The 122552-nt window shown below is 50.0% G+C and overlaps 6 protein-coding genes and 2 long non-coding RNA genes across 13 annotated transcripts in view; 5 read left to right on the forward strand and 3 right to left on the reverse strand.

Annotated features, from left to right (window-relative positions):
- The window catches only part of GORAB (golgin, RAB6 interacting), a 10511-nt gene extending 2494 nt beyond the window's left edge, over window positions 1-8017 (forward strand). Inside the window, exons 3-5 of one of the 3 annotated variants that reach the window (XM_068141524.1) lie at window positions 1309-1413; window positions 3315-3455; window positions 6288-8017. In XM_068141524.1, the coding sequence (XP_067997625.1) occupies window positions 1309-1413; window positions 3315-3455; window positions 6288-6756 (715 nt within the window). In that variant the 3' untranslated portion in view covers window positions 6757-8017. Of the gene's footprint in view, window positions 1-1308; window positions 1414-3314; window positions 3460-6287 lie in introns of those variants that run through there. The other 2 variants (XM_068141523.1, XM_068141525.1) reach the window with 2 other exon arrangements.
- Window positions 8018-33954: 25937 nt separating this feature from the next.
- PRRX1 (paired related homeobox 1) lies at window positions 33955-75391 on the forward strand. Its single transcript, XM_068141526.1, has 4 exons — window positions 33955-34523; window positions 68169-68344; window positions 68944-69125; window positions 75136-75391. The coding sequence occupies exons 1-4, from the start codon at window positions 34283-34285 to the stop codon at window positions 75272-75274; spliced, it is 738 nt and encodes a 245-aa protein (XP_067997627.1). The 5' UTR covers window positions 33955-34282; the 3' UTR covers window positions 75275-75391.
- LOC137442582 (uncharacterized) lies at window positions 73913-75157 on the reverse strand. The gene is made up of 2 exons (XR_010987712.1): window positions 75043-75157; window positions 73913-74861 (listed from the first exon to the last, which is right to left on the reverse strand). It is a non-coding gene; the product is annotated as an uncharacterized lncRNA (long non-coding RNA).
- A 218-nt stretch (window positions 75392-75609) lies between the features above and the next one.
- LOC137442581 (uncharacterized) lies at window positions 75610-81997 on the reverse strand. Of its 3 annotated transcripts, XR_010987710.1 has the most exons (7): window positions 81750-81997; window positions 81293-81471; window positions 80089-80235; window positions 79619-79728; window positions 79129-79222; window positions 77404-77493; window positions 75610-76562 (listed from the first exon to the last, which is right to left on the reverse strand). It is a non-coding gene; the product is annotated as an uncharacterized lncRNA (long non-coding RNA). The 3 variants fall into 3 exon arrangements; XR_010987709.1 differs by having other exon boundaries at window positions 79129-79728; XR_010987711.1 differs by having other exon boundaries at window positions 79129-79728; window positions 81934-81992.
- A 3538-nt stretch (window positions 81998-85535) lies between these two features.
- Window positions 85536-90132, reverse strand: CUNH1orf210 (chromosome unknown C1orf210 homolog). The gene is made up of 4 exons (XM_068141529.1): window positions 89852-90132; window positions 87600-88107; window positions 86787-86933; window positions 85536-86337 (listed from the first exon to the last, which is right to left on the reverse strand). The coding sequence occupies exons 1-4, from the start codon at window positions 89936-89938 to the stop codon at window positions 85973-85975; spliced, it is 1107 nt and encodes a 368-aa protein (XP_067997630.1). The 5' UTR covers window positions 89939-90132; the 3' UTR covers window positions 85536-85972.
- A 2906-nt stretch (window positions 90133-93038) lies between these two features.
- TIE1 (tyrosine kinase with immunoglobulin like and EGF like domains 1) lies at window positions 93039-106096 on the forward strand. 2 transcript variants are annotated; one of them, XM_068141527.1, is made up of 23 exons: window positions 93039-93614; window positions 94096-94383; window positions 97562-97672; window positions 97781-97936; window positions 98035-98166; window positions 98462-98602; window positions 98810-98938; window positions 99298-99443; window positions 99602-99746; window positions 100004-100162; window positions 100351-100488; window positions 100618-100908; window positions 101893-102183; window positions 102701-103014; window positions 103116-103326; window positions 103480-103590; window positions 103700-103890; window positions 104013-104126; window positions 104278-104348; window positions 104583-104623; window positions 104747-104843; window positions 105102-105201; window positions 105472-106096. In XM_068141527.1, exons 1-23 carry the CDS (start codon window positions 93569-93571, stop codon window positions 105541-105543), a joined length of 3495 nt encoding a protein of 1164 aa, XP_067997628.1. In that variant the 5' UTR covers window positions 93039-93568; the 3' UTR covers window positions 105544-106096. The 2 variants fall into 2 exon arrangements, with proteins under 2 accessions (XP_067997628.1, XP_067997629.1); XM_068141528.1 differs by having other exon boundaries at window positions 102701-102894.
- Window positions 106097-107858: 1762 nt separating this feature from the next.
- MPL (MPL proto-oncogene, thrombopoietin receptor) lies at window positions 107859-113828 on the forward strand. The gene is made up of 12 exons (XM_068141532.1): window positions 107859-108170; window positions 110213-110345; window positions 110690-110862; window positions 111086-111351; window positions 111427-111583; window positions 111742-111871; window positions 112170-112342; window positions 112430-112572; window positions 112700-112859; window positions 113028-113118; window positions 113244-113331; window positions 113430-113828. Exons 1-12 carry the CDS (start codon window positions 108068-108070, stop codon window positions 113613-113615), a joined length of 1803 nt encoding a protein of 600 aa, XP_067997633.1. The 5' UTR covers window positions 107859-108067; the 3' UTR covers window positions 113616-113828.
- A 42-nt stretch (window positions 113829-113870) lies between these two features.
- Window positions 113871-119374, forward strand: CDC20 (cell division cycle 20). Its single transcript, XM_068141530.1, has 11 exons — window positions 113871-113968; window positions 114540-114742; window positions 115275-115420; window positions 116071-116167; window positions 116688-116816; window positions 117161-117357; window positions 117708-117802; window positions 118074-118305; window positions 118410-118535; window positions 118694-118811; window positions 119110-119374. The coding sequence occupies exons 1-11, from the start codon at window positions 113895-113897 to the stop codon at window positions 119286-119288; spliced, it is 1596 nt and encodes a 531-aa protein (XP_067997631.1). The 5' UTR covers window positions 113871-113894; the 3' UTR covers window positions 119289-119374.
- Window positions 119375-122552: the final 3178 nt, after the last annotated feature.

A 122552-nucleotide genomic window follows, 5' to 3' on the forward strand; every position in this document is an offset into this window, starting at 1 on the left:
GAGGGGATTAAAGGTGCTTCCCACTGGAGAGGCAGGACTGTGGCAATCAGCAGCACCTGGCTTCTCTTCAATCCAAAACTCAAAAGGATCCATGAGGTTATGTTTTGGTGAGATGTGTCTTGAGAGGCTGCAGCTGCTGGATGTGCTGCCTGCCATTTACTGGCCCAGCTCTGCAGATAGTTGTCCCTTCACCAGAACAGTAGCACTTTCTAGAGCAGTACCAAATTCTTTGTGTGGGCCCAGCTCACCAGTAGTGATGGCTGTTCAGCTTCTTCCTGGTGGTGAAAAATACAGACCCTGTTTGACTGGGGAGAAGACAACTGAAGCTTTGCAGAGCTTTTAACTCTGTGGGAAGTGAATGACATTTAGCTGCAACAACCCCCCACCCTGAATCTACTGAATTCATCTCAGCTGGTGGATTTGAATTTAGATCTGACTAAAAATACTTCTCTCCATGATGTTTTAGGAATGGGACAATGAGGAGAAGCCTGAAGAGATAGCCTTCTGCAGAAATGGCTGTTAACATAACCAAAGTTACTTGGGTATTTTTAAGCTAAGCTATTTTTAAGCTGAGACTTCTTGAGAGAGGGTATGAAAAGCTCAACAGGGTGGAAAAGCAGCAAAGCAGTTTTTGTTTCTCCTTAGTCCTGCCCAGTTGTATTGATATAGTTTGTCCCCTCTCACCTGAGGCTGGTTGTGTCTAGGAAATGGTAGCCTAGGAAATGGAATCCAAAGAACTGTTTCTCTGGTGGCAAAAGTGGATTCTTGTTCTTCCCTGTTGCTTTTTTTCATTGTAACTTTTGCCAGCCTTTCCTTTGTATCAGTTTAATGATTTAATTACTGCATGCATTGTAAAGCAAACCTGTGAAAGGATCTGTTTCATGGGGGGGAAAAAAAATGTCCAAAAAAAGAGGCTGTGCTGGCAGACTAAACAGATGGTGGCTTGTAGCAGCCGGTAAGAAACTTGAAACTGCTTCTACCTAGTGGGGAAGCACATCATTTAAATGAAAAATTCCATCCATATCTGAAAAAGTGCTGTAAGCTCCTTCTGCCAGCAAAGCTGAATTAACCAGCAGCTTACTTGCTTCGGAAGGCTTTTGTTCTGATCATTAGATTTCATTTGGAAATGTTTCCTTGGTCTAACTGGCTTCTCGCAGATGATTCTGCTTTCCTCAGGGCTGAAACTTGTTTACTGTTCCTTTGACATTTTTCAATTGCTGGGGGAAATACAAAGGTGAATATTTGTTTCACTTGGGGGACAGGGAGAGAAAGGAACTTTCTGTTAATTTTGATCTTCTGGTCAATGAGCAGGCAGGAAAAATCACGATGGGAAATCCTCCAGCAGGAGCAGCGGCTGATAGAAGAGAAGAATAAACGCAAGAAGGCACTCCTGGCCAAAGCCATTGCTGAGAGGTAAGGGGCTGTGCTGCAGCATGCCCAAGGGAGGGATTGCTTTTTATCTGTAACCAGTTGCACATCTTCTGTTTAAATCTACTTTTTCCTCCTCTCTGTGCTCTGTATGTGCTGCTCTACAAGTAAGCGGCTGTGACTGACGTTTCCCTTTGATGACAAGTGCTGGCTAAGAAGCTGTGCTGAAGCTTTTCACACTTCCAAAGCTGCAGCTCTGTGCACAGATGGAAAAGTTATTACACAGTTCAAGAATTAGCTTAAAGTCCTTCTGCCTGTTAGTAAAGGCATATTTGGAAGTTGGGGTGCTCAGATGGCCGTCCCTGTTCTGTTCCTAGTTTGTTTTCACTGGAATTAAGGAGAGTTTATTTGATTCCTAACCCATGAATGGAAACTATCGTAGACTTGTAGAATGCCAGGTTGGAAGGGACTTCAAAGATCACCTAGTCCAACCTTTCTAGGTAACAGTGTAGTTCAAGTGGAATGGCCCAGCACCCTAACAACTATAGCTGGTTCTGTTTGGGCTTTTGACTCTTTCACTTATGTGATAAGTGTTGAGAGAGAAGACAGTCAGCTTTAGGAAGGTATCATTGTACCACTGGTGGATTAGGAGTTAGAAATATGCAGATGTTCACACAGTTGTTAGCTCTTGGTCTTCGGGTGACTCAGCTTTACACATTCTGCAATGTTGTCCACTGAGCTCGTTTAAGACTAGAGGGAAGGCAAGGTCTGTAAGGAAGGATATGGAAGCATTTTGGTAACACTGTATCAGGGAAGGAGATGTGAAGCTTTCGGGGTCACAGTGTCCTCCCAGACATGATGCATTCTGCCCATAAAATCTCTTGGGTAGCACAGGTGAAAATAGCCACTACTGTGCAGAATATTCTCTTTGGGGTTGTGCAGATTTTGTTTGCCAAGCAAAGGTAAAACACAGGTACGTTTCTTCTGAGTCACTGTAGGGCGGCAAACGTGGGCATGATCACCAGGCTAGGTTCTTTCTCCTGGAAGCAGAGCATGAGAAGAGAAGCACTTGGAAGGTGACAGCTAGAGAGTTACATCTGGTATTCAGGGGCCTTCTTAAGGCTCCATTCAATACTGCAGGATGTCTGTTTCTCTCCACCTGCATCAGGTGGTCTGAAGAGAGATGGTGTCACTGCCTGCATACCTAGTCTTGCTTTCAAGTACGTGCTTTGAGGTGTAAAGCAGTCACTGAAGAGCATGGATTTGCTGGTGGTGATGAATGACAGCAAAGTGACTTGGTATAAAAGCTTGTTAGTTTACTTAGGAGGGAAATCCATCAAAGCCTCCTGCCCTTAGCAATGTTTAGTTTTCAGAATTTAGGAACAAATAGGCCAAGTTGAAAAAGGTTACATAAGGCTTGATTGAAATCCTTTGTGTTTGATGTAAAGTTTTCCATTGACTTCATTGGGATCTGAGTAGGCCTTTGGGGAATAATTGTACAAAATGGAAATCAAGCTTAGGTTAGGTGACTTTTTGGCCCCTACTAACTGTGTTTCTTTGAAAGGGGATATTTGCAGGGCTAAATACCCTTCCCCCCTCTCTCTCCCCCCTCCAAGCCATTTCCTGTTTCCTTACTCTGAGAACTACTTAGATACAGCAGCTTCTTGTGTGTTTCCACAGTAAAGAAACACAATCCATTTTGGGCACTTTGATTATAGTCATTACGTAATTTTGCTGTAGTCCTTTAATAGTAGGCATTTTAGATCCCTGTGGATATTAACAAAAAAAGATCTAAAGTCTTAAACCATAAAGGAAAAACCCTCTGAACAGCTCTTAAAGAAGTTAGTTGCTCTGCAAATGAAATGGGACCCATTATGTCAAGAAGAGAAGCTTGAAGAGAAAAGGGGAGGGGAAAAAAAAACCCAACAGGCCTCTTCCTTTTGCAGATCCAAAAGAACTCAAGCTGAAACAGTGAAACTCAAAAGGATTCAGAAGGAGTTGCAAGCTCTGGATGACATGGTGTCTGCTGACATTGGCATCCTGCGGAACCGCATTGATCAGGCCAGCTTGGACTACTCCTATGCCCGGTAAGTGCCAGACAAGGAGCAGGGAACAGCCTGGCCTGAGTGGAGGGAGAAAACCCTGGTTTCTGTCACCAAAGCAGTAATGGAGTTGTGCCATTGTAATAATGTGTAGTTAAAGCAGTCACAGTCTGGGGGGCTCTCAAATCTTGAGGTAAAAGTGTGCTTTTTACATCCTAATTTTTCCCTTGGACTCTGCAAACTGAAGTAGGCTTTCTGACTGCAGGCTGTGCTTTCCAGCTTCGTGCTGTCACGAGACATACTCACTGCTTTAACTGTGCAGATGTCCATAAGCCCTTCTTTATTGTTTCAAGGTTGTTTATTTCTTCTCAGGGGGGAAAGAGGGGTTGGGTTTCTTTTTTTCAAATCCTAAAGTGAAAGTCCTTTTCAGGGAAACTTGCTTGTTGATGACAGCTCTGGTCCTGTTGGAATCAATGGGACCAATTAAGCTTAAAACATAAAATGTTGCTGAAGTGCTCTTGGAAGTGGCACCAAAAATTGAAGGGAAAAAAAAGCAAGCTTTCACCCTTCACAATGTGCCTTTAATCACCCTGGTCCTGATGAGTTCCCTAAATGCAAGAATTTAATCGGAACACCCTATTAGCTGTGGGTGAACCACAACATCAGTAGATAAACATCAGCATGTTTGTGTAGCCATTTAATAAAATGGAAATGTTTGGTTGTGGTTTTGCTTCACGATTCAGTGTGTGAAACGTGTATTTCTCCTCGTGGCTTCTGCTCTACATTGACCACAGGCCAATAAACGTGGTAATTAGCCTTAAAAAAAAACCCAGCAGCAGCTAAAAAATAAGGATTCCTTTTGTGCAATTATCAGTTGAAATATCTCAGGATTCACCACAGCTTCAGCAGCTGAGTGCATGTGGATCCAGAGTTTCATATCCTCAAGAGGAAAAAACATTTCAGGGGATTGTAGGTTTAAGTCTGGTTTCTAAAACCATTCAGTGCTCCCAGAAATTTTCCTTCCCAAAATTTGATAATGATCACAGTATCACAGTATAGCCAAGGTTGGAAGAGACTTCGAGGATCATCAAGTCCAACCTGTCACCACAGACCCATGACTAGACCATGGCAGCAAGTGCCATGTCCAGTCCCCTCTTGAACACCTCGAGGGATGGTGACTCCACCACCTCCCTGGGCAGCCCATTCCAATGACGAATGACTCTCGCGGTGAAGAACTTTCTCCTCACCCCAAGCCTAAACTTCCCCTGGTGCAGCTTGAGACTGTGTTGTGTCTTTTTGACATGCTTAATGGTGGAAGAACACATAACAGAAGCAGCTCTTAACCTTTGGAAAGCAGTTTATAATGAATATAACAAAAGAGGATGCTGCTAGGCCTTTACAAAATGCTGAAGGACTTCTATGACCTTTGTAAGTCTTTGGAGTTTGTGAGAAAGGGATCTGGAAATGCAAGTTAGATACTTTCAGTGTTGTAGTTTTTTTTTGTGCACTGAGGCCCAAAGCTGATTTACTTCAAAGTGATGCCTTTTTAAGCATATTTTTAGTTCTTGCCTTGTTTAAAATAGTTTCAGTGAGTCAAAAGCTACAATATTAAGTAGTCCTGAGCACATACATAGTTAGGGCCATTTGACAGTTGCTGTAGAATGGAACTTTGGTAAATATCAGGGGATGAAGGTGTGTGAATTCAGCCCAAATATTTAACTGTACAGAAAGTTCCAGCACAGCATTAGTTTTTTTTTCCACTTCAGATAGCAGACCAGGGAAATCATGACTTTTTGTGAGGCAAATGTAAACAGGCATCTTCTGCCCACTGCAGACAAAGTTTTGTGATTATTATATAAAAGAATATATTTGGGAATGCTTTTCTATGTCTCATTTCCTTCTGCTTCCCGAAGCAAAGCATCTCTCCTGTCTTTCTGTTGCTTTGTTTAACCAGATACTTGAATCTGCTTTTATAAACCAGCTGGAATCTTTATTCAACCACCTCACTAATACTAGTTTTATGAGTTCTCTGTAAGGTATGTTACGTAGTCATTCTGCAAAAGCCTTTGCATGTTCCCTTTCCTGAAGATCAAGATTGCATCTGTCTTCATAGTAAATCAGAATTACTATACAGATTCCCTGAATGCAGTGGAAGATGCATCACTAATGTGCATACCAGCCATTGAAGTGCTGGGTATCCCAGATGTGTTAACCTCAATAAATATTTGGAATGTTTTCTTTTCACTGTGTTTGTCATGACAGGAAGTGCAAATTGGCAGGAGGTGTGTGTCAGGGGGATGGTTACAATACAGCTCTGCATCTGTTGCCACACCGCAGTTGTGTTCGCTATTGATGTCATATGCTGTGTCAGTCTGGGCTGCTCATGGTTTTCTGAACATAGCTACGGGTGGCCAGAAGAGAACGCTTCTAAAGCAGATCCAAGTGTAAATGTGTCTTAGCACCATTGTAGCCTCTCTATCAGTTGGGTGGGTGGATGGTTGGATTAGAAGAAGCACAAACCTGGTTTGCAGTGTTTCAGCTCACTGGACAGGTGTGCATTCAATGTGTGAAAACAGTGCAAGTTCTGATTCTGCTGCACCCAATCAAAATGTTTGTCTGTGATTCCATCTGTAGATTTCAAATGAGTAAATGAACTCTTGGAATGCAGCAGCAGTGGAGGCTAAAGTGTCAGGAGGAGGAGGGTTGATCAATTGACTCTTATTTGCTTCCCTCTCACTAATGTAGCAGCATGTCATGACTAGCTGGCATAGTGCGTTGCAGGGCACGCTGCGTTTCAGGGACGCTCATAGCTGTCTGTGTGTGAGATTGTGAAATGCAGTGAGAATTAACCCACCAGGAATGCTGATGGTTTTGCAGGAAGCGGTATGATAAGGCTGAGTCGGAGTACGTGGCAGCCAAGCTGGACCTCCAGCACAAGACTGAGATTAAGGAGCACCTGACGGAGCACCTGTGCACCATCATACAGCAGAATGAACTCCGCAAGGCCAGGAAGCTGGAGGAGTTAATGCAGCAGCTGGAAGTGGAGGCAGATGAGGAAAATCTGGAACTTGAGATAGAGGTGGAGCGGATGCTGCAGCAGCAGGAGGCAGAAGCAGGGAGACAAGCCAGCCGGTCACACAGTCACGCTGGGACAGCTAAGGAAAGCCCCACTCCCAGCGTTGCAGCGCAGGAGAGTGAGCATGCCAACCATGATGTCACTTCTGCTACATCTGAACAGTTGGTTCAGTCTCAAAACTCTGGTACCAAATCCCACTCCAGTGTGGACAGCCAAACTCAAGCAGTAAAAGTGCCCCCCGGAAGCTCTCCAGCTTGTTCTGCTACATGACTACCAGGCTCAGATAAGCCAGCTGGTTACAGATTAAACGCTGTCTGTGGGCTTGTGCGCTGTATGTTTGTTATATCTGGTCTTCTGCAGTGCCTGTAATATGCACTTAATAACTATCTTTTCCTTTAATGTTGTTTTTAAGTGTTAAAAGCTTTTTTTTTCCAAGGTTCCCATTTGGGGGTTCGCCATCTGTCATCATCATTCTGGTTTAAGTTCATCCAGCTCTTCTCAGGGCTTTGTGCCTTCCCGAAACAAGATATTTGAAAGCCAACAGTAGAGGTTTTTTCCAAGGGCTTTCAGTATATCAATATCACAGATACCTGGTCCAAGCAGTGATGGGTATCTACAGGAGAAAACATCACAACTTGGTCTGCTTCTGAACGTATTCTCTCCTCTGACAGCTGCAGTAGGATGTTTGCCTGATTTGTATCCATAAGGGATTTAGTTTCCAACGGTTCCAAGTGCTTACTGTAATTGTCTTTGTAGCTGATTCTTTTTCCTCTACCTGCTGTAAAGGAAATTTGCATATTGAGGCAAATTTCAAAATCAGTTGTGCTATTTCATATTTCTCACTTTGCCTCTTTCTTTCAGCTGATGCCAGATCACACAAAGCTCTATGTTGATAATGTTACTATCTGAGATACCACAGCAGCTATGATTTAACAAAAATGTAGTTTAATATGCTGCAGGATGTATGATGCTAATGTAGAAACACACAAAAGAGAGTGTGTTATAATCAAAGCCATTACATTACAAACATTTCTTTTGTCTGCCTCAAAGTTCCAATAATTAGCTAGGGATATTGTTAATACTGTAATCCCCACACTATATATTGGAGGTGAGCTCATTTTTGTATCATACTCAGTGCATTTTCTTGCCCAAAGAGCAGGTTTGTAGCCCACAAGAAGTCTGGATGGTTTGCTGTGCTGCTGTTGAAAGGCTTTAAAGGCTATTCCAGGTGGAGAGAGTCTCAGGAATTAAAAGAGAACATAGGAAAACCTCCCATAGACCAGCTGCAGCTGCGGACCGTGGGGACTGCATTCACAGTTATCTGCTCTGTAACAGAGGAAGGCTGCTTCCATCGTGGAGAGGGTGTCTGCAGTACCTGACCTGGACCTGTCAGGCACAGTTTATGAATGAGTTACTGAATGACACCAGCAAGTCTATAAATGGGATGCTGATTGTCCCTGTGGCTTTAGTAGTGGAAAACCATGTCACTACATTTCATTTTTATTCTATTAATAAATCAGTGCATCTTCCACACAGTGTTTACTCTCAGTTGCGATACCTGATACTGACACACGTGTCCAAGGCTGTTTTTTCCACAGGAGGTGATAAATGACAAGAGTCAGATATGTCTTCTGGCAGCTTTCCACCGTGTGAAAGCAAATCCTCAAAAAAGCCTGTTCCAAAATGCAGGCAGGGACGAAGCAAAGACACAACAGGATACAGCCTGGGAGGAACCTTTTCAACTAGCCATGGCCCAAGGCAGCAGTGGAAATTCCCTACCAATGCCTCCCGTAGACAGGAGAATGAGGGATAAATTTGTTTCCCAGAGAAGCTGCTCACAGTCAGGACTGATTGAAATTAGAGGACTTACAAAGTAGCATTGGAGATAGGTATGAATTGTTGCTCTGTTGCCAGTATGCTGCAGTCCTGGTCATTTTGCTGGAAGATCTGGCCAATGGCATCCTGGCCTGTATCAGGAACAGTGTGGCCAGCAGGAGCAGGGAGGTCATTCTGCCCCGGTGTTTAGCACTGGCTAGGCCACACCTTGAGTACTGTGTCCAGTTCTGGACCCCTCAGTTTAGGAAAGATGTTGACTTGCTGGAACATGTCCAGAGGAGGACAACAAAGCTGGTGAGGGGTTTGGAGCACAAGCCCTATGAAGAGAGGCTGAGGGAGCTGGGGTTGCTTAGCCTGGAGAAGAGGAGGCTCAGGGGAGACCTTATTGCTCTCTACAACTACCTGAAGGGAGGTGGTAGCCAGGTGGGGGTTGGTCTCTTCTCCCAGGCAACCAGCACCAGAAGAAGAGGACACAGTCTCAAGCTGCACCAGGGAAGCTTTAGGCTGGATGTGAGGAAGAAATTCTTCATAGAGGGAGTGGTTGGCCATTGGAATGGGCTGCCCAGGAAGGTGGTGGAGTCGCCATCCCTGGAGGTGTTTAGGAGGAGACTTGATGGGGTGCTTGGTGCCATGGTTTAGTTGATTAGATAGTGTTGGATGATAGGTTGGACTTGATGATGTGAAAGGTCTCTTCCAACCCAGTCCTATTCTATTCTAGTCTAGTCTAGTCTAGTCTAGTCTATTCTGTTCTATTATATTCTAGCTGAAGATGTGAATGTGTTGTGAGAACATGGGGGCTGACTTCCTTTGCTCTGTCTGCAGTTGCAGAACAGCTTGTTGCAACCTGATTATGGTTTCCAAAACTCAATACCAGTAAGTGCAATAATAATTTAATTGTACCATTCTTGTTTCTGTCCTCTGCAGCTGTCCCTGGTTGCTCCTCAAGAGATTCTAAGTCCTTGTGCATAGGTCTGTTCTTCATTACAGTTGCATTCAGCTCATCAGGGGACATGCAGGAGAGTGTCTGACAGAGGACTGGAATTGTAATGGTATTTACAGGAAGCACATGTATACCCTTTTGCATGTAATTTGTGGTTCTTTAGTAGGCTAAAATAGTCCTACTGATTGCACCTTGTTGTCACAGGCAAGGTTATTGTTTGAACTCCTCAAACAAACAAAAAAAAAAAAGCAAAAAAATTAAGTCCAAAGTTCTTTTTGACAACTCCTTAAGAATTTGAGTTTCCAGAAGGGAGTAAGTTTATATCCACAAACTACTTAAAATTACTTCAAAGGGGAGAAATTCACATCTGCAAACCTGATAGTCCTGATGCTGCTTCTGCCTGACAGGGAAAATGCTGTTGTTAGAATCAGCAGTTTCTGTTCTCTTACAGGTCCCTCATCGAAGTTCTGGCCAGTTCTGTCTGTCTTTAACTTCTGAGCTTGCAAAGTGAAGTGAGCTGGCTGGAAGCCACATGAAACAACCATGTGAAATACCAATGAGTGGCCTAGCATTGGTTCTCTCTCTCTCTCTAGGCAGGGAGCTGAGGAGTTAACTTGTTTGATGTGAGTTATGAAGCCTTTCTGTGACGTGTGACATAAACCACTACCACGGTGTCAGTTCCACTTTGGAAGTTCACGAATGTTTTGATGGGTGCCAGTGTGCTGGTTTAGCATTCCCCCTATGCCGGAGCCAAGCAGTCCAGTCGTAATTGTAACAACATGTGTGCTGGTCAGAAATGCCAGGAGATGATTTTGGTGCAACAAAAGACTTGGGGTTTGGGGTTTTTTTCCCTTGTTTTTGCTTGAAGGAGAAAAAGCTCAGTTGAAATGGAGGCTCTTCAGGCAAAAGGCATTTCTCCCTTCCTAGCAGCTGGTAGGTCTTGCGGCGCTGGGCTCTGCTGTCGCTGGAGCGCGTTGAAGGCAGGCGTGCTGCCTGCGGGTTGTGTCTCTTCAGAGAAAAGGAAAAACGACAAGTTCGGCGTAGCTCGGGAATGGGTGGTCAGCTTTTTAAGTGAGAGCCTCTTGAAAACAGAGGTAGAAATCTGAATGTGAAGTGTGCTGGGGTGGAGGAGCCATGGCAGGGAAAGTAGAGCAATGTGCGATGCCTGACAGTCACACTGCAGGGCTCATCACGGGGAACTTGGGTTCTCCTGTGGCAACGTAGCCATTTCTGTGTTGGACCACCACACCACCAGTATGGGGAGAAGTAGAAGACACTGGTGTATACCACTGTGAGAATGTTACAAAGCATAATATAATTGCCCATGCTGCAGTTTGGTCAGGATGTTGGGACTAACCCTCTCCCTCCTCTGTCAAGAAATGTTTAAGTGAGCACAGATGGTCATGGCTCAGCCCAGGGTTCCCATGGATGTCTAGAGTATGGTGTAAAACACTTGGACAGTCCCCAATCTGATTGTGTATCCAGCCAGATGAAGTTGGGCTCTCAAGAGGTTTCAGCTTAAGGTAGTTCTCTGGGGAGAGACTGAAGTTGTCCATGAGCCATTCTTCTTTCTCATGCCTTCTGCAATGCAATGGGGTCTTCCCTTTGAGCCTGCATCCCATCAAAACCAAATGAGGAAAAACTTGTAAGAGTGAGAAGTAGTGACTGGCCCAGTGGTTGGAGGTCCTGTGTTTCCTGACCATCTGTATTAGAAACATGCTAGAAAGGAGTCTTATGGGACATTATCCTATTCTGGGAAGTTCTGGAGTCAAAGGAGCAGAGCTCTATCAAATTGCCTCCCATGATGGGATTCCCTCCATTCTGCATTTTCTGCTTAGGACAGGAGGATCTACAGACTTCCTGTTCTTAATACCTCTTTGTCAAGGTTCAAACTTGGATCAAACCCCCTTTAATATGGATTGCCCTAGCCTGAGGCCTAGTCCTTTACCATATGCCCTTTGTATTAGCATCTTTGAGTATCTGTGAGTCCTGGACTGAGTTTGCTACTTTTGTATGCTTTTGTGTAGATCCAGTGTCCTGAGTCTCTGTGCTCCACTCTTGTGCATGCCATAGCTGTGTACATGGGTTCATGCAGTGGCTGAGAGTTAGGTGAAACTTTTTTACAGGCCTGATCCAACCCCAAAATTGTATCTTCAACACTTAGATTAGATCACGATGCCTTTTTTAAGTCTGTAGATATCAGCAGGTGTGGTGTGCAAGGCACAATTGCCAGTGGCGATGCAACCAGGGTATAGAGATGTGGGCTGGTATTATAGAAACCACATGCTTGTTAAGTGCCCTATTTAGGCTTGTCTGCATGGTCCTATTAAAGCAAGTGTTGGCTCCTTTGATGGGGCACGAGACTGGTTTCCTTCATCAGTCCCCTGATTTATGTCCCAGCAGCAAAACTGTAAGTCAGTGGGGAAGGACCGAGTAACAAGAGAAGTTAGCCAAGCCTCACCCCCTCAGCATGATAGGACATCAGATCCTTCAAATCCTTGCATGTGGCAGCCTGTTAGTTACAGGGTTTAAATCATGCCTTTTAAGACACAGGTAGAGACACAAAAAGCTTGAGCCTTTCTGAATTAGGGCCTGGATTGTGTAGTTAGAGTCATTTTCTCAATTAGCTAAACATAAATCAGCATAATGAGCCACTTGGGAGCACTGGGCAGGTTTAGTACCTTGTCTCTCCTGCCTCTGTCCATACCACTCCCACCTGCTTGTTTGGCTGATCAGCCAGTGATTTTATTTTTCCAGGCTGCTAGAGCTGAGCAGTGGCTTTTAATGTCTGAACTGGTTTTCACACCTGCCACATGTGTGTGAGAGGTGAGAACTGGGAGAAACTGCTCTTATGCAGTAAGTAAAGCAGCCCTCATGTGGCAGAGATCTTATGGTCTCAGCACCCAGTGCCACACTGTCCTCCAGAGGATGGGGACAGTGTCCTCCTGAGTAGGCAGTCATGGGTGGTGGCATGAGTGCAGAAAGTCTAGCAGCAGCAGGAGTGCATTTCAATGTGATATCAATATTTATAAATATGTAAAGGGTGAGTCCCAAGAGGATGGAGCCAGGCTCTTCCTGGTGATGCCCAATGACAGGACAAGGGGCAGTGGGTGGAAGTTGAGGCATAGGAAGTTCCGTGGAAACATGAGGGAAAATGTTTTCACAGTGAGGGTGACAGAGCACTGGAACAGGCTGCCCAGGGGGGTTGTGGAGTCTCCCTCTCTGCAGATACTCAAAACTCTTCTGGATGCATTCCTCTGTAATCTGGTGTAGATGATCCTGCTGTGGCAGGGGGGTTGGAGTGGATGATCTTTCGAGGTCACTTCCAGCCCCTGAAATTCTGTGATCTGGGGCTGGAAAGCATGTGCAGAGCCAGGTGCTGTGTTTGTACTCTAGGGCTGGGTAGCAAATGTGTGACTCCCTTTCTCAGGGCTACACCATGTGTTCTGGACACTGCTGGATAACTGAGGTAGGACAGGTTGTCCTGCAAGCCCAGTTCAGCAAAATCCTTTGATGGAGAGCTTGGAGGTGCCTCACAGCAAAGAGCAAAACCCCAGGAGCTGGCAGAAGCCTTTTTGTGCCTTGTGATGCCTTTGAAGTGGATATAAATCATCCACTGTGAAAGCTGCAGTGCTAGGGACTCCTTGTCAGTCTGGCATTTTGCAGAATGGGGGAGGATGTGGCAAGGTGGCTCAATGAAGGAACTGAATCAGTGTTCACCCAGACTGTGCACAAGCTGAAGCTGTGGTCTTCCCTGAGTCTGGTTTCAAGTGTTGGAGCTGAGTAAGATGAAAACACCCAAAGCAGCCTTAACTACTTTGTGGGTAATAAAAGTGAAACATGGCTCATAAGTTAGTCCCTGAATGATGGGCTTCATGCAAGCTGAGCAATGTCATAAGGTGTCTTGATAATGTTGACATCAAGTGAGGTACTGCAACTGCACTGCAATCATAACTTCCAGAAAGAGAAGCCCTTCAGCTACCTACTTTGTCACTAAAGGGCAGATGACCTTCTTGATCATTACTTCCACATAGCTGTGGATCACTGTGTCCCCAGGAGGGCTGAAAAGATGGAGAGCCCTGGGAGTCATTCCTAGGCAGCAGGTAACAGCAGCTCACTTTTGGTGTGACTCATTCACTAAAGGTTGGAGCTAGGTATCTTGAGTATCCTGCAGATGGGATCTCAGCAAGCCCTGTTACCTTGCTGCCTCCCTTTCTCCATGTGGAAGGGTAAGCCTTTGTGCAACCACAGCCGCAGGAGGTCACGAGCCAGCAGCCCAACAAGGGTACCCCAGAGGAAGTGTTTGTTGACTGCATGTGGTATGGCTGAAAAGTCATAAGTTGGCTGTCCCTCAGAGTGTTCATTTGGGCAGCAAACTCCATAAGCTCACTGCAGACCCATGCTGTGAGCCTGTGCTGGAATCTGCACTGAATATACTTCACTGCCTTTGCAACAGGAGCTAGGAAGTCTTCAGTCACTTTTCTCACTCCATTGTAGACAGATCTTCTATCCCAAGGGTTAATTCAATTCAGTCATCACCTTCTTCCAGGCTTCAAAATTTTGATCTGGATTAGAGTTCTGAATATCACCCAAAATCTTACATGACATTGTGAGTAGTTCTGTAGCTGCTTAGGTGATAACTCCTGTTGCCAGTGCATGCATAGCTCAATGTCTGTAGTGCTGATGGTGTCCTGGAAGTTGTGTCTCTGCCTTTGCTATTGTGTGAGCTGCAGCTGGTCCCAAGTTTTGGTGGTTAGCTTCATGGCAGAGAAGATGATAATATTTGGTATGAGGTTGTGCTCATAAAGAACCAGGTTTACTCCAGCATTTCTGTAACATGCTTCTCTGGTGCTCCAAGAAGGACATTTTGCAGCTGTTTTAAAAAGCCGTGCCTAGTTCTCTGCAGGATTTTCTTCTTGATTCCAGATATTTGTTTTCCCCCCTGTCTGCTAAAATACCAATTGTTTTCCTTTCTGCATTTCTCAATTCAAAATATTTAGTGATGGGCTTTTCTCTGTGGCATCCCACTACATCCCCTAACTACTGTGGAGCATTCATCAGTCTCATTGACGTTAACCAGTTCTGCAGGAAACCAGCGCTGCCAAGCTGGCAGGCTCTCACTCCTGGGCTTGCTCAGCATATCTGGTATTGTCAGTGACACTCCCCCTGTGAGTCTCTTGGGGGTGATGCTCTTGCTGGCAGGACCTGAGAAGTTACCAGAAAATACTTTCCTTGTCCTTACAGTTGTACCTGGACACTTGTGATGCTCCCTTTTGGCCTTGCTTCCACAGAATATTTCATAGGAAGGAATCACAATTTGCTTTTCAAGGCCTAGCCTGTCTCCTCTGCCCCAGCTGCCTGCAGTGCTGGAGTCTTTCATTACTCAAACCTTCCCAAGCCAACAATAAGTTTTCCTCTTCTGTTCTTCAACCAGTTTCCTTTCCTTCTTCCAGCAGCTGCCAGGAAACTTCATGGGTCTGTCTGTCCTCCAGGCTAGACAAAATAACCAGGGCTCCTGAGAAGCACCAGGCTGAGCAGAAGGTGGGTGAGCACAGGGTGGTAATGGAAGTTCTTTGATTCATAGAATTGAGACTCAGTAGGATTAAATTCACAGCCAGCTTCAGAAGCCCAGGTCCCTGCTGTTCTTCCCATTTCTCACAGGCTTTAGAGTTACCCATGTTCACCACTACACCCTAAATGCCTGCACTCAGAAATCTTTGCTTTATGCCTACTGTAGTGGTTTGAGCCTTAACTGGGACTTAGGAGCTCAGATGTGGCAAGGCTGAGAATTCCTCCTTCGTTCCCCCCCTCCTCTTTCCCAATAGAGAGGAAAAAAAGGGAAGGAGCAACTCCACCAAGAAATAATTTGGAGTCAGCTTGGAAGTAGAGAGGTAAAGAATTTTCTTTCAACAATATATATATATATATAGGGAAGGAGCAAATCCACCAAGAAATAATTTGGAGTCAGCTTGGAAGTAGAGAGGTAAAGAATTTTCTTTCAACTATATATATATATATATATATATATATATAAAACAATAACAGGTAGGGTTCAAAAGGGTAAGGAACAAGGAGGAATGGGAGAAAAAAATAAGAATACAAAACCAGTCTCTTTGAAGAGGTGTGGAGGTAGCAGGGAGAAGGATCAGGCGTGACCACGTGGCAGAGAAGCAGGGGAACCAGCGGCAGTCCTTGTCCAGGCAAAAGGCAGAGGCAAAGAGCTAATGGCTGCAATGTCCTCCTTTTTATAGCCTTGCTGGACAAGGAGGGGGAGTGAAACAGACTAACAGTTTCCCAGGGGGAGAACCCCCTGCAGGGAGGGCAATGCTCTCACAAGCTCTCCCCCTGCTGCTTCCAGGATGGGCATAACCCATCACACCTACTGTGTGACCCCAGAGGTAGCCGTTTGGAGTTGGTCACTTCTGGACAGGTGACAGATGATAACCCATCTCGGCATTTCTGAAGGGAGCCAGAGGGAGACTTCCTGATGGGGTTTAGGCCTAGGGAAGGCATTTGGGATGGCTGCCATCCACAAACACATCAAAGGTGCGAATGGCTTTTATCAAGAGGCAGTAAAACTTTAATCCAAAGCCCACTTCAATGTATTTGCCACGTATTTAAAAGGGAACTGATTTCAGAAATGCTTTTGAGAGTTTTAAAAATTCTCCTGGACCTGTGTCTTACAACTCTCTCCACTCTGGAAACCTGATGCTTTTTGTTTCTGGGATCCCAGATGTTGGGGACTCATGACTAAAGGGGAGAAGGAGAACTAAACCCATTTGTAAAACTCTTCTAACTTGGGCACAAATAGCTGCTGCTTCTTTTTTTTCCCCCTAGCTCTAAACCTCTGTTAAAGTCCAGTTTGGATTTTTTTGGGCCACACTTCCTGCAAATGTCACCTCCTCAGTCACAAAGCGAGACATCTTCCCATTCAGTTGTCAAAGATCCCTCATTTCCAGCTCAGTAAGGCTGCACGACACCGGCTTTTTGGCCTGCTGGAACACAGCCTTAGACCGATCCTATCTTGCTGGAAGAAATCTACTTTAGGTGTGGAAAACAGGAGCAATTCCCTGGCAAGATCAGAGGATCTGTAGCCTTTCTCATTTTCTTTCTGTTTTTTTTTTTTTCATTTTTACTTTTTGTCCTTTTTTTTGTGTGCATGTAGCGGGGGGGGGAGAGCTTAAAGATCACTGCTTTCGTTTGGAAAGGGCAAGTCACTTTCCCATGCTGTAATACCCAGCAAGTGTTGAGAGAATGTGGTTACATAAACCCATATTTTCAATACAACCAACAGACTGTCTTGAGAGCTAAGTGTTTTTTGACAGTTTTTATGCACCTGCTAATTCAAAGCTCTTAACATGTGCCAGTTAAAAAGAGCCAGGCACTAAAACATCCACCCCATGGACGGCAGGGCCTCAGCTGCACACCAGAGCACAGGGAATCCGTGCAAGGTAGAAACTTGGCTTCTCTTACAGGATCAACTGGTTACCCCGCTAATTCAACTCAGTGCTTTTGTCTCCCAGTCCTTCTTGGCCTTGAAGATTCCTGCTGCTGCTTTGGACCTGAAGAACAGCTGACATTTCTTTGGCTTTCTTCTGCTTGCTTTGCCCAGTTATTGTAGTTATCAGAAAGAGAAGATGTGTGCTGGATTTGCATGCTTCATGATGTAGAGCCTCAGGCTAGTGTGGACCTGCCTCAAATTACAGCTGCACTAGCCTACACAGTTGGCTACGAGTAGGCTGTATCGCCAAGAGCAAATCAAGGGCTGCTTGTCTCATACACTGCCCAGAGCTGATGGCTGGGATTCTTCTGCTGGTTACTTTTCTGTAGTGGTGCTGTACATCTATGTTCTTTGTTGCACCTCCACTAAGAGGCATAAATCCCATTCCCTGCAGGGTCCATTTGGAGGCCTTATTGCTTGCGTGTGAGGAAACCCATCATGAGGAACTTGTCAGGACCATGTTAGTACCTCTGAAAGCTGCGTGTGAGCTTGAACTGACATGAGAGGGATTTTAAGCAGGAAACATGAGGGCTTGTCAGGGCAATAGATAAGGCTGAGATTCCACATGATTAACATTCAGCCTGTGTGTTGCAGAATCACCTGGCAGGACAAATATGATCCAGAACAGGTGGGTGCATACTGTTGCTTTGTATCAAATTAGAAAGAACATGCTGTAGTGTGTTTATATTGGCTTTGTGTTCTACAATGGCTGCAGGAAGACATGTGATACACATCTGGCATGAATTCAGTCAGACCAAAGTTGCCCCATAACAGTTCAGAGGATAAATTAGACTAGGCAGAACGGTATACACTGCATCAGTGTTTTGCTGCATGGATTCACAACAGTCTTAATCCAGTCCTAGGTACCCTCAGACAAAACTTTCTGTCTTGGTACTTCTTAGCTGTGCAGGTCTGTGTGATGCTCATGGGTATGGCTTCCTGAAAAGCTCCTGCTGAAAGGTTGCATTAGAGTTATTTCTAAGATTGCTACTTCAGTTCTAGGTGAACTTGCTTTAGCAGGGTGGTTGGATCAGAGCTCTGGAGGTCTCTGCCAACCCCTGCCATTCTGTGATTCTGTAGCTGCTGTGTGATGCCTTGACCTGTAGACTGTGTATTTTTGGGGTGCACCTTCCAGGGAAGATTCAGGTGCAGGTAGAAAAACTTCCTGTTCTGGAACGACAGAACTGGAAGGGATCTCAAGATGTCCTCTAACTCATAGCCACAACCAAGACCACTCTATTCATCCTGACAGACAATTGTCTGATAGTTCCTGCACTCTGTAGTGATGGAGAATCTGTCTCTCAGCACTAGAAGTTTACCCCAAGGTCTAAATGGAAACTCCATTGCTGCAGTTTAAACCTGTGTCTTATTGTCCCATTCACTGTGTCTGAGGAGAAAGATTTTACCTCTTCCCAAGGCACAGCCCTTTCCCTGTGCTACCCTTTAAAGCATTTGCAGAGCAGACTCTGCAGTGAGACAGGGAGTGGAAGTATGCATGGTGAGAAGCATCCAAAACTCGCTCAGATCTGCATCGAGTTTCCAACAGTAATCGAGCCATCTGTGACTCATCTTCATGCCTGTGCATCAGCTCCTCAGAGCAGGCAGAGCACTGGATCGCTGCATGCTCACGTGGACAACAGCACCAGGTTTCGTGGTGGTTGTCCTCATGAGGGGACAGAGCTATGATGCAAGAGAATTTCATAAGGAAAGTATGGTGCTTATTTACTGCTATATTTGAACTCTGAACCATGCTCAATTTGCAGCTACAAGAGAATGATCGGAGTCATAATCCGTGTTGAGAGCCTAACTACTTTTGAAAACAAGTTGTCGCTCTTTCCGTCTGATTTAGATTTGAGAGAACCACTCCGTGTCCCAAAGCTGAATGATTTTATCACCTCTTCACCAGCCAGAGTATGTGATGACAGGTTTTCTGATCAAACTAAAGAACAACTTTGCTGCAAGATCTCCCAGTTTTCACCCATCCTTGATGTTTCCTCAGACTCCCCTTGCCCTTTTGCCGCAAGAGTGGCTTCCTCTGAGCATGAAACAACTTCCTAGGGTTGGAGAGCAAAGAGAGGCAGCAACACAGCCTCCAGATCAAGCTTAGAGGTAGGAGCTTCTGTCATTAAATTCAAAGATATATAATCTTTTCTAATGCATTGTGCTAACTGCATTAGTTAGAATTCAGAACTGGTCATGGGATAGAATGTGTAAACCTCATTTAGGATGCTAAAACAGTTACATGTGCAGAGGAAAATACAATGGGTCTTTTTTTTTTCTGGTCTGCTCTTCTCTGGAGAGCTTCCTGAAAAGCCCTTCCTCAGATAGGTGATCACACACCTTCTTACAGCCAAAAAGTGCTTGGCAGAAAGATCATGAGAACGTGACCAGAACCATCAGAAGGCAGCAAAGCGCTTAAATACTGGTGCACTTTTCCCAGCTGCTGCTGACAAATTGATTTCCAGGGCAGATGCAATAACTGCTCTCCGTCTTGGACAACGGTTTTCCTTTCCACAGCCACGTGCAGTAACAAAACCAGCAATTTCCAGTGATACTTTCTGTCCAAGAACAGATCTGCTGCAGACTAAACATCTCCTCAAGATACCTCAGAGTCGAAACCGGTTGGTTTCCTCTAAAATCAAGGGGCACGTTCAAAGTATGGCTTATCCTGAGGATTATGGGCTGGAATTTCTGGCCATCAGCTAGAGAGGGAGCCTTGCTGAGTGACTCAGATCCGGAAAGGACTTCAGCACAATTGGAATTGCCAGGTTTAGAAGGAAATTGAGTAGCCAGAGCTGCAGGGAGAGCTGTGCTGATCTACTCCTCAGGGTCTCTGGCCAGCCATGTCCTGGGGGTGAGTGACTGTGACCTGGGTGAGTAAAGGATGCTTTGTACTGTGATCAAACTCGGGTACCTGGGGGAGGGAACCAGGGTATGAAGCAATGCTGTTTGTTTTGAACCAAGATAATCTTTTTAAAAGGGGGAGGGGGGAAAGAAAGAAAAACAAACTAAAATAAACCAGAAATACTGAGTCAACCTAGGACACAGTGTTTGATCTGAAACACAATGTTCCATTTTACCTTTTTTTTTTTTTGGTAAACCAGGTTTTTCAATAAAGCCTCCAAAAGGCTCATTTCAGAAACACCTAGATGAAGTCAACCCTCTTTGCTTTGAAAACACTTTGGAATGAAATGGTTTGAAGTTCAAAAAAAGAGCCTCCTGTCCTAGGCATGTTGGGTTTGTTTGTTCTTTTGGCTAAAGGTGCTTGTCAAGTTCAGCCCAACTTTGGGAAAGGTTTATATCCCTCCAAAATTAAGCTCTGGTCATGTTCACAGCACAAATTCGCCTGCTGTATGGATGAATCCGCTGAGGGCAAAACAGAGCCTGAGATCCAGCCTGGAGCTGTTCCACCTCCTTGGAACCAGGGAGAAGAGCCCAGGGCATTTTGATAAAGAAAGCGATTCAGCTCTTAGTAATCAAAACACCCAGGTCCAGCTTCCTTCCCAAGGTAGTCCAAGGAGTTTCCTTGCTTCAAGTGGCCAAAATTCCCATTCCATCCATGAGGAGTTAAAAGCATCATCTGCCACCAAGTGAAGAAAATAGAACCATAGAATCATGGAATCATAGAATCAATAAGGTTGGAAAGATCAAGTCCAACCTATCACCCAACACCTCATGACTAACTAAACCATGGCTTCAAGTGCCACATCCAATCCCTTTTTGAACACCTCCAGGGACGGTGACTCCACCACCTCCCTGGGCAGCCCATTCCAATGGCAAATAATTCCTTCTGTGAAGAACTTTCTCCTCACCTCGAGCCTAAACTTCCCCTGGCGCAGCCGGAGACTGTGTCCTCTAATAGAAGAGCACGGGAAGAAATGGCCCGAACTCCCTTTTATTTATCTGCTTCAAAGGAATAAAAAAAAACACCAAACCACAACAAAAAGTGCATGAGACATGAAGCTTCTTTCCAGGCACTTCCTAATGACTTGGATGATCCAGTGAAACAAATGAGAGCAGCCAGGAGCATGCTCCGCTCCGACAGGGCAAGGAAACGCTTGCCAGTGCGGCAGCTCTGGGAACGTGTGAGGCTGTTAAGCTCCTAATCCCGTGTCTTATTTTTATGAATTTTCACACTAGTGGGACATAATGAACGCTGAGCCCAATGACATTAATTACTTGAGTCCTTATTTTTTTCCTTTTCTTTTTCTGAGAGGAATTTCGGCAGAGTGCGGCCTTTCAAATTACAAGGTGTGAAATAAACTCTACAAAACTTACAGCTTTAGCGGAGGAACTCCAAGCTCAAATAAAAAATGCAAAGCCCCTGATGAAGTCCAATTTACTGTAAAATGCCCTGGATCATGGTGTTCCAGTAATTTATTTTTTTCTTTTCCCCCTCCCCTGCATACTTTGGTTAAAATAATTTATATCCGCTGCGGTGTTTATGTACCTTAAGCTTTATTTATGAAAGGATATGTATATTTCAAGCCCAGTTTTAATGAGACATGCTGAAATCGCTAAGGTACAGTGCGACTTTTGTTCTAATCAGCACTAAATCTCTTCTCTTCGCTTTTTCTGCGCTGAAAACCTTCGTGTCGGGCGGAAAGAGCCCCGTGTGTATCTGCTTGTGTAGGACTTTCAGAGCGGCATAAATACATCTGTAAAGCCACAGGCAAAATTGATTTCTCTTTAACTGTCATCAGGGCAAATACTCCATCATGGTGCAGTCAGGGCACTTCCAATCATGGATGGATTTTATCCTGATTCTTAAAAATGGGACAATTACATCTTTCTTCTTCCCCCCTCCCCGCCCCCCCCCCCCCCCCCCCCCAGGCAAATGATTTATTTGCCAAAGGTTCTGCTTTAGGTTGGCTGAAAATGTTTGTGAATTCACATCAGCTTGACGAACTGTTCTGGCACAGGAAGAAAAAAGAAATCCCAAGTTGTTTTGGCTTTGTTTCCTAATGAAATGTTTTGAGATTTCATTTTGATATCACACCCTTAAACTAAAGTTAGCATCAACTGAAAAAAAAACCAAAACAAACCCACCCTGGAAGCTTAGAACTTCTTAAAATTGGGAAGTAAATACCCCCTTCCTTAGGGGTATTTGCCGGGGGGAGTGGCTTTGAAACTCTCTTCCTATGTTTTCAGTCTTGCAAGGAAATACAATATATTTTTGATCAGATAGATGAATCTGGAAATGATGATGATAGCCATTTCAGTAGAGCATTAGGAGGTTTGGGGAACTTAATCAAACTTAAGCCATATTTCAAGACACTGTAGAAAGCCTGGCTTTCGTTGACACCTCAGAGCAAGATAAAAGGTATCCAACTGCTTAACCTTTACTGATAGTACTGGATTATGGATATGAAGCTGAGGGTGTAAACACCCCTTGTATGCCTAAACCACTATTGAAAATGGTGCATGGGTTCCTAAATCCCTTTAAATGTAGTACACAGCATGGATATCTCAGGCAGAAAAGTGACTTTCCCGACAAAACAGTGTTTGAATAAAATGAGAAAGCCCTTTTCGCCAATTTTTGTTTTGATTGGACGAACGAAGGACATTGAAAAATCTTGTTTAAAGATACCTGTTACAAAGGGGGCAAAATAAAATACCTTCTGGTTTTAGAGGGGTGGAAAATGGAATATTTATGGTGAAAACATCAGCTTTGCTGTGTTTTTGTCCAAATGTCTGTGTTTGAGAGGCTATATGTAAAGTAGAGAAGATTTTTGGGGTCTGGTGAACTTTCCTCCCCATGCATACCTCTGCCACTTACTATTTTGACAATGCTAGAGACACAAGTTCACAGCAAAGCAAAGTGAAGTCTGGGGGCAGGGGGAGGGAGACTTTCCTCTGGTTTGTGGAAAATGTTTGCATTAGAGGCTAATGCATTTCTCCAAAGCGAACCCCAAAGCCCAGAAATGGCTGACCAAGGAATTTAAAGGGAGAAACACTCAGAGTCAGGGAGCACAGTAATAAAGTACAGGTTTGTTCTGTAACAAATTCCAGCACTTGTGAGACTTTTTTAGACAGATGGAAGTCTATTTAGGAGGAAAATTGGTTGCAGCCGCTGATTCAGAACCTATTGGAATCAGTGGAAACGTTTCCATTGTCTTCTGTCCTGAAGAAACGCTGTTTCTGTCCTTCCTTCTATCACTAGCCTGCACTTACTCTCTGGGCCATATGGATTTCATCTCCCTTAAAGACATGTAAGAGAAGAGGGTTTGGCTGTTTAATGGCATGATGTAGCTATGTGGACAGGAATGATTTCTACTTGATTAGCTACAAATCAGGTAACCAACGCCTCACCTTCAAGCGGCTGGCTTTGGAGGAGTTATCTGGGTGCATCTGGCTCTCTTATCACAGAGCTGAACGTGGCTTTAATCACATCAGCATGCTAATTGTGCCCCTCAAGAAGATCTTGGAGGAATGAGGGCCTGTGTTTTGACAACCATCAGATTTCTTTATTGCTGACCGTAATTGCTGGGCTGCCCCTGGGAAAGAGCACTGGGTAATTGCTTATCTGGGTAGTACCCCCCTTCAGCTATTTTGGCTCAAGGGACTTTTCTAGTATTAAACCCGAAGTCAGGCTGCCTGCAGAGGGTGGGCAAACCAAACCCAGCAAGAAGTGATTTTAAAGGATCAACTCTTGCTCCAAAAAATGGGGACAGATGCTCACAAGCACTCCCTTTTCTCACAGAGTATCAGCTCCAGGTGTACTTATGATCATTACTTATGATCTGCATCCTGCCATTGAGGCCAGGACAAATTCCCACAGAAAGGCTGACAACCTACAAAGAAAGAAATGTTGAAGGATCCTTGAGGTCCCTTCCAACCCTAGCAAATCAATGACTCTATGATTTCAGCCTCTAGGAGAAAGCACTCTTATTTTCAGACCAAAGGTAGGTTTGAGAGGGAGCATGAGATCAGATGTGAGATACAGGACAGAGGTTGTTTTCTGCCTTCAAAAAAACGCCCATTCTGCTGGAACTGGTCCGAAAGAGGCCTCTACCAGGCACACAGAACGTGTCAGCAAGTGGCTGAGTGGGGCTCCCACAGAGGGGCTGACACATGGACGCGACAGACGCCTTGCTGGCAGCAGAGGCAGAAACCTGGGGCTGGTGTTTTCTGGAGGGAATCATGACAAATCCATGAGCACACACAGCAGGCTGAGAACATAGGGCTGGAGCTCAGGTCCCCTTGGCACTTCAGACCTGCTGCATGGCCCAGACAAGATCCTTCCCTGGCCCCTTGTTCCCTTTCATTCACACCTGCCTTGCTCCTCCAACGCTCCAGCTGCTTTGGGGTAAAACTGCCTTGTGCAGGGGAGCCCATCTCCGCCTCCTGCTTGTAATGACAATCCCAATGCTACCATCATCTCCGGCGTGAGTGGACGTGCCAACAGGGAAATCTTCCCTCAAACCGATTCTGGGTATCAGCTGGCTCCGTTCCCTGCCTTTCTTCATGGAACTGCAAGTTTTGTGGCAATCTTCTCTGGGTAATATGGACAATGAATTTGTTTCTTGCCATGTAATTAAATTATCCACTTTGGGGGGGGGGGATAAATAAATAAGATGTGGTTTTGTTCCCATTACGAAAACAAACAAACAAGGGCTGATATTTATTACAGGCCAAGGCTACTCAACAAGTGTTTTCTGGAACTCTTAATAAATTGCTGAAGAAAGTTTACAGCTGAGCCCTAAAGATGGTTTAGCTTTCCAAGTGGCTGGGATGTATTTATTTCCCATTTTCTTAACCCACAGCATGGTGAACAGCTTAACGTGCTCATTCCAGGGTTCAGATGGTGTCAACCCAAACCCATGCTCTTCACCCCGAAACAGTTAACTGCTTTTTAATTAAAACCATGCCCATTATTCATTTTCTAGTATTGCATCTATTATTTTTTTTTCCACCATTTGCACAGCCTTCTGTTTGGATTTCCTTCTGCTCCACCAAAACAGCTTCCAAATAAATAAACAAATAAGGGTGTGCAGGTAGATAGGTAAATAGATAGATAGATAGATAGATAGATAGATAGATAGATAGATAGATAGATGATTGATAGATAGATAGATAGATGATTGATAGATAGATAGATAGATAGATAGATAGATAGAAACACACCTAAAACCCCCAGCCAGACACCCAAACCACACAGCACAGGTATCCAGCAAAGGGCCTTTCTGCCAAGTGGTATTTTGGGTGCCAGGGTTGTATTAGCCTGGAGAAGAGGAGGCTCAGGGGAGTCCTTATTGCTGTCTACAACTACCTGAAGGGAGGTTGTAGACAGCAGGCAGTTGGTCTCTTCTCCCACGCAACCAGCACCAAAACAAGAAGACACAGTCTCAAGCTGCACCAGGGGAAGTTTAGGCTCGAGGTGAGGAGAAAGTTCTTCACAGAGAGAGTTGTTAGCCATTGGAATGGGCTGCCCAGGGAGGTGGTGGAGTCACCGTCCCTGGTGGTGTTCAAGAGGGGATTGGACGTGGCACTTGCTGCCATGGTCTAGTAGTCATGAGGTCTTGGGTGACAGGTTGGGCTCAATGATCTTTGAGGTCTTTTCCAACCTTATTGATTCTATGATCTGTGAAGCAAAGGGCTGTGCAAGTTAGTGATGATCTTACTTTGTGGCATCTGGAGAAAACCTTGTCCTTTGAACAGTAGGCAGAAAGGAGAGGTGGGCTTGGCTGGTAGAAAGGAGACAGGAAACCTTGAGGACATCAGTCTCTAGATTGCTGAAGGAGAGGGAGGACAAGTGAGCATCAGTGAGTGGGCGAGGGCACCCACATGCAGCTGCTGGGAGTTTCCATCATGTTGTGCTGCCTCTGTAATGAGAAGTTCATCACCTCAGCATTCAGGCCCAGGGACTCTTCATTCTGCAGCAGTTTAAACCCATTCCTCACTTTGAGCACATCCTTCGTGCGTGAAGATGAGTGTGGACAGATGTCCCTGTGGGAGCAAGGCACTTAGACACACGCTGGTTGTTAAGCACGTGCTTAACTCTTTGACTGGATTAGCAGACTGGTAGTGAAATGTTTGCTTTTGGAGAGAGCCCTCAAAACATGAGAAGCTGATGTTTTTTTCAGTTCATTACTGGGCCTGCCAATGACATCATTCACTTGCAAGATGAGAAAAAAATGTTTAAAGGAGATTAAAATATATATATATATATACACACATGTATGAAAATGAAACAAGAGGCAGTTTTAATGACCACTTACGAAGGAGATTTATGGACACGCATAAAGCTGCTTTCCATGGGAGAGGGACTAAGATTTTAACAAGTTACCTTCCTTTGGAATTTTAACTTTTTTTTCTCTTCTCCCTCTTGCAATATAATACCCACAAATATTTGTGAGTGGTGACTGTGCTCTGAAGAGTTAGCCCTCTTCCAGAAAGAGGGGGGGTGGAGGGAGAAAAGACGAAAACAGTGGTGCCAATTTGTCTGCCCAGACTCTGATTATGGGAGGTTTTTCTTTCCTGCAGGGGAGAGAAGCTGGTGGGACGCTTTCTCTCTCCAGGGTTAGGGATATCTGATACCCAGCCCAAGAGCAGTCCAGCAGACTGAACTTTCATCTCCAGTAGTGAGGGATTAAAGAAAAAACAAAACAACAAAAAAAAACCCTACCAGCCAAGTCTTGTGGATAAACTTCTCAGCTAAATTTGCAGGAGATCTTGGAGTTTCTGCTGGGGAAATTAGGGCCATTTGAAGGTCTGATTGTAAAGAGCAAGAGATCTTTAGAATGTGCATGGAGAAGAGGAGAGAGAGAGGGGAGATCATTTGGAGGAAGGGAGGTATTTTCAATAGTCTATTTATTTATTTGTGTGCCCTGGGCCCTGCCCTCCTCCCTCCCAGCCTGCTATCCAGTGACCCTCGGTGCTGATTAAAGTTCCCGGGTGACCTCTGAGTGCTTTTGTTACCCTGCCTGGTAATAAAACCCTGCTTAAACGGCTGGCTTATCCAAACCCGCTGCTCCTTATGCAGCCAGCTCTGGAGCCAGCTCAGGTCTGAGCCCTTGGGAACACACAGTTTAGCCCTAAGTTAGCTTGGCTATGTCTCTTTAGCTGGCCTGGAGATGTTCCTGGTAGCTGTCTCACTGCCCCAAGCAGACATGACAGATGAGCAGGCAACTGGAATGAGCCACATCCTGGTCTCTAACTAGGCAGAGTCCTGGCTCCAGAAGCACTGAAATCCTTGAAGGAAATGGTGCAGGCTTGGTGTGATGCAGACTAGCACCATCCACCTGCAGGACTGTGCCCTGCTACCTTGTGCTCATGCAGCTCCTGGCTGCTGAAGCAAAGTCATGGTGGGAGATGTTTGTGCCAATACTGTTGTGGTTTCCTGGTGAAATACATGAACCACCATCTTATGCTGTTTTGAGAGGCCACAGTGTGTGTCACTGGCTCACTTCACCTCAGGCACAGTGCTGACCTTTGGGTCATCTAACGCCAGTGCTTACACCCACCTCCCACAGAGGCAGCTTCCAAGACCAGAGGCAGAGCCAACAGCCACATGGGCATCCCTGGCAAGAGCAAAGCTAGGGGAGTGAAGAGCTGAACTCTAGTTCAGATCCACAGACCATCCAGGATGGAGAGGAGGATATTCCTTTCCTTACAGCTGCTCTTCCACTTGCTTATAGGAAAGCTTATAGAAAAAGAAAATGAGAAACTAGTTCTTGCCACTGCCAGCTGGTGAATGTGCTTGTCGTCTCTGTTGAAAGGTAGGTGGCAACTGTTGAAACTCTGCCTTGGAATCTAAAAACTGGGACTTGCACAGACAAACTGATGAACAAATCTCCACTTTCCCAAACCCCTTCTCTACTTGTGTTTTATAAATGACAAGGCACGTGAAGGGACCCAGCCTGAACTGGGTGGGACAAGGTCTGGGTGAAAAGGTAGGAGCCCTGCTAGTGAAAACTTCAGCCCAGGTGCTGAACAGGCAGCCTAGCTGCCCCAACCCTGAAAATCAAACCTCTGAGACTTTGGGATACTCCCATGCACCATCAAGATGAGACTTTGCAGAAATATCATTTAGGAGAAGATTTCCCTGGCTGCATTTGGCCTGGGACTCTCTTCCCAGCCCTTAGTTGACCATGCCACCAAACCTGCTACATGGTGCCGGTTGCCATGATGGTTCCATCACTGTGAGTTAACTTTAGCTCTCTCTTAGATACCACACACCTTCCCATCCTTCCTCACCCATACCCCCACTTAGCCAGAGGAGCTGGCAAATGGAGAAGCCATTACTCAGTGTGCTGGGGCCATCTCCCTTATTGCAACTGGCATCCAGAAAAAAAACCCACAACAAACCTGTAAGTGCATGGCCTTGCCCCACCATCCATGCATACTAGACCCCCATGCACTGTACATGTGTGCAAGTGCTCTCCTGTCTCAGGCTCTAAATCTTGTACAGTGTCAATGCTGTGATATTCCTAAATAAGTTCCTGAAGCCTAGTATTTATCACCCCCATGAACCAGTAACAAGCCACCTCACTCTGACTGGAGATGTGATAGCACTTCCAGGAATGATTGTGTGTGATGTGAACTCAGCCCCTGGTTCAAAATATTATGCAGAGGAATAATAAATCTCAGGTTTAAATTGCTGCCCCATTTAAGCTTTGATTAGACTCTGATGGTCTGTTCACCCTGGAGCTGCTGGTATTAATCTGCATGCTAAACCCTAATTATAAACTGCTCAGGGCATTTCCAGATGATATCAAGATGTTTGGGATTAAAAGAAACCCTGATGCTGAGTTTACAGCTTGGAATGACTGTAGCCTACCTGATCCCCACAGATCTAATAACACACCTCTGTGTGAGGAAGAAAGGAGGAAAAGAGAGAGATTTCACCCAAGTGTATAGCAGGAGTTTGTGGGAAAGAGGTCTGGCTCCAGACCTGAATGTGTCCATACATACCCAGATGCTCACACAGACGTGTAAGGTGATATACCTATGCACACACACACACATGTTCCTGCAGATGCTCCCTGCCTACAGCTCAGTGGAGTTCTCATCCAGCCCTGGGCAGAGCAAAAGCCAAGGGGCTTGAGACCAGACACTTCAGTGACTTGGCATGGCAGGGTGATGGAGGAAAAAATTCCCAGGGCAAGAGTCCTGGTTTGGCTCCCTTGCACCTGGGCATCAGCAACAGAGTCCAGCAGTAGAGCAAGGGATGGAACAGTATGGATGCAACCTGAGAAATGGCCAGCAGATGTTCTGATGTGATGCCTCTCACCATCTTGCACCCATGGAGCTATGGCTGATGTTTTGGGGTGCAAAGGGGTGGAGGTCTGTTTTAGAGCACTCCTCCAAAGCTGCTGCCACCATGTGCTCTCCTATCCTCCAAATCACCTGTCTAAACTGCTCACACCCTATTGAAGTCCTCAGGAGAGCAGTGCTAGAGGGCACCCAGCATGTTTTACAGTAGCTGTGTTAACACCTCACACAGTTAAGGCCAAGATGTGCAGAGCAGTAACAAATGGTGTGGGCATTTTGGTCAGGTTTCCCAAAGGCACAAGCTTGTGCAATGGTCCTGGCTGTTAGCTTCTCCTTCTCCCTGCTGCCCTCCTGCAGTATTATTTTCAAGCTTCTAGAATGCAATAAACTTGGCAGCTCAAAAAAGAGCTGTAAGACATTACATGGTGAATAAGGAAGAAAGACCCAAGCTACTTTCCCTCACTGAATAAAATGCTTCATGAGTGCCATGATATTATTAGACAGCCAAGGATCCACACCTGTGTGTCCCAGCCTCCACATTACCTGAAGTAGAAGAGAAAATATTTGAGGCACCTGAAACGAGTGGGTAGTCTGGTGTGAGAGAGGCATGTGACGTGTTGGTCAGTGCAGGAGCGTTGAATGTGGGAACAGAGCTGGTGAAGGCTTAGCTTACTTGGTACTTAATGCCTTCTTTCATCCCACTAATGCCAACTACAAGGTGTGTGAGCTTCCCTGGGGATGTTACTGCTGCCCAGCTGCTCATGTGCTCTCTGTATTTCTTGGCAGCAAGATCGCTGGGAAGATTGCCGGCTGTTCATTGCACCTGAAAAACATCATCAAGTCTGTGGTGCCAGGAAGCCCCTGATTGGAGAGATGCAAAGGTGACTGGAATGTTTCTGAGGGCTTATAGCATACTTGAGTGGCCCATGTATTGAAGCTGGGAGCCATAGGTGCTACCAGTGCTGGGTTTCACGGGAAGCTTCAGGAACTGGAGAAAACACTCAAGTTGGAGACTCTCGCTGACACTGCAGATTGAGCTCATCATGTTCTGTGAGAAAAGAAAGCAAAAGTGACTGTGCTGCTCATCTGCAGAGGCACAGATCTTTGCTTTTCCCCTTTGTGATATGCAGCTGGGGGAGATAAAATGGGAGTTTGTGGCTTTGGCCATTTCTGAGTATCAGATACAGTCACAGCAGAGGAGGTTCTGAGGCTACGCTGGTGAGTCTCACTGATGTCCTTCAAAATGATAACCACTTCTGGGATCAGGAAGGGCCAAACTGGAGTCTGGTTCCTGTCTGCAGTGTGAGCTTTGGTCTTTCAGCTGTAGGTGCTTTACCTAGCAGTTTTCTGTCTGTTCCAGAACCTTTGGGTTTCTCTTGTCCTCCCCTAGCAACAGAGGCTCAGAGACCCCTACCTTGCTGGGAGTGTGAGCAGGGGGCAATCATTCCCTGGGCTGCCTGAGTAGGTGGATGACTGGAACTGTGAGCAGCTGCCAAGCAGGCACATGTTAGAAAAGAAAGATGGGATGGGAAGATGGTGGGGAATGGGAGCTACCTGTCCAGCTTGACACCAGGTCAGTGGTGAGTTGGAAAGTAGATGTCTAACTAACTACTTAGTGGTGCGTGGGATGTTGAAATGGGATGTACATTTGCTGTCACAGGCCATGTATGGCATGGGAGTCCTCCCAGGGTCATGAGGACTGGGGTACCCTATCAGCTCTGCTTTAGGATTGATGAGGAGGACAAGCTGCTTTTGCATCAGTTTCCTCATCTGAAAAAGGGGGGGGAGTGTTGAGATCTTTGGATTACAGCAGATCACATTCCTGTCTTTTGGTTATTTATGCTGAAGAAACTCCTGGAGGCCCCAGTGTGTGTGTGTGGGCTGACTGTTGGGCACTTGCACAGGAAGAAAGTGATGCATCTGAGATGGGTAGCAAATGTGCCATCCTATTCTGCCTTTACTGCTGGTAGCTGGAGGGGGAGAAGATGAACACTAGAAGGCAATGCCCTTAAGCATTCAGGTAAGGTGGCAATATCTGCCTGTACTCTAACCTGAAGATTTCTAAAGCTTTGAATCAAGTTAAAGGAAACAGCTAAGGAAAGGACATTTCATGCTTGTCCTTTAAAAGACAAGCCTGTTCTAGTGGCAGACTAAGATCTGAAGCTGTGTAGGGCCCTGGGACCCCTTGCTCAGGGAGCATGTCTTTTATCACCTCTCTCTTCTCATCTTTCTTTCTTCTGTGTTTGTCTTTTGCTCACGGTCTTTGTGGGCCAGTTTTGTCCATCAGTCTCTTCTCTGGTGACTTATTTCTTGCACATGACAAGATCTTTTCACTTCTCCCACCCATTCCCTTCATCTTGGGCTGGGCTGATCCCCAGTACAATAGGACATCCTGCTACAAAGAGCACACTCCACTAGTTTCTCCTAGTGAGATTTTTTGTTTTACCCTGGCACTATTTTTACTTCTACCTTCCTTAGGCTTCCCCATAGGCAAACCATGGAGCAGAGTATCATGAATGCTGCACTAATTCTGCCCTCTGGCACATGCAGAGCAAGGCAGCATTTACTGTGAAAGACCAGCTCAGGCCTCAATGCACTACAGATGATCTAGGGAGAGAGGCAGATCAGAGCCACCATCCCTCTCACAGAGCAGGAGATTCATGTGCACTCCTTTCCACACTGCTGCTGTGACTTGGCCTGGGGCCTGCCTGGTCACAGCAAGCGGTAAGAAGAGCTGCAGCCCTGCGGTGCTTTGTGCAGTCTTGGAGGCTTCCCACTGCTCCCAGCCTTCCTCCTTTAGGGACAGACAGAGCTGCAAAAGTTTCTTTCAGGCTCATCTTGTCCCTCATCAGAGTTCTCCCACCCAGTCACAGAATGCAGTTATGTTGCAGAAGGTGTATGAGAAAAGAGTTGTTTAGGCCCCTTTCAGAATGCGAATCTGGCATCTCACGCCGCTGTTCAGCCCCGTGTGCTGTATGTATGGGGAGCAGCCGAAGCCCACTTCAGCCACAGGAGCTGGGCTTGGAACTGGGTGCCTTTATCACCTTGCAGGGTAGATGCATCATGTTGTCACCCACAGCACCAACATGCTTTCACCCACCATCATTCCAGGATATCTGCTGCTACTGAGTTGAATTCCCAAACCCCAAGACTGGGAGGAAGGGTTGTCAGAAGCATATCCTTTAGACACAGGGAGGTCTACGGAGCAATACTTACCAGAGATGTCAGTGAGGATATTGGTGAAGGTGGCACAGAGAGCTCTTTTTCTGGGTTTCTGGGGCTTCTCCTGTCACCCCTATGGCAGAGGCTGCCTGAGGCTAAAAGCAGACCTTACTGAGAGTGGAAAGGGATGTTTATTTCTGGGAGTCTGCAGCACCCACTCGGAAATACCAGGTCAGTTCTAACACCCACTTGAAGGAGAACAGGAAGAAGAGGGTAAAACCCAGCTCACCAAGAATGAAAGCAGGCAAAATTCTGGGAAAAGCAGAGAAAAGGGTGTCTCATTTGCTTAGGCAGCCTATGGGGATGTGTACAGATAAGTTTTCTTCAGAGCACAGAAGGGCATGCATCCACCTACCCTGCTGTGCTTAAACCTGGAGACCCTGACAGCTAGAGTATAAGTTGCCAGCATACAAAAACCAGCCAGATACAGACTCACACACCCATGTGAAGATGCAGCTCCTTCCCCATCCCACACTTGGGCACGTACTGCAGGACACGACACAAACACTCCCTCGTGTGCAGAAGCGTGCAGTAAGGCACACACTGCTGTGTCCAGAGATGCATGCAGGGTGGTTTGGGGGTAGAAACACCCACACCTTTCTGTGTGCAAGCACAACCTTGCTCTGGGACTTTTTATGGCCTTTCCAGCCTGTGCCCATCAGCTATGCTTGCCCCCAAGCCAGGGGTAGCAGAGCCCCACAGCCCTGCCATGCTCATTTGGGTCTTGTGACTGCAAGGGGTAAAGCCAGGTGGGGGGAGTTGTAGGGGGGAGGGGGTGAAAGCAAACTAATGATGAAAATGTCTCCTCCATGCCTGTGCCTTAATTAAATGCATGGAGAGGCTCAGGGAAGCACATCTGTTTTCAATCTTGAGCCCTTTGATGGCATCAAATGTTCTTTCCCCAGATCGGGGCAGGGGGGGGGATGGAAATTTTGGGCTGGCTGTGGCAGCTTGGAGCCCAGGCTCCAGCCACTGGGACACAGCAGTGTCCTTTCCTGGCCCACAGGACCCCTTGCTGCCATTCAGCCCAGCAGCCCTCGGGCTCCTTCTGTGGCCAAGATCTGGGGGTACCTCCCTGCACCTCTACCTGTCCTTGGCTGTGGAAGGTCAGCAAGACCAAGCCAAACTGCTGGGACCTCTTTGCTTGCTGGCTTGTGGGGCTCTGAGTGTGTCCTCCTGCTCCTCTTTTTATCTTTGCAGTTTCCCTTCCTGGCCTGTTTTGATTGTTTGTTGTTTTTTCCCCTTTGCTTTTGGTCTGTCTTCTCTTTCTTAGATCTCTGTTGGCACTTTTTCTTCCTCTTTCACTCTTTTTCCTCTTCCTTTCCCCTGTATTGTTGATGTTTTCTCTTCCATTTCTCTTTCCCACCTTTTCATCTGCATTTCTCATTTTCTCTATTTCACTCCTGTGCCCTCCCCAGGGCCGCGCCCACCCTCCCCTCGAGGTGCAGCTCCGACTGACGAAGGAGATTATGGGGGGCACCCCCACAGTCCCTTTGCACCCCTAACCAGGGGCTCCCCCTTCCCCCGAGGAGCTAATGAGCACCGCGGGGCCGATGCTGCCCACACCCGTCCCGAAGGAAGGCGGGGAGGAGCGGGGGGAGCCACGCCGGTGCCACGTCCCGGCGGGGCCCCGCGGGCCGCCCTCCCCCGGGTGCCCGTCGCGGGGCCGGAGCTCCGCGGAGCCGCCCCCGCCGTTTGAAGTGCGGGGCGGAGGGGAGGAGAGGGAGGGAGCGAGGGGGGGAGCTGCCGGCAGCGGAGGCGGAGGGACGGGGCGCACCCGCCCCGGCGGCCCCACAGCCACCCTGCGCCTGCCGGCTGGCGGCAGCAATCCGTGTCCCGGAGCCCCGAGCCGGCCGCCGCCGCTGTCGCTCCCCTCCGGCATGTTTTAAGCCCGGCCCTGCCCGTTCCCCTTCGGGCTACCCCTCCTGCTGCCGCAGGGTCCCGTTCCGTTTCCCTCCCCTCCCCCCCCAGCCCCCCGCTTCGGTCCCTACGCATCCCCCCTGGAAGGGCCGGCGGCTGGGGGGGAGCGGGGGCGGTGGGCGCCCGGCGGGGGCGAGGGCAGAAAAGCCTCGCTCGACACCATGGCGTCCAGCTATGCCCACGCCATGGAAAGGCAGGCCCTGCTGCCCGCCCGCCTCGACGGCCCCGCCGGCCTGGACAATTTACAAGCTAAGAAGAACTTCTCCGTGAGTCACCTGCTGGACCTGGAGGAGGCAGGAGACATGGTGGCCGCCCAAGCAGAGGAGGGCGGCGGAGAGCCCGGCCGGAGCTTGTTGGAGTCCCCTGGGCTGACCAGCGGCAGTGATACCCCGCAGCAGGACAGTAAGTGAGGGGACACCCATCCTCCCCGCTCCATTCTTCTTTGGGACAAGGGGCCGCTGCGGCCGCTCCACGCGTGCCATTTTCCCGAGGCGGAGCAGCTGCCGGTACTAGCTCCGAGGGGTCTCACAGGGGGAAGCGATCGGTGGAGCTGCAGGCCGGTCCCTGGGGCACCCAGACCCGCTTCGCGAGCCGAGCTTCCCCGCTGTGCCCTCTACCCTCGGCGGGACCGGCACCCCGGCGGCGTGCGAAAAAGCTTCTTTTTCCCCTGCCACGTCCTGGGAACGGCAAACTGCCTGCCCTTCTCCGCGCCTGTCTGTTCCTGCGCCGCTCCGTATCCCTTCGGGGGACCCGGAGAACAGCCCAGGCAGGCCGGGGAGGGCAGGATCGGGCCATAGGGCTGAGCCCCCTTCTTCCATCGCGCCCTGAGGGGGCTGAGCACTGGGCTTGGTTGGACGAGGCGAGATGCTGCAGGCGGATGAGCATCCATCCGTCCGTCCATCTGTCTGTCCCCTCGGTCGGAACTGGGACCTGGAAGCTGCTCGGGGGTCTGGATAGGGACCGGAGCATTGTCAGACGGCCTGCCCCAGGCTTCGGAGCTTGCAAACAGCACTTGGGTGTGTGCGCGACTGCAAAGCGGAGCCGCCGGTCCACTCCTCCCTGCGTCTCCGTTCTCCAAGTGGGCTCACGGACCTCCCTGATCCCAGCCCGTCGGGCGGCTCAGGGCAGGGCGTAGAGCTGCCTCTGCACCTCCCGTCCCAACAGGTCTGAGCTTTGGAGCGCGGGCAGCCTTCAAGCAACAGCCCCGCGGCTGGCGGGCAGCGGGGACGGGCGCTGGCTTGCGCGGCATTTCCCCAGCGCCGCTGGTTCATCCCAAAGCAACACCGGCAGAAGGGCGAGCCTCGAGTGTACGGGGCCATCAACCGCCCTCTTACCCTCACTCTGCTTTCGGTTAAAAACTAAAGCATCCCCGGCCCCAGCAAGTGGCCGCGATTTTCGTTGTGGGTCAGGGCTGGCAGTGCTGCGTCGCCCGTGGGATGGGCAGGGGCCGCGGCTGCGGACACAAGCTCGCTTCCCAGGGAGAGCCCCATCCCGGGCAAGGTGGGACTGCCCTGCGGCTGCCGGCGGAAGGCGAAAAACCCCGAAAACTACATTGCAATTACAAGTTTCGTTCGCTTTTCGTTTTGGTTTTTTCCTTCTTTCGCCGGCAGCTGCCTCCGACTCTTTTTTGCCCCGCGCGTCCGACGTGGATTTCTCGGTATCCCGACATAAACTGGGCTGGGAAGAGGGAATTCGTCTAAAAAATACCTGCTCCTTACACTCGTGCTAGTGGGATCCCCGAGTTTAACCCCAGTAAGGCTTTTTCCCCGGGCTGGGAAGGCATCTTCCCGGGATGGGTTTATTGCGGGAGCGCTGCAGGGAAGGGAGCGAGAGGAACGCGGCTGGCGGACCCACAGCCACTGAGTGCTTTAAAAAATGTCCTAGGACCCGGTAAAAAGCTATTTCTCACCCTAAAGGTGTATGTTTTAGCGGGAAAGGTAGTGAACGCGGCTGCACGATTCAGTTCCCTGTGCCGCAGCCTTGCGGCCGAGGAGTTCCTGAGTTACTGAACAAGCTACCTAGCTCTTTTTTAACTTCTTCACCCTCTGGCTTCGTTTATCGTATTTTATTTGGACCCGATTTACTCCCTTGCCAGCTGCTGAGTTTTCTAGAGTTTGCACCGACAGCCTGGAAAAGAGAGGCTGTGTTTCCCCCGTTACCCGCCCTGCTCTTAGTGCATAAAATGGACCAAAAAATGCCAGCCCGAGGGTCTGTTTCCAGGCCAGCATTGCCAATCAGGGAGCAAACTACAGCTTCAAGTAAATTAGAAGTTCTCTGAATGCTGTAAACGTTTTAATGCCGTTCTGGTGAATTAGAAAGTTTTTAAAGTATTCTAAAGTAAACAAAAGCAAAAAAATATAGGGGAAAAATTCTCCCTGGTTTACTGGGCAGAGCTGTCACCTGAGCTGTCTGGTTCTTTCGCTTAGGCATTTAGCAGATCCCCTGAGTCTCCGTGCCTCAGTTTCCCCACCTATTGCATGTGTTTTGTGCGTAGGGTTTTGCAATCCATGCAGGAAAAGGACCGGGCTGAAGCTAGGCAGTGCAACAGAGGTATGAGTTTTTCCCCAGTGAAAAATGAGAGCTAGTTCAGTGAAAAAGCTAACACAGGGCTTGGTTATTCTGCATGTGTTACTAGGGTGGAGAAGGTAAAAGCCGTTTGGCGAAATTCATTAGTGGAATGTCTCAAGAACACTAAAAATGTTCTTCCAACCTGGGGGAAAGTTATCCAGTGTGTCACTGAGTTCTGTCCCAGCCTGAAAGGAAATGCCAAATTATTTGGGCTATTTGTGTGATTCAAAATTTGTCACAGAAATGACAAAAAGTTTTCTTTGGACAACTTGGATTAAAGGAACTCTTTCACCACTAGTTCGTTTGAAAGAGCTTCAGGAGAAAACATTTCTCTCATTAAGGAAAAACAAAACAAACAACAACAAAACATCCCTGGGAGTAGTTCTTGTTGTAATATTTACAGGGAGAACTGTCAGCATGTTAAGGAGGTGATTTGTTTTCAGCGGTGCTGCAAGGCTGTCACTCTCACGGACTTCAATTCAAACTGTAGCTCTGAAAACCATACCCTAACAGCTGATACCACTCACAGCAAAGCTCTCTGCCTCTGCTGCTCGCCCAGGAAGGCTTTGCAGACCCCGTTCCTCTTCAAAGCAAAGCCACCTGTTAAGATATGGCCAACTCTTGAGTTAGTAGCAGTGCTTTTGTTAACTGCAGCTAAAACTGGGGTGAAAATGCAGATCCCAGCTCGGCAGAGGGGAGCCCCTAAGCTTCCCAGCAAACACAATCAGCTTCTATGGCGTTTGGGGGTGGTGTAGAAACCTGTTGGTGGCCCGTGGGTTCCCAGAGCTGGTGTCTTTCAGCAGGGTTAATTCTCCAAAGCTCTCGGTAAGCTATTGGCTTTGTCGGTCTTGTGGGTTTTTTCTTCAGATGGCATTTTTGACCTCTGGTTGGGTTTTTTTGGGTGGTTGTTGTTATTTTGGTTTTGGTGGTGGTGGTTTGTTTGAGTCTCGCTGATGATGGCTCATAAAATGATGTGTAGAAAACATGAGCAGCAAAAGAAAAATTGTTATGCTCAGATTTCTTTTGTGAGGAATGAATAGAGCCTGCTTTTGGTCCAGTATGTGCACAAGTTCTGCCTATTACAGTCATCATTCTCCTTTAATTTCTCTTCACCATAAAAGTGATGGCAGTTTGGGGGCTGTGCTTCTCTCCCAGGCTGGCACACTATGTTGGGCATGCAGGGATGGTTCACAATTAAAGCTGGGGCACAGGCTAGCTGCAGCCCCCCACAACTACTTCTGTCTTGGTGGGCGTTGTGACCCCTCAGCACTGCTGCTTCTGTCCAGGGAAGCAGAAATCCTGCCACGGTGACCAGGACAAGGTGAGTTTCTTTGCTCAAGTTGGGTCAAGCAGAGCATCTTGCGCTAGCTGCTGTGCTGTCTCAGGCAGTGGGCTGAGAGCATGAGGAAAGGCTTTTTCAGCTGGTTGGATTGTTTGGTGATAGATGTTGCTGCAGGATTTTTGAGAGATCAGAAATAGAAATTATTTCAAGAAAGGACCAGACAAATTCTGGGAGGACTGAGGATGGCTCTTCACTCCAGCAGTGGATGGAGGCAGCGTCCAGCTTAGGGAGCAGCAATGGAATGGATGAGCTGGGGCAGCCCAAATGCTGTCTGGGCTGTTACCCTCTGGCTTTGTCGTTACTGGCAGTCTGAGAGTATCCTGAGCTGAAGGGCTTTTAATCTGCTCCCACATGGATGTTCTTTATGCTTAAAGTGCCACTTTTTAATCAGAACAAGTGAGGTTGCTGCAGCAGTGAAAGGCTCTGGGTGAATACTGAATTATTTCTTTTTGTCTACTTTCTTCCCCCAATCCCGAGGTTGTCTGTGATGTTGTCTCTTCACCCTTCACGGGGAGTTAAAAAAAAAAGGCAAACAAAAAACCCCAACCAAACCCAACCCAACAGATGCCTTCTTAAAAAGAGATGGAAAAGCCCTGACACTGCTTTGAAATGTGAAAAGTGATTCTGTGAGCTTCTGAGCTGCGCGGAAGGTGAGCATGAGAGGAAGCCCAAACGCAACGGCAAGGTTTTCTTTGCAACACTCTGCGTTATCTTCAAGTACTAAACGGCTCTTTGGTTTGTAAAAGAGCCCTTATTTCCAGAAGATGCGGAGACTGTAGGCTGAGGATGCACAAAGAATAGAAATAGCGGGGGGAAAGCCGGGTAAATTGATTAAATCTAGCGGCTATTTTCTTCCTTTTCTGCCCTGCATAGCTAATGGGAGAATCCTCAGGGAGCAACTGGCTGCTAGTGGCCACAGGTTACGCTGGGTGAGAGTAACCAGCCAGCGCTTTGAACCCCGGCGGGCAGCTGTGAGCATCCTTACAGGGTGCTGCCAGGAAAGACTTTCCAGAACTAATCCTCCTCTTCCAGCAGCTAATGTGGAAACATTTGGGATCAGAGGGATATTATTTTTTAAGGCGCTTGTTGTTTATGTTATCTGCATGAAAAACACAACAGCTTGCTGCTTCTTGCGGGAGGGATCTTTGCGCCTCCAGCTGTACCGTGCGCATCCTGGAGGCCTCTTTGCCCGAAGAGTGGGTGATGCTCGCTTCAGTAAAGGCTGAATAACGGGCGGATAACTAACACAGAGCAGCTGTTAGAAGTTTGATTAACTTCTTTTCACTTCTACTCCTTGGCCATAGCTATTTAATTTAATGTAGCTTCCAGGCTGGCGGGTACGTGGTTATTGCAACAAGTTATCTCACAGGGCTGGGTGTTTTGGGTGGGTTTTTTTAACGTCTTTGGGTCCAGCAGTTCGAAGTGGAAAAACGTTTTGCATTTTCCACATATATTTCTAGAGATTCTTTATGCGGGGGGGGGGGGGGGAAAAAGAGAGAGAGATGAAAATGTGACTCTGTCACAAACCTGGAGTCTTAAAAACTAAAAAGCAAACAAAAATGGACAGTGTGCTGTCATTAACAAAGGCAAAAGAGTCATGTGTATTTGAAGGAGGGAGCAAGTTGGCAAGTGCTGGCCATGCTGCCCCCCTCCTTCTGAGGGGTGAAACTAGGCTTTTATTTGTTTGGGAGTTTCACTTCTTTTTTTTGATCATAATCAGTTTTGCTTCCTGGTTCTCATGGCCTCGTTATTTGCTGATGGGATTTGTGTTTTCAATCCATCCCCGCAAAGCTTCCAACTTTTTAATTTGAAAAAGATTTTGCTGAAGGTTTTAACTCCCCCCCCCCTTCACCCCCCTCACCCCCCACCCCTTTTCTCTTAATGTAATGAAAACATTTCCCTGAAAATTAGATTTTGAAATCTCTCATAAAAACCTAAAGGTTTGGTCTAAACTTCTAGAACACTTTTAATGAACATCAGCTTTCTGTCATCTGCACCGAGTTTCCACTACGAGCCAGTCTATTTTCCATCTTTTTGATGATGTCTGAAGCGGTGATTGCATGGGAAAATATTATCTCAGGGTTAATTTCTGCAATCCTTACTCACACGACTCAGTGCATGCAGTTCAAAGGACCCCTTCTACGTGTGCCAACTGATGAGTATTAACGTTTGAGAACTTGACCAGCAGCCTTAAGTCACGCAAGAAAACTTTTCCTCTTTGGGCGGGTGGAATAGTTCTGCGCAGGCATGAAACAGTTTTGCTGTCTGCATTGAGGGCATGATCCTTTAGCCTTCCAGCAGAGGTGCAACGTGCCTCAAAATATGTGATGTTTTGGAAGCCTGGAAAGAAAGATCAAGGGCATGGGCAGAACGTAAGCAGGAGGGGCTGGGAGAGTTGAGTGTTTGACAGGGCAGACACAGAATTGCAGGACAGTCATTTCTTTGAGGATGTATTCTTCCTTTTTGTTTTTTGTCTTGGTAGGGGTTTGCTCCCATGCTTTTTGACATCCCCAGAATGGTGTGCTGGGATTATAGGTGTTTATTCCTTATTGCAAGTTGTTTATGATATATTTAATTGGTTTTGAAACCCATTTTAAGTAGCCCTGAGGGAGCCGTGCTCCTGCTGAGCCTCTGTTGCATAATGAAGTACATCACGAGTATTTACCAAGGGTCACAATATTCCAGATTTGGGCCTCTCTTCCTGGGGAGGATGAATCACTGCATTGCTGGTTCCCCACCCTACTTGCCTTTACTGAAGGAGGCTTGGATTTTGGGGTGGGTTATGGAGACATGAAGTGAGAATCATCACAGCCTGGCTGGAGTTGTTGTTGTCCAAGGCTCCGGTCCGACTTTCTGTTTGAAGCATTCTTGTCACTTGATGTGCAGGGCATGGAAATGTCTCAACTTGCACTCGGGTGCTGGAGCACAGAGCATAAGTTCTTAGTCTGATTCCCCCAAGAAAAACCTGGTGTATGGTCACTGCACACGGGAAATACCTTCTGAACCTGCTGGCTGCTGTGGTGGGAGGGCGACAGCTCAAAGGGGTGTGAAATCCCAACAGATTTTTATGGCAGTCTGGTGGTGTAGAGAAGGATGCTAGCAGTGTCTCTCCCCCTGAGAGGGAGATGCAGCATTAATTCAGCCTCTTAATAGCCTCTCTGTTATGGACTGTGTCAGTGGAAGCCCACACGAGCACAGGCATGGATACCATCAGCCCCACAGCACAGGTCTGTAGGGATTTGATCTTCACCACCCTGTGTTGTGACTGCAGAAACCTTACAGACGAAGGTCTAAGAGTGCTTTAGGGCAGTTCTTCAGTTCTTACTCCTAGATTTGCTGTCCCTGCTCATGTTGGTCATTCCTACATCGATCTGTAAATGTGTGGTATGTACCTCACCTGCTGTTTCCTTTCCTGCACATTTTGTGCTGGACCAACCTTGTCTCTACTGTGTAGCCCTAGAAGATGCTGTGATGTGAGGATTGGAGCTCAGCAGGGTTGCACTAAGTGTCTGCCAGGGCTATGGTGGCATAATCTTGAGAGATGTTTCTTTCAAATAACATCTGGAGGATGCTGGTTGGGAAGAGAAAGGAGCAGTGGTGCCAAAGCTGAGGGCCACTTCCTGCCATGGAGAGCCTAGCATCTGCAAGGATGAATCTGTTAAAGCCAAAGCTGGGAAGAGAGGCCTGATGAGCAAGCCAGTGAGCATCTATTTCAGCTTACATAGCTTTCTGGGCTCCTGTCTCACCTCCAGGAGCTGAGAAAATGTTACACAAGTATTTAAAGTGCTGTCCCAGACAGTCTGGATTTGTCGTGCCCATATGAAGTGAACATCTGCCTTGGAGTGGCAGGCCAGGACATCCTGGTGCCTCGTGTTGCTGGAAGGGAAGGTTAGAAGACAGGTGAGGGGAGCCAGCTGTGCTATTAAGAAGTCACTACATCCTATTGCAGCATCCAATTTATATTCCACCCAATTTTTCCCCCTGTTTCTGGCTAGAGAAATTTTCCTACAGGAGAGACTCCAGCCAGTCAGTGAGACCGCTGGGCAGGGCAAACATCCAAAATGCCGCTCGGTATCTGGCTAGGACCCTTCCATGTCTTGATGAGCTGCTCAGGCAGCAAAACGACTTGTGCACCAAGAGCTGGAATTCATCAGGAGCCTGAGAACACTGCTTTCTGCCCTGAGCCCGCCAGCAGATTAATTTCTCCTGTGGCACTCTTGACCAAAGTGAAACAAAAGTTGTCCTTGACCCTGTGCATCTGGGGCAGGACAAATTGCCAGCAGCAGCTGCTGAATGGGCACAATTGGAGAAGGAAAATGACATCCAGCACTGAGGAGGACCAGCAGTCCCAGGGGCACTGGGAGCAAAGTGAGGTGCCTAGAGGTGATTGGAGCAGGGTGGGTGGCTGCAGAAGGCAGCACTGAAGGAGCTTCTAGCCCTCTCTTGCAGCCAGCATGGGTGCTATATTAGTCAAGGTTGGGTAGGTTTTGGACTCATGGGTACTTTTAGTGGCCTCCTGTTCACTCTTTGTTTTGTTGTGATTGTGGCTACTGAATGAGTGGTGGGGTGACTTGAGCTGTACTGCAGCTGGTCTGCTGCCCTGAAGACCTGCTCAGTGCTTCTGGAAATCATGGGAGGTTTGTTGGTTTTGGTTGGTTTTTTTTCAGAAGCATCACTAATATGACCCACATTTGGGGGGGGGAGAGAAAAGAGGGGAGAAAATCATGCTTCCAGCTTTCAAAGAGGCATCACTTCTCCGTGGCAGCTCTGCCGAGTCAGGGCTCTGTGGGGATGGATTGGACTTTAATAGGGGAAAGTGCCTGAACCGTAACAGTGAAAACAGAGTGTTAATGCTCTGGGTTTGGTGCTGCAGAAAGGGCTGCCCTTGCCGGTGGCTCTGCAGGCAGCTCCTGTCCCCATGAAATCTGGGCTGGTTTCCCATAAAGCTTTACAGCTCTCCCCACCTCCTGGCTTGAAATGCTGGTAACACTTGATACCTGTTATCCTTCTGCATGCTGTGCAGCAGAGCATTTCCCTCTGGAGCGAAGGTACAGAGCAGAGGCTTGTGAATCCGAGTTCCTGCTTGGGATGGATGACTCCCATGCTGACTGTGCTGGAGAAAGATGGTGACAAGTCTGTGTCTCTTTCCCGAGCATGCTTGCTCCTATTTGGCAGTGGGAAGGCTGTCTGTAGATGTGAGCTGGTGATGCAGCCTGCCCAGTCTTCAGAGCAAAAGTAACAGTGATTTTGAAGTGAGAAAAACGTCCAGAGTCCAGCTCTCCATCTTGCTGCCTTCACTGAATGCTGGTGGTAGTCTGTACCTCTCCGTAGATCAGGGATGGGGAGCCAAGGTGGTAGTGGTAGAGATGCAGGTCTCGATTTTATCCACATACACAGGCAGCCTCCTGAGGAGGGTGTTAGTCTGCTCTGTGTATTCCCTAGGCACTGAAAGGCCACTTAGCTTGGGGATACTGCAGGGCAGGGTTTGTGGGATACAGCATTTGCTGGTGCTAGGAACAGCCTAGCCAGAAAAGGCTTGAACTCAAAACCCGATTGAACCAGTAAGGCTTTTATTCCTCCAAACATGAGCTGAGATGGCCCAGAAGGGTGGCCCAGCCGGTGTTTTAGTGCTCAAAAATGCCTTTGTGTCTTAGCTACACAGTCTTGAACTCTTTTTTTTTTTTTTCCCTGTATACTTGCTGACATAACTTGACCAAGTTCACCTCACTGTGCTCTAGTTTTCCTGCCCATTGAACTGGGTACAATCCTGGCCCCTAATGAGACACTTTGGAATCTGCGTGATGTGTGTTATGTGAGAGCTTGGCTTTAACAGGGATTCAGGAAGATTCTCTTCCCTCTGCAGCCTACCCAGCAAATTGCTATTTTGTCTGCCTCTGTCTCTGGAAATGACCACCTTAGGTCAATCAATTCATTAGCATTGATGAGATCCCCTTTCATGAACTGGGGCAACTTGCAGCAAGTTTGTTCCTGCAGGGAAGCCACTTTCTGCTCAGGTGCATCTGAGTGCACCATATGCCCTTGGGGTGAGTTGTGCTTGCTGTGTGAACCCATTCATGGGGTGAAATAGCTTTTCATGGCAGAAGTTTGCATGTGAACTTGGATCTCTTGAACATCTTGAGGTGCTTGGACTCTCCACAAGATGCAGAGAGCAGCATGTGCTGGTCAGCTGGAAATTCCCTGGAGCGTTTGGTGGCAGGCAGTGAAATTCCCAGTGGCTGGTTTGGGATGGTCATGCTCTTTTTCTTGGCTGTAGCCTGGTCTAAGGGTTTGGCCAAACAGATCTTTACTCTTACAGTTTGTTTCGTTTGGACAACTGCTGATATGTCTCATGGAAACTAAGGGGAAGTGCTCAGGAGTAAGTGCTTGTGACACACTGTTTGTTTGTGATTCGGTTTTCATTGTTTCCCCTCAAGAAGAAAAACCATAGACCTCTGTCTAATCAGTGAAAAGAAACAATCACCTGTGATTTAGGAGAGGGATCTCTCATTGTAAATAATAAATTAGTGTCAGGAGACCAGGCAGACAGAATGGTTGATGAATATCCTGCAGGCTGAAAGTTGTTTATCAAGCCTGTTTGAAGACTTATGACTAACAAGCTCATTTACAGAGTTTGGAGTCTGTTCCTGAGCCGTTCTCCAGCTGGGAGGATGTGGGAATCATCAGAAAATGTATTCACAAGTTACTCGATCATTTAAAACACCGATCAAACAAAGACAGGCCGGGTTTTGGAAGGGAACTGTAAATTCCTCCTCCCCCCCACTGGGTTTTCTGAGGCATTCCCCTCAGGAACATGAGGGGCCTGGAGAAGAATGAAGAACCCCATGTCGCTCACTAATGACCTATTTTGGTGCTAACCCTTCCTCTGAAGGTCAGCTGCGGGAGAGCCGGTCCCCCATGAGACATGCTCTGCGAGGTCTGGTCACGGCTGCCCGATGGGACGGATCTGTCTCATCTCCTCCAGTGATTTCCACTGGGGAAACTGGGCTTTCTGGTGGATGTGGCTACCCTCGCTCCTCTGACGAGCTTACAGAGCAGATCAGTTGGACTCGACGATCTTAGAGGTCTTTTCCAACCCAAACAACTCTGTGATTCAGTTCTCTGTCTCCCATGTCCAGTGTGTTTCTGCATGGTGCCCTGTAAAGCCTGGCATGGGAGCCACCACTGTCAACCTGCTGTCTGTAAGGGGGGATGAATTCGGTGTGGGGAGTCCATGTTGCAGTGCAGTGGCTCTGTGCCCTTTGCAAACCTGATCTCCTGGTGTGTAACTCTTCTGCCAAATGCAAAGCACTGCATCTGTATAGGAAGAGGCAGATGTTTTTCACCTCCAGCATCTCCTGTAGTTCTGCCTTGTTTGTGTCCTCTTGTTTTCTTGGCCACAGAGAAGGCTCCAGGTGGGCTCCACTTGGGCATGCTGCATGCTGAGGAGGATGTGAACAAGTCAAAAAAAGCCTGGAGAAGAAAAGAAGTAAGGAGAGCTCTAGTTTAGGAGGGATGAAGAGATCTTAAGCTGAAGAGAGGATGATATAAACTGATCTTCAAGATCATTGAATTACGTTGCAGCAAGTGAGATGTAAGTGAGGAGATAAAGAAATCCTCTCTGGTCTAATGAGGGTAGGGAAATCCTGTAAGAGGTGGTGTGAGGATGCCGTGGAAAGCCCAAGCACAGATCTGATGGAGACAAATCCATAAAGGAATAAACATCATAGAGCTGGTCCTGCCTTGGAAAGGGAATGAGAGAGGTCTTTGGGATATCCTTCCCCAAAGTTTCGGTGGCTACATGACTTTAGTCAGAATGTGCCTGTGTGCTTAACTCTGTTGCATCTGTCCTGGCCAGTACAGTGATGCTACTACATGTTTTCTGTACTTCCCAAGAATGTTGCTGTGGAGTCCAGAGAAGGGCAACGAAGTTAGTGAGGGGCTTGGAACACAAGCCCTATGAGGAGAGACTGAGGGAGCTGGGGCTGCTTAGCCTGGAGAGGAGGAGACTCAGGGGTGACCTTATTGCTCTCTACAACTACCTGAAGGGAGGTTGTAAACAGGCAGAGGTTGGTCTCTTCTCCCAGGCAGCCAGCACCAGAACAAGAGGACACAGTCTCAGGCTGCGCCAGGGGAAGTTCAGGCTGGAGGTCAGGAGGAAGTTTTACACGGAGAGAGTGATTGCCCATTGGAATGGGCTGCCTGGGGAGGTGGTGGAGTCGCCGTCACTGGAGGTGTTCAGGAGGAGACTTGACGGGGTGCTTGGTTACATGGGTTAGTTGATTGGGTGGTGTTGGGTGATAGGTTGGACGCGATGATCTTGAAGGTCTCTTCCAACCTGGTTTATTCTATTCTATTCTATTTCTGTGCTGTGCTCAACTAGGATGCCTGTGAGGCAAGAAGGACCCAGCCAGCTCAGGGAAAGCATCTGGACGGGGAAGGGACGTGGTCGCTGGGGGTGACCCAGTGCTGGGAAAACGGGCAACAGATTTCCTAGGCGTGCTTTTTGGCTTGGGCATTGTGGACTGGAAGTAACTGGTGTGATGGAAAAGAGAGGCTAGTATGTGATTAGCAGGAAAACTGCCCTAGAAAGCTGCCCCATGCCAGTCTGGACAGGTTTGTGGCTGCCTTTGTGAATGCTGTGTGCTCCTCTGGACAGACATGGTCTGTGTCTGGAGGAGGCTCCGTGCAGTGCTGGGTGTCAGATCCTGATTTTCTCACCGGCAGTGGTGCTGGACTCCTCAGTCCCTCTTGCTACACACAAAGCATTGTTCTCCAGGCATCCTTGGAAGGGCTTTGCTCTCTGCTCTGCTTCCCTGGTCTCTAGTCCGAGTGGGAAAGCTTTTGCTCATGTGACATATTACTGTCCCTCTTGGGACAGTTGTTTCCATACGCTTGTGATGATGGATTGGAATCTTTTTATTTCTGTAACTCTCTAGGAAGAGGTTTGGGTTTGTTTTGTTTTGTTGTTTTTCCCCCCTCTTTAATCCATCAGAGAAATGTAGAACAAGAGCCAGTGGCTGGGAGCAGAAGCCAGATGTGCATTCAAAGGAGGTAGAAAGCATGCATTTTTTAACCATGAGATGCTGTGTAATCCCTAGGAATGACTCTGAAGGAGTGTGCTGGCTTCTCCATCCATGAATGTCTGGAAGCCCTTTTGGAAGAGCTGCATTTGTCAGCCAGGAGTTATTGGTCTTGCTAACAGGGTAACTGGGTGAAACGCCATGGCTGGGTCTCACACAGGAACCAGCAAACTGAAGAACTGGGCTCTGGCCCTGGGGTGTATGGATGTGCTGCACCATTCCTATGAATTCAATGTCAGGGGTATTCCTGGCAGGAAACTGGATCACAGGACCAGATGGAGAATGTAGATCCACTTGATGCAAGTCTGTTTACAGGTTTGAACCAAAACATAGTGAGAAACACAAATAGGATGTCCTCCTCTCTGATTGTAACCCAAGCCCTTATGTGAACCAGCTGCCACACTCATTCATAGGACAATCCCCTCTTCAAAATCCCACTGGTAGGAATGGCAGAGATAGGAAAGCCTCTGCAGAGCTGTGAAGGACAAACATCACACATGGAAACAGCCCAACTTGTTTTGGGACCTCTTCTGAGTTCATTGCAGCTCTGAAGAAAACAGGCTGTTGTGTGAGATTTTGGCATTCCTGGCCAGGTTGAGTATGTGTAAACCATGTCTCATGACTGCAAACCTGTTGGCATTGGGTAAAACAAGGAAAAGGGGGAAAGCTGTAAATCTACTCAACAGGGGATAAATGCACTAGGTATCCTCATGTGACAGAAGGGCTACAAACTGGTAGAGTTGACTCCCTGGGGAGGTCAGATATGGCTGTGCAGGGCTGGCACCAACCAAAGGGAGCAAAAGGTTTTGCAGGGCCACAATGATCAGAGCCATCATTCACTGCCTGTGTCTGCACTCCATTTTGTGTTTGCTTGTTGCTAGCCATGGAGGAGCCTAAGTGGGGAATGGCAAAAGAGCAGCTTCACAGGGAGCATTCATAGCACAAAACCATCACGGCTGGTCCTCTGCTCTGCTGCCAAGCCTGTGGAGTCAGGAGGCTTTCTCCACCCCACCAAGTGGGGCATTTCCCAGCACCAGAGCTCAGTGCTTGTGGCCACATGCTGATGGACACGCTGTTGGCCAAGGAGGATGGAAGCGTAGAGGTTTCCAAATGTCTCATTCCTAGAAGGGACATTAAGTAACAAATGTGCCGAGAAATGGTTTGGCAGCTGCTTTGGCTTGGAGGAATTACACTTCTTTCAGAAAGACTAATAATGGGGAAAGGGGGAAAGATCAAAATAATCAAACTCCTCTTAAAACTTTGCTGGGCTGAGCCGTGTTCAAAACTCAGTCAGAAGGTCTCTGACTTTGCCCCAGATTGACTCCAGGCTTTTGAAAAAATCCTGGCACCTCTGGGATCATGTTAAATCACCCCAGGCAGAGATGTGGCCACAGCCCTGAGGCATTGGGAGTCACTGCACAGTGCTCAGGTACGCCTTGACATCCTGGACAACCAAGCCAGGAACTGGGGGAGTCCTGTCCACAGTGTAGAGAGCATCCCTGGAGACAACTATCTTTGCCCAGGTTCTTCTCCTGAAACCATGGCTATCAACTGCTGTGATCAGGATGTACAGGTGCTACAAGTCTTGGGTGTGAATAGGGTCATCCTAAACTGCCTGTGTCCTGGCTGATAATCCTGGTTTAGGGCAGGCTCCCTGTAATGAGAAAAATTCTTCCCTACCTGGTGTGCAAGAGAGAGGCAGGTACCTCCTGGGGAAATACCCACCCTGACCTGAGCTGCTCCTGTTGCTTGTTTTGAAAGAGTCGAGAGGATGCTCATTGTATCAGGATCAACCATGTTGTCATTAGCTAAGAGCAGAAGCTGCTCGGGAAGAAGTACTAGACTCACCTTCAACAATGTCAGCAGGTATAACAGCCAAAGAGGAGGACACCTTCCTACCTAAACATGCAGCTGGGCACTTCTTGGGTGAATCACTTCTACACTGAGAAATACAGATTCTGTTCAACTGCAGCAGGCAGGAAATTATTGTTGGTTCCAGCTGGAGGGGGGGAACCTCCACCAAATTAAAGCCATTATGGTGAAAGCAGATGCTTTGGTAAACACTTTGATTCTGTTTTTCACTTAAAAGCAGCATCTGTGTTGGGGGTAAGGTAAAGATTTTATAAGTTGTTGGGGTTTTTTAATGCTCTTAAATGGAAAGAAACAGCTTTGACCTACTTTTTTTCCTCTCTCTCTTTGGAATTATTTTGCTAAAACTTTTAGAAGTCCTCTTAGAAGTCAGCTCCAAAACGGCTTTAAAAGTGGACAACCGTTGCTGCCAGTGCCCCTTGGATGGTTGTGGAGGGGGCTGACACTGCAGGATTTGGGTGGCTGTGCAGGACAGACGGAGGGGCTTAGGGGCTTTTCTGTTATTCGGGTGCCATCTACTGGTCTGAGCCCACGTGAATGTCTGTGGCAGCGTGAAACGGGAGGGAAACTCGCGTGGACTCTGTGGTGTGGTTAAGGTCCTGCCAGACGCGTGCGCTGCTCTCCCTCTCTGCACAGGGCACACACAGAGGTGGTTGGGGTTGCACTGCCCATTGCCTCAATCTCTAGTTTCCACTGGTTTAATAGTTAAAAGGACTGGTGCAGCCATGCCAGTACTGGGGCTTGGGCTGCCTGATCTGGTAAGTGGTCTCTTCCAGCCCAGAACTCAGCAAGGAAGGTGAAGGGGGTGTGATGTGAAGGAGTCAGCCATTGGTAGTGATGCTCCTGCCACTGTGCACCTCCAGGTCAGGATGTCCATGGAGCAATCAGGGCTGAACTCTGCTGGAGTTCCCCCTTGGCTTTGCCAGAGCAGCAATGTGTTGTGCTCTGGCTTCTCAGGTGTCATATATGAGCTTGGGTTCATGCTGCTTCTTGGTCTCTTGCTGGTGGCATTAATAATGTCTCTTTCCTTTTACTGAACCACCAGGTTTTCAAGAAAATGGTAGGAGCTGAATTATCTTCACAGTTCCTATTCAAATTTTCAGATTGTGGTTGGAGTTGGCCAATGATTCAAAAACTGCTGGGGAGATCAGAAGTGAGTAGTGTGTCATGTTGTAAGTGATTTCTCCAGAAAGTCAGTTGAGATCAGCTGGACGATGATCTTGAAGGTCTCTTCCAACCTGGTTTATTCTATTCTATAAAGCTGGGCTGCCCTTTTGGAAGGCATCTTCAAGGGGTCCAGAGCAGTCCTGAGGACACAGTCTTGTTCTCTGGGTGCCTGGCTCCCACAGGAGATTGGTGTGAGCTCTACCCCGCAGCTTCTCCTCCATTGTTGCTTCTCTCCTGCCACAAATTGCATGGTAGTTTTGCTCTCCTGGTGTCTGCACCAGCCCTGTGTGGTGTGTCCCTGGGGAGAGGATGTCCTCTCTCTGTTGTGGCTACTTCAAAAGGCCAAGGCCAGTCTTCAATTTGCTTCGCTCCAACGTGGCAAGCCGTGCTCTGAGCAAAACATAGCCTGCTTTGAACTCAGCCAGCGCAGGGAGCAATGAGGAGGTAAAGCTGGGAGAGAGGAAAGCATCTACAGTGGTGTTTTCCAACAATGTTTCCCAATTTCTCTATTTTACAATTTAAAGGCAAGACCCACAGCAGGAGACCTAGCAGCCTGGGAGCAGTTATCTCTGCCATGCAGGTGGATTCTGCTCTAGCAAGTACAGGATTTACTTACTGTTGGCCATAACCTTTTTTAAGTGCTTGGGTTTCAGTCCTTGACATTTCTGAGGCTTATTTTCTCTGAGGACCTTAGTGAAGTCAAAGCTCTTTCTGTGTGAAAATTGGAGGCGTAGGGAGTTGTTGGTCACTGGCTGTAATTGAAACCTGGAAAGGTTGATGCTTAGGTACCAGAGACTGCCAGGTGGGAGAGGATGCCCCAGAGCTGCCTGGACAGTTTCAAAGATTCAGTGCTGGTATAGTTTATTTCAATCACAGCTGGTGAAGCTGGTGGTGGAGCCTACCAGGCAGATGTGTGGTTAGGGTATATGTGGGCACCCATCTCTCCAGATGTGGCTCTGGATGAGTGCCAGCAGCAGTTCTTCCAAGGCAAGGATGTGACTCTTAACTTTGTCCATAGACTGGTAGATAACCAGGGAAAGGCACAGCTTACATCCAGGGGCAAGGAATTTTAGTGTTTTATCACCTTTGTGCCTGGGTGATTGATCCAATAAAACTGCAAAACAAGAGTGTGAGCAATAGAAGAGGCTCGTGGGAGAAGCCCACAAGTCATCTCACAATCCGGGCTCAGCAATCAAGAGGGTTTGAAGTGATCTGTGCGTAAATGATAATCATCGGGAGTGCTTTTGCCTCCCCTGTTCATGAAAGGCAAGATCAGAGTGCTGTTAGCCAGTATTAAATGTAATCTTTGTTTTAGTAACTCATCCATCATTCACTGGGGATGAGGGGATGAATTCTCCAGCTTAAAAGGAGCTTTTTATCTCCAGCTCCTGCAGCCCTTCTAATGCTGGGAACAGACTCAGTTGAAATATTACTTGGGTTTACTTTATGTGAAGACTTGGGGCTTTTCTTCCTTCTGATTCAGGAAAGCATCTCTTCAGCAGGGGCACTTAAACTCTCTGCAAAGTAAAGGCAGCGTCTAAGCTGGGAGCAGCCCTTGCATCCGCTGTGAATCCGGCGGCGCAGGAACAAGCCCTTGGCAGCGGATGATGTGCGGTTTGATACACTTCTTCCCATCAGATGTTGGGAAATAAAACATGATTCCGATACAGGCATTTGACAACGTTGGCTTGGTCTCCCTGTGAGTCTCTGTGTAAGGAGAATAGTTTTAAAAGGCTTTTTTTTTTCCCCCCCCAACAAAAACCCCAGAGAGGACTCCAGGGTCTGCCCCGTTGGAAATGCCGTCTGACTTCCTGAGCGGGAAATGGCCAAGATTTCCCTGTGTGGTTGCTTCAAGTTGGGCATTTCAGCCTGTAGTTAGGCGCCTGGCTGCAAGTGGCTTGAGCATCAAAGGGCTCTGCAGATGGGTTTAGCTGTCACACTTCAGCTTTTAAAACTGGGCCAGCTGGCTAAATCAGAGACTGTTACTACCAGGATGCCAGCTTTTGCCTGGCTCGCTAACAGAGCACCCAATGCCCTTATGGGACAACTGTTGCTTACCACTTCAATGTGCTAGGCCAGTACAGCAGGACCAAACTCCAGTCTCAGCATTACTGTAACTCCTTAAAGGACTGTGGCTCCGGTTTTTTTAAGCTCCAGATTCTGGTGTCATATGAAAACCTGGGGTAAAAAAAACAGTACATCTCTGGCAGTGTGCATAAGACAGAAGGATGAGAGAGCAAAACATAGCCTGTCCAAAGCCTGTCTTGGTGCTGGTCTCCTACAGAGGCAATCACACAACTCCTGAGGGTCCATCTTACAGTCTGTGAATGTTATGGGTTGATCCCATTTTGGCTGCTGTTGCTGTGTGCCAACAGCACTGGGTGGCACAGCCAAAGCAAAGCCATCTCCTATCCTGGTAAAGATGGGCACACTTAGTTTTAAGCAAGGTGACAATTCCTGGGCTTGCAGGAGCAGCTTAAAGGCAGCAGATGCCATGCAGCTATCTGGGTTTGACAATTGCTGGAGCAGCTATATACAGAAAGTCTCCTTTTCCTTGGTTCATTTTTGTTCTTGCTGCACAAGTCCTATAAAGGGTTAAATACCCCACGAGGGCAAGGTAATCAAAGGGTCTTTGCCCAGCCAGCCCCTGGCTGTGTAGATCTTCTGTAGCTGTAAGCCTCTGACTCAGGCTGGGGAAGAAAACTGAGTGCACAGGGTGAGGACAGGAACATTTTACAGTTCACTGGGTTTCCAACAGGAAAGCGTAGCTCAGGCTGACCTCTCCAGAGCCCATTCTGAGAGCTGAGGCAGAGATTGTTTCTGGACCAAGAATCTCTGTCATTTTTTCCAGGGCTATCTCAAGATAGCTCTGGCCCAGTGCAAGTGGCCGAGTGACAGTCTTTCCCTTCCCCACGCACACACGCTCTCCACAGAGTGCTCCCACATGTCCTCCTGCATGGACGTGGTGCTCCTCCTCAGAAACCAGCACGGTTTTCTGACTCTGGGGGTCTGTCTTCTAGAGCAGCAAGCTGAGGAGGAAGGAGATTTGAGGGTCTGGGGAATTTGCTGGCAGAGCTCTTTCCTTCTCCTGTGGAGCTGGGGAACAGGGGCAGCATGACCGTCTCTGGTTCTGACACACAGCTGAGCTGTACAGGATCAGGAGGTGACAGAACTCCCAAATAGCCGGGTTGAAAGCAGAGCCAGGTGACCCACCCATTGGGCTCCATGCCCTCCTGAACTCTTCATGCTATTGACTTCAGACAGTCCTAGCTGAACTTCCAACTTGGAGGCATGGACATCTCCCTCTTACTCCTCTTTAGCACTAATGACCTGTGGGGCTAACAAGCTCGACGTACCTTGCTCCAAATGTCTCTGCCAGCTCAGCAAGGCCCTTACAGCAATCAGCTTGCTGTGCCTCCAGCCCTGTGGCTGAATTTGTCCGGAATGTGAGCTGGAGGGTTGGGGAGAGGGCTGTCACCAGCCCCAAAACAGAGGGCAGCCTCCTGAGGAGGGGCAGGAAGCCCTGAGTCGCCAGTATCCCCGCTGCACTGGCAGGCCGCACTGAGCATTGTCGCTGAGCGTGTTGGCAGTGTTTTATGGGGCATAATCTGTTGTCATCGAAGCCCATGGCGAATTCCGTACTTTCTGCAGCTGAGGCTAAATAGGCCTTTTGAAGGCTGTAATTTCTCGTTTAACCGATGCCAGTTGTGAATACTTTGTGCTGAGGAATAACCCCTAAGTGCCAAGTAAAATACAGTGGAAGTCTGTGGCATGTTTTTCAGCGTATTGTTAGTTACAGCCCTCCTGACAGAGCACATTCTATGCTGAAGATAAATGCTTGGGAGTCTCTTGCCAATTTATGTCCGAAAGGGCTTTTCTTGGATGTCCTCTTCTCTGTGGAAAATGCTTTTCTGTTTTTCCAGCAAACATTTAATGAGCTGTGCTTAAAAGAAAATGTGGACCTATTTCAGGACCAGACTGTTCTGCTTTAGTTCTCCCTGAGCTGCTCTGGGGCTCTTTGGGTGCTCGGATCTTTGTTGCACCACATTGTGTGGCAGTGGTCTTTGCAGAGCAACTTGCATTTTCCCAGACCTGCATGGGGGATGTTTTGGTCCGCCCGGCACCAGTCCTGCCTGGGATTGAAGGGTGTCCACAATTAACCCTCTTCAGAAAATCCAGGCTCTACCCAGGCTGCAGGTACAGTTGTTGGCATATTAGGACGCTGGATCTCACTCTTTCTGCTTAAATTGAATCTCTGTGGCTGAGAGAAAGCCTGGAAAGCTTGTGTGAGTGGGCAAGGATGTGGGCTAGCAGTGGCCCATAGCCAGGGACTTCATGTCTGGCTGCTCACCAGTCCCAGATCAGCATTGCTGCCAGCATATGGCTGGGACCTGGGGCTGGCAGGAAAGGGCATTCAGCCTGAGCCATGGTGTTCATCTTTCTGGGAGAGATATGGAGCGCACAAGGAGGAGAGAGAAAGCCACCTCTGACAAGGAGTCATCTGAACACTCACTTCTTGAGCAGAGAGGTTGGCAGATTTCCTAAGTGCAGTTGAAGGATCTTGAAGTTTCTGTGAGCAGCTAGGAGCAGCTGAACTTACTTTCTTAGGGACAAGGTTGATTTCAGAAGTCCCTTCAAGGGATGGTACTGGTGAAATGGAGTAGGAAGCCCATCCCATTGCTGCTTCTGTCTAAGTCAGTCCAGGTATCCAGGCTCTGGGATGATGGTTCAGCAGATCAGTGAGGCTGAGGGAGCTGCACTGTGCAGGCAATGCTTACTGCTCACCTGCCATCACACTGCCATAGTTGTGTCTGACCTAGAGAGGACCAAGCCTGAACTTCAGGAGCTCTGCACTGTCTTGGTCCTTGGGAAGTGCTAGCCCAGGGACATGGTGGTGCCCATCAACTGTTGGGTTGCCATTAAACCTTTGTTTGGAGCCCTAATGACCTGAAATAAGTCCAGCTGTCTTAATTTATTAATCCAACCCAACAGTTTTCCTGCAGAGGGTTAAGAGCAGAGCCAGCATCAACATGGAGCCTCACTGTTAGCACTGATGGTGGCTACAAAATGCAGTCTGCAAGGCTCACTAATGCACGAACTATCATATGCACGTGCAACCAAGATGGAATAGCTGCTGTGGACTTTTCCACCATACCCTGAAAGTGTTTTAATTACTTGCTGTTAATTTATTCTCCGTGCTGTGGATCTCAACAGTGTGAATGGCATGGCTGTCACACGACTGCATCCTTCTCCTGGTTTATTTTCAAGTGGTTTATTTTCAAGTGGTTTGCTTTTTGCCTGCACCTCTGTAAGTACAGGATTATGAGATGTGTTATGAACAAAGAGTGGCACAACGCATCCTCCAGGAGTGCTATGTCCAAACAGATGGGTGAGATGACGCAGGGAAGGACACAGAGGTGTGGAGGAGCAGGCTGGCTTGCCCACAGTCGCTTAGACAGCTGGAGCTGGGGAGAGCTTCCTTGACTGACAAATCCCACCCTGCTCCTATGTTCCAAGCTTCACATTTTTACTGATTTTGTTGCCATGTTCCCAGCTCTTCCCTTCATGGAGAGCTGGGAGCACGCTGTGGGCTCCAGGGATGTGAGTCCAACAGACAGCTGGTGAAGTAGTGTTCTCAGCCCACCCTCACCCCAGGGCAAAGACTGAATTTGACCTACATCACCCCAACACATGTTCCTCTAGCTTGTTTTAAGGACCTCTGGTAATGGAGAAATCTGTATAATACACATTAATCACCCTGGTAATCTTGAATCTGGGGGAAGGTCATGTGCTTATTTCAAGAGGGCTTTGATCTGGATGGTTTTAAACCTACACTTAACGTACTGTGTTGAATGCGGCCCTGAGGCTAGGTATGCTCTCTCCAAATGTTCTTAAACACCATTGTTTTCCTAGTGAAAAACACCACCTAACTCCCATGGGTTTTGCTGAATAGTTGTTTTATTATTTGGAAAGCTTTTTGGGGGGTTTAATTAAGGTTTCACATTGACATAGCAGTGTTTCTTGGCTTACAAGTGTTTTATGCTCGACTTACTTTTTTTCTAATTCCTAGTCCAAACACACATAATGAAATAACCAGCAAATTATTTTGCCAGAGGCTTGATCAAAAAAAAACCCCATAAGATGTTTTTCTAGGGGAGAGGGCGAGGGGAGGCAGGGAACCGACCAAAAATCTGCTTAAAACTTTCTCATTAGATGTAATTGGCATTTCTGGACATGACTGACATGGGGAAGTTTGAAAAGACGCCCATGCTAACAGGCCAGGGGACAAAAATTTGCTGTACTTGACAGGCTGTATACAAGAAAGATGCAGCACTGCAAGCTCGGCAGCAGAGCTTTGCCAATGTGTCTAGACAGCCCATCTCCACAGGGGAGAGAGAAGCTTATTTCTTGGACCCGCTCCATCTGTGGCTGCTCCAATGAGACTAGACCACTTATGGGCTCCTTTATCGATGGAGACTTTCCATCCATGTCTTGGGTTTGTGCTGAGCTTGCTTAGCCCTCACTGCCTGGTGACTCATTATCTATGTGAACTGCTTTGGGCTCCCAGAGCTGGTGGGATGCAGTGGTTGGAGCTGGGGGACGAGGTGCAGCATGGGTGCATAGTTACAGTATCACAGTATAACTAAGGTTGGAAGAGACCTCGAGGATCATTGAGTCCAACCTGTCACCACAGACCTCATGATTAGACCATGACACCAGTTCTGTTTCTCCAACTGTGGGTGAGCCATCAGATCTTTTGCTGGTTTTGAGGTACTTCTCTGTGAGGTGAGGATGTGACTAGCTAGGCAGTGGCTGCAAATCATTAATTTAAGCCTTTTAAAAGGTTCTACTAGTCTGGAAGCAGTGTTTTGTGGCTGAGCTATTCTGCATCACCATAAATGTCCCCTAAATTGTCTGGTCCTCCAGGTTAAGAGTATCTGACATTTCAGGGAGATTAAGGGCAGGAATTGGTAGATCTCCTGGAATATATTCATCATCTGGGGGCAAAGATTCTTGCTCTGTATTGGGCAATGTAATTTCCAGTGTATCCCTCATTTGCCCCAATTCACAGGAGCTCTGACAATCATTACTCTGCCTCCTCTGCTGGGAGTTGGGCTTTTTAAACTGTGGTGAACTTTGTGGAAACACAGAGGTTTCCATTTATCAGCCTTTTGATTTAAAATCTCTAGATGATTGTTCAACTCTGGCAGGGAACCATTCAAAATACATTCCAAAATATTCATCATTCCAGCAGGCTAAGAAACATAAGATGCAGCAATTTATTAGCTAATGTGAAATGCACTCACTGTCCAGAAGAGGCTAAGGATGGAGGTGGATCTGAGCCTGATTTCCCTTCACATCCCACAGAGCTGGGAGCATGGAGCGTGCTGAAGCCCCTGGTCCATCCCATCCGCCCTTCTGTTTTCCTGAATGTCTCTGTGTCCAGCAAAAAGCCCCTGGAGCCCAGCAGAGCCTTGTCCCTCTTCACTGTCCCCTGGCCTTGGAAGAGCAGGTTTTCACTATGAACCTGGCAAGGAGAAAGAGTTGTTTTGTAATGACCTTCCATGCTGTAATGCCTTTGCCTCCTGTAGCGATGCAGGATGTAGAGGTCCTTTGTCCCCCATCCGAGGAGCAATCGCCCAGTCAGGATGCTCAGCCCTTGGCAGAGGCAGGTGGGCTGGATGCTGACAGCCAGGCTCAAGTTCTGTTATTTCTGGATCTTGGATGCCATCGTTTTTCCAGTTGTGATCAAGAGGGACCCATAAAATGCATTAGCGGTCAGAATCTGGATTTCTAAGTGGAGCTGTGCAGCAGCTCCAGTCCCGTGTGCTTGGTAGGGGCGATGGTAGCGGTGGTCTAATTTGGTTGAAACACATTTGTTCTTGGATGCTGATGAAAGGGGAGCACAGCCTTCGGAGAGCTGGTTTTGATATTCTCGCCATGGTTTGCGCTTCCCCTCCTCCCAGCCCGCGGCGCCCCGTGGTCCCGGTACGGTCGTTCTGTGCCATGCAGTGCTCAGCCCTGGCTATCCCAGCAGCAAGCAGCTGAAATATCCATTCAGGAGAGTGTTTCTTCTAGCGGTGGGGCCAGCTGGCGCGCGCATCCCACCGCTTATTGTCTGTCTGCTCGCACGCATCCTGCGTACCGAGAGAAACGCATCCAAGTGAATTTCCAGATCCAGTCGGGATGGGGCTGCTCCACAATGGCACTTCTCAGCAGCACGGTGGGCCTCAGCAGGGACCTGAACAAGCGCAGACATTCACGAAGCTGGGCTCAGCTTGAGTCAATCTTTCCCGGGGCGGGCAGGAGATTGCTGGGTAGCGTTTGCAGACTTCTTGTGGCTGCCACAGCATTGGGAAATGAGCCAGGTGAAAGGCCCAAAATGCTAAGTGGTTCATCTGCAACATATATATAGACTGACAAAAAAAATCCCCCCTCTCAAAGCAGCTCTTTTCTGTCTTGGCAAAACCCTTCCTTTCTTTTCTTCATATTCTTTTTTCTTTTATGGTGCTTATCTGCCTCTTGTGCAAATATCACTGAGTTTTCCTATTAGAAAGCCTTTCTAGCTGAAGTTCACAAGGAGGTTTTGCTACTTCTTTTGAATTAGAACAAGAGAAAATTCAATAAAAGCAGTGTTGTCCAGAGTTCAGGTGGGTATGCAGTGCGAGAGGGACTGCAGCATCCTGACTTTGTGGCTTCCAGATGATGCATATTTCTACATGAGTACTAACAGAGATGCTCAACCTTCTGAATCCATGGCCAGCAGAATAGAGTGGAAGTGGGTTCTATCTGTTTTGGTCTCAGGGCTTACTCTGAGGGATGCAGAGAACTTGAAAAGGCTGCAGCATACTGTCCCAAAGGGCTGGAGGAACCATAGTAATGTTGATGTGTTGTGGTCCTGGCTCCAGTACACCCAGACTCACACACTTTCACGGGTTGCATCAGGTTGGAAGGAACCCTCAAAGATCATTTTGTCCAACCCCCACTGCAGTGATCAGGGACATCTCCAAGTAGGTCAGGCTGCCCAGGGCCACATCAAGTCTGATCTTCAGTGTCTTCAGGGATGGGTCCTCAACTACATCCCTGGGCAACCTATTCCAGTATTTTACCATTCTCATTGTAAAGAACTTCTTCCTTATGTCCAAGAACCAGCACCTAATTGTTTTTTCTCTCTCCCATGGACTCCTTCCTATGGAAGGACTCAAAATCCATCCCATGCTTGGTCTACACAATAGGGAAATCTCCCTAACACATTCTGTGTTTTGTTGTTCAAGTTTTGTCCCAGCAGCTTGGCATCAGAGTGTGTACTGACCCCTGAAACCTCGGGCCCAGATGACACCTCTTTGTGATACATGTCCAGCTATAGGTCTATGGGTCACTTCTGGACATAAAGAGAAAGGGGACACCAGGTAAATCCACCAGGAAAGCAAATGGAAATACTACTGTATGCCTTTCGTATAATGTGTAGCCCTATGAAGCTTACTGCAGGGGGTTGTAAGCGTGGAAAGCAGATTAATTACCTGTCCTTGCCTAATTGTCATGATAGCTGTTGCCAGTGTCTTTGAGGGAGCTGCTGGATTCTGGTCTTCCTAGTGCACCAGCCTGTTCCTGCTTGGGAATTTCTCATTACAAAGTCAAGCTAAGAACAGTGGTGACTCTTAAGACTCTTAAGCAGCCATTGTGCTGGTTTGGATATACAGCATTGGCACATTAGAGTTAAAAGGGGCAGCATTACACAACTCACTTTTCAAGCCTTTGTAGAAAGGACAAGAAAGGGTGCTGGGCTGGAAAAAGGCATTATCTGGAATGAACTGGAGCAGGGAGGTGGCCAAGAACATAGAAATGAGAAAATACCGATGGAGCAGGGTGGGGTTTAGGAAGTTTGATCTTGGCTGTATGGATGCTGTTCCTAAGAGGAAACATCAGGACAGGACACATGGCATTGGAAGGGGAGCTGATGGGAAGGGGAGCTGATGGGAAGAGGATGTGGGCGTCGCAAGTCATACCCCTGACTTTGCAAAGCTATGACTTCACACTTGTCCAGCCCTGCCAGAAACATTGATCCTGGGTCTTAACCAAGAGTGAGGATGGGGTTGTGAGGGCTGAGGTGGTGCTCTAGCTCTCAAGGGAAGGTTTGGTGGTCATACTGGCACCAGTGGCTGGAGGTCATTGTAGCCAAGAGCTGTTCAGGGACCCATTTTGGACGTGCTACCTTTGGGTATGGCAGTGGAGTTTGTCTAGCAGAGCTGTGCAATTGCATTTTGGCTCTTCTGTCACAGCGTTGGGCTACCCTAACAAGGGACAGAGGGGGGCTGCAGCCGCCTGGGATTCCATCCCCTTCTGCGCCTGGTAAATCCACCCCGCTGGAAGGCCGCCACAGTCTGGTGGTTTGGTCTCTTTCTCAGTTACAAAGTGCAGTCTCACAGAACATGATTTGCCTCTGGCAGGCTCTTAAAATACATGTTTGTTTTTGATTATGGGTTTTGTGGGGGGGTTTTTTTTCTCCATTTTTCAAATTAATTTTCCAAGGATCAATGTGGTAACGCATGTAAAAAATTACAATATGTAAAACAAAGTATAAAAGCATACAAGGAATTCCAAACACATAACATACTGTGCCTTGGAGCTTATGAGATCCATACAGTGCTTATTGTATTATGGGAACGCTCTGACCCCAAGACCTGATGGAAAGGCTTGTTAGAAGAGCAGGGCTAAGCCACGGTGGATGCCCAGAAGGAAAAGCCTACTAAGTGTAAAAGCAAAGTTGTTATAGCAAAACTCAGACTGGTTTGTGGGATCTAAGGGGACTTGCCATGGCTTTGTATCAATTTCTGGAGAAGGATGTGTACTTTTGCTTCTGCAAATATTCTTCTCCCAGCAATTAACACTTAACATCATATCTTCCCAGGGAGAGCTTCTGGATTTCCATTGGATCATGATTGCCCCCTTTTTTCTGCTTTTTTTTTTTTTTTTCCCCAAACATCTTGTCTCCTGTCAACTCCAGCAAGTGGGAATGTTGACATGGTTAGGGAGGACACATCTTAGCTGCTCTAACTGCCCATGTGCTCTGCAGGTTCCGGCCAGATGAGAGACAGAGCACCAGAGCTGAAAGCGAGTTTCGTCTTACAATTGCTGCAGGAGAGGGCACTTAGCTACTAGGGAGGAGCTCATGGTGCCCAGCTTGTGGGTCAGGAGCAAAGCAGGTTGGGGTTGCAGGGGAATCTGATTCTCACCTCTGCAGACCCACAAAAGTGCAGAGCAGAGCGTGAGGGTTGCCTCTGCCGCCAAGTCCCTGCTGCACTCATTAAATCTGGGGGAGGACTATTTACGTGCCAGAAGCTGGTCTTCAGAGCTTGATGTCTACAAACTCTCTACCAGGAGAACAACCCCAAGGCCTCCTTCCTGTTGGGTGTAACCAGCTAGTGCTGTGCCTTGACACCCACCTGTTAATGTCCCTTTTAGCCACGGTGCAGGGACACTCTGCTCGAGTGCCTGTCCTGATGGAGGACAACGAGTGTTTGCCTGTCGGCGCTGGTGAAGCTGTGGTTGTACAACCTCAGTGAGTTCCCCTCGTCTGGCAGGACCAGCCGAGCACAATGGGAGAGCAAAAGCTATTCACAGCTCTGTAATGATGCATAATTGTTTGTATGTGGTCAGCTAAAAATGGTCCTGATAAGTTCCACATTGCAGACACTTCGGAGAGGCACTGCCCTGGCCCCATGGGTAATGCTGGAAACACACTTTTCCGTTTAATACTGAAACTTGGGGGTGTTGTATGAAAAATTCATCATCACCTCCCTGAAGTCCTGTGCTCATGTACCAAATAACTGGTTTTGGGTTTTTTTTAATGTGCAAAAATTGAACCTGATTATTTTGCAAGGTAATTAAGGGGGGGGACGACTTTCTAAAGAAATGTAGCATCTGTTTCTCTGCTGCCTTCTTTTTGTTTTTTCATGTGTTCCTAGTGCTCTGAACAAGATTGGAACATCAGATACTTGAGTTTTCTGCATAATTGACTTAATTTGAGGTCTTGTGCACAGATGGTTAGGAAAGAGGAAAAACAAACAACAAACAAGTAAACAGCAAAGGTTGAAAAAAATCTCAGCTGATGATGTGTAATGGGATAAAAAGGATAGTTCCAAACTCTCTGTTGTCTGACCTGTAATCACAAATACAAACCTGCTGTAACTGCGGCTGTACAGCTAGGTTTGGTTTCACTTCTCATCGGGGCTAGCTTCAGCTTGTGACTTAATAGGCATCTCCTGCCTTAGAATATTTCGTTTTCTTTTAAGTGTCACGTTCATTCCATAGTGCCTATGCTTGTGATGCCTGGTGCAGGGCAATTGTCACTCCTCGGTGTAGCATTTGCATTTGAAGTTAAACCTTATTTCCATTTGAAAATACTTTTCATGAATGGAAATACACAGAAAGCAGAGTTTGTTCTCTTCTGGCAGCTTTTAGAAAGGTATTTCAGGCTGAGATCTGAGCATCAGATCTTAACCATGTGTGGGTCCCCTTGCCCCTCTATGTCCTTTCTCACGCCTCGCAAAGACGAAAGGCGCTGCTAGGTGATGGGCTCCGCTTGCCCGGCGGAGCGAGATCCTTCCAGGCAATGCTCAGGAAGGGGAGCTACAAAACCAGCGGTGGATCTGGCCATCCAGCCTGGTCAGAGACTCGGAAGACAAGAGAGGGAAAACAGATACATGAGGCTTTTCTCCTGTTCTTCCAAAGCGATCATTTCAGGCTGGAGCGAGGCTTTTTAGGTTGAGATTGTCTCATTTGGGGTGAGCTTTGCTCTGACCAGGCTCAACACCGAGCACTGTTCTTGTCTGTCAGCTCTTTTAGATGGGTTCTGATCTCAGTTCTGTTCAAGAAACGGTGGTGGACACGCTGGCTTATCTGCAGCATCCCACACGAGTGGACAATCACCTGGGACTTGTCTCAAATCAGTTTGGGGCAGGGCTTTGTCATCAGGTGGATTTTGTATGCCCCTGTCCCAGCTTCCCACTCCCCTTCCTGGTGCCTTTAGCTTTGATTAAGCCTTTTGAGTTTTGGGCATTTATTTGTTGTTATTATATGAGCCGACAAAGCTGCCTTGCACCCAAATTGCTGCAGTATTTTGGAGGGTGTAATGAATCAAAAGCACAGCAGAGTGTGAACGAAACTGGAACACGTGCCTGCAACGGGCTGAAACTGCCTGGATGGCTGATGTTGGGGAGAGGGAGTCAGGAAGGACCCAGGGAAACATTTCTACTCAAGCTTCTTACAATTTAATTTCAGACCAAATGAAAAACCTGTTCCTCTCCATTCTAGTCTCATTTTCCCTTGTGTTCTCTACCACTCGGAATGAAACTTTTGCTTGCAGGATTTATTATTAATGTTATTATCATCATCATTATCATTATTATTATCATCATAATTTCCATTATTACTGTTATTATTCTATTTTAAAATCTTCTTTTTTTTAGTTGCTAGGTTTTTTTTAGTTGCTAGATTTATTTCTTGTCTTTTTGTTTCTTCCATCCCTCTTCAGTCTTTAAGGGTAACTTCTGATCTTGAAAGCCGTGATCAGAGCGTGATCCCTGAGTTTTCCTCCTGGAATCCTTTCTCAGTTTACAGTTTATATAACTGATGTGACAAATCTTTCCTGCCTTACTGTACATGATGTTGTGGTTAAATGTCTCTGTCCCTCCCTTAATTAAATCCAGTTGTTTACTTTCAATTCGGATCCAATTAATGTTCTCTAATAGCTGGTTCTGGACTTAATAGAATTGGTCAAAACTCCTCAAAACTGCCCACACAATGTAAATCCCATCTGGAAATTAGTTTTTCTTCTGCCCTGGAAGGGAAGCAAGTATGCACAAGCATTCCTGCAAACTGGAAATCCAAAATATGTTGCGGTCACAAGGATTGGTGGAAAAGAATACTGATTTTGTAGCTTACGTTAGGCATTTACTTCTCAACTCTGCCTTGCTTCAGACTGCACTGCGTTTTCCGTGGGACATCCCAACAGGAGCTGTCAGATGGTATTCCAGTGACAGTCACAGACACCAGGACAGCTGCTGTGCAGTAAGGAGCAGAGATCAGAGCGTCTTGGAGTGTGGATCTGCCTCCTTGCAAGAGGACAGACACGAAGGGAAAACAGCATACTTTGGTTTCATACTGTGTCATTTAGGAGCAATTAAAAATGCTCTGGTGCGGGCCAAGAAGCGTGTTTGTGTACGAGTATGACACCAGGGTTTGCATGTCATGGGTGAACATAGAAATAACAGGAAAGCACAAATGTGGAAACAGGAAACAAAATCCCCCAGCCCAGCATGAAAGGTTGGGATTTTGAAATGAAATTCCCAGATTTTCCAGCGTAGGGTTCCCCAGAGGAGAACGTGTGTTTCGATCTCTCCGGGGAATGCATTTGCACGCAGCTCAGCTTTTGAGAATGCTGCTGGTAATAAAATATTTCTGATTAAAAGAATGCTGATGACAGACTTCTGACCCATCTAGAAAGCTTTGGAGCTGTTTTCCTCCTCTCTCCATTTCTGCTGACTCCAGTCACTAGTGCTGTCAGCACTGGTTAGGAATACCATTTCTCAGCGTTCAGTGTTGTTTCCTGACAAAGAAATAATGGCAGAAAAGAACTAAAATTCCCTGCTGACACGGTGAAGGCAGCAGGTGACTGCTGTGAGCAAGGTGACATTTGCAAACACCTGGGGCTTAGGTGTCTGCAGTCCCTTGTTAGCACTTTGTAATCAACATATGGTGTGTTTGTGTGGCTAAACGCAAGGAGCCATCAACCCAGCATGCTCTGAGCTAACACAGCTATTACGATTTCTCTTCCCGCTACCCAAGTAACTCCTGTAGACATTTGGATCTAGCTGTGTTGTGCTGTTCCAGAGGTGCAGTGGAAGGAGATCTCATAATCCCAGCCCTGGTGTCACAGCTTGTACTTCACCATCGAGCCACCTCCATCCAGCTCCATCCTGGAAAAAGGGACTCACGTCCCTGCTTCGCGCCAACCGGTGCTGGAGGTGCATCAGCCAGTGGTGACCTGACCGTGAGTCACTGCAGCATGGCTGCTGCCTGCAACTTTCCGTTTCTTGGCCCTGCTATTTTTGGGTCTGGTAATTACGAGGTGAGCTGTGAATCACCCATGTCTCGCTTTACTCCAGGAGGAAACCAGGCAGATTGTGCTAACGTGCTTGGCAGGAGGGATTCTTGTTCTCTAGCATTTTATGGGCTTTGGCCCTTCTGCTTGCTCCCCAGAGCGATGTGCTCACCCCTCCTCGTGTAGCTGTCACACAGGATCTGAGCAATGGTCACAAGGCCTTGGACTCATGCTCTCTCTGGCCAGGTTTCATCTTGTGGCTAGGAACTGATGCTTCAAAGGCCTGGAGCAGATTCTCAAGGGGTCCCAAAGACTTTTATTGATTTGTTCATCCAGTCTATGAAGGCAGGTTTTAGACTGGAAAATGGTTTCAAATGGGTAAGTCAGAAGGAGACCAGACACCCATGTTGATGTTGGCTTCTACTGCTGCTGGTCTTGCAATGTTTCTGCCACTCAGAAGAACGATTGTGCCCTGAGGCTTGTTCTTCACTATTTGGTCTGTGGTGTGTTGCACTGCAGCACAATTACATCAGAGTTCTCCAGTAGAGCCAAGGAGAAATTGCTGACCCTTTGGGAATAGCTTTGATGGTGAATCAAGAGAAGAACATGCAGGACTTTTCTGCTTCTTGATAAGGGACAGACCCTCTCACAGCACTAAAATCCCCAGCAGGTAGAGATGTTGTTCTCCTGTTAAATCTTATTCCTCTGCTTCACCATTTCAATTCCCACCACCTGAGCAGGATGGATTTGCCTGTAGCCTTTTTAGACTGTCCTATGCAGCTCAGTTTTTCTCCCACTTTTCTGTCTATGCCAGTCTCTTCCCAGCTCAGCTTTATGATTCAACGTGCCCATTAAAAACTGGTCTCCAAATTCTTCCCCTCAGATGGCTTTGCACCCAGGAATCTCCAGGCTGGAAAGCAGTTATCTAGAGATTGAGAAGCCATTAAAGAAGGATTGCAGATGGAAGAACTGTAAACCTACAGGCATCTGAAAAAAAAAAAGCCACCTTACTTTAATTTAAGAGGAATGTCCTTTTGTTCCTAAATGGATGGGCCTCATTCCAAAGGCATTCAGGTGCAGTAACTGTTACCAGATGGGCTTCAAAAAGTAACACAAACAGGTGGTGAGGACAACAGCCATGGACTTCAATTTCCATGTCAGCTTCTTCCTGTACCTTACACACCCCCTGGAGAACAGGAGAACGAGGAGAACTGTCGTAGTTGTATATGGCAAAAGAAATGGCTGTCAAGGGGGTATTCTCCAACTGTATACAGCAGGGTATGCCCTTAACTCTCAGTGGTGGGACTGTCATCTGGGCCAAGGTGTGCAGTGATTATCCAAAGGTAAAACACCACTCACCAACACGTGCATTTTTATGGAGACCACAGTCAATACATTGTAATGCATGCTGACACAAATATTGGCCCAGATCCTCCCAGGTGTAGCTACTGTTCTTCCATGCAAGACCATGGGACCGTGTGGGACCATGCTGACTTTGCCCAACTGGGCCTCTGCCAGGTGCTCATGTGAGTGTTGAAGGCTGGTGCTCAAGGAGCATGAGAAGCCTTGATGGTTTTGGTGGGACCCCACACATACTGGAGCATTTGAAGAGGGAAGAGTGCAAGGTGGTGGCACACCAGTCCTGCAGTCTGCATGGGGCTGTTTTACAGTGGCACCAGTGCCCCCCTGCTCCTCCCAAATGGTGCCTTGCTGTCCTTTTCCTTCAATGTGGCTTCTCATGATTTTCTGGCTTTGACTAGTGTGATGAGGGAGCATACTTCAGCACACATAAGGTAGAAGCAAAGCCAGTTACATGGTCTGCAGCTTGTCCTAATAAAGAGCATTCAAAGCCCTGGAGCTGTTGCTCTCTGTTTGTCAGTACCCACGAGTGCTCATACTTTGATAGCTCCATTGCTGTGGCTACATGGACATGTGAAACAGCACTGGAGAAAGGAGCCATGGTGCATAGCAGAGATTCATAGTTCCCTCAGATACCTGCATACACTGATTTATTGCTGGAGTAAGTACAAACCAGGCACAAAACACAGTATGCTTTGCTGGGACAGAGAATTTGTTGCTCATCACCTTGCTGGCCTGGGCAAGGCAAGGGAGTTCCTGGAGAGTGCACAGCTGTTCTTCAGTCAGCAGCATCCACCGTGCCTATGCTCAGTCTCTCTGGGTTTTGCTTCCCAGTTGCGATGCTATCCATTTCTCTCTGACCATCTTCCCATGTCCTTGGCATGCAAGCATGCAAGTGGAGCTGCCTTTTATGCTTGTCTGTGGTTCGAGCCAGTGTCAGCCACACTTCCTTTCCACTGGCTAACATCTCTTTGTTCACAGCTCCCCATCTCTGCCCAAACCAACACCTCTGGGTCCGGATGTGGGGAGGATAAGAGAATGCAGTCCTCATTTAAAGCCAAATGGAGCTATATACAGAGAACAGCCTTACCTGGGCTGGAGGCAAGCTCAGAGCAACAGCTGTTTCCTTGTGCTTCCCTTGCTCAGAGATGGATATGTCTGCTCGCAGTCAGCGAGAGCTAGTGCAGGATTCATGCTCACCCCAGGGGTTGTGCTGTGTCCCAGCAAGGGCAGTCCTTGGAATTTTGAAGCCAAGAGACGTGATTTTTTTTATGGTCAGGAAAGGTTTCTAGGATTGTCAGGAATGAGGAGATGCATTCTGGACTTTGTTGTTTCTGTTTAGAGATAAGGAAGCTGAGGCATGGGGTGGCTTAAGTTGCGCTAGGTGCTTTCCACCTCCTTGTTAGTTGAGGACTAACACAGCATGGTGAAGGTGTGGTGGTGAAACTGCACAAGTGCCTTCCCTAGTCCTTTGCATTTTTAAGTCATCAAGGTTGTTCACCCCATTGCTGTGGGCTCTTAGCTTTCTGGCCTTTCACATCTCCAATTGTCTCTCCTAGATGATCAGCTGAACTCAGAGGAGAAGAAGAAAAGAAAGCAGAGGAGGAACAGGACTACCTTCAACAGCAGCCAGCTCCAGGCATTAGAGAGGGTCTTTGAGAGGACACACTACCCTGATGCCTTTGTACGGGAAGACCTTGCACGCAGAGTCAACCTCACCGAAGCCAGAGTCCAGGTAATCACCACAGCTTCTATCCAGATATGACTCACCTAGCAGGTGGTGATCAGACCATTCCAGTATGGCAGTAGAAATCCTCAAGATCTGTATGGCACACTAGGGTCATCAAGCTTCTGGGTCAATGCTGTATTGTAGTCCCAAGTGTGCCATGTCTTGAGGAGGCCTGCCAGACCTGATGTGCCACCACACTTACCACCTCCCCAGTCAGAGGTATTCATATGGTTGATTTAAGGCTAAAACATTTGATGCTTCTTGCATTATCTTGAGCTGCTCAGCTCAACCCTAATGGCTTGTAAGCTTGCACCTTCTGAAGGTCAAGGCAGACCATGGAACACAGCGGGTTGTACAGCACTCCCAGGCCTTGCTGCCTACAGCACAGGACAGACCTGGTCCCACAAGGACTTCACTGTGTCAGCTCCCCAAGTGAGGGTTATATCAGGCCAGACATAAGGATTGTCTTGTCATTAGGGCTTCCAGTACCAGGGATGCCAAAGAGTCCTGTCCTGCCCAGCAGGCAGAGGTGGTGTGGAGAAAGGGTGAGCGTTGCAGCAGAGCTGGCTGTGATGGTTGGTGGATCTGTGCCCTTCCCACCCCAGGTGTGGTTCCAGAACCGGAGAGCCAAGTTTCGCCGGAACGAGAGGGCGATGCTGGCCAGCAAGAATGCCTCTCTGCTCAAATCCTACTCAGGGGACGTGACCGCCGTGGAGCAGCCCATAGTACCTCGCCCAGCTCCGAGACCCACCGACTATCTCTCCTGGGGTACCGCCTCACCTTACAGGTGAGTGAAGAATCCCTCTGGGGCTGACCAGCTGGTGTTGTACAGAGCAGCCTGAGTGGCCCTCAGACAGTTCTAATGGGATGTTTATGTTCCCATGGGACAATGGGAGGATACAGCAGTTTGACCACCACAGCAAAAACCACACTGTTTTTCCTTACCTATTCCCATCCCTTCTCCAGGCTTAAGGGGAGCTTGGATCAGCATCATTGTGGCCGCTAGTGGCATGGGAGATTGCAGCTTCTCTTCTTTTGGTAGTCTCTCTCTGCAGTTCAGGAAATTTTGAAAGAGGATCAGGGAGAAATACATGGAAACAGAAGGGGCTGCACTTGCTTCCCTGGTGCAGGTTGAAGCGTGGAAGAAGCCTTTACATGGGACAGATCCAGGGGAGGTGACGGCAGAGTACTTGTGGAGGTTCAGCCACCACTCAGTGGCCAGAAGAGGGAGTTCTGTGGCTGTCCCATGGCAGTCACTGGTCTAACAAAGGGCTGGAAACTCCATGCATGCTGCTCCCAGTACTTCCCTTAGTGGTGAGCATCAAATTAGCGAGCAGTTTCTTTCTAGTTGCTAGAGCACGATCGTGTGTGCGAATGAGCTGTGTCCTTGTGCTGTGGTTTGTGCACAGTAAGGACGACCCAGGATGACTGATGTTAAGTGTCCAACTTCTGTGGCCATCACTGCTTAAGGGGTGGCAGGAAAGAAGTGTGTTCTGCTCAAAGGATCTAGGATGTCCAAGCGTGTCACAAGGCCTCCCTGTCCTCCTTCACGCTATCCACAGCCCAGCAGGAACTGGGTGTGGTTGCAAGATCCACAGGATGTGTTGGTTTGTGGGGAGTCAGTTGGCTTCTTGTATGCAGTAAAAAATGAGGTAGGTGGGTATTTTTTAGCACAGTGGTTTCATTGATGGTCAGGACCTTGGAATCTTTGGCTGGATTTCTTCCTGTTCCAGGCTTGGTCATAGGCAGCTTCCCACTGGCTTCCAGAAACCACACCATGCCCAGAACTCCTCTTCCTTGGTCACTTGGCCCCCACTTCTTGCACCCCAAACATTGTTTTGCACAGTTAGGTCTGCAAACACATGGTCTTCCTGATAGTTTGTTGCTTCAGTGCCATGGGATCCTCCTCATCCACTCTGTGTCTCCAGAAGAACAAGTACGCTCCATGTGCTGAAGAAGATTTTGATGACCAACAGTTTGGTCTCAGAGATGGCCCTTATCCTCTGAATTTTACCTGAGGACTGCTTGTTGGGCAAAATGCCCCTTCTGGGGTTAAGGCTTTCTCTCTGTGGAGTGCTCCTTAGTGTAGCATCCTAGAGAGGAGTCTGGGTGGTGAGTCCAGGGAGAGGGGCACAGATCCTTTCCCACCCTGCTGGGACTTCTCTGGTCACAGTAGCAGATCCCTGCTGAACACTCATGGCTTGTTTCTACCTCTCACACTTTTAAAAATAGATCATCCCTCCCAGATTTTCACAAGGGCCTTCATAACAGGTTCTAGGAGAAGACTGCAAAGGTAACTTCCAGGGCATACTGGGAAGGGCTGCCTGGGGCCACTCTGAGGAATAAGAAGCCCAAGGCATTCTGGAGATGCCAATGAGGAGAGCAAGGGAGAATGAAAAACCTCTTCTTTTGAAGTCCCAACCTGGCTATGCTTCTCCACTGGGAGAAGATGCCTCCCCTCTGTCTTGCTATCTTCCCCTTGTCTTAAGCCAAGATGTATCCACAAAGATATCTGCAGCTTACAGCAGTCCCTGCTGGCTGGCATGCCAAACCAGGGTGGACTGTCACCCTCCCATTGCCCTAAAGAGGGGTAGGAGGCACTGACAGAGGAGCAGAGAAACCACTTTTCATAGTGTGTGGTACTCAAGACCCTCAAACAATTTATGCTCCTGAGGCTTTCTAATAGTAGGTCATCTCCTAGCAATCACATTCATCTTGGCCAGGTAGTCAAAGCTACATCAAAGCTTTGAACTCAGTAGGGTTGTTAAAGTAAAGGACTCTTGGTGGAAAGCAGCCATGCAGAATGTTTGCATGGCCCTCTGCCCCCTCCCCATCTCCTGGAGCTGCCATAGCAGCCCCTGAGTAACGGCAAGTCAGGGAGAGGGCTGAGCACTGTGTGTTTGGTGCTGTTTGCACTCTTAGATCTGGGGAAAGTTTTCAATCAGTGTGTTTATTCTCTAAACACATTCAGCCACAGGTGAACCAAAGCTATTTGCAGAGCTGTGTCATGTAGATAGCCAAGTCCATACTACTATTTTATTTTTTTGAAGTTGAAATGTTTTGCTTAGCCATTTTTCAGCAAAGGTTCCTAAGAAAACAAGTCTAGCAGTCGTGCTGCCAGCCTGCACTTCCCACTCCACCAACCTTTGACTGCACAGGCCACTGAAAGCCATATTTGAAAGGATTTCAGGCCTCAGAAACACGGTGTTCCTGTGTGTTTCACAGATGCAGGCAGCTGAGTAGAGGAAGAAGACTCTTTCTGTGCCTGAATGGGCTAGAGAGAGGAGGCAGCAGGGTGACTTCAGCCCTTACTAGACCCTGGAGATTTTCTGGAGCAACCCTCAAGCTATAAAGATGTTTTGAGACAGCCTTCTTGGGTGCTGCTTCTCGTAGAATAGCTTGCTGAAAGTGTTCCTGGACACTTTTGGTTTAGCAGAGTTCACTGGGCAGCAGTTATTTTCCTGCTGCCTCTGGAGAGCTCAGAGCAGAAGCATCCCTGCAGGTTTTTATTTATTTAGAATAAACCAGGTTGGAAGAGACCTTCAAGATCATCGCATCCAGCCCACCTAAACAACTAACCCATGGCACCAAGCACCCCATCAAGTCTCCTCCTGAACACCTCCAATGATGGTGACTCCACCACCTCCTTGGGCAGCCCATTCCAATGGGCAATCACTCTCTCTCTATAGAACTTCTTCCTAACATCCAGCCTAAACCTTGCCTGGCACAGCCTGAGACTGTCCCCTCTTGTTCTGGTACTGGCTGCCTGGGTTTAGACCAGGCTTGAGCAGCTGTTTAGTTTTGAATGGGGACAGCTTACACCTGAGGCTGAAAAGTCCTGGTTTATGTACTATAAAGTATCTTTGAGGCTGTTCTCATTTGTTCCAGCCCAAAATCACAGGGGATATGCACTCTGTGGAAGCAAGGGGGAATATGTCCTTAGGTAGGCACTGGTTATACACCCTGTGAAACTTTGCAGTGCCCCTGCAGGCAGCACTTGGCTTTTCACATTGCTGCTGACACTGGGAACGAGAGGGTAAAGCCTCCAACCCAGCCATGGAGAGGGAACTGAGGGGATATGCAGGCAGCTAGGGATGGCTCCAAGCACACCAATCCATCATGTCCTGGACGCCCTTCAATTGCAGTGGATGCACCCAGAGCTGGGCAGAGCCTGTATTTTGATGTGTGTGTTTTAATGTCTATCTTCTGTGTCCTTTTGTTAGCTGTTAGAGACTCTCAGTGTCCTGAATATTTGATTTCTTAGGGAATTTTTGGTGCTTTTCTCGGGATGAGTGCAAGCAGCTTTACATCTACAGGTCTGCCCTATCCCTTCCTTATCTTTAAGCCATTGTGTTGCCACAAGCCTTGATGCAGTTTCTTCCTGAAGTAGTTATTTTCCCTGACTTTAAAATGGAGATAGGAATCAACCTGGAGCAGCAGGACACACCCAGCCCCACCCTGTCTCCCTTCCTCCCTTTTATTTTTGCCCTTTTCCCTCTTTTTCCTTTCCCCAGCATTATTTTTTTCCCTTTCCCCAGTATTGTTTTTTTCCCAACACTGAGACACTTGAACATGTCCAGGGAAGGGCAGTGAGGCTGGTGAGAGGCCTCGAGCACAAGCCCTATGAGGAGAGGCTGAGGGAGCTGGGGTTGTTTAGCCTGGAGAAGAGGAGGCTTAGGGGAGACCTCATTGCTCTCTGCAACTACCTGAAGGGAGGTTGTAGCCAGGAGGGGGTTGGTCTCTTCTCCCAGGCAACCACCAACAGAACAAGAGGACACAGTCTCAAGCTGCGCCAGGGGAAGTTTAGGCTGGAGGTGAGGAGAAAGTTCTTCACTGAGAGAGTTGTTAGCTGTTGGAACGTGCTGCCCAGGGAGGTGGTGGAGTCACCACCCCTGAAGGTGTTCAAGAGGGGATTGGATGTGGCCCTTGGTGCCATGGTTTAGTCATGAGGTCTGTGGTGACAGGTTGGACTTGATGATCTTTGAGGTCTCTTCCAACCTTGGTTATTCTGTGATTATATCTTATTATCATTATATCTGGATCTTGGAGGCTGAGAATTCAGACAGCATTGGATTGCATTTAAACTCAGCTGTGCCATATGAAGTCAGAGGTATCACCAGCACTCTGGGAGGGAGCATGCATGCCCATGGCTGTGTTAAATTCCCCTAATTTACAGCATCTCATTGGCATCTCTCATTCACTCAAGGCCTTTCAACTGTTCTTCATCACACAGCAAATGCAACATGCCAGATAGTTTGCTGTGGTTTTTGTGGGGAGCAATTGCTCTTTGCAGAAACCTGGGCCACCTGAGTTAAACAGGTGTTCCAGTGGTCTGGAAAGCAGATTTGCAAATGTTTGGTAGGCTAAGAAAGGCTTCAGAGATCTTTGTTTAGCCTTCACTGCCCAAAGTAATGTTTTCTCATGAATAAAGTCATTATTTGAAGGGAGATGTTTTGGTTTTGGTTTTTTTTTTCCCCTCAGCCTTTGAGGCATGCTCTTTCTGATCAGCTGAAGTTTTGAGGGGCAGAACAATGTGGAAAATGTGAAGGCTGAAACCAAAAAGCATCACAATGGTTGAAATGGGTTTTTCCCAGGGTGTTTCTTTAATGTCACATGCGGTTCAGAAGTGACGCGATTATTTCACAAGCAGTAAAAGGAGCAATTGCTCTCATCAAAAAGACATTGCTCCCAGTGGGAACACTTTTAAGGACAACAGCCTAACTGGCAGGCTGGGTGCCTTGACCTCACTGCAAACCTTTTGAGTTAGAAAATAGGAAACAGATATTTTTCCTTACTGACTTCGGCGCCGGTTGAAGTCAATAGGAAAATTTGGTGTTGGCCATCCCTGGAGAAGTGATCTGCAGCAGAGAGATTTGCAGGGGTGCTAAAGTAGTGATAATTCTCTCCTGACACTAGGAACACATCTCACAGGCATGGAAACCACTCTCTGTTGTGTTCAGTTTGGGGCACCTCAATGCCAGAGAGATGTGGAGGTGCTGGAGCGAGTGCAGAGGAGGGCAAGGAAGCTGGGGAAGGGCCTGCAAAATAAGTCTTATGAAGAGTGACTGAAGGAGCTGGGACTGTTTAGCTTGAAAAAGATGCTGAGGGGAAACCTCAATGCTCTCTACAACTACCTGAAAGGATGTTGTGGGGAGGCTGGTGCTGGTCTCTTCTCACAGGTAATTACTGATAGAACAAGAGGGAATGGCCTCAAGCTGCGACTGGGTCTCTTCTCCCAGGCAGCCAGTACCAGAACAAGAGGACACAGTCTCAGGCTGCACCAGGGGAGGTTTAGGCTGGATGTTAGGAAGAAGTTCTATACAGAGAGAGTGATTGCCCATTGGAATGGGCTGCCTGGGGAGGTGGTGGAGTCACCATCATTGGAGGTGTTCAGGAGGAGACTTGATGGGGTGCTTGGTGCCATGGGTTAGTTGTTTAGGTGGGCTGGATTGGTTGATGGGTTGGACACGATGATCTTGAAGGTCTCTTCCAGTCTGGTCTGGTCTGGTCTCTTCTCTTCAGACTGGACATTAGGAAAAAAAATGTCATGGAAAGAGTGGTCAGGCATTGGAAGGTGCTGCCCAGGGAGGTGGCTGAGCCACCAAAGGTCATGTGGATGTGGTGCTTGGGGATATCGTTTAGGGGACAGCCTTGTAGACTAGGGTTATCAGTTGGACCTGGTGATCCTGAGGGTCTTTTCCAACCTGAATGTTTCTGTGATTCTGTGGTGTGCATTTCTTCTCTGCCTGCTGTGAAGACCATATCTGATGTGACGTTTCTCTTCTTCCATCCCACAGCGCCATGGCCACCTACTCTGCCACATGTACCAATGCCAGCCCGGCACAGGGCATGAACATGGCCAACAGTATTGCCAACCTGAGACTGAAGGCAAAGGAATATAGTTTACAGAGGAATCAAGTGCCCACAGTCAATTAATGGCTGGAGGCAGCTGCCTTGCCGAAGAAAACCCAGCAGCAGCCGTCCTGCTTTGCAACGCGTTTGTGCTGAAAGAGAAACAAAACAACACCAAACAAAATCAATACTAAAAAACAACCCACACCAAAAAAAACCAAACAACCCACCACACCAAAAAAAAAAAAAAAAAAAAAGAGAAAAAGAATAATTTTTTAAAAATAAGAAAAAATAAGAAGATCAAAAGCCTAACCTCCCAACCCAGAACTGAACACGGGGACCAAGCTGGGAGCCAACTGAACCGCTCACGAGTGACAAGGTTCCTCCTTCCTTTTGGGATAATGCCACCTTTTATTCCCCCCCCCCCCCCCCCCTTCTTTCTTGTTATTGTCAGGTTTATTGCTTCTGCTCAATATACTACGAGCTTCTTCAGTAAAGGACAGTCTCATCCTTGTTGGTTTCCATTTTTGCATGGGACTGCAAAAAGAAACCTCTGCCAATCTCAGCCCGTGGCTGTGTCCCACCCACCGCCGTGCTGAGATGCAAAGCTTGCTCCTCTCTCCCCCCACCGCCCAGCCCCAGCTCACCCTAGAAGTTGGTCACTGCTTTCTATTGTATCCACTGACCCTTCATACCTCCAGTCCCTTGTGCCACAGAGGCAGCACCACTGCCATCAGTCTGCAGGAAGCCCATCGATGCAAGGAGATGGAGTCACCCTGCCTGGACTAGTCTGAGACCTGAGGAAGACAAGATCTCCCTGGGCTTCACAGCGCTTCCTCGCTTTCTTGAGTATTCCCAGCACTGCTGCCTTGAAAAGCCAAAGAAGAGAGAAAAGCCAACATGGGGGTGTGAGCAGAGGGGTGTAGTGGGGGTGGGGAGGGTGGGTGGGTGTTGCTCTGTAGTGCCAAGAATAGGACTGTTAGGACCCCCCCTCCCCTTCTATGCCTTACAGTTTGCGCCACAGGGAAAGGCGTTGTCCAGATGCATTTGTTTTATATATACTGTATATATTTATATATATAAGATATACATGCAAGCTTGGTTGGTGTTTTTTATTAAACAAAATAAAATCCATTGAAAATGTTTGGGAGGTTTGTGCTGCATCCAGGTTCCTACAGCCACACGTTCAATTTCCAGCCACAGCCTCTCTCACCCTTGTCGGAGCTCCTCCCAGCAGCCAGCTCACATCTTCTCCTGAGAAACTCCAAAGTGGCACTGGAGAGGGCCTCACTCCTCTGCAGATTTTCTCCATGGGCATTTGCAGCTTCATAGAATAAGAGGATCTCCTCTCCAGTCAGACAGGTTCATGTGACTATTGGGAACACACAAGGACATCCCTGTGGAATGTGGCTGCCAGCCCCTATGAGGACAGGTAGTGGATCAACAGGGTGTCCCACACAAAAACTGTATTTCCCCCTAAGCTGCCATAACATTGCCCAGTGAGACTTGTCCTGTAGCCTTAACCACTCTCCTCTGCTCTCCCTAACTGCTTTCCTCTCTCTCTGGGGTCTGGAGAGCCAATTAGGACCTAAATTTTCTCTCCATGGAATGAATAGCAGAAGAGACACAACCCAAAAGAGTTTTCTTCCATGCAAACCACCTGAGGAAATGAGGAGCTTTCATACTGCTGCTGATGCTTTCCTCTTCAAAATTTGAGGGGAAGATGAGGCTTATTTATGGCAAACAGTGCTTGTGCAGGAGAGCTGCCCAAATTGAGTGGGACTTTGCATGGAAAAGTCATAGTGAAGGCAGCAGAGCTACTCCATGGTCCAGGCTGGACCATAAGGGAAGGAGAATTAAGCTCAGTCACAAGGCTGGTTTCTGATAGTGGCTTCATCTTGGTGGTTGCTGCAAACACACTGGGCATGTGTGGCTGTCTGACAGTAGGCTTTAGCAGTCTAAAACTGCCTCTTGCAGGAAATGAAAAATAAATCTCTTTAAAACAAAGGTGAAATTTAAACTGGCAAAGGATGGGCAGAAATTCAGCCAAAGTATTTGAGCTAACACTGGGGGAAAAAGCCCTAAATCCAAACTGCAGAAACATACATTCTACACTAAGGCAGACTGTGGTTGCCTCTCTCTTTTCCTATTGTTCATTGCATAGCTGGCATAGGAGTTTTTACAACAGGCAGATGAATATGTAATTGTCCTACCTTGACACAGTGATCAATCCTCTCCACTGAGGTGAGGTGAGCTTCTGACTCTGAAGCAAGTCTAACTGACAATTGGAATAACCCTGTTAACTGGAGTGATGGAAGAAAACAGAGACAACATTAGAGAGCTGTGACTTAATATTCAAGTAAGAGACAAAACTAATAGTGTGGCCAACAGGACCAGGGAAGTGATTGTCCCCCTGAACTTGGCACTGGTGAGGCTGCACCTCAGATGTTGTTTTCAGTTTTAGGTCCCTCACTACAAAAATATTGAGCTGCTGGGGCACGTCCACAGAAGGTCAGTGACACTGGTGAAGGAGCCAGAGGACAAGTCTTACAAGTGGCTGAGGGAGCTGGGATTGTTTAGCCTGCAGAAAAGGAGGCTCAGGGGAGACTTCTTTGTTCTCTACAACTCCCTGAAAGGAGGCTGTAGCACCTTCTTGGTCTCTTCTCCCAAGTAACAAGTGATAGAACAAGAGGAAACAGCCTCAAGTTGAACATAGTTCATAGTTTACATCACAGTTCAGGAATAAATTTCTTCACAGAAAGGATTCTCAAGCTCTGGAACAGGCTGCCCAGGGAGGTGGTGCAGTCACTATCCCTAAAGGGATTTAAATGATGTGGTGCTGAGGTTTAGTGGTGGACCTGTCAGTACTAGGATAATGGCTGGACTCAAGGTCTTTTCCAACCTAAATGATTCTCTACCTGATACAAGTGCTCTTGGCATTGGCCACCATATAGTTAAGGTGTCCACAGTGAGTTAATTTCAGTTAGTAGTTAACTCTGAAATATCTGTAGCTTATTAATCACTTGGAAAGCTGGTAGTCTAGAAAGGTTCCCCACAAGCAACAGTTTTAATTATTAGCCGTCTAAGTGTTGGAATTTCACTTCAGTACCACCAGGAGGCAGCTGGTAGTTTAGAAAGGGTTCCCACAAGCCAACAGCTTTAGTCATTAGCCATCAAAGTGTCGGCATTTCACCCCACTACCACCAGGGGGCAGCAGTGCTTCAGAATATGCACAGGAATCCTTTTACGCACAAGTGCAGAAGTTAGACGCACAGTTTTGATAGAGCTGGTGACACTAATTAAAACACATCAATCATCAATTTACAATCCTGACACCCTGGAGCTGAGGAAGTATATTTAAGGGAAGAGAGCTGAGAGATTAGCAAAGCAAATAACTAGATGCTTCTGATCATCCAACTCTTGTTTTACACCACTGATTTCTGCACAGTGTGTGCACAGCCTTAGTGCTCCAGCACCAGCAATACTAAGGGACTATTATTTGCACCTTTGCAATCTTTCATCTCAGCTGGCATAGCAGTGATTTGGCAGGGCTTCTGTGGCCATTTTCCTTGTACTCTCATGCTTGCCCTCATGACCTTTAACCTATAAAACCCTGACATTGTTACAGCAGGTTCTCATGAGAAGCAACCCCCACTCACATGGTAAATGTTTCACTCTCCCTCACTAATACTCATTTTGCAGATTTTCATTTGTACTAGAGAAAAATCAAGCACAGTGCATAAGGTGGCTACAATCACTTAGGTATTTGATAAATGTTGCCCCATTACACATGTGCTTAGAAACTAACAGCTCAATGTGCACACTGAGTTTTTGCTCTAACCCATACTAAGACTATCCCAAGGAGAAACAACTAGTAAAAAGTGTGAGCAGAGCCCAATGTAAAAACTACTAAAGTATGGTCAAGAAATTGTCCTTACCATTATCATTGCCACCCACTGCACTGCAGAAAACCCCCAGTAAGTATGATATCATGAATGAACATTTCTGGTTGAAAGGGTAAACAACCATCAACTGGAAAAGATGGAAGGGAAAGAGGAAGATGTTGAGTAGAGAAACCTGAAACAATCTATGTACACCCATTCAGTCCAGCACTGATGCAACTCTGACCTAATTATCACCTTTGCTACACATCACCTTCACCCTGAAACTCAGGGCTCCCCCTGCATAAACTGCTAAGAGTACATGTGCAGTCTGTAGGTACAAAAGCACATTTTCTTCTTTATAAGTGACTAGACAAACTTGAAGAATCAACTGCCTTCCAGAATCATAACCAAGTACGTCCCAGTTCCTGCTTTGTCTATTAACAAGTACATGCCTGGCAATAGATGCAGCAAGACACTGGAGAGTATTAAGAAGGTAACTGGGAGGTCTGACTGTGGGATTTACAACACACACAGTGAGAGATACCTTCATCCATGTCTTTGGACAACCTGAGGGTGTAGTGTCAAAGAACTTCATGGGACTACACAGAATCCATCAGTAGAGCTCATCATGAGGCCTTGAGGATGCTCTGTTACCTGACAATGCAGAAAACATTGCAGGGTTATGAAAGGTTGTTTGCCTTCCTATCACTGCAGCTCCCCCAGGCACCAAAACATTCTGCTCACTTTCTCTCTCCAGCCATAATTCTTTTTCTTGCATTCTGTGCTTCCAACCACTGGAAGGAAGCTGTTCATTTGGGCAGAAGTTTAACAGAAAGCACAGTGCAAGAGATGACTTATAGAAGCCTCACAATTTATGACCTGACTTCCTCTCATTCAAAAAAACTCTCTCAGGACGTGACAAAAAAGCCACAGTGAGAGCAATAAGCAAAAGGGGGGGGGGGAGGGGAGGAAAGGAAATGTGTGTGCAAGAAAAACAGCAGCATTGACACATACCTTTACAAAGACAATGCCATGAACAGCTTTCAGAATCAACATGACTGCCATAGACAGTGCATAGATGCCAGCATAGTAATGCATGTGAGGGTTGTCTTTCATACTGTCACTTATGACAGTATCATTTCCCAGAGTCATAGGGGTGCTCTGCAGAAAATTCAAGGGTTCAGTGAATGGTTAGGTAAGAGAAGGATTAATCATGTACATATTACATGTGGTAGAATTTAACTGTTCTCTGTCCCCTCCCACTGTGTTTTTCTTCTTCACAGTACTTCAGTGCTCACTGAATACTTCAGAAAGTTCTCCCTAGCAGAGATATTCGACTTGCAGATTGGCTCCTTGCACACGTCCCTGGCATTTTTCCTACAGTATCTTTGAAACTAAAACCAGAATGCCTACTTCATTTGATTGCTTAACTCTCACTTTGATGTTTAACATTTCTTGTGTTCTTCTGAACAAAGCCAGATACCAGCAGACCACCATTCTTCCTACATAGCAATACTCACCTTGGATAGGTTGTAACTGCTTAGTAAACACATCTGTTATTTTCTGCCACTATACAGTAAATTCTTTACTGTCACACTACCACACATTCTTATTTTCTTCCTTTGGTGTTTTTTTTAATCTTTAAGGATCTCATTGCTTACTCAAAAATTACAGGCCATCTGCACTTCAGTGTTTCTTCTCTAAGTAGTTTTCTCCCCTAGCCCCCAAAACCTGCAGCTGTATTTGAATGTTTAAACACGAGACTTGCAATCAAAGCCCTCAGAGTGGGAAAAGTCCCAAACCATCCCACATCAGTCTTCAAAGAAGCTCCCTAAAATCATTTGGCTTAAAGCCATGTAGTCTAACAAAATCATCATGTTAGAAGTAAGGTCACATTCAAATAAAAAGCAAGACTACTAATACCAATTCCTCCTGCAGCTTGTTGGTGCCTTTCACATTCTCCCTTCCTTTTCTTAAGCTAACCAAGAAAAAGAACAAGAGGGCAGTATAAACCACATGAGCTACTGTATTTTTCTCATTACTGGAGCTCTCTTATTCTTGGAGATGAGCTCTCCAATGAGATTGCATCCTGGGGAGATTTACAACTTGCTTAAATTAGGAAGTACCATTTGTTCTCACAGGATTGCTTGGAATTAGTCTAGGAGACCAATTTCTCTGCTTCTTAGAGTCAAAAGAGGAAAAAATAAAATTATCTTACTCCACTGCCTTGCTTTATCCAGAAACGCAGCCAGCAGTTGCTAAAAGCTGTACTGCCCACATTCAGCAGTGCCATGATGATGAGGAACGCACAGGGGGCTCCAGCTGCCTGAACATAGATACCATACACAGACCAGGGGACAGAGCCTTTGCCTTTCTCCTCCAACTGCACCAACCGGCCTGTGAACAAAAGAGAAGGGAGTGAGGGGGGACAAAAAGCTGTCCCAAGAAGCTTTTTTTAAGTTTGTGAAGATATCATAGAATCAGCAAGGTTGGAAAAGACCTCAAAGATCATCAAGTCCAACCTGTCACCACAGACCTTATGACTATTAGACCATGGCACCAAGTGCCACATCCAATCCCCTCGTGAACACCTCCAGGGATGGGGACTCCACCACCTCCCTGGGTAGCACATTCCAATGGCTAACAGCTCTCTCTATGAAGGACGTTCTCCTCACCTCGAGCCTAAACTTCCCCTGGCGCAGCTTGAGACAGAGTACTTTCAGAAAGAAGTACCACTTAACACATGGAAACCAATGGCTCTAAGTTTTTCAGTAAGCAGCATTCCCTTTGCAGAATCGTTCAGATCGCAGTACGCCTGAAAACCCAGAGCCCTTCCTACCGTACGGCAACCCCGCTCACCACCACCCAGCCATCAAGCCCGGCGGCTTCTTCACGCAGGGCTCTTGCGGCGGTTCCGACGTGCCTGGAGCGCCTGCACGGGTGGAGGGGGCAGTCTCTACCCGTCTTGCGCGATGCTTCACAGGAAGTGTAGTCCACGTTTCCGGGCCATACGCCCGCTGGTTCCCGAGCTGAAACTACATTTCCCAGAGGGCTCTGCGCGGAAGGCCACCTCCACCTGGCCGCGTCCGCCCAGCCCCTCCCCGTCCCGGTTCCTCCGGCCGCTCCTGACCATTATAAGACTGGATGTGTCGTGGGGGCTTGTTACGTTGTTTGGGCACAGCCGGCCGGGGTATGCTTCTTTCTCCAAAGTAAACCCTTATTTATCATCCTGCCTTGTGTGAGTTTAGATAATAACACGCATGCTGATTCCAACAGCATCAGATCCTAGGCAGCTCTAGGGATAAAGGGGGTAGAGTCTCTCCAGCTGAGATGGGTCAAGAAGTGTGCTGTGCTCAGTGCCCTCACTGGGCAGCCCCCAGGGGATTCTTGCTGTCTTGCTACAGAAGTTCCTGCGTTCCCTTGTTGCAGTTTAACCCCAGCTGGCAGCTCAGCCCCACACAGCTACTTCCTCGCTTCCCACCAGTGGGATGGGGGAGAGAATTGAAAAGGTAGAAGTGAGAAAACGTATGGTTGAGATAGAGAGATTTCATGTGTAATGGTTACGTGGGAAGGCAAACCTCATCACTGAACGTGTCCCCTTCCTCCTTCCCTTAGCTTTATATGCTGAGCATGACCTCACATGGTATGGAATACCCCCTTGGTCAGCTGTCCCAGGTGTGTCCCCTCCCACCTCTTTGTGCACCTTCAGCCTGTCCACTGAGGGTGTGAAGAGCAGAAAAGGCCTCGACTCTGTGTAAGCGTCGCTCCGCAATAACTAAAACATCCCTGTGTTACCAACGTTGTTTTCAGCACAAACCCAAAACGCAGCCCATGCCGGGTACTGTAGTGTCGATGATTAAACACACGGTGGCAGCACTGAGGAGGGAGGGGGGCATGGCTGACGGTTCCAGGCGTGCAGGGGACACCGAGAACCAGAGAGAGAGCTCCCTCAAATCCTGTGGCACCCCAAAACCTGAGAGCCTACAACTCCATAGAACACCCCAGCTACTGTGGGGACCCCACAGAGACCCCTACCTCTCACTGAGAGAGCCCCCCCATCTCCTTCAGGACCCTCTAGAGACCCCCTGGGACCCCCCAGAGGAAAATCCAGAGGCCCTAGGACCCCCCTAGATACACACAAACCCCCTTTTGTTCCCCCCCGACCCACTTAAAATGCCCACAAGCCCCCTCTACATGCTCACAAATCTCCTTTAGCTGTGCCCAGACCCACTTCAGATCTCTCCCCGACCACTTTTGATGCACCCTAGAAACCCTTAGATGTCCCCAGACCCCTTTAGATGCCCTTTTGATACCCCCCGACTCATTTTAGATGCACCAAGAATGCTTCAACTAGATGCTGGAACATTTGTTTGGCAATCCACCAGCACACAGAACAGAAAGTTAGATGCATTTTTGTTAGATGATGTTTTCTTTTTGATATGGAATAAAACCCCTTTGGAGAGCTTTCATTCCTCATTGTCTCAGCATGCTGCAGCTTCAAGGGACAGGAAAGGATTCCACACAGGAAGACCCAAAACGATGCATGCTGACTGTTAGCACACACTCACGTTTATGACCTCGATCACAAGCAACAAACGGCCAGAAGGTGGAGATGGACATAGCTGCACTGCCTCTCACAAAAGGCTCTAAATAGCCTTAGAAACCCTGAGCTGTGTCTGCTGCATGCTATGTCCCAGCAAGAGGTGGATTTTAAAACAGAAGCCAGGAGGCAATTTCGAGTCAGATTCTGATTCTCTGAACAATCATTCAAGAGGCCTTAGTCTGCATCACACACTGGGACATAGCATTTCTAGAGCACGAAGTGCACCTTGCAGCTTCTCCCCTGTAACATCCCAGCCAGCCCAGTCTGAAACTGCCTGATTGTGAGTCCTGGAGAACAGACTGCAGGAAAATGTATGTGACCCACCACAATGTAGCAGCCACAGGTGGTCCCAGCTGCCATACCACAGGAAGGGCTCTGCTTCTGTGCATCTGCCTGTCAGTGCTGTCCCAAAGTACCAGAGCACCTGAAGTGAAATGGATGGCATGGTATGGTTAAAGAATAAACAGGTGGGCCTCCCAACAGGGTCAAAGTAGACAAGAAACCCACAACTAGCTAGCAAGCAATGAGAGAGAGCAAGATCGTGGATAAACAAGCCTGGAAAGTTGTATTCTTAATCTCTTTTAAGATATCACTGAGACCAGAAGTAAAATACTGCATCTGGCTTGAGTTCTGGTGATTGAAAAGCATGTCAGAAAGCCCAGGAAATACACTCCAAAAGGTAAGTGGAATGCACTTTCCCAGCTCTCAGATTTAAGTCTCCCCTCTTATCTGAAAGATATAAAACATTTCCAATAATACATTTTGACAAGTAGCTTTTAAGACGAGACCAGAGGGCAAAACATGAGGCAGTGGCTGCAAAAGTAAAGCTCAGTTTAGAAATAATGGCATTTAAGAGTGAAAACTGGCTGACCACTGAAACAACTGAGAAGGTTTTCCTCCTCATGGCTTTAAATGTCACCTTCCCACTCCTGAAGATGCCTTAAGTCACTGGCTTGTACTGCTCATCCCACACCTGACCCTGTCATCCCCTTTGGTTTATGTTCTCTATTATTTACTTCTGTACCCACTGTGCTCTGTAAATGTCTCAATGAGCAGAGAAATAGAAAGGCAGTTTACAGTGAAATGGAGGTTTGAAGGAGGTAGGGAAATTAGCCATGTGTCAGGGATGAAGGCAATGCCATCCCTGTGATTATACTTCATACTCTGAAGCATGACAGAGAGGTTCTTGGGCTATCAAAGATGGTAATAACCAGGCTGCACCCTGGGAAATCTTCCCAGACTGTGAATCCACTAAGCAGGGTAGAAGCCATTGCTGCTCCCTGCTTTTAACTCCAGCATGACCCACACAGGCACAACTGGCTACAGCAGAAACAGCTTGCACTGTCCCCTGTGCTGTTTGTTGTACCACAAAGGTGACAGGAATGCAGTTATGTTTGTGTAACTCCATGAATAGAGATACAGATGAGACTCTGCAAGGGGTGCTGGGGAGTAGGGCTGTCTCACCCCAGCACATCTGCCTGCCTGCCACTGCAACCAGTGCCAGCAATGGGTTTGCTCAGCTCAGCAGAGCTGACATGTGAAAGGTAAGCACCATTCTAGCATGTCTTGCTGGAGAGGGGAGACAGAAAAGAAAGAAAAGAAGGGACACATCCAGAAGCAATGCTGGAGAGATGAGCATAGAAACCCTGTCACAACAACCAGGGCTGCCTGCACCACAGCAGGGAACAAGACTTTGGCACAAGAGACCTCCTCATGCCACAGACCTGTTGTTTCACCACTGCAGTTAACAAGGAACGTGTTTATGGTCCTTGAAAGCATATGCAAAAGAAACTACACTCCAGTTGTGGGGCCAGGGTCTTCTCCCAGCACTGCCCAAAGAAACCACTGCAGGCAGACACGAAGTTAAATCATGCTTTAATCACACTCTGGAGTGACAAAGCATTGAGGGACAGAGGAGGGGTGGGTTTGACACTGTGAGGCAGTGGAGCTGATGCCCAAGACACTGCAGGGAGCACCAAGGCAGGCTCCTCTTACCTTCCCACAAGACTGCCTGGGTGAGATAGACACCATCTCTTTCATCCTCAGCATCTGAGCAGGGCTGGGAGAGCAGCAGCAGGTCCAACATCACCATGCTGGTGCAGGCCCACTGACATCACACAGAGACACCACGGGGCTGACTGCCTTCAGTCTCCAATTTCCAGCCCACCCTTTCTCTACACTCCTTTCTTCCTGTCCCCAGCAATGTGAGGCTGAGAGCAGGTGGGAAAGGGAAGGAAGGGGATGGAGGTGGGAGTGACAGCGAGATGCCGTCGTGGTGGTGGCTGGGTTACAGGCTCAGATGGAGAGGCGCAACTCTCGCTCCTCTTCCTCTGGCAGCTGCTCACTTGTCTGGATGTAGTTGTCCTCAATAAAGCCATCATCATCCTCTGCCTGCAGGTCAGCAGCACCAGGTATGGAGTGGCTGTCACAGACCCCACGGCTGGAGGAGTCCCTGTCCCAGTTACTGCTGTGCTCCATGGGGCTGCCTCCAGTTGAGCTGGTTTCGGGCAGCAGCCGGTGGCGGTAGCTGGCAAAATTCTTGTGGAAGAGCTTGCACTTGGCTGCCAGTGCTATCAGGATGGAGATGCCAATTGCTGCCACAATGAATCCCACCAGGTATGGCCAACTCTTTCCACCCTTCCCTACAGGTGGTGTGGTGGCTGCAGCACAGGAAAGACACATCAGGGCCTGGTGGGTCAGCCTGCATCATACTCAGCACTCCTCAGCAGCCAGACCTATGCACATGGTGTGCAGCCAGCACTGAATTGCTTTTGATCTTCACCAAGATCTAACTACCAATGGAGTGTGAAAACTGCAGGCAAAACTGCTGAGCAGCTGTCTGATACTAGTGCCTATCAGCATGGAGCCTGTGCTCTGTGAGCTTTGTGGCATCTGCCGACTTTTCTGTTGCAAAGCCAGCAAACACCCCCAGGCGATTGCCACTCTCCCCACCAAGTAACCAGTGGAGGCCACCCTCCCTACCAGGCCACAGCACCAGCAGCCTGAGCCCCTTGCACACAGGGCATCTGTGCCTGCAGTCTCTTCTGAGGTGACAAAAGGACAGGAGGGAGTTAGACCTTACAGATGCATCTGTAGTTGCATGACTTACTGTTGCTGGAGGTCACTGTGTCTGGCCATGCTGTGCTGTCCTCTCGAGGCAATCGTTGTCTCACCAGGCAGCCCAGATCTTTGGAATCCAAAGCTACAACTTTCTGGCCCTGCAGCCTTGGAGGTGATGCACAGGTCACCTGCACAGCTGAGAGATACATGGATAAGGTGAGGTGGGGGATCACCCATCTCGTCCCCAGTTTAGAGATGGAAATCCATGCTTGCTCCTTGGTTCATGGGGTACATTGCAAGGTGCTCCTGGCTCTGGCCTCCAGCCTCATTGACCCTCAGGATGCTGCAAAGCACAGCCAAAGAAAAACACTCCCTGACCAAGGAACCATGTGACTGTGTGACTGTAATCAGCAGGCTCCTTTTAACAGGATAATGCCAAACTCCTGGATACTGATAGAAGTCCCAATGTCACAGGGCTGCTCTTGCCTGGGAGCCAAGCTCAGAGGGCTGGGACCTGATTCAGCTCCACAGGTGGAGTTGCTGAGTGGTCAACAGCTCTTGAAAATGTTATCACTCCATGTAGATACATAAAGGTGGCTTTAGGGGCCAAAGTATACACTTTCCCAGAAGAGTGGCTAAATTACCCTGCTGCCATTCCTTGAATTCTTTGGTATTGCCTGCAACTGCAAGCAAGAGACAAGATGCACCACCCTGAAGTTTGCTATTTCTCAACAGGGTGGGAGAGCTCCCTGGAAAACCATCTTGGAACCTGCCCAAGGGTTGGAGTAAGGATTGAACAGGAACCTTGCACCCAGAGTTCCTTCTGCCAGACGGCTCTCCTGCCACTCAACCTGTCACTCACCTTGCCTGCGCTGTAGCCACTGCTGCAGAGGGTACATGCTACAGTTGCAGACCCAAGGGTTCCCTTCCAGCTGGACCTGCGGGACTGCCTCCATCAGCTGCAGGCTCCAAGTGTCCACAGAGACCAGCGCATTGTGCTGCAGGTCCAGGTGGAAAAGAGCCTTCAGTGGCAGGATGAAAGGGACCTCAAGCTCCTGCAGACTGTTGTTTCTTAAGAGCAGTGTGTGCAAGTTTCCCAAGCCCTTGAAAGTGTCTTTGTGGAGGTAGGTGATACTGCAGCTGCTCAGGTCCAGCAGAAGTAGTGCCCCGAGGTTGGAGAAGATGCCTGGGCTCAGCGCTAGCAGGGCATTGTTAGAGAGGTTGAGGGAGTGCAGAGAAGGGAAGCGCCTCAAGAACGTTCCATGCTGGGGCACAACCAAGGAGTTGAAGGAGAGGTCCAAACCGGTGATGTTGCTCGGAAGGGAGCTTGGAGCATGCAGGAGGTTCTTTCCATTACAGTCAGCCCATCCCTGTGAAAAGAACTGCTGCCTGAGATGTGCTGATGAGGATCTCTAGGCTGAGACTCCCCAGAAGCTCAAATATCTTCATTTATTACCCCTGCTCCTGAAGCACACTAAATAAACTTGCATTCTTCTCCCACGATAAGCTAGGCAGTTATCCCACAACTAGTAAATGAAATAGACCAGGGGCCATTCACTGTCCCACAAGTCCAGTACTCCATGCTGGATGGATTGATCAACCCACACAGACTGATTTTTCTTCCCTGAAAAAAAGGTGGCCAAATTCAAACTGCTTTTGGAGATCAGTTCTTATCATGTGTTACTCCTGCCTGGACTTTAGGTGGGAGAAGACTAGCTGCCCCATCTGAAGCTGCCAGAGAGCAGATCAGCAACTTGAGTTTTGTTGAGCAGGCACAGGCTCCTGCTTGATGCTGTGTTTGGGCCTCATAGGCAGACATACTGTGCTGGAAGCTTGCTGCAGTCTGTAGTCCCAGGTTTCTAGGTTTAGCTGCTCTTCAGCTACCCAGCCTTTCCATTTCTTTGCCTCTCGCGTGATCATCATTCTTCCATCCTATCTGAAGGGGGCCTACAGGAAGGCTGGGGAAGGACTTCTCAGGATCTCAGGTAGTGATAGGAGTAGGGGGAATGGAATTAAGCTAGAGGTGGGGAGATTCAGGCTGGATGTGAGGAGGTTCTTTACCATGAGAGTGGTGAGACCCTGGAATGGGTTGTCCAGGGAGGTGGTTGAGGCCCCGTCCCTGGGGGTGTTTAAGACCAGGCTGGATGAGGCTCTGGCCAGCCTGATCTAGTGTGGGGTGTCCCTGCCCATGGCAGGGGGGTTGGAACTAGATGATCCTTGTGGTCCCTTCCAACCCTGAATGAAACTATGAAACTATAAATCTCCTATCAGGCCCTGCTGTCCCTGCTCACTAGAGGAAGAGAAGTGCTCTTATAAACATGAGCTGCTGAGGACTGGGTTGCAACAAGCTGAGCCACAGAGACACTGCACAGGTCCTGTCTGAAGCTTAAACAGGGCTCAACTGAGCTCAGGGAGGTTAGAAAAGACAGTTCAAACATTTTGAGGGAGTATCTGACAGCTCAGTGGACAGTGCTGCCCAGTGCCATCCACCTACAGCTTTTCTTGCCTCCTCCCAGCTCTTGCCCAGGTGCTTGTCCCGATGGGATGGGCTAGTTTTATTTCCTGCTACTCACCATGCACTCAAGGGATCCTAACTCCATAGTTGCCCTGACCCTGGCTTTAGTCATTGGACCACTGCAGAAGGGAGCGAGGGCCTGGGAGCCCCTCAGGAGTGCACCTCACTGCTGCTCACCATGCACCCCTGAGAGGCAGCTGTACAATGGCTGCAGCAAGAGACCCTCGGAGTCAGAAATGCCATGGCTCAGACCAGGCTCTGCCAGCCCTGCCATGCTCTAATGAACAGGCTGGACGATATGATGTGTTCAGTCTGAGGCTGGGAGCAGGGGTGCTGTAGGGCTGGGAGCAGGACAGACAGGCTCCAGGTGTGGGTAAACCACCTCTGCACAGCCTATCTTCCATTTACTCCCCTTGCTCCTGTGGGTTTTCATTGCTTCTCATCGCTCAAGCCGTACAGAGCAGGAACTGCCTGCCAGGCCCTGCTGCCCTGCAGGCACACGGTGCCACCACCCCAGCTGTGCTGATGGCGTCTGGCAGTGGGGTGCCCCTGCCCACCCCCAGCTCCTGCCCACGCCCGAGTACCCTTGCCTTCCCTACCTGGCGATTGAGGCTGCAGGGGTGTCCCACCACCACCGACCAGGCACAGAGGAGGCTGCAGACCCCGAGCAGACAGGCAGGAGCCATTTGGCTCCAGGAAAATGCCAGGCAGAAAAACAAGTTTCGAGGGAAGCTGGGAAGCCGGCCGAGCCGGCTGTGCCGGTGAGGTGTGGCCGCGGCCGCACGGCCCAGGACCCGCGCCGAGCCCCGGTCCCCGCAGCCGCACGGCCCTGCAGCCCCCCCCCGCACCTGCGAGTCAACAGTGGCCTCGCTCCCTCCCGAAGGCTGGGCGCCGGTGAAAGGTGGCAGTGCCGGTTACACATTAACCGCCACGCCCCACCACCTCCCACCCCCTGACTGCTGGAGCAGGTGACCGGGGGACCTCCAGCATCCGCCGGGAGGACCGTGCGGGTGCCCTGGGGGAAGCCCCAGTAGGAATACAGCACCAGGAGAGGCTGGGGGGGGCAGCGGAGAAGGTAGACACCTCTGAGGCATCCACCCTGAGATGGCCATGCTCAGGGAGCAGCGTGAGCCCGGCCCTGGCTTCACACACCCTAGTCAAGGGCATGCAGCAAACCTCAGCCAAAGAAGCTGGGGCTGAGGCAGCAGGAAAGCGTCCCACGGGAAAATAAAAGTCTTGTCGAGATGCAGGCAGAGGGGTGTCTAAAACACGGCACACAAGCAGGTCCCTGGGCCCAGCAGTGGTTCAGCAGCACTGGCAATACACTAAAAAAATAAATAAATAAAAATAGTGGTTTCCCTGAGCAGCACCCAGGGCACCCGTGATGACTCCAGAGGGTCACGGTGCCCCCACCACCTCTGGCACCCCTCACTCATCAGTAGAGCTCCCTGGCAGCGCTGGGAAATCACATCAAAGCAGCATCTCGTGGGTGTTTGCTGGCACAGCCCATGGGTGCTGAGGCAGATGAGTGGGAAATGGCTGGCAGAGCCACAGCCCAGGCAGGGCAGTGCTGGCAGCACCCACTCCTGGCTTTGCCTCTGAAGCAAGAAAGAGCCCCAAGCTCTCTTCCCTGTTCCCTGCTCACCACTCTCCATTCCCACTCCTACTCAGTGGCAGGATCTGTGAATCTGCAGTTTCCCAAGCAGTGGCCAGGACAGGGCAGCCCTTCTTCCCACAGCTGTGAAGGGGCTACTTCACAGTTGCATGTCCCACCCTTTCCTTGGAGAAAGGTTTCCAGCAGCCTGTGCTCCATCCTTCAGGAGTGGTGGATGCAAATACAGCCAGGCAGCTGCCTGCTCCCCAGCTGCCCTGCCGATGTGACCAGGTGAACTGTGGATGCTTGGCCACCCTGCTCCTGGGCTGCTCTTACATCTAACAGCAACAGCCCCTAACCCAGAAACAGACAGAGAAGCAGGCCTAGAAAACATTGCTGAAGCAGCTGAGGCTGCCAGTGGATTTGCAGGGCGTTTGCACTTCCTCTCAGGAAATGTATTAGTGCATTATGGTCTCTGGCATGCCGTGCTGTGCATTAAAATGTGCAAATGATAACAAAAAGGGGTATTTTTGTCACCCTTTTTTTTTTATAAAGTCTGTTGTGATTCAGCATAAATGTTGAGGTGTGGGAATTCAGCAGAAGTTCAGGTGCTTTCAGTGTGCTGTGGGTCAGGCAGCTGGAGCTCCCCATATTAGAGAGCTTGGGTCAGGTCCCTCAGTGGGTCCCTGAGACCTCCTGGAAAGGTGTTTGTTCTATGTAAATAATTGTGTCCTCAAACAGAACCTTGTGTCAGAGGACATCTCACAGAGTGCATCATAACTCACAGCTCTGTATGCTGCCAGAGGAGCACAGAATGCCTTGCATCCCCATGCACAACATGTGGAAGCATGTGGTAGTATGATGGCAGCTGAGGTTTTGAGTGTGACTGGTCCCTACACCCAGAGAATTGGGAGAAGCCATTTATTTATCTATTTGTGTATCTAACCCCTCTCTGCAGCTGTGCTGAGTGTGCAGGTGACCCAGTGTGCTTGCAAATGGTCGTGGGGTGGGCCAAGTAAAAGGGATTGTGAAGTTCCCCATGAGGACACCTGGGGCAGGAGGAACCAGCCTGACCTGCCCAGCCCCTGAGCACTCTGGCCCCCTGATCCTCATTTACATTATGGTTGTACCTTGGGGGGGTCTCCCAGAAAGAGAGCCCTTTGTCTGTGCACAGCCCACAGCAAAGCACCTTGCCTAGTTTTCCAGGCAAATGGGTACAGCTGCATCTGGTGTCCATCTTTTCCATATCCCTCCTGTCATGGGGTGGCTGGGTGGCTGTGCTGGGGCAGCCCCTGCCTGCTGCCATCCCTCCCTCTGCATGCCATGGGCACCACGTGGCCCCGGAGCACATTGTTAATAGTCGGAAGTGATGAATGGATTTCCCCTTCCTCTCCATGTGTGCTTTAGATTTTTGACCGGATACGGCATGGGCTCGGGACACACCAAAACATGAGGCTCACTCCTCAGCAGCCCTGTCTTTCACGTGGGAACAATTCAATTTGTGAAGCAGCATGAGGTTCAGCAGGTGAAGCTTACAGTGATTTTCTAGGGAATGCCTTGCATTTGCCAGGAGAAAAGCCCCGAGCCTGCAGGAGGCCAGGGTGGTCTCACAGAAGGGATGTGTGTGGAACCTCCTGGGGCTGTGGGGGCAGAGAGGCCACGCTGTACCCAAGCCTGTACCTGTGCTGATGCCCGTGCCAGCACTGTGCATAGGAAAGCACTCTGGGAAAGCCAGGCTGTCTGCTGCCTTCCCTTTCCTCCCAGACACATTTACTGCACCCCCCAGCAGCAGCTGCCTTCCCAAGTGGACTGGCTGGCTTTTTGTTGTCCTGATGGTGCTCCTGCTCGTGCTTCTGCTCAGCCTCTTTCAGCCTGAGTAGAGGCCCTGCAGTGAGCCTCTGCAGGCATGAGCCAGACCGCGGCACAACACAGAGCCCGGGTACGGCCATGCCTCAGCATCCCAGCTCATGGTGCTGGGAGGCTGATGTGTCGTGAGGTGTGTACGGCCTCAGCATTGCCGCATGCTGCTTGCCAGGGAAGAGCTTACACAGGGCAGCTCCCGCCAGCTCCTGGAGTCAGGGCCGTCTCCAAACAATGGGTGGAGAGCAGGAAACGTTGCATGGGAAACAGGATTTGGCTCCGCCGCCGCCACCAGCCACGGCCCCTTGGCCCCTTTCCTTTCCCTGCTCCAGAGAGCCCTTCCCACAGACATCAGCCACGGGGCTGCACTGAAGAGATGGGGATGCTGATGCCCATGAGGGCTGGGGCATGAGAACCTCTGCACGGCAGAAGAGGAGCAGGGTTGAGACACCTCTCAGCCAGACTGGCTTCAGCATGGCTTAAGCAGCCCTGAACACAGAGCCCTAGCCCTGGAGGGGTGGGTGTCTGCTTCCTAGGAGAGCTGCCACCAGGCAGGGGACCTCAGTGGCCTCTTCGCCACCAAGCCCCACTCCTGATCAGCTGGGTGGCCACCAAGCAAGCAGGGAGAGGGTTATCTTCCTCACTGTGCCTAGGCAATGCACCAGAGGATATGGTCCCAGCTGCCCTGGACACCAAGCAGCAGGACAGAAGCGAGATGGGGGTCACAGGCACGGAGCAGGGGTCCTGAGGTGCCACTCACGTGGAGCTCCTAAATAGCTGCTGCCTCCAGCTTTGAACCCTTTCGCTGGGACATGCCAGGGATTTTCTAATCTCTGCCAGATTTGGGAACGACTCCAAGGATATGGGACTCCAGGTTTATCTTCTGCTTCTCCTCGCACAGCTGGCAGGTAAATCACCCCTTTCTCTGCCTCAGGGAGCAGCCTCTGCGGGAGGTTTGGTGGGATGAGGTGACTGTGTGAGCTCAGCGGTGCCATCAGAGCAGGGTTTGGTGGGAGGAAACATCCCTTTGTGATCCGCCATTTCAAGACCTCAGAGGCCATCAGTGCCCTTCCCTGCCTGCCTGTCCCCAGCAGGGGGCTGAGGCATGGGCAGCTTGTGGGAGGAGAGGGACCCCAAAAGTCCAGTCCTGATGCATTCTTGTTTCATTGTGTGTGTGTAGGGGGGTGGGTAACCCTGTGGGGATCTATAAAAAGAAATTGGGAATGTCTACTATGTCATCCTGAGCCAGTTGTGCCTACTGGGCTGGAGGTGGCAAAAATGTCCTGGAAGTGGGGTGGAATGTAGGTAACAGTTTTTTGCCCTAAGTCAGGGCTGGGACAGCTGTACCTTTGTCTAGCTGTGACATGCCCTTGTGCTCCCCCACCCCAGGAGCCATCCTAGACATCACCCTGATTGCCAACGTGCAGAGCCTGTCCCACTCCAACTTCTTCCTCTCCTGTGTCATGGGGGAGCGCGATGTGAGCTACCTGCAGATCGAGCGGGAGAACAAGATTGTGATGACGCACCCCAAGACTGGCTTCCAAAACTACCGCAACCGCAGCAACCACGTCCAGGCCAGGGGCTTCTCCATGGCTGACCTGGTGGGAATCCTCTACTGCCTGGGGCGCACCCCAACTGAGCAGGCCCAGGTGGTCTATGTGCACAACAGCCACAATGGTGAGTGGCTGGGGGAGCAGTGGGCAGCCCCCCACCTGCCAGCTGGGCCCACATGGGAGATAGCTACCCCATGCTTTGCAATCCTGGTGCAAATTGGCATAGTGGGAGGATAGTGGGGACCTACAAGCTAGGTTTGGGGTCTGCCAGCACCAGTGAGATTGGGAGGGGATATGTGTTCAGTTGGAAGACCATGGCTGAGCCCCATGGAGGCACGCAGCAGGCGATGGGCAGCAGCACACACAGCCAGCTGGGCTAAGAATGGTGCTGTGGGGCAGGGCAAGGTCCAAAAGGAAACTAGGTGCCCTTGGAGAATGTGGTGGGGGTCTGGAAATCATTAATCAGGACTGGGGGTAGCTCACTGGAGCTGTGCCAGATTCATGCCACAGGCTCCTAGGGAGATGATAGTGCTGATGAGCATCTCTGACAGCCTCCCAGGGAGCTTAGCAAGCACCATGGCACGGCAGAGTGTCACCACTTCAGCACTGGGATATTGCCAGGCAACACTCCCACAGTGCACTGTAGCCACAGGTAGTGCTGGACTCTTGTGTCCCACTCCCATTTGGGGCCATAAAAGCTGAAAGGGCCTCTTAAAGCTAGCTAGCAGCAGGGACACCACCCAGGATAGCACTCTGCCACACTCCCCACCCTGACCTCTGCTCCATTTTTGCTTAAGACTTTGCAGAACTATTGGGAATGGAATGTTCTGTGATAGATGTTTTCCACAGGATACTTTCTAGCTCTTTTTAGAAAGTTTTGGCTAAAACAGTTGAGCTTTTTCAGAGAATGAGGTGAGGGGATATAAGTTTCCCAGTCTGTGTTTAGAACACAGCTTTAGCCAGCAGCTCTAGTATCTTGGAGCTTGGGAACAGAGGCTGTTGGTGTGCTCCAAGCTTTGCTCAAGTAGCAGGGACCAGCCTGTGTCCTCAGCCAGAAGCTCAACCCAAAAATGGCATCAGTTCTATTGGAAACAATGCTGGCCACTCTGGGCAAGAAAGGTGTCAAGGGAGGGAGGCAAAGCCACTGGGAGACAGCACTGGAGGCACAGCTAGCTGGGGGGTGGGGTGGGTGTGTGTGAGGAGCACAGAGGGGACTCTTGAACCCCAGGTGTTCTGATATGTTGGTCAGGGAGGAAGGTGATGCCTCTGGCACTCCATCTGCATGACAGAGTGTCCAGACAGCTCTCCTGTCCTGGGTTGACAGAGCCAGGCCAAAATATCACTGTGGAGGAGCTGTTCAGCGTCTGGGTCCAAGCCTCTCAGGGAGTTACAAATGACCAAAACAATGGCTTTTTCCCAAGGGTTAAACAAGCTGCTGTTGGTCTGTTTAATTTAGAGGAGGAGAAGTTTAAAAAACAGAACAAAACAAACAAAAAAACAGGGGAAAGTAAGCAAAAAAAAAGATACATCTTTGCAGGGGAAGGGAAGGCTGTGTGCAAAACCCACCGGGGAAGCTTGTTAAGCCCACAAGTGCACCAAGGCAGGCAAAGATGATGAAGCAGCAGGTGAGGAATGATGTTAGAGGAAAGCTGGCATCTCCCAAAAGACCATGCACAAAGAACAACATAAGAAGGAGGATAAATTTGGGGGAGTTTTGCTGTGAAAACAAAGTAAGGCACACTGAAGAGATCCCAGGGAGCAATTTCAGAAGGGTTTAAATCTGGCAATAAATGAGTTTTAGCAATATCCAGAGCAGTAAGATGCTGAGAATAAACAATTGCAGAAAACCAAAATTCTTTCAGTTTTGCATCCATGTGCTCAATAAGCTGTGCTGTGGGATCTAAAATGTCAGTGCAGACAGCAGGAGACAGGTGGTTAAATGGCCAAACAGAGCAGCACAGTGTTGCCAGGCTGGGCTTGCTGTGAGCAGGGCTGTCCTCTGCCTGTGGGGCTGCTGCTTGAACACCAGCTTTCCCTCAAAGCTTTCTAGGTAGGCAGTTACAGACCTGTAAACCCAAACTGGAACAGTGCAAGTTAGTAGAAACTGCTACAGAGCATGATTTGTAGTTCTGTGGTCCTTGAGAAGGAGGAGGTGTGAGTTTGCAGTGGGAGGATCTCTGGGGTGGCAGCAGTGAGGATGTTGTGGATGATCTAGTGTTTGCTCAGGTTCCTGGAGAAAATTTGGAGGATTCCCCTTCAAAGGCTCTTTGAGAGAAACTCTGCACCCAGGGGGTGGCAGGGGAGGTCTTTGCGTGGGTGCATAACTGACTAAGAGAGGGAGCAAGAATAGGAGTTAATTTGTGGTTCTTGTCACATGGGAGAGTCCCCACTAGTGTGGTGTCTGGGTCTGCAGGGACCTGTGCTGGTTACAAACCACTGACCAAGCAGCTATGCCAGCTGCTGTCCCTGAGCTGCTCAAAGAGACAAGGGCATGGATGAGTTCTGTGAGGGGCTGCAGGTACCAATGAGCAGTGATAGAGTGACAGATAAAATTCAGTGTAGGTAAAGGCAGAGTGCTGTGTTTGGGGATCCCCAGGGGATGCATCAGTCTGTCACTGTATTGAGATGGAGTGGAGCAGAGCGAGACAGTGAGGGCCACATCTGTGTGCCCTTTATAAAAGGATTCCAAAGTCTGTGGTAAAAAGATCCCAACTAGCGGGATGGGTGGGGAGGTGATTCTGGGGAATCACTGAGCTGTGTGACCTGCAGTGCCCTTCCTTGGGTGTCTGCAGCATGTTCTGCTTCCTCTTGGCCTCTGGCCTCGTCCAGCTGGATGTACCTTAGCTCCAGCCTGGGGTGGCTGTTTTAGTGTGTGCAAGCTGGTGTGCTGGCAGGAGCCAAGAGCCAGCGCCCGCCTGTGCCCTCCTTTGTGTCTGCCGTGGCACGCCCAGGGCTTGGTTTCCCAGGCTGTAATGTATTTATAGCCCTGTTTGTGCTCAAAGCTGGGCTCTGGCTGATTCACATTTATGCCTTGAGAGCTCATTGCTGCTGCATGCCCCTGCACTTGGGAAATCTGCTGGAGAGGTCAGGAAGGGTCTGTCTGTCCCTGCAGAGGCTCAAGGAGGTCTCAGCTCCCATGCAGGGTGGATGGGGAGGCACATTGTGACCTCTCAGCAGAAACACACAGTGGGTGTCGGGCTGCACAAAGGCAGTGCTTTGGGATGGATGGTCTGAGGGCACTGCTCTTGGGTGTGAGTGCCCTGGGGGCAGCCACCACTCATCCTGCTCCTCCTCCTCCACAGCCCACCTCTTCCCAGTGAAGGCCACACAGTCTGTGAATGTCGCTGAACCAGTCACTTTCTCTGCCAAAGTCCTCAAAAGGAAGGAGACAGACGTTATGTGGAAAAGAAATGGCAAGTGGCCCTGAGAATGGGCACAGGGATGGGGGTGCTCTCAGCTGGTGCCTGGCATCAGCCCCAGGGGTACAGGAGGGCCCTGAGTCACCATTTGTCCCCTTGCAGGCACCTACTACCAGACCACGGACCGAGGTGAGGTACGGGGTGACCTTGTCACCCTGACACTCCCCAATGTCAGTGTGAGTGAAAATGGTGTCTACAGTGCCACGTTCATGGGGGACAGTCCCCTGTGGAGTGCCTTCTACCGCCTGATCGTGAGAGGTGAGAGGGGCCCTGGCTCCCTGGGATGTGGCGACAAGCCCCCGTACCCTGCCCTTTGGCTTGGTGCCACCCTGTGCCCCCTCTGACTCTCTCAACAGCCTGCCCTGCAAAAAAATGGGGGCCATCCTGTGAGAAAGATTGTCCTGACTGTCTGAATGGTGGCATCTGCCATGACCACGTTGGCGAATGTGTCTGCCCTCCTGGTTTCATGGGCACCCGCTGCGAGCGAGGTAGGTGTCGGGCTGCTCAGCAGTGGAAGCTGTGCCTAGGGCAGGTATGGGGGGGTCTCATGTCCTGGGCACCACAGACATAAACTCTGTAAGTATCTCAGTACCTCTCCACCTGCAGTGTGTGCTGTTTCTGGAGCAGGGCTAGACCGTTCATCTTCTCAGCAGGATGCAGGTCCCATGCCTGCTCAGGGTGGTGTGATTCAGGGTTCAAGACGCCTGAGCTAACACCATGCCATGCACAAGCAGCATGCATAGGTGAATAGCAGGTAAGGGCAGACCATGCTTGCTCTTCCAGCCTGCCGGGAAGGGCAGTTCGGCCGCAATTGCCAGGAGACGTGCCAGAGAGCCCAAGGCTGCAGGGGACTGAGCTTCTGCCTGCCGGACCCCTACGGCTGCTCCTGTGCCTCAGGCTGGAGTGGCTCACGCTGCAACCAAGGTACGGGGACATGGGCATCCATCAGCTCACTCAGCTTCCTCCAGAGCACAGCTCTGCTCTCCAGCGGCAGCACCACCTGTGCAAACCTCTGCCAGCCTGAGTCGGCACAGGCTGAGCGGTGCTCTTGCCTGCACCAGCTGCCCGCAGTTTCTCCGCTGTGGTCCTGCACCGCGGCCGGGGTAACAGCGAGCTCTTCTCTTCCTGCAGCCTGTCCCGCGGGATACTATGGTCCTGACTGCGCCTTGGAGTGTGCCTGCCAAAACGGGGGCAGCTGTAACCGCTTCAGCGGCTGTGTCTGCCCAGCAGGGTGGCACGGGCAGCGCTGTGAGAAATCAGGTGAGGCTGGTGCAGGGCTGCACCAAGTTTCTGTCCCCAGCCCTCAGGAGAGCGCCGGCGCCTTCGTCAGCGGTGACTGAGGGAGCCACTGGCTGGTTCAGCTGCCCCTCTTGCCTGCAGAGGTAGCCCCCAGCCCTGTGGAAACCAGGATGCTGCAAGAAGACCATCTAGTCTGGCCCCTGGTATCAGCCATGCCAAGAGCATTGGTGAACCTGGCCCATGGGGTGGGAATAAGGGCTGGACCACAGCATCTAGCACTGGCCCTCTAACACTAGGGTCTGGCTGCAGCTGGGGCCACAACAAGGTCTTGTTCCTGGGGAGGAGTGGGACCGGTCCTAATGCCAATTTCTGTGTACCAGACCGGTTCCCCCAGATCATCCAACTGGCCTCAGAGCTGGAGTTCAACCTGGGCTCAGAGCCCATTGTCAGCTGTGTGGCCACCGGCAACCCACTGCCTGCCAGTGACAGCGTGGAGCTGCGCAAGGCTGATGGCACTGTGCTCAAGGTATCTCTCCTGTGCCCTTGCCCTACCACCATCCCCGTGTTGCCAGCTGCCTCGAAAGCATCCATCTCCCCAGTGGACTGCCAGGCAGCTTTAGGCCAGCATGGGGAGCTGGAGGGCTGAGCCAGGCAGTCACCTTATGGCACCCTCTGTGCCCGCAGCTCATCAAAGCCATCATTGAGTCAGGGCAGATCACATGCGAGTTTCAGGTGCGACAGCTGACAAAGGCGGACACAGGGCTCTGGGAGTGCCGGGTTTCCACGACTGGGGGCCAGGACAGTCGTAAAGTCAAGGTCAACATCAGAGGTGAGCAAAGGGTGGTGGTGTGAGCAGGATGAGCTGGGGTTGATGGGGGAGGCTGACAGCACAGTGTGGCAATGGCAAATCACCTACACGGGACTGGGTACCACCCATCACGTGCCACAGTGTCAGCAGACAGGTTTGGGTGGTGACGAAAGACTTCTCTGACAAAGCTGGAAGGAGCCAAGAGGTGGAAGATGTACCCACACTCTGCTCCTTGTTGCTGCTGGTCCCACTGGGTCATTCTCTCCTTCCTCCCTAAGAGCCACCAGTGCCCCTGACTGCCCCCCGGCTGTTGGCCAAGCAGAGCCGCCAGCTTGTGGTGTCACCTGTGGACTGCTTCTCTGGTGATGGACCCATCATCTCTATCAAGCTGCTCTACAAGCCCAAGGATGACACCTCAGCATGGTCATCCATTGTGGGTATGTGTCTGCCAGGGTGTAGGGAGCACAGGTAAGACCTGGGCAGAAGGGGACAGGGAACCAGTGTGGTTCTGGGGTGGGCAGAAGTGTGCATCCCAGGTGCTCCATGGTGATGTTGAGGAAGATGCCAGTCACAGGGCAAATTGTGGGTCACAGGCATGGCTTTGACATCTCCTCTTGGCCAACAGTTGACAACAGCGTGAACATCACCCTCATGAATCTCCGCCCCGTGACTGCCTACATCATCAAGGTGCAGCTGAGGCGGCCTGGGGACGGTGGGGAGGGCACCAAGGGGCCAGAGGCTGTCATGGTGACTGAATGCCTTGGTAAGCCTTCATCTCCCTCACCATTGCCCTGACCCTAACAGTGACCCTACTCTTAACCCTTCACAGTGCAGGATCTGCAAAGCCTCAGGGCTGATGCACTGTGAGGTTTTGCTGCCTCTTTATTTACAGAGCCCACAGTCAAGCCTGTGATTGAAGGTTGGTCCATAGAGGAGAAAAACACACTCCACGTCAACTGGAAATTGCCAAGTAACCACGAGCCAGCCCACGGGTTCATTGTCCACCTCTTTGACTCTGCAAGGCGGCTAGTGAGTGAGAAAAACATCACATCCATCTCAGTGCTTTCTGCCCGCATTGGGGATCTGGAGTTCAACAAGGAATACGGACTAGAGGTGCTGGTGTACCACTGCACCAGCCTGGGGCCTCCCTCCGACCTCTACAAGGTGATGATCAACAGCAAAGGTGGGTCCAGTGGAACAGCGTGAATTATTACAGTGAATTACAATGCTAAATCAGTTGTATTTGTAACAGTGAGCATCCCCAGGTCCAGCTTCTGTTGTGTCCCATCTCTGATAAATAGCTGCCTGGGTTCTCCTTTTCCCATTAGACCCTGAGCCTCCAGCACCAAGCAGCTGAGACACATCCTAAACTGAACATGACATTCAGGTCATCATGAGTGACGCTCACAAGCTGTCTTCTGCCACCTTGCCAAAGCCCTCTTGCAGCCTTTACAACACCCTGTGGCAACAAGTTCCTCAATATAATTATACTTTGTGTGAAAAAAGAATTTCCCTTTGCTTCACTTTAACCTTACTGCCTGGAAATTTTGCTGGGTGGTCACTAGTGCTTGGGAAGACCTTCAGTCCCTTCTGTGGGCAGATACTTACATGCACCTGTGGGAAGGTGGAGCATCAGCCTGACCAAACTCTCTGTCAGCCAAGGAGGAAGGAGTGCAGAAGGCCTTTGGTGAGGCTCAGTGCCAGCTGGTATATATTGAGAGGGCTGGTGGGCATCAGGCTTGGAGAATGTGAGGTTTTCTCCACACAGTTCTTGTAAGAGCTTTAAGTGATTTAGAGATTTGGGGATAGGGATGTGTGCAGGCTGGAGGAGGCTCAGAGGAGATGATGAGAAGCTTTCTTCAAGCCTCAGTCTTGAAGAAAGAAAGTATCTCAAGGGTTAGTCGATACACAGACATGTAGCTTGACAGTCCCTGAAGCTGGGAGAAGTTAGGGGTACAGACCTGCCTCACTGTTGTACCTGGAAAGTACCTCCACCTCCTCCTGTACCTCCTCCAAGCAGAAGTCAGGGGTGTCTGGAGGTCCCTCAAAGCTGGCACAGCTTTAGTTGTGATCACCATCCACAGGGTCCAGTCCTAAGGGCAGCATTCAGGCTCTGCAGCACCAAGAACCTCATCTTGAAACTGACATTCTCCTCTGCTTACCCCAGGGCCCTCCTCACCACGGTTGCTCTCGGCAGAGTCAGTGTCCGACACCGCCGTCAGGCTTTCATGGCAGGTCCCTGAGTACCCCAATGGGGGCATCACCAAGTACATTGTGGAGCTGCAGCAGGTGGGAGGCACCAGTGAGCCCCAGTGGATCGACACCGACAGTGGCGCTGAGACCACCAAGATTGTCGGGGGCCTCAACGCCAGCACAAGTTACCAGTTCCGCGTCCGTGCCAACTCCCATGTCCCAGGGGAATGGAGCCAGCCCGTGAAAGCCAAGACCCTGGGGGACGGTGAGAAGGGTGTCCCAACAGGCAGGGGGCTCCATAGCTCTGCTGAAGCTTGGGCTTAGCACCCGAGTCAGCAAAGGGTTCTCATGGTAAACTCTGAGTGGCTCTCAAACAGCAGCCCAAGCCCAAAGCAGTTGGTGTCTTCAGAAATTCTGCTTCTCCTTGTCCTGAGGGGGCAGGGGTGGCATGGGAACATGGTACCCACAGAGGGGCTCTGCCTTGCCAGAGGGTGACACGGGGCTAGAGAAGCCGGGCAAAGCCAGCACAGGAAGAGCTGATGGCTGGAACCCAGAACTGGTTGGAGGTCCAGAGACCAGTGGGTTTGGTGGCAGGGCCTGGGCAGTGACATACTCACCCCTGTGTCACCATGACACCAGGAGCTTAGGATGTGGTTGCAGTGTTTTCATGTGGTGCCAGGGTGCTGGAAGAGGGCTGCTATATTGGTGCTTGGCCACCCATGCAGCCTGGGCAGGGTTCAGCTGTGAACCATTCATTGGCTTTCCATCCCTCTTCTTGGCAGGAGCGCTGAGTGTGCCACCCAGCCTGGGCAGCCAGAGCACTGAGCAGGCTGGAATAGACCAACAGCTGCTATTGGCCATCGTTGGCTCTGTGTCTGTCACCTGCCTCACCATCCTTTTTGCCCTCCTGGCGCTTTTCCTCATCAAGAAGAATTTTTTCCACCGGCGCCGCACCTTTACATACCAGTCTGGCTCGGTGAGTGCCATCTGCCCCACCAGGACTGTGTCCCCAGCTCCCCACATCCCAGCCCGATCCAGGTCACGCTCCATAGCCTCCAGTCCGGACACAGCCAGACCTCGCTTCCACTCAGAGAGGGTGCGGAGCCCACCCTTGCCCACAATGCCTGCCCTGACGGGACTGCCGCATGGGCAGAGGGGTGCCCGGTGCCCCTAACCTCACCCACTCCTGTCTGCCAGGGGGAAGAGACCATCTTGCAGTTCAACTCAGGAACCCTGACCTTGACTCGCCGGCCCAAGCCACAGCCTGAGCCCCTCAGCTACCCAATCCTGGAGTGGGAAGACATCAAGTTTGAAGACATGATTGGGGAAGGCAACTTTGGGCAGGTCATCAGGGCCATGATAAAAAAGGATGGCCTGAAAATGAATGCAGCCATCAAGATGTTGAAAGGTGGGCATGGGAGAAGATGAGCAGGGTGGGCTGGGGGATGTAGCTGCATCCTAGTACATGCCTGGGAATGAGATGGGGCAGGAACTATTTTCAGAGGAGCAGAGGAAGGGCCCTTGTTGTGGGACTGAGATATCCATCCTTCGTTGCTTGCAGAATTTGCTTCAGAGAATGACCATCGAGACTTTGCTGGGGAGCTTGAGGTCCTGTGCAAACTGGGCCATCATCCCAACATCATCAACTTACTGGGTGCCTGCGAGAACAAGGGTGAGGACTGTTCCCTTCTCCTCTCTCCCCAGCCCCAAGGCTCCTGTCTAGCTATGTATTCTTCTTTGCTGAGGAGCTCTCCATGATCCCAACCTCCTCATGTTCCCAGGCTATCTGTACATCGCCATTGAGTATGCTCCCTATGGAAATCTCCTTGACTTCCTCCGCAAAAGTCGAGTCTTGGAGACAGACCCAGCCTTTGCCAAGGAGCATGGCACCGCCTCCACTCTCACCTCCCAACAGCTCCTCCAGTTTGCTTCAGATGTGGCCAAGGGGATGCAGTACCTGAGTGAAAAGCAGGTAAATCCCCGGCAAGCTCCTCAGGCCATCCATACCCTGGGGCCTGGTGACTCACAACAAGGACATCAGACCCCTAGGGCTAGAAGAGTGTGTGGCTCATCCTGACTGCTGGCCCCTTTCAGTTCATTCACAGAGACCTGGCAGCTAGGAATATCCTGGTGGGAGAAAACCTGGCCTCCAAGATTGCTGACTTCGGCCTCTCCAGAGGAGAGGAGGTCTATGTGAAGAAGACAATGGTGAGGCAGGAGCAAAGCATTTCCAGGGGGCCTGCACCAATGCAGTGCTGCCAGTGGAAATGACTCACCATGCCAAGACCAGCTAGGCTGCAGCTGCCCTTCATCTGTGGGGCATTCTCCCTTCTCTGATGGTCGTTCTTTGTTTCCCCAGGGCCGCTTGCCAGTCCGCTGGATGGCCATCGAGTCCCTGAACTACAGTGTGTACACCACCAAGAGCGATGTGTAAGTCCTACAGGCAGGGGCATCAGGGCTGGGGTACAAGAGCAGCAGCCTTCACCCTCCTCTGGGGTGGTCAGTGTGGTGATGATTTTGCTCTGGGTGCTGCAAGGGCAGGAGGTGCTACTGATACGTCTCCCTGGGGAGCTGTTGGCTATGCCCAAGGCCTGGCTGCCTACTCCACCCATCAGCAGGGCATGACTGGGGGCTCCATCACAACCTCGGCTCCTTGCCTTTCAGGTGGTCATTTGGTGTCCTGCTCTGGGAGATTGTCAGCTTAGGTAAGACTTTTCTGTGTCCCCTGCATCCAGTCAGGTCCCCGCAGGTCTGGTCCTCCTGCAGCCCCACAGGGGACACGCCAAGGACCGTCCTTACTGCAGCCAGCCATGTGTCTCTGGCTGCAGGAGGGACTCCATACTGTGGGATGACATGTGCCGAGCTCTATGAGAAGCTGCCCCAGGGCTACCGCATGGAGAAGCCTCGCAACTGTGATGATGAGGTGTAAGTAGGCAGAAAGCCCCAGCTGATGGTGGCACCCACATCTCCCTGTCCTCACTGCCCTATGGGGCTCCCACCAACTTGCCGTAGCTCCTGCCTGCTTCCTTTCTGCACTGCAGCCAGGGGATGAGCTGGAGTCCCATACCCCAAGCCCCCTTCCTGGCTTTAGCTTCCCACCTGCTCCCCTCATCTCCCACAAAGAGCTTCTCTGCCCTCTCTTGCCTCGTGCGCTCTGAGTCACTGACAGGTCTCTGCCCACAGGTACGAGCTGATGCGGCAGTGCTGGCGCGACCGTCCCTACGAGCGGCCACCCTTTGCCCAGATCTCCATGCAGCTCATCCGCATGCTGGAGGCCAGGAAGGTGAGTGGTGACAGCTCAGTGGCAGGAATGCCCACCCTGCACAGAGCTTGTCTGAATGCTGGAGCGTTCCTTGGGTTCAGGGTGGGCACAACATCCAGCAGCAGAGCCTATGCAACCCCACCATGCATGGAGATGACACAGCATCGCTTTTTGGGTGTATGGAGCCCCACTGCCTCCCCTCAGGACACAGGAGCCAAGAATGTGTCTGCAGGGATGGGAGGTAGATGGGGAAGCTGTCACGACTGGCTCCTGACAGAGGTTCCCCCACAGGCCTACGTGAACATGGCGCTGTTCGAGAACTTCACCTATGCAGGGATTGATGCCACTGCAGAGGAGGCATGAAGCCGTGCTGGCACCGTGGAGAGGGGCAACACTAGCCCCAGCTGGCTAGTGGAGACAAAGGACTGCCCCTTTCCAAGAGCACCTTCCTTACAGCAGGACTGTGCCATCCCCTCCCTGGCTGCTCATTCAGCATGTGCTGGCCACACTGGTATGCCAGCAGCTACCGATACAGACCCACACTATTAAGAGACATCCTGTGATGCCTCCAAGTACAAGTAGCAGCAGAGTGTGTGCATCAGAGCAGGCAGAAAAAGAGACTCTCTCAGGAGCCAGGGTGCTGCCACCTGAGCCCATGGACAAAAATACCCAACCTTTTTGTGTGAGAGAGAAAGAAGCAACTCATCTGCTACCTGTCCTGAACATCTCAGCATGCTCTGGACCTGAAGTGGTGCCAGTGAGGCTGTGAGCTTCACTACCGACATGGGACAGGGCCATCCTGGTGGGTGTGACGGGACAAGGTGCAGTGTTGGCTTCACGCTGCCTCCAGCTCTGTGGTAACCCTTCAGAGATGTCAGCTCTGCCTTACAGACAATAAATGTAGTGTAACAGGCAACCGGCTCCAGATGAAGGGAGGTGGGGACCCAGCTCTGCCTTTCTGACAGCACTGGGGAACAGGATGCAGGACCCTGATGGTCTGCTGCCATAATGGGCACGTCTTAGGACCCTGTCTCTGTTGGAGGTCCTCTGATGATCACCAGGGATTCCTCAGTGCCCCGAGACAAGCCCCAGGTCTCATGACACCGTGGGCAGGGGTTTTCTCAGTATCCAACTGAGATCTCACCCCTTGCAATTTCTTTGTCCTGTCCCCAAGGAAAATGGAGAACAGACTAAACCCTCCCTCTGCACCTCTGATAGAATGCTTGAAAACTGTTCTTGCAGCTTCCCCTCAGCTGGCTGCTTTTCACAGGGGTAGTCTTGCTCCTCTTCCAGACGGTCCCTGTGGGGCTGTGCAGCTCTGCACCCTTCCTACCCTGGCCAGGCAGTGCCTGCCCAGCACTGTGCCGAGCTGCCAGATAACTCTGCACATCTTGAAAAGGGACCATCGTGTTAGACCAGCCTGCCTGAAGGCGTGCTGCCACTGCTGCTGCTGGGATTCTCTTATACACTGGTCCCTCAAAGACCTCCTGGGCTCTGTGCTGACCCTCCCATGGGAGCTCCTGCCCCAGGCTGTGGCCTCTTATCCTGCACTGCCGCTGATAAATTGACAGTGAGTGGATGGGCTTTATTTCTGTTGGCTTCAGCTTGCTAAGCCCTAGGCATGCCATCCAGCTGTCTGTATAGCTGTCTTTTGCAGCCTGCAGGAAGCAAGGGCTGCTCCTCTGGAGCCCAGTATCCTAATCAAAGGCAGAGGCATTTGCATTTGCCCTTCTGGACAAGAGTCTTTTTTTCCCCAGAGGGTGTTTAAACCTTGTCAGAACAATTTTGGTGTTCTATTCCAGCCTCCAATGCTCTTTGGTGCCAGCTGCAGCTGCTAGTAAGCAGCCTCTCTAACCCATCACTGAAGTTCCCAATAAAATGGTGATAGGGACTGGCTCTTGCAAACAGCCTGGTGTGTGCTGTTACCTCCTCTGCTGCCACCTGGGAATAGCATCTGAGGCAACATCATCAGCCCTGCTCAAACCAAGGCCTTTGTGGTTTTTGCCTCCCTGACAGCAAAGCCCAGAAGCTGGATGGAGAAGGAAGTGGGACTGGTTTGACAACATTTGACTGTGACAAATTGACATTGGGTGTTCCCACCTCCCCTTAGTACCCTTTGTGCTGTCCCCAGCTGCAGAGCAAGGAGAAGCCAACTTGCCTTTGGTACAGTGGGGTTTTGTGTGCTAGTGGCCCTTCACTGTGCCATAGTGCTGCACAGTGGCAGGGTGGGACACACTTTCAGCCACCCATGCCAAGTGATGATTGTAGATTGGCAATCTCATGCCAATCTCATGAGCATGCCTGAAAGAGTCCATCACGGTGGTCCTGCTCCTGCACCAGGACCACTAGCATCTTTGTTAGCAGGTCCTGCCAATGCTCCCTGTGCCTGCAGCTCTCCTCTCAGCACAGCCATAACATTGGTGCCATTGGGTCAAGCAGAGCAGATCCAGCACACACCACTGCCAGGCAGCATGGGTTGGGATAGAGCCAGAGCAGCCACCCCATGTCCCATTCCTCCCCACCCCTGCAGCCCCAACAACCTGCCCTGCCCCAAAAAGGGGCCTCTCTGGGTTCTCTGGAGTTGTTTTTCTTCCTACCCCAGCCTCCTGGCGTGCTGGTAGCCACAAGAGCAGGACGTGGTGCCTATCTGATAGGAGCAGTCTCTCTTGGCACTGTGGCTGGCGGTGGAGGGGCCACAGCGTGGTGGTTTTGGGCACAGGGAAGTGCTGGCAGTGGGGCGGGGGGAGCCTCCAGTCAGGCTTCCTGAGCTGCACAGCCACCACTTCCCAGATAAAGGTATTGCCCAGAGGAGCTGTAGCGACTCCCAGCACCGGGTTCGGGGAAGGGCAGAGCACGACACACACAGCCCTGGCACACAGGCTGCAGGATGGCAGCCTGCCTGCACTGGGGCTGGCTGCTCTCGCTGCTCCCTGTCATCTTGCTCAGCCTCTGCAGCCTGCTAACAGCCCAGGAGCCAGTGACATCCCAAGGTAGGTCTCTGGGGCCATTTTTTCCCCAAGCGATGGACTAGAGGCACACCAGGCACAGGGAGTGAGCACCCCACAGCAACCAAAATCTGCAGAGCTGGAGAGGGGGCACTCCAGGAGGGTGTTCAGGGGCTGTTGAGGGTGGATGATGGAGGACCCTTCTCATCAGTGGGATACCCCAGGGTGCCCAAAACAATGGGACATCCCTGCTTTCTGCAGGTAGGACCTAGCAGCCCCCAGGCACCTTTTTGGAATGGCAGCCTGAGGCTCCCAGTCCTGACAAGGTAACAAAGGGGCTCTCTGCTCATCAAAAGTTCTTGAAGTTATAATGACAATGATCTGAGCAAAATTTAAGCTAGCATCTGATGGCACAGCTCTGTACCATGGGTAACATGGCAGCACTGCCAAGCTAATCCAAATGCTCCCATACCAGCCTTGCCATGAGCAGCCTCAGCTCAGCTGGTAGCTCTTCCTAGCCTGGCTCACTTTGCCTGGCAGAGCTGCTTAGCAGTCAGTTTTCTTCCATTTCAGTCCTGTCCACACTTTTCTTTGAGGCCCCTCTTCAACACTTTTAACATTTCCTCTAACACCATAAAAAGCATTAACTGAACAAAGTCCTGTTGATCTCCTGCTTGTCTCTCTGGCCCCATCCCAGATCTCTGGCCACGATAGGCTCAGGAGCACATTTTGAGTCCCTGTTGTAGTGGCAGTGAGAGGAAGGTTGAGGATGGGCTCATTCTCTGCCCATAGCTTCTACACCACCACTGAGCCTCAAGCCCATCACTAGTTTAGCAGAACTGTCCAAGCATGGCTGATGTGGGCTGCAGAGCTGTGTGGCTTTTCTTCCTAGGAAACAGCCTGCACCCAGCAGAGATGCTCTGGTAGCCCACAGGACCATTGTGGCCTCCCACTGTGCCATTGCACTGCTGGAACCTGCCCACCCCATCCTCTGGTGCAGGGAGCTGGGGAGGGTCATGCTGCCAGTATGAGGATTGCTGAGGGGGCAATGTGGTGCAAAAAGGGAAGAGCAGGTGGGGAAGCTGTGGGAAGGGGACATAGGCTGGAGGAGGAAGGCAACACAGAGCTGAGAAAGGAGGAACATGGCTGAGGCCTCAGCACAAAAGAAGGGACAGGTAAAGCAGAGGGAAACTGAGGTGGTAAAGCTGTTTCAGGACTGTCCCTTATTCTTCACCCAGGGTGGGCTCAACTGACAGCACAGGGTGTTGTAGCAGGGTGTGCTCAGCACATGGAGCAAGGCCAGGTACTGGCAGGGGGCTTCTGGGGTCCTGCAGCTGGGGCAACCCCTGAGGAAGAGTGCACATGCCAGCAGGAAGATGAGGAAGAGGGTTGGAGCAGGTGCCAGGGCAGAAGCAGTGGGAGAGAAGGGAGTGCTGGAGCAATGCTGGAGGCTGGCTGCCTCACACATCTGCATCTTCAGTTTGTCCCTTTTCCCCAACGATGGGAACAGGTACCCACGAACCAGCCAAGCCACCAGCACATGGGATGGAGATCCTGCAGGGTGTGGTGCTCCAGTCCATCCTTGCAATGAGAGAAGGCAGCTGGTTGAGTGGGGTAGAAAAACTCACAGCTCCACAAGCAGTCCTTGGGATCACAACTCATCCCCACACCAGCCCTGAGGCTCTTTCCCTCTCCCCAGAGCACTGCTCCTCCTTATCTCACTTCCGTGCACCTTCCGGCATGGGGTGCTTCCCCCCTATCGCCAAGCCCGGGGCCCCCATCTGACCGCAGGGCTATTTCAGGATGTTTGTTTATCCCAAAGGACCCCAAGTGCTGAGGAAGGGGGAGTGCTGGGGTCGCTTGGCAGGGAGACCTGCCACCAGCCAGGACCCTGGTGCAAACCAGCAGCCAGCATGAGCAGAATGCCCCTCCCCATCACACTAAGCTGGTGGAAGGCACATGTGTCATGGCCCCAGGTGCTTGCACAGACCTGCCTCAGGGGTGAGCTGGCCAGTGGGCATGGGGCTGCAGGTGAGATGGAAACAGGTTTGTGTCCAGTGACTCCTTCATGCCACCACTCCTCCCAGATGCTGCACTGCTGGCAGGGGTGCCTGAGGACATCCTCTGCTTCTCCCGTTCCTTCGAGGACCTCACCTGCTTCTGGGATGAGGAGGAAGAAGCAGTGAGCAGGATGTGCCACTTCTACTACTGGTACAGCAGGTAGGAAGTGGTGGGGACACAGCTTAGCTTCCCTCTTGCTCACACAGACAGCAGCAGGATTGAGGTACTGCAGCCCTTCATGCCATCCCAGTGGCTCTCAGCTGCAAGTAGAGATGGTGGAGAACCCGTGGAAGATACCCAGCAGACACTGCACAACCTGCAGGAGAGCTGGGACCTTGTCCATCTGTCAGACCCATGGGGATGGTGCCCTGCAGTAAATGGGGCCACAGAGAAGGAGCTGGTGACACTGAGGTCTCGGTGCCATGCCACAGGTGCCCTCTCCTCCAGCCTGACCCCAGGCAGGAGGCATAGGGTGCTGCAGGACGCTGCTCTCCATTCCTCAGAGATGCACCCAGGGCATGCACGGTCTCCACATGGCACGAGGCTGGCAGGACACGGCACGTCTGTGTATTCCCCAGCCAGGATGTGAGGCTCTTCACCCAGCTCCACCTCCGTGTCCTGGATGCCACCACCAACCAGACCAAGTACTGGCGGGAGCTCAGTGTGGATGTGGTGGGTGAGTCCCTCCCACCAGGCAATATCCCTGTGGCAGCAGGACAGTTCCCAGACCAGAGTCCCTCGCCCTTCTCTGCACTGTGGGGACTGGCAGCACCCTGTGCCCTGCAAGCTGGGTACAGAGGCTGCCCTGGGAAGACTGTCAGGTGTCCCCCAGCAGGATGAAGGGGTGCCCAGACAGGGGCTGCCACAGGAGGACAAACACCCTGGCGTATCGCCCACAGGTCTCATTGACCCCCCGTCAAACATCACAGCCCACTGGGCTGGGGCTGCAGGGCAACTCTTCGTGTCATGGCAGCCACCACTCACCAACTACCTGAACTTCTTCCTCTACGAGGTGCAGTGCTGCCCTGCCAGCTACCCAGAGATGCCCTGCAGCACTTCAGTGGACCTCAGTGGGCAGCACCTTGGGGATGCCTCCAGCCAGCCAGCCATCAACATCCACCCACTGACAGCCAGGGCAGCCGCAGCCTCCCTGGGAGCTGGGCAGGTACCTAGAGAGGCCAGGGATGGTTAGGGGGACTTGGGAGTCCACAGCCACTCCTGCCTAGCCCCTCTTCTGCAGGGACTGGTCCAGGCCAACACCTGGGTAGTCCTCCGGGACCTGCAGCCAGGAGTGAGGTATCACATCCAGGTGCGCAGCAAGCCTGATGGCACCTCCATGGACGGTGTCTGGGGACCCTGGTCGCAGACAGTGGCTGCAGAGACACCACGCTCTGCCGGTGAGCAGCCAATCCCACCACCAGGGTGCTGGCAGGCACAGTGGGGAGGCACCTGCACCTGGGGCTATGAGGGATGGGGGTAGACAAGGTGCAGCACCAAGGTCTTGTGGGCCCAAGGGGAAGCAACTTCCTCTCTGCCCTGGCTCTTACCTGCCCAGGAGACATCAGGCTGTGCTGCAGCACCCCTGACCTGCAGCATGTGCGCTGTGAGTGGAGCTGGGACCCCACAGAGCCCCACAACTCCCACCAGCTCTTCTACCGGCAGCCTTCAAGCGAGGCCAGCACAAGGTAAGGGGCATAGTGGGGATGTGGTGCTCAGGCAGAGGGGCAGCACATTCCAGGGACTGCAAGCCCTTTTCAGTGTCCTGCATTACACTTCGTGCCACGTGGTCCTGGGCCATGCCCTGCCACCATCAATCTCACACTCCTGGCCACACTGCCCCTCCAACTAGAGGCAGTGCTGGTGTCAAGGGTTAGGCAAGTACAGGAGAAGCAAGGCTGTAGGGACAAGGTGGCAGAGCTGGCAGAGGGCGAGGCGAGTGGGGCCACCATGATGGAGCTGACTGGCTCCCGGATTCTCATTCAGGGAAAACGCATGGCAGCTTTGCGAGGAGGCAAGCGTGGCAGCACAGGGCACCCATGCCTGCACCTTTCAGCCCAGGGCTGGCAGTGCCATCTCCATCCTAGTGAATGTCACCCAGCCCCATGCATCACCCACACTCAGCTATTTCAAGGAGCCCTTCTGGCTGCACCAGGCTGGTGAGTCCCAGCTTGCACTCCCTGACCATGCACATGCCCAGCTGTTGGCAATGGGGCATCCCATACTGTATTCCCCATCCCCAACAGTGCTCACAGATGCCCCACAGCTCATGCAGGCAACAGTGTCACAAGGCCAGCTGAGCCTGCAGTGGCTGCCGCCCCTGGAGGAACTTGCAGAGCAGCTGGACTACCAGGTCCGCTATGCCGTGGAGAACAGCCATGAATGGAAGGTAAGATATAGACAGGGATCCCCTAGGCAGCCCTGTCCAGACAGAGAGGTAGGATGGAGCTGTGCCACAGTACTGCCCCTCAGCCACCCACTGCAGCTGTGACCTCCAGCTTGGCTCTACTCCACAGGTCCTGCAGGTTCCACGGGCAGCCAGGAAAGAAGTCCTGGACCTACGGCCAGGTGCCCGCTACCATGCCCAGGTGCGGGCCCAGCCCAGTGGGCCATGGTACCAGGGCAGCTGGAGTGCCTGGTCCAAACCTGTTGTGGTTGATGCCATGGCTGATACAGGTAAGGAGTCAGGCAGGAGTGGAGGCTGCAGACAGAGAACTTGAGAATGAGAGTACTAGAAACAGGATAGAGAGCTCCAAGAGGACAGGACTGTGACAGGACTGTGAAGCCATCAGTAGTGATGGGTCTGGAGGGGGCCACAGACACAGAGTTCTTCCTCTGATGCAGGCTGGATCATCCCCAGTGCTACAGTGGTGCCGCTGCTGCTCTTCACAGCAGTGCTCTTGGGGCTGCGGTGCACTTTCCCCTCCTTCTACAGGTAAGGGCTGCATCTGGGGCAGGTAGGGGGGAGGGTTCAGCACCAGGCTCAGGCACCCTGCCCAGGAGGATCAGGGTACCCCCACAGCTGGGGTTTGCCTTCGATGCTCCCTTCCCCGCACTTAGCAACGTGAAGCAGAAAATCTGGCCCCCAGTCCCAGACTTGCACCGCGCACTCGGCAGCTTCCTCCATGAAAGCAGCAAGCATAGCCAGGTGAGGGGGCCGAGGCAAGGTTCTCCGGCGACTGATTTCCCCGGGGCCAGCTCGAAAGGCAGCGCCCACCGCGCCCCTATGTGTGTGTCTGTGTCCAGGCCAACGCCTTCTACAAGCAGCCGTCGGAGGAAGCCGTCCTGCCCTGCCTGCTGGAGGTGCTGCCCGGTCCGCGGCGGGAGGCGGGCACGCTGCCGGAGCAAGCTGCCGGCCGGATGCCCAGCACCGACATCGCCAACCACTCCTACCTGCTCATGAGCGGCTGGGAGCCGCGCGGGCCACACTGAGCCGCGCCTCCCCCCCGCCCCGTCCAACATAAACGAGTCGTACAACAACCTGGCTTCCACATTCCGCTCTCTTTCGCGGCGCCCCGGCCCCCCGAACCCGACGCAACCCTAGCGCATCCGTGCTCTAGCGCCCCTCGCCACTCACCCACCAGCGGCACCCGTAGCCGCCCCGCGGGTGTAGCCCCGCCCCACGGACGTAGCCCCGCCCCACGGACGTAGCCCCGCCTCGCGGCCCAGCCAGTGGCGACGCGTGCGCGGCCGTTGGTTTTGAAGCAGCCAATGCGAGGAGCACGCTGCGCGTTTGAAATGCTGCCGCGGAGCAGGGCTGTGCGGCTTTCGGCTGCTGGGAGAAGGTGAGGGCGTCGTGGCTGTGGGGTGGACCCGGGGGGAGGCCTGAGCAGCGGCCGGGGATGTGCGGGGGCTCACCCTGGGGTGGAGCGGGCCCGTGAGGGAGACCCTGATGGCGAAGGGGGCTTCTAGGCACTGTCTCCAGAGCGATTGTGCTGTGGTGGAGAGGGCCGGGGATGTGGGGGGGCTCACCCTGCGGTGGAGCGGGCCCGTGAGGGAGACCCTGATGGCGAAGGGGGCTTTTAGGCACTGTCTCCAGAGCGATTGTGCTGTGGTGGAGAGGGCCGGGGATGTGGGGGGGCTCACCCTGCGGTGGAGCGGGCCCATGAGGGAGACCCTGATGGCGAAGGGGGCTTTTAGGCACTGTCTCCAGAGCGATTGTGCTATGGTGTAGAGGGCTCTGGGGGACGGCCTGGGTGGGAGGCAGTGCCCTGTGGTTGAGAGGGCCCCGGAGAGCGGCCTGGGTGGAGCGGTGCGCTGTGGTGGAGAGGGCCCCGGGGAGGGGGGATGCCCCGTGGTGGAGAGAGCCCTGAGGTGCGGCCAGATGGGGACTCTACTGACGCCGTTTGCCCGCAGAGCCATGGCTCATTTCATGTTCGAGGCGGACCTGTACGGGCTGCTAAAGCTGGACACGCCGATCCCGAACGCGTCCCCGGCGCGGTGGCAGCGCAAGGCCAAAGAGAGCGGCGTCCCCGGGCCCAGCCCCTCTGTCCCCTTGTCGCCCATGAAACCGGCCAATCGCTCCCACAGCTCCAGCAAGACGCCGTCCAAGACACCCGGTGAGCGTCGGCCAGCCGCGGCGTCGGTTGGGTGGGGTAACGTTGTCTGAGTGCTTGCCTGTGGCCGTGGGACTCTGGGCTCCGTGCCGGGTTGCCCTAGCCAGCTTGGTCAGGTAGGAGGAGGTGGGCTGCGTTGCCTGGTTCCTGGGAGTGGCTCACCTTCTAGCCCCCAGCATGAGGTGGGCAGAGCTCTGCACTAAGGCTCGGTGAATGGTTGAATCGCCTAGGTGAGCCTTGCTGGCACAGCTGTGTATTGAGACAACCCATTGCAACAGTATTTTTCTGAACTCTGGAATTGCTGCACTGGATCTGGGGAGTTGTCTCTAGTACTCCCTAACCAGGTCTTAGTGCAGTTCTACAGAGGCAAAAATACGGGTTAGTTGTGCCTGGATGCCATAAGCTCTCTGCATTCTGCTTGTCTGGAACTTTACTGGTAGGTATGGTGTGAAACAGTTCTGTGTTGCTGTGTCTTGAAAGCCCTAATGCAGCCTGTTCAATAACTTTAAGATGATATCTGTGCATGTGAATACAGGTAAATCTGGATCTAAAATCCAGAGCACCCCAACAAAGGCTGGGGAAGATCGATACATCCCCAACCGCAGCACTATGAAGATGGAAATGGCCAATTTCCTCCTAACAAAAGAGAATGACCCTGCTGAGGAATCACCCACCAAAAAGGTGAGCACGTGGCTAAGTTACAGTTACTACAGTGATCACTACTAAACACTGAGTCCTTCCTGGCCTCTAATAGAAAAGCAAACCCTAAGCTCTATCTAGTGGGCATGCAGGGCTGACAACCCCAGCCATCACTGCATCAAGCTCTGGACCTCAGGAGCCTGGAGTGAGTTGGAAGCTCAAGGATACAGATAGAGCAGATAACACAGCTGCCACACAAGAGCCTGAGCATGGTTCCTCTGCTGGGTTCTTTCCCTAGGCACAGGGAATAGCACATAGCCTTACTCGTCTGCTTCACTTGCTCTAATCTGTGCTGCTTCTGGTAGCAAAATTCAACTTTGGGCTAATTTGGCTGTATTTGAATACAGCAAGCTACCGAGGCAGAGCTGTGAGGCTGTGCAGAGTGAAAATCCTAGTGGAAGCCATTCTAGGATGCCTGCATGGGGAGTGATTCTGGAATATGTAGATTGTGCCCTGAAGTGTGATTACAAACATTTGTTCCCTTCTGACTAACTTTCCCCACTGGCAATGAGATGCTGAATGTGCTGCTTTTCTAGAAGGGGCCTTAGGTGTGTGCTCTGCCAGCTGCAGTTTTAGGTGCAGCATGGACATTGTTTTATATGCATCTCCCTGAGGGTGTTTTGTTTCCATAGGAGCAACAGAGAGCCTGGGCAGTGAATCTGAATGGCTTTGATATAGAAGAGGCAAAGATCCTTCGGCTCAGTGGAAAGCCAAAGAATGCTCCAGAAGGTATGATAGCAGGGTCTGTGTGTGAGGTGACCTGGCTAGGGAGATCTGGGCAGGGGAACAGCAACACAGAGGCCCTGTGTGTGGGCATGAGAGAGATCAGCTGGCTGCTTCTTGGAGCTCCTGTACACACTGGATTCTCCCTGCTTAGGCTTCCTGAGGTTGAGGGGCTGCCTAACAGCTACAAAACCTTTATGTACAGAAGTTGAAATAACTGCCAGTTGTTCACTTGCACTGCAGGTGGCAAACTTTCCTCTGAGAGCTGCAAAAGCTTTAAACTCTGCTGTGCACTTTGTCACTATACATAATGGGATACAGAAAACCTGGTGCTTGTCAGTTAAATTTGCTCCTGGGAATCAGAGCTCATTCTAGTTCAGCGATTCATTCAGTGATGTTAGCACACTGTGCTCCTCTGGCTGCATTGCAGGACTTCATTTTCACTGGAAGGGATTTGTAGTTGGGTCAGCAATGCTCAGCTGGGCGAAAATAATTCGGGTGAACAAACTTGTTCCTCTGCTTACAGGCTATCAGAATAAACTGAAAGTGCTCTACAGTCAGAAAACAACACCTGGATCCAGCAGGAAGCATGGCAGATACATTTCTTCAATGCCAGACCGGATCCTGGATGCACCAGATATCCGCAATGACTATTGTAAGTAGGCTGCAGTATTGTGTTGGGCACCAAGGTCACTCTGCATTGTCCTAGGACATTGTAACTCAACTGTTGCAGCATCTTACACACCCAGGCTAGCACAAACCACTTCTGGAGCATCCCTGTGTAGCCTTATAGGAACAGTGGTCCAAAGTGCTGTGTTGGGTGACCTGGACCAGGGCTGCCTGATCCCACTTAGCTGGGCATGGTGACACTCAGAAGGCTGTCCCTTACCTGCGCATGTGCATACCTGGTGCAAGTGGAAGATCTGGCATTGGCACTGGTAAAAGGCAGGGCTCTCCAGGTAAGGACAATGTGAATGCCATTGCTCTTCCTAATTGCAGATCTGAATCTCACTGACTGGAGCTCTCAGGACTTCCTGGCAGTGGCTCTGGACAGTTCTGTCTATCTGTGGAATCACGCTTCTGGGGAGATCATCCAGCTGCTGCAGATGGAGCATCCAGATGATTACATTTCCTGTGTGTCATGGATTAAAGAAGGAAGCTACCTTGCTGTTGGCACAAGTAATGCTGAAGTCCAGGTTAGTGTGGGAGTAAAAGTAGAGGTGTTGTCTAGGAATTCCAGGAGCTGTGGGGCCTTGGGGCAAAAGCTTGGCTAGCACAAGATGCAATGCACCCTGACCTATTTTGGCTGGGGTGGAGTGGAAAATGTCTACTGCCAGTGACCAACTGCAGCATGTGAGGCAGAACTTGGGTTTGGAATTCCTGACAGCTGAACTTAGCTTCCACTCACTAGGTGAGAGATACAAATTCTTCTAGCTCCCATACTTAGATGGTTGAAAGCCAGAGCCTCTGCAAGTGGGGTTCCTAGGGCAAAGCAAGAGGATGGGTTGTTTCATCCTCTGGAGAACTTCTTGCTCTGTCTGTCTAGATATGGGACGTACAGCAGCAGAAGCGCCTCAGAAATATGACCAGCCATTCCTCCCGTGTGGGGTCCCTCAGCTGGAACAGCTACATCCTCTCCAGGTAAAGCAGTGGGTGGATATGGGTGAAGGGCAGTGCCCAGCTGTTGCAGATTCTGATTCCAGATCTGAGCGGTGCAGGTTAGTGTTTTGGCAGAGTTCTGTTGGGACTGCAAGGAGAAGGCTTCTCTTCTCATGCTCTTTGTGCTGAGGCTGTGATGAGCTCCCAGCAACAGGCCAGTGATGTTGGTAATACTGATTGAAACCTGGCAGCAGGTTTCTTGCAACAGCACAAAAGTAACATCAGCTTGACCCTACAAACATTCCCTCTGCAGCGGGGCACGGACTGGCCACATCCACCACCATGATGTCAGAGTGGCTGAGCATCATGTGGCCACACTTGCTGGCCACACACAGGAGGTGTGCGGACTCAAGTGGTCTCTAGATGGCCGCTACCTGGCCAGTGGTGGCAATGACAACCTGGTGAACGTCTGGCCGCATGTCCAGGGGGACAGTAGAGACTTTGCTCCTGTACAGACCTTCACTCAGCATCAGGGTGCCGTCAAGGTGAGTGCAGGGCTGCTATGGGCACATATCTGTGCAAGGCAGAAATGCAGCACTTGGCTGTGCAGGTTGCCTCTTGCATGTCTTAATTAACCCTTTTCTCTCAGGCTGTGGCATGGTGTCCCTGGCAGTTGAATGTTCTAGCCACTGGAGGTGGAACTAGTGACAGACATATCCGCATCTGGAATGTGTGTTCTGGCACCTGTCTCAGTGCTGTTGACACCCATTCCCAGGTAAGACATGAAGATAAACACCTTCTGGCAGGATACCTATGGAAAGCTCCTGCCTCCTGGGGCCCAGAGGCATGGGAAGGGAGGGAAGCATGCTCATCTCTGGGTGATGAGCATCAGCACAAGCAGCTTGTCTTACCTGCATTACTACCTCTTCCTAGGTCTGTTCTATCCTGTGGTCAACAAACTACAAGGAATTCGTTTCAGGCCATGGCTTTGCACAGAATCAGCTGGTTTTATGGAAGTATCCAACAATGGCCAAGGTCACTGAGTTGCGAGGTAGGTTGGCTCCTTTGTCTGGGGAAGGAAGGGCTGCTAGAGGCTGAAGGCAGATGCAGTCTTTGGTGGTCTAACCTCAAGCATCGCTGCAGAATGCCTAGGGACATGCTGCTGGGAGTGGAATATTTCTGGGGTCTGCAGAAGAAACTTGCTTCAAATGCATGCTTAGGGGCGAGTTCATGCTGCCAGGGCACGGTGTAAACAACTCTGCGAGCTAGTGCGGATCACAGGGCACGTGGGAGAAATGTGACTACTGGGGCAGAACCAGCCCAGGCTTGACTACATCTCTCCTTCTCAGGTCACACTGACAGAGTCTTGAACCTGACTATGAGCCCTGATGGTACAACGGTGGCCTCGGCAGCTGCTGATGAAACAGTGCGTCTCTGGCGCTGTTTTGAGATGGACCCCATAAAGAAGAAGGAGAAAGAGAAGGCAAACAGTGCCAAGAGCAGCATCATTCACCAGGGCATCCGCTGAGTGCACAGGGCTATTCTGGGGTGGTGGGGAAAGTTGGCTTACACACTGTACAGTATTTTAAGTGTTAATAAACTTGTTTAACTTTACTCTTTCTTACAGACTCCATTAAAAAAAAAAAGCCATGGCTCCCAGAAACAGGTTTCTCTTCCCTGAGTGGATGTAGGCAAGTGGTAGAGCTCTTCTTCTTAGGCTTACAGCCTGTAAGCTAGCCCTAGCACAGCTCTGAAAGATGCTGCACTTCTCATCTTTCTCAGCTCAAGCAGGTATACCACCTGCTATAGCAGAAGTGCTGATTAGAAGTACACCACTTCTACCACAGGGCAAGCTCTAGTCCAGGAGCCTTTCTGGCCTTGAGGAGTATAAAACCCACCACTTCCTCTGCCTCCAGCCCTGAAGCAGTTCTTGCAGGAGTGCCTCAGCTCTGAACTGGCCCCTACTGGCTGCTACCTGCTTTAGTGTCAGCTGGGGTGAGGAAGAGCAAGGCTTAACTGAAAGCAGTGTGTGTGGCCCCAGCTTCTGCTCTGTCCTGCCTTGCTGTATCTTTGCAGGTACCTGCCAAGAGGGATCAGCTGTGCCAAAGCAGTCTGGGGACTTGTTCTTGGCAGTCTGAGCTGTAACGGTACTTGCACCCACTGGTCTTGTTCTGCTACACCTGGACTCTCTGCTGCAGCCAGTGCTTGCCTGCTCTCCTGGGGCTAGGGCAGAACAGCTACTTTGGCATTTTAGGGCTGAATTCAGAAGCCAAATTCTACTGAGGAAAAAAGAGGGAGGACAGAGGGTGAACAGGTACCCCAAAGGTGAGAAAGCAGTGTGCAACAGCATGGAGCCTCACATCAATAAGTTTAGTTTACATTGCCACTGCTAGCTTGGATGTCATGCTAAACACTCTCACAGCACTATCAAGCTCATGCACCACCCCTAGTCCTATATTCTTCCAGCTGCTGTGATCCCCATCCTCCCCTCATGCTGAAAGGGGAAGCCCTGGTGCTGAAGTGAGGACTTGTCTGACTCTTCAGCACTTGGAAAGATGCATTTTGTCCAGGATCAGTTAGGGTGATGCAAGTTGCAGGAAGCACATTTGAGCCTGTACAAGAGATGGCAGCAGAGCCACAGCAGCTAAGCTGCCCTGCACACTGGAGTCATGGTGTTTGAGGCTGTGGGACTGCACAAGCCCCACAGAACCTGTCCTTCAGCCACCCAGAACAGCCCAGGGACACAGCACCTCAATAGCACCTTGGCCTGTGCCTTCTATCAGCCTGTGATTATCTGAGGGTGGATTATTAAGTTTTCACTTTCCTCTCAGCACAGTGCCACCCTGTACCTGTGGCTAGGCTCCTATTCTTCCTCCTGAGCTTTAAGGCAGCTGGCATCTTCAGAGGTGGGTAGTGTTGGCACCAACTTGTGCACTCCATACACAGCAAGAGCAACCCCACACCCACTGCTTTTTGGGGGGGGAACAGTTGCAAAAAAACCGTGTGCAGTAACTGCTTCTAGCACCCTCCCAGTAGGGGTGTTGGTCCATCCCTCTTTGGCTACCTGGGAAAGAGTAGGGTAGGTCCAAAGGAGGCATGACTTTTGCTCTTCAAGACCAAAACCTAGGATGGCAGCTGGATCTAACAGGGACCAGCAATAGGAACCCACACACTTAGACTCTTGCCCAGAGCTGTGCTGCTGTGGGATCCCTGCCCCCTACCCCTTCAGGTTGACGGTAGGACTTAGCACAGACTGTCCTAAGGGTTCCCATCAGATTAAGACTGCCAGTGGCTCCTGCCCCCAGAAGGCTGGATTCACATGCCTGAAAGGTGGTGTATTCACTCTTGTGTAAAAGCAGAGCTTGTCTTGCCTCTCTCCTTAGCACACAACCACCCCAGAAGCTGTGCATTACACACACTGAAAGTTCTCTGAGCATTGCTGGAAGGTGAGGGTAGTACAATGTCTTCCTTTGGCCCTAAAGCCCTGGAGCAATGAGGAACAGAGAAAGGAGCTAGGCACCTATCCAGAAGGCCCAGGAAATGCTGCCATATAAGGTGTGAATTCAGAGCAGCACCACAGACTGACCCTGACAGCAAATAAATTGCCAAGTGCCATGGCCAGCCCCTGGAAACACCACAGTGAAGAAGAACAATTGGAGGAAGGGAGAGCAAAGCACACAGCCTCTTTTAAAATGGCAAGTGTAAGTAGTTTAAAGTATTGTTACTATTTTGAGCAAAAGCAGAGACAGTCCTGTTTTTCACTAAGAGCCAGCTGGGGTGGGGAAGGAGGAGGCTAGACAGGAAAACTTCATCTCAGCTGGACTTCACCTCAGTTCCTGAAGTGGTGACATCCAAGCACTGAACAGTTACATACCCCTTCAGCAGGGGCCAGAAAAAGCTCTCCTGTTACTCCTTGCCCCAGAGAAGTGGCAACTAGGAGAACACTGCACAGTGCAGCAGCCATTTTAAGGCTTCATACACACAAGGCCAGTGAGCTCTTTAAAATAAGGCAATGCCCACATCCACTTAGGCAAATTAATCAGACCAGGTCACTTGAAAAGACCTTTTTTGTTACAGACAATGGTCTTCAGGCACACAGCAGCTCAGATAAGGGCAGCAGAGCTTCCCCTTATACCAAGCTTTGCTTCAGAGCTTCAGCTGTATGGGGGGGGGAACACAGTCTTGTTTGGTATCTTTCTCAATGATCTGGTGCTCCTTCAAGTTGTTTGCAGATGACACCAGTGGGGGAGGAATGCCAATCTGCTCAAAGGTAGAAAAGTTCTGCAGAGGAATTTGGACAGGCTGGATCTATGGGCTGAAGGCAGTTGTATGAGGTTTAACAAGGTCAGGTGCTGGGTCCTGCACTTGGGTCCCCAGAGGCTAGGGAAGAGTGACTGGAAAGCTGCCTGGCAGCAAAGGACCTGGAGGAGAGGAGTCAGCAGTGTGCTCAGGTGGCTAAGAAAAGGCCAACAGCATCCCACCCTGTATCAGGAATAGCGCAGCCAGGAGTAGGGAAGTGACTGTGCTCCTGTACTCAGCATGGGTGAGGCTGCACTGCTAATACTGTGCTGCTTTGGGCCCCTCACTGTAAGAGCAGCATTGAGGTACTGGAGAATGTTAAGAGAAGAGCCCAGCCTGGCACAATGCACTTTGTAGCAGTAGCAAGGCAGCAAGAACATAAACCTCCCTCTGACCAAGTTATGTTCTGCACAGGGACATTCACAGGTAGCGGCAGCTTCAGTTTCAGCACATGCAGGCAGAGTGTCATCCCCATGCCCTGGGTTTCCAGGGT

This window comes from Melanerpes formicivorus, unplaced genomic scaffold (genome assembly GCF_026170545.1).
Source record: "Melanerpes formicivorus ecotype bairdi unplaced genomic scaffold, bMelFor1.0.p_v2 SCAF_7, whole genome shotgun sequence".
In the NCBI taxonomy this organism is placed as follows: domain Eukaryota; kingdom Metazoa; phylum Chordata; class Aves; order Piciformes; family Picidae; genus Melanerpes; species Melanerpes formicivorus.

What these genes read in the sequence shown, in the direction of transcription:
- PRRX1 (XM_068141526.1), top strand. Translation starts at nt 34,283, where the DNA reads ATGGCGTCCAGCTATGCCCACGCCATGGAAAGGCAGGCCCTGCTGCCC. An exon ending in TGATACCCCGCAGCAGGACA is followed by an intron (nt 34,524 to 68,168) that starts GTAAGTGAGGGG and finishes TGTCTCTCCTAG; the next exon opens with ATGATCAGCTGAACTCAGAG. An exon ending in TCACCGAAGCCAGAGTCCAG is followed by an intron (nt 68,345 to 68,943) that starts GTAATCACCACA and finishes TTCCCACCCCAG; the next exon opens with GTGTGGTTCCAGAACCGGAG.
- CUNH1orf210 (XM_068141529.1), bottom strand. Translation starts at nt 89,938, where the DNA reads ATGGCTCCTGCCTGTCTGCTCGGGGTCTGCAGCCTCCTCTGTGCCTGG. An exon ending in GTGGCTACAGCGCAGGCAAG is followed by an intron (nt 86,934 to 87,599) that starts GTGAGTGACAGG and finishes TGTATCTCTCAG; the next exon opens with CTGTGCAGGTGACCTGTGCA. An exon ending in CACAGTGACCTCCAGCAACA is followed by an intron (nt 86,338 to 86,786) that starts GTAAGTCATGCA and finishes CCTGTGCTGCAG; the next exon opens with CCACCACACCACCTGTAGGG.
- TIE1 (XM_068141527.1), top strand. Translation starts at nt 93,569, where the DNA reads ATGGGACTCCAGGTTTATCTTCTGCTTCTCCTCGCACAGCTGGCAG. An exon ending in CTGATGGCACTGTGCTCAAG is followed by an intron (nt 99,444 to 99,601) that starts GTATCTCTCCTG and finishes CTGTGCCCGCAG; the next exon opens with CTCATCAAAGCCATCATTGA. An exon ending in AGTACCTGAGTGAAAAGCAG is followed by an intron (nt 103,891 to 104,012) that starts GTAAATCCCCGG and finishes GGCCCCTTTCAG; the next exon opens with TTCATTCACAGAGACCTGGC.
- MPL (XM_068141532.1), top strand. Translation starts at nt 108,068, where the DNA reads ATGGCAGCCTGCCTGCACTGGGGCTGGCTGCTCTCGCTGCTCCCTGTC. An exon ending in TTCTACTACTGGTACAGCAG is followed by an intron (nt 110,346 to 110,689) that starts GTAGGAAGTGGT and finishes TCCATTCCTCAG; the next exon opens with AGATGCACCCAGGGCATGCA. An exon ending in CCTCCCTGGGAGCTGGGCAG is followed by an intron (nt 111,352 to 111,426) that starts GTACCTAGAGAG and finishes CCTCTTCTGCAG; the next exon opens with GGACTGGTCCAGGCCAACAC.
- CDC20 (XM_068141530.1), top strand. Translation starts at nt 113,895, where the DNA reads ATGCGAGGAGCACGCTGCGCGTTTGAAATGCTGCCGCGGAGCAGGGCT. An exon ending in CTTTCGGCTGCTGGGAGAAG is followed by an intron (nt 113,969 to 114,539) that starts GTGAGGGCGTCG and finishes GTTTGCCCGCAG; the next exon opens with AGCCATGGCTCATTTCATGT. An exon ending in AACAGCTACATCCTCTCCAG is followed by an intron (nt 117,803 to 118,073) that starts GTAAAGCAGTGG and finishes TTCCCTCTGCAG; the next exon opens with CGGGGCACGGACTGGCCACA.